This window comes from Salmo salar, chromosome 15, assembly GCF_965601325.2.
Source record: "Salmo salar chromosome 15, fSalSal1, whole genome shotgun sequence".
In the NCBI taxonomy this organism is placed as follows: Eukaryota; Metazoa; Chordata; class Actinopteri; order Salmoniformes; family Salmonidae; genus Salmo; species Salmo salar.
The window spans coordinates 37,316,568-37,460,746 of NC_138305.1; the positions used below are offsets into that span (position 1 = coordinate 37,316,568).

The window sequence follows — 144,179 nt, forward strand, 5'->3', positions numbered from 1 at the left end:
AGATACAAGCATCATGAATCCTCTAACACAACAAATTAATTAATTTGACTTGATGAAAATCTGTTTTTTTAGACCTTACTTGCTTACCACTTAATTAATTATTCAACAGGCTACTGTTTTGTATCACACATTACCAGGGTAACATTCACAACAACCCTTTATAATGCCAAGTTCTGTAGAGAACATTGATGCTTGAAGAATATAATTTATAAACGCCACATGAGGTTAGTTCAACTGTCATAACCCATCACAACCTAAAAATATATGCTTGTTTAACTCCAATGTTTCTAAACAAAGTAAATGTAAACAAACACTATATACTATGGTTAAAACTATCATGTTGATATCATGAATGCTCAATCCTTGTATCCATAGCTCTATCTACGCATTTGAAAGTGGTTACATTTCTCCAGCTCCATTCCTCAGCTTTTTACAGAAACAGGGGCAGGGAAAATGCTTTGTTATTGTTTAAACTGCTGATTGCTGCTTTCAATGAGAAATAGAAGGTGTTAATGTTCTCCACGGCAGTTGGCATTATAAAGTGTTGTTGTTAATGTTACCATGGTCATGTGTGATACAATACAGTGTCCTGTTGAATTATTAATTTATCTCACAGGCTTTTCAAGACTTGGCTGTGTTACAGCAATTACTTTTGCACAGCTCTCGTGAAAAATAGCAATCTTTATTAGACTGATTAGTTGTTCTCAAAAGGTGCTTTAAATGATTTATGTGGTCCAATTTATACGCTACTGTCAGTATTATTACACTACAGTAATGTATCAGTTTGTGAGTAAAATGTGATGACAAATAGATGTCAACTATGGCTTATTTATTCCCTATGATTCTTGACTCTGACTACATAAAAAAGTAATAGCAAATTAGGACTCTATGCCCCTAATACTCTGTCTGTCACTTCATCTGAAACTGCCAAACTGCGGGATTTGTGCTCATTTCTTGAAAGATCAACAACAGCATTACATCGGGTATGTGATGCTGAAGCTGACCTCAGTAATGGGTTGGCCCAGATTCTGTTTTAGGCTAGTAGGCAGGTCATGGACATAGGTTAGCATATGGCATGCGGAAGAGGTTTGTGGCTTTGGAGGTTTTTTTTAACTTCCTTCCCAGTGGAAACTAATGGGGCATCCGAGTCCAAGGCAGAGTTATTTCAGTCTCTAAAACAGAGTTTTTGCATTACATTTGAGAGGGACTTGTTATTCTTCAGAAGGACGTCTAAATGCTTCTTTAATTCCCATTCTAATTCTAATTTAATGATAGCCTTGTGGGTTTTGTTATATTTGAGTCTTCTGTGATGTATATAAAGTGTAATATTGGGATGCAAACTCAAAATGGAATACATTTCAAGTCTATATCTGGCATGGTACAAGTTCCTCCTTTTTTAAAGCCCATAACCATGTGTGTGAGGTGTATACTTTCAAAGTACAGTTGTTTAAGAGTACCAAGCAACACTCTGTGTGACCCTGATTTAGCCCAGTGCAGTAAAAGGTTATCCTCTATGGGATCGGTGTCCCCCCCATGGGACGGTTAAGCTAACGCAGGCTAATGTGAGTAGCATGAGGTTGTAAGTAACATGAACATTTCCCAGGACATAGACATATCTGATATGGGCAGAAAGCTTAAATTATTGTTAATCTGACTGCACTGTCCAATTTACAGTAGCTATTACAGTGAAATAATACCATGCCATTGTTTGAGGAGAGTGCACAGTTATGAACTTGAAAATGTATTAATAAACCAATTAGGCACATTTGGGCAGTCTTGATACAACATTTTGAACAGAAATGCAATAGTTCATTGAATCAGTCTAAAACGTTGCACATAGACTGCTGCCATCTAGTGGCCAAAATCTAAATTGCGCCTAACCTGGAATAGTACATTATGGCCTTTCTCTTGTATTTCAAAGACACATGTTTTTTTCTTTGTATTATATTTTACCAGATCTAATGTGTTATATTCTCCTACATTAATTTAACATTTTCACAAACTTCAAGGTGTTTCCTTTCAAATGGTATCAAGAATATGCATATCCTTGCTTTAGGTCCTGAGCTACAGGCAGTTAGATTTGGGTATGTCATTTTAGGTGAAAATTTAAAAAAGGGTCCGATCCTTAATCAATAAGCCTTGACTCAATTCATATGAATATTAATCTTTAATCTTAGTATGTAGACAACAACCAGCAACCGCTTCCTCAAAATGCTTTTCATGTTTCTTGAGAATGAATAATTGCATATTGGCTCAATAAAGATATCACTCAGACTCATTGAACATTACACTCCTTTACTCTGTGTGTAGTTATGTGTAGTGTGTATTAATCATTCTTCAGGCAGGGAATAGAGACCCATTTCCTCTCATTGAGACAGTTATGATATAATGCCATTTGAACACTTGTTGCTTTACTATACTCTATCTCCCTGGGGAATGAACACATCTCAAACACTCCCATCATGTTGTATTTACATAGAATCAGTCAGTGGCTTTGAGATTGTCACATACTAAATAATATTTTTTTCCCTTTGGAGTATTGCCCTCTCTGATTCAAGCAACGATGCTGCAAGGCTGTCATTAATAAGTAACAAGCAGTAGCACTGGACCAAGTTCTATCTAAAATACTTTAATGAAATCAGCAACAAAAGAATGTCATCAGAGCCATGGATGAAATCAAAATGTGCTAGCTCTTGGCTCTCCTCTACCATAAATGATGTGACAATGGTGTGCTGACCCTATTCCTCAGTGAAAATTGCCTTTCAGATGCCAGACTGAGTAGTTACATGAAGGGAGCTCTCGTCGGCTCTGAGGGGTAGGCACTAGGATGCATTGCACACACAGCTCTGTATTCTCTCAGAGTGCTGGAGAGGTGAAGCCAGTGATGAGGGGAAGCTTCTTTGAAAGGCATAGTCCCAGTCGGTATTAGATAGAAAGTTGCGGCCCCGCCCGCCTTTGGGGAAAACAACATGTGGTTACCTAGGTTACCCCATTGGCTCACAGAAAAAACCTGACCTTTTTCAAACCTACATTTTCTTGTTGTCTATTTGTTTATTTGGATCCCCATTAGCTTCTGCAGAGGCAGTAGCTACTCTTTTTGGGGTCCACAAAAAAACACAAAACATGACAAGTAACAAAACACTGGTACACTGATAGACAAGCACAGTCACAAAAATGTTAATACAACGATATATACAAACAATACAACTAAAAACAATGATGTGTGTGTGTGTGTGTGTCTTCCCTGTGGCTCAGTTGGTAGAGCATGGTGTTTGCAACGCCAGGGTTGTGGGTTCGATTCCCATGGGGGGCAGCACAAAAAAAAAAATGCATGAAATGAAATGTATGCATTCACTACTGTAAGTTGCTCTGGATAAGAGCGTCTGCTAAATAACTAGAATGTGTGTGTGTCCTCATAGTCCCCGCTGTTCAATGAGATGTTGTTTAATATTTTTCGAAGGTAATTTTGCTGTTTGCTTGAGTAATTGGAGATGGAAGGGAGTTCCGTGTGATCATGGCTCTATATAATACTGTGCGTTGCCGTGAACTGTGAAGAAACCTCTGGTGACATGTCTCGTGTGGTATGGGTGTCTGAGCTGAATGTTATTTTATTATGCAGACAATCTGTACATTTCATTACAGTAATACTTCTCGTAAAACCAGAAGAGAAGCAGTTAATCTCTTGTCAACCCTCAACCAGGAAAGACTGGCATTCATGTTGTTGATGTTAGATCTGTATGTGCAGTTAAGGACAAGGCGTGCTGCTCTGTTTTGAGCTAGCTGCAGTTTTGCTAGGTCTTTCTTTGCTGCACATGACCATATTACCGGACAGTAATCAAAATGGGACAAGACCAGAGCCTGAACAACTTTTACAGTTGATTTGTGTGTCATTTTTTTTGGTCTGCTTGTTTTATTCAAATTCAAAACAACATTTAGGAAAAGTACAACATGTCTAAAGATTACTTTTCAACATTGCCTGCAACCGAGAGTTCTCATTACTTAGAAAGAAGTAACATTGTATGGCTTCCCTCGTGCCCCTTTTGATGACGGTGCTAGCAGCCACGTGAGTGCTAGCTAGCTAGCTACCGACCAGCTAGCCAAGACCAACAACACAAACAAACTATACAGCTACAAGTAGTCAGTGGAGTTACAAACAGACTACAGTATACTAAACAAGTTAAATATATTACCTGTGATTAAATGTTTTCCCACACACATAGCTAGGTGTAGCCTACTTGGACACCAGGGTCCCCACATTTACCACGCCGAGTAACCTGGAGCCATAGGGCTCTTCTCGCAGGCTCTATTTCCCTACGTGGGAGTGTTGCAAACCGTAGGTTGGGATTTCTGACCTGGTTACATGTAAATTGAACAACACAGCAGCTTTTCGGCATGTTTTGTTTATTTCTGTATAACTAAACATCGACGACGAAGTTGTCTCTTTTACAATGGGGGTCAATTGGAAAAAAGTTTGTTTTCTCCAATTTGTGGGCGTGGTCGAGGGGAGAATTCTTTGAAAATAAACTGGTTTCAAGCCTCTTGACACCTCCAGTGTTGACTAAATTGTCTGAAACCATTGCTTCAGGCTGAGTAATACAGAGGTAGACATATCTTACTGGTAATTTAGATTACATCTTTGAAATAGGTGTAGTCCATTAATTCTTAACAGCTTCTACCCCCAAGCCATAAGACTCCTGAACAGCTAATCAAATGGCTACCCCCCCACCCCCTCTTTTACGCTGCTGCTACTCTCTGTTTATTATCTATGCATAGTCACTTTAACTCTACTTACATGTACATATTACCTCAATTACCTTGACTAACCTGTGCCCCTGCTGTTATTTTACTGCTGCTCTTTAATTATTTGTTATTTTTAACTTATCTTTTTTTACTTAACGCTTATTTTTCTTTAAACTGCATTGTTGGTTAAGGGTTTGTAAGTAAGGTCTACACCGGATGTATTCGGAGCAGGTGACAAATAAAATAAAATGTGTAGCTCTTTATCATTAAATTTTGGTAGCTTTAAAAAAAGTCCACTGAAATACAACTATGGAGAAAAATGAATCTTTCTCATTTACCAGGAATGTTTTTGTGTGACACTTAGACTGACCTCTAAAGTAATTTTAGACCTATAAAATTAGATAATCTTGAATGAGTTGTATTATAAATTCCAACACTTTTTTTCTCAGCTATCCTTGCTGTGTTTCCCTATACTCTCACCAAGTAGATGGTCTTAGTAATTTCATTCTGCTTTATTGACTAATACAAATCATTAGCAGCCTGGGCACCCTGGCATGGACCATCTGTCAGTAATTATATTGACTCAGGCGAGGTCTGTGCTAAGAGGTGCACTAGGGACAGTAGTGAACCATCTCAATGCTGACAGCTGACATTGAAATGTTCCATCTACCGAGTCTAGCTAAATGAATTTGCCTCCTCAAGCAGTGTCCTTCAGCAGTCTCTCAAGCCTGCCTGCAGATATAAATGCTTATATTTCTGCCTCTCAGAGTGGACGAGAGACATTGTATGAGAGAGATAAACCTTTTGACATCAATTACACTTGCCACATGCTACGTTCACTCACCCTGATGAAGGTTGATTTAGACTGAAACCTTGGTCAAAATAATCTATTAAATTGTTGGGAGCATCAAGATCACCAGTATGCTGGAGTTGTTATTTTTTATTATATTCACTCACTGTTCTGTATATTTTCCTCTGTATTCTCTTCCAGGGTGTTTTAACAGTTTCCCCCTTATTGGTACAGTAATATATCTTTATATGTGTTTAATTGTAGACAAAACAAAAAATATATCAGTGACAATTATCAGTGTTTCCTCCACTTTAGGACTTTAGGACCCCTCAGTTTTACAAGTACTTGCTGTGTTAAGTGGCTCTTCCTCTCCCAAATAACATTGGATTATAAAATCTCCACTATAAATCCAAATCCCTCACCTTTCAGAAGCTCAATTACTGCCATGGGCTGCACTATTTTACCTTTATTGTTTATCTTTCTTCTATTGTATAACAACCTCCAATTGCCAAGGGCAGCTCTGTTGATTAAAAGGCAGGTGAAACATACAAAGACTAATTTAAAGTTTGCTAGTGCAAAGAAACACTGTGCCCTCCAGTGTTAAGCGCTTATTACACAAGAGATATGACATAAAATTGCGTCTAGTGTACTTGTTTGAATTCTAATGAATGTATCCTACTGAAAACAAGTTTTCACCAAGGTCACTGTGACAGTCGTATGTACATTTTCTATTATGAAATATGAATCTTTATGCACTTTCTAATGTACCGTACATGTCTGTTTTGTGTGTTACAGTGTGACCACTGACCTATAGTGTGGATCCTATTCCTGGGACAGAGTGTGCCCATCAGTGGGGGAGAGCTGGCTCTGTCTGGGGAAGATGGAGATGGAGAGGGACCTTGGGGACAGCTCCACAGCGCCCAATATCACCAACAGCACAGGAGCTCCAGACAGCGCTCTCCCTGTGGTGGTGTTCACAGACAGGATGGTGGTGCTGGTGGTTATCCTGGCGCTACTCACCCTCCTCACCGTGCTGGCCAACAGTGCTGTCATCACAGCCATCTGCACCACCAAGAAGCTCCACCTTCCCGCCAACTACCTCATCTGCTCCCTGGCGTTCACCGACTTCCTGGTAGCTATCCTGGTCATGCCAATCAGCATCCTATACATTGCCACAGAGTACTGGTCGTTGGGCCAGGTGGTGTGTGAGGCCTGGCTGAGTGTGGACATGACCTGCTGCACCTGCTCCATCCTGCACCTGTGTGTCATAGCGCTGGACCGCTACTGGGCTATCACCAAGGCCATCGAGTACGCCCGTAAGAGGTCGGCCCGCCGGGCAGCTGTCATGGTGGGCATCATCTGGGTCATCTCAGTCTTCATATCCATTCCACCCCTCTTCTGGAGACACAGGCCCGGTAGCCACGGCCCAAAACAGTGCATCATAGAGCATGACCACGTGGGCTACACTATTTACTCCACCTTCGGGGCCTTTTACATCCCCATGACCCTTATTCTCATCTTGTACTATAGGATTTACAATGCTGCTAAGACGCTCTATCAGAAACGGGGCTCATCGCGGCACTTGAGCAACCGAAGCCAGACGAAGACTGATAGCCAGAACTCTCTGAACCACTGCCGTACGGCACACACCTTCTGCGTATCGGACCTATCCACCTCAGACCCCACTCTGGAGTTTGACAGGCTCAATGCCACCATCCGTATCCCCTCATTCGAGACAGATATGGACGGGGCAGATGAGAGGAGCCAGATCTGTACCTCCAGGGAGAGGAAGGCAGCACGTATCCTGGGCCTCATCCTCGGGGCTTTTATCCTCTGCTGGCTGCCTTTCTTTCTGAAGGAGCTCCTTGTGGGCCTACAGGTCATAACTGCCTCACCCCAGGTGTCAGACTTTCTAACCTGGCTGGGCTACATCAACTCACTTATTAATCCTCTACTTTACACCAGCTTCAATGAGGATTTTAAGTTGGCATTTAAGAAACTGCTCAGACGAAAGGAGCATGCATAGATTTGCAGGCCCAGGTTGAACGTACAGAATAGTCCCATCAGGGAAAGTATGAAGGAAAGTTACATGCAGTGTGTTCGTTGGCTATGTGATGTTGTGCTTTTCAAAATAAACGTTTTTTTTTTTTTTTTAAGTAATGCTTCTTGCTCTTTGCGTAAACACAAACTTTGACCATGAATAATCATGGCTTATAAATGCACATGCATACACAAAGACATACATTTTTTTATGGCTTTGTGAATTAATTACATTTTTACCAATGTGGGGTTTAAGTAAATATTCAATGTTTTTGTCTCAATTGGTTTTACTACACCAGGCACACCTGCAAAATAGAATTCTAAATCACATTCCATTTGCTCCGTTACAGACATTATTATGAGGCGTCCTCCCCCTCACTGATTTCACTGTAGGTATTTATCCCTCCATACTAGGCTGAAATAGACGGTATGTGAGTGACCAAAGACCTGGATGAGAAACTGACTTCTGCACCCATAAATTTTTTTATAGGGCCTGGTAGACTGATAGATGATTACCTTACCTGATTGTGATTTATTTATTTATTTATTTATTTATTTCACCTTTATTTAACCAGGTAGGCAAGTTGAGAACAAGTTCTCATTTACAATTGCGACCTGGCCAAGATAAAGCAAAGCAGTTCGACAACATACAAAAACACAGAGTTACACATGGAGTAAAACAACATACAATCAATGATACAGTAGAAAAAAATACTATATACAATGTGAGCAAATGATGTGAGATAAGGGAGGTAAAGGCAAAAAAGGCCATGGTGGCAAAATAAATAAAGTATAGCAAGTAAAACACTGGAATGGTAGATTTGTTATTTGAAGAAAGTTCAAAATAAATAAATACAGTAGGGGAAGAGGTAGTAGTTTGGGCTAAATTATAGATGGGCTATGTACAGGTGCAGTGATCTGGGAGCTGCTCTGATAGCTGGTTCTTAAAGCTAGTGAGGGAGATAAGTGTTTCCAGTTTCAGAGATTTTTGTAGTTCGTTCCAGTCATTGGCAGCAGAGAACTGGAAGGAGAGACGACCAAAGGAGGAGTTGGCTTTAGGGGTGACCAGAGAGATATACCTGCTGGAGCGCGTGCTACAGGTGGGTGCTGCTATGGTGACCAGTGAGCGGAGATAAGGGGGGACTTTACCTAGCAGGGTCTTGTAGATGACCTGGAGCCAATGTGTTTGGCGACGATTATGAAGCGAAGGCCAGCCAACGAGAGCGTACAGGTCGCAGTGGTGGGTAGTATATGGGGCTTTGGTGACAAAACGGATGGCACTGTGATAGACTGCATCCAGCTTGTTGAGTAGGGTATTGGAGGCTATTTTGTAAATGACATCGCCGAAGTCGAGGATTGGTAGGATGGTCAGTTTTACGAGGGTATGTTTGGCAGCATGGGTGAAGGCTGCTTTGTTGCGAAATAGGAAGGCAATTCTAGATTTAACTTTGGATTGGAGATGATTGATGTGAGTCTGGAAGGAGAGTTTACAGTCTAACCAGACACCTAGGTATTTGTAGTTGTCCACAAATTCTAAGTCAGAACCGTCCAGAGAAGTGATGCTGGACAGGCGGGCAGGTGCAGGCAGCGATCGATTGAAGAGCATGCATTTAGTTTTACTTGTATTTAGGAGCAGTTGGAGACCACGGAAGGAGAGTTGTATGGCATTGAAGCTCGTCTGGAGGGTTGTTAACACAGTGTCCAAAGAAGGGCCAGAAGTATACAGAATGGTGTCGTCTGCGTAGAGGTGGATCAGAGATTCACCAGCAGCAAGAGCGACATCATTGATGTATACAGAGAAAATATGATGAATACAATCACTAAAATGATGTTTTGAACTGATAACCTAATGGTCATTATTTATTGGCCTCTTGATGTCTTCGAGTTTAGTTGATTTATAATAGTTAGGCGCCTGCACGCAACAGAAAAACATACGTGCAGCCTGCTATATACCACAGAGTTCAAAACTGCTACGCCCCTCGGTGGACTACAGTGGCATTTGATTCTGCGTGCGTTAATTATTCTGGTCACATGCTGTCTGCGTACGCGGCAGTGGTACGCGACCGAGTTGGGTGTGAAGATGGCGGACGAAGAGGCCGAACAAAACCTCAGCGCACAGACCGATACCAGTGCAACGATTGTGGCACTCCGAGAGAAATTGCTAAAATTAGCAATTGCACTGAAGAACAGTACGGACTCTCCGGCTCAGTCGTCTACTCAGTATTGTCAACACTTTTGCCAGGTTAGTTCGTTCTTTCGCTGTGCGCGCTGGCGATTCCAAAATAACCCTCGAGCCTTGCATTAGCATAGCTAGCTAAAGGTAGTTTACAATCCTGGATAATATTGCCATTGTCAATGTGGAAATTGTTTCATTATTTATGTAAAATAAGCATACGTATACTTGTTGTAACTAGCTGGTGCTATTGTGTTATGTGACTGACTTTCGCACGTTGCGTTAACGTTAGATAGCTAACTGATTTGATGTTGACACTGTCTGTAGCTTAGCTACCCTTTTGATACTGTGTGCTGACATAGCTAGCTTACTGAATTATCATAGGCGAAATGAGGAGGTCCATCATCAGCGTTGCTTTGTCATGTCTAGTTTACGCAGAGACGCTGACTTTACGGCCGTTGATAAAGTTAACGTTAAACTAACCATGACTGTCTCAGCTTTGTAGTTGGCTAGCAACTAATTTACTATGCTAACGAGAATGAAGTAGCTAGCTAGTAGCTAACTAGCGAACAAATGGCTTTGTTCTGCCTTCACTGCAATGGGACAGGCCTCGCACACACTACACCGCATCTTTTGCTGACAGGTCTCAAATAAATGTGGGGTGTTTGTGTCCATGCATGGTCTCGGATTGTCAAACTGAAACTGTACCGATTTAGCCATTGTTCCTAAGTGTGGGTTATAAAACAAATTGATTTAACTAGGACAATAGTTTTCAAACCTCTTCTCGTGGACCCCCAGACATTTCATAATTGTTTTGTAGCCATCAGATAAACCTATTCAAAGGGTTTAAAATTAGTTGACAAGTTTGAATCAGGTGTGTCATAGCTGTGGTATAGGCTAGGTAAACTACATGGACTGTTGGGGGTTCCAGAGGAAAGGTTTGAAACATCTGAGTTAGGCTATTCTGTCAGTGTGAACTTTTTTTGAAATCGCTGAACACATTTTCCCATAATTTCCCATCAGTTTGGTGCACTACTGAGGCTGCTCCACTTTTACCTTCTTGTGCCTTTCACGTAGCTATTGGTTTACTGACCCATATTTTATCTGGCCAAGTTTTCAGTCGACTGGGTAGTGTCAGATGAAGAACAATGAACTGTTACTTCACCATACACCTGGTTTTCATGTACATGGTTTTCATGTAAAATAAATGTTTTGCTCATAGTCAAGGGCTTGTACCATTCATGACTGAGGCAGCGATAGTAAAAATTACTTTATAAGTCCTCCAGAGTCCTCGAGGACAAAACATGGCCCCCCTCTTGACGGCAGAGAGAAACATACGTTTACATTTCCTGCAATTCTACACATTGGTTATGGGGTGTGGAGAAAGAAAATGTTGCCATTTTAAAGCAGGTTTTCTGCGGTAATACACATTTTGCCAAGGGGTGGAGAGAATTTGGCAATTTTACAACACATTAAATGAAAATCTAATTTTTCCATGGGGCAAAACATCTGTTTTACAGCTAATTCCCTGCAAATCTACACATTTTGCCATGACTTATGCCATATGTTTATGTTGCCTTATGTTAATGATATCTGAGTGAGAGTGACTAACAAAATCAATTGGGGCCCCCTGTAGTACAGGGCCCCTGGGTATTCGGGCCATGATTACTACAACTTTAGATAGCTGGCTAGACAGACTTGCCAATCAAAAAATTGTTAGCTGACATGGCTAATTGAGTGACTGACATAAGACAAGAATTGCTCATGCACAACCAAATGTCTAACTTGCACCTTGTGTGTTCTGCCATTATAACTCTCAACAGTAAGTTGAGACCCAGACTGAGTTCCCACCCCCAAAAACGTGTCAGCCTGGGGCCCTAAGTGACTGCTTATGCCTGGAGCCAGCCTTGGCTAAACCAACTTGAATTGCTGTAACAATAATGATTTGCATTGTAACACATGAACAGAGGTCTAAACGAACAGTAGCAGGCCTCATTAGCATGCTGTTAATCATTCTGTTGAATCTTGTTGCATACAGAGTTTTTGGACTTCGATGTGGCAGCCATTGTTGCAGTAGAATATCAAGCATGTGTGAATATCTGTGGCTAGAGGCAACGACTGTCCTTGCGCTGTGTGGGAGGATGGAAGGACACAGAGAGAAAGGATGAGCGCCACTGCAGTAGGCATGGTTCTTCATCTTCACACTTAAATTGTCATTCATCTTCCAGCATGTACATTTGAATTCAGCACAATGTGTTTACAAAATAACATCTTTTAAAAAAAGTATCTGTTGGCTATTCATGACAATCCAGCGTTCTTTTTAAAACAGCATACATTGTTTTGCATTTTCCTTTTCCACCTCTCTGTGTGGAAGAACTGCTTGTTTTCTGCCCTTTACACTCAGCTGCATGATGCTTGAAAGAGCACTATCCCCAGGTGCCCAGCTGGGTTCCTAGATATGCATGGCTCCCCAGCCTCCACTGCTCATCTAGCAGAGTGAGTGTATGGTGGTGTTATTAGACTACCAGCCGCGCGGCCGAGTGTTGTAAATCGCCTCCTCCCACCCGACCCCGGCTCGGTCTTAGGATGCCATGTGTTGTCTGGAGATTGAAGACATGTGAGACAAGCCACTGCCCCTGGTCACAGCATGGATGGTGATGAATATTGATGATCCTACTCTACTGTTGGTGTTAGTCTGGCTGGACTGGCAGTGTGCTTTCTACCAGATGTCTACCAGGCAGCCCAGGTCCCCCTCCTGCCTCCTCTCTAATTAGGACCAGATCAAAATGGAGGGGTGAATGGGATTCTATGTATGTAGTTAGCGCCTCTCATGAGGAAAGTCTCTTGTTGAGGCATTGGCATTGTATTTATGCAACAATCACAGTACATTATTAGACTGTATTACATTATATACTCTAGATGGGTTATTTAGCCTAGCTAAGAAAAACACTTGATGGTTTAATTTATTTGCAATTCTAAGGCCACTTTTTCTTTAGATTCCAGTCTAAAGAAAGTTGTGATAAATTATAACTTGTTTGGATTATGTTGGCCAGTTGCAGCTTACAATGAAATCAAATACACATGACCTCTGACCTCAGCTGTGGGTGCGCCCCAAATGGCACCCTATTCCCTTTATATTGCACTGCTTCTGACCAAGGCCCATGTCAAAAGTAGTGTGCTATATAGGTAATAGGGTGCCATTTGGGATTCCTTCCGTGTCTGACAGCTGTGCTATGTCTCTCGCTCTGAGGGTTTGATGGATGTTGATGGAATATACCCCTGTGCTGACACACTGAAAATATAACATTTTATAAGCATGTGCGGGTTGGTGTATGTGTGTTGTTTACAACTTATCTATGAATCTGATCTGCGATGTGGAACCTTGTTTTTGTTATCAAGTAATAAGGCTACTCTAAGCTGACAGAATGAGGACTGAACCAGAATCTGGATTTACAAGAGACATTGAATATGGCGTCTCTCCTTTATGTCCAGGAAGAAGCCATTCACCAGCTTTTTAAGCTTTAATAATTTCAAAATGCGTACGGTACTTATTAAAGAATGGGGTTTCGCTGAGTAACTATCGTCATTACTGCCGTTACATCCGGAATGTACTTCCAAAAAAAAGTAAAAGGTTATATGCAACTGAAAAAATGCCTTGTCTGGATAGAATCTTAAGTATTGTTTTTGACCAAGTGTGCATTCGCCAAATTCACCTCATGCACTTCCAATAAAATCTCTTATTACTGCCGGGCACAGGTCGGCTGATCCAGCAGCAGGAAAGGTCATTGATTTTGATTTGAATGTCATATCTGTTTCACCCGTGCAACACGGAATACATTAATATTTAATGTAAGTAGATTAAGTAAACAATATAGGATATGTTAGATGTGACAATTGGGCAATTTTGCTTAATGTTTAAGCACTTTTGGGGGGGGGGGATTAGTTTTCCATTAAAACGATAAGATGAAATCATAAAATTCTCAGTCTATTCACATTGAAGAACAATGGTCCTGTTGCGTATGTATGAATTATAGGGCAGGTCAATGAAGTTATGTCTACCGCCAGGGGTTGGAATCGGTTCAGAAAACGGAACCAGAATTTTTTTTTTTCGAGGAACAGAATCAGAACTGGGAGCGAAAGTAATCTATACTGTTTCAGGAACATAACCATTAACAGTATAGGAACCTGGTTAATACTGTTATTTTACATTACGGGCATATTTTTATTTTTCCTCTCCTAGTCCCACAAAAAAAACTAAGTGCCTATAAAGCCCTCACTATGTCACAACTTTTTTCAGTGTCAGCCTGCCAGCTGAAAATCTTTGCCTGTGTGTGTGTGCGCGTGCGCAGGCTACCTCCCCCTCCGAAGCATAGTCTACTGTTGCCTACTGACGTTAGTGTTATTCAGAAATTAGGGGGTGAGATTTCTTTTTTTATTAGAGAAGAATAGATGAACTTTTACAATGCTAGTTAACTATAGTATCCTTATCACGTTTCACATTGCAGGGCTCTACGCTGACCTTTTTTTACAAGGACTATGAAAAAGTATTTCAGGTAATAAAGCTAGAATCCTTCATTTTTCTAGACGCACTTGTGCGCCTAAATAGACAATTCCAGTCTCACAGCAAAATATTTAGTTGTATATGCAAATAAAAAGTTTGCACTGTAGAGTCATGCATTGGATTTATTAACTACAAAAAGGTAAAACGTGTTTTTATTCTGATGCACACACTAGCTTGTTAGCTAGGCTACGCTGGGGCGGCAGCGTAGCCTAGTGGTTAGAGCGTTGGGCTAGTAACTGAAAAGTTGCAAGTTCAAATCTGTCGTTCTGCCCCTGAACAAGGCAGTTAACCCACTGTTCCTCGGCAGTCATTGAAAATAAGAATTTGTTCTTAACTGACTTCTGTTCAGAGATGAAATGATACCGCAGTCATATACCCGTGAAAGCACCTTGGATACGGCATGTTCCTTCTGACTCTTTCGACACGCCACTGAACAGCATTTTATTTGTCTATAAAGGAATGCTCCTTCTGAAGCTGCCTGCGGGCAGACCACTCTCTCATAAAAAATAAAGTAGTTTAAAGTTCATTAAGTACTGTGACTTACCAAGACATCTAGAAGGAAAAAAAACCCATCTCCCACTAGGAATCGACTCCTAAGATTCAGTATTTTTGGAACAGAGAAGACTGATTAGTTGCCGTACTTCCGAGAACACAAACACCTTCCATCTTTCATAGGTGTGTGCTTTTCATGTTCAATCAATTGAATTTACCACAGGTGGACTCCAAGTTGTAGAAACATCTGAAGCATGATCAATGGAAACAGGATGCACCTGAGCTCAATTTCGAGTCTCATAGCAAAGGGTCAATACTAAAGTACATGTTTTTGCTTTGTTATTATGGGGTATTTGTGTGTGTGTGTGTAAGGCTGAAATGTAACAGAATGAAAAAGGGAAGGGGTCTGAATCCTGTCCGAATGCCCTATATAAACAGGAAGAGTAGTGTCCCTAAAACACTTCCTTCTGGCACTCCACAGCTGATTAATCTTGAATCTGATAAGGTGCCATTGATCGCATCCATCTGATACCATGCTGCTAAAACCTAGGGCCTAGAGTTACAGAATTCCAGGAGCTTTACCTAAATTACCTGGTTTTCCCGAAATCCTGTTTGGAGCATTCTGGATTACCTGCTTTATTCCCTCCTGATTCTGGGGAAACATTCAAAAGAGATTTCAGGAAAATGTATCGAAAGTTCCAGGAATTTTACAACCCAACTAGGGCCCTTGTGGAGGATTATCTGGTGGGCTACTGTATCAAAGGCTTTCTGAAGGTCCAGTAAAACCATCCCACAGTGTTCCATCAATCTCTTTCCTGATACGGTCGGTTAAATACAGTAAACATTAATTAGTTTAATGTGACTTTGTAAAACCGGACTGTAAATCATACATCAGTGCATTCTTGGATATGTACATGTCAATTTACTCATAGATCATCTTCTCCAGGACTCCCAGAATAGAGACCTGTAGTTACCTTGGTTTCTACCTTACTACCTTGTGTAGTGGGGTAACCCTAGCAAGTTTCAGGTAATTTGGAACCCTCCCTTGTTCTATTGAGATGTATAGGTGCCAGGCAGGGGTTATCCCACTACAGGCAGGGCCAGTCAACTTGAACCCTCCCAAAATGAAATACTTGTTTTTTTGTGTTTTCATATGCCAACATGGGTCTAGGTAATTTGCAGTGTTTTTAAAGTAATTGTCTGTATCAGTCTCAGAAATACACATCTATATTACATAAACTTGATTTAAGATAACCTTTTTGCATCTTAATGAAGACAGACAAACATTACATTATGTATTAATTGAACATGTTAACTACATGTATACAATATATCTAAGACGGAACAATGTTATTGAGAACTGGTTACTGAATCAACTTAAGTTAGAGATTAAACAACATAACACAACAATATAAAATACGTGTGTCTTCTCCAGCCTTCACTTACTTTGCTTCACCCTCCCACTTCAGTCACTGAATGGTCATCTTGACCTTATTTTTTCTGAACACACACAAGAATGGTGTATAGGTACTTTGTAGAAAAGACCGGTATGCAATTCTTATATAAACATAAGAGCAGACAGGGGAAAGCACGGGTGATGGGGCAAGCACATGCCACCCAAGGGTAGATTAAAAGATCACAAGTGAGAGTGCATTCAAATGTACAAATTCAGAGAGCCGAATGGTCAAAATAAAGAGGTTGCCAGATTTGATAAAATTGGCAATTTATTAGTCTTGACCTTTTTGAGTTTCACCACTTGCTACCGGCCCTCTCTGCCATGTAGTGCTCAGTATCCGGGCCATGGACAGAGATCAGCAGCAGACTGTTCATCATGCTGGTAGACAGGCTGGACCTCCAGTCTGACTTGATGCACTTCATGGCTGAGATCCCTCGCTCACAGCTGTATGAGCTCATGGGTAAGACCAGCATTATCTTTACCGTTACCCTGATGTGGGAGAACTGGTCTGGCCTCCCAACAGTAGCTTGCAGCAGGCGCTGCCACAGCACCTGTGGCTGAAGGTGTCTGACCTGGCGGACATCTACCTTGAGTTCCAGCCGCTCACGCGTTGCATGTGTGGAAGACTTGAAGTCCTGACATTCCTCCAGGATGTGGCTAAAGTGGTCTGAACAACTTCAGCTCCTCCAGGCCAAAAGTAGCGAGTACATTGAGGTAATCTGGCCAGCTGGAGTGGTCAAAGAGTGTGGAGACTGCTTTCAAGATTCCCATTTCCAGGTTTCCAAAAGGCTTAGACACAAAATGACAGTCATCCACAAGCTTCTCTCACTTCCCAGAAGGCAGCGTCATAATTTTCTTTTCTGCAGTGGCACATTTCTGAAGGCCGTCTTCTCTGGTCCATCATCTTCCAGGAACTGTTGGATTCTTGGTCCTGGGGATCTATGATCTCAGAGAGACGTCAAGATGATGCTCAAGTTGGGGCTTGACATTTTGGGGCATTCATCATTGCCCGACAAGGTAACACATTCACCCTGTAGTAACAAGCCTTATACAACGGGTGGGTCTAATCCTGGAGGCTGATTGGTTAAAAAGGCATTCCAGCCGGTGTCTATTCCACAAGTTGCCACCGGCTTAAGCTATGATGTTGAAATGCCTATTTACTGTTCCATCTCAGTCCACTGTCTCACCATCCCAGCAAGGCAATTTATAAACTTGATCTCCACTATATAAATCGAGACATTCTCCCATTTTCTTTTGAACTAGCATTTGGTTTTCAACAGCAGAGATTTGTATAAACCTTGCAGTCTCTTTCTCTGACATTTGCCACAATGAATTTCAATATTGAAATAATCTCCTGCTTGTCAAGACGAGGCAGACAGCTTTCATCAGCAGCTCAAAATCATGAATCAACTGGCATCATTTTAATGGATATATACTGTACAAAGAAATGTCAGTAGAAAACTGGTAAAACGAAATGAGATGCAGCTTGTTTCCAGTCTTTCTAGCTTCAGTTTGAAGTGTTAGCTGTGTTGGCTAGCTCCTCTGAACAACAGTGTCCTGATGAAAGCACATTTTCTATTCCAGGGTCGCGTCCATAGATACAGAACAAAAAGACTTAACGACTGGGTTGCGTCTCTGGAAACCCAACCGATAGCACAAACGACCAGCCGGCTTGGGTAGTAAGTAACCTTAGATTTGTATCTCAGTGTACAATCGGTTCAGGCCAGGGAGATTCAACCATATTCTCTAGATTACCATAGTAGCTAGCCATAGCCTACAGACGTGCATTCTAATAGGCCTATTTGCCCAACATTGGAATGATTTTCCAATATTATACATTTGCATAACCTAAATAATTACATATGCGATGTCTAGCCAGCCATATTATTATTTGAAACCTGGAAGTTTTACATTCGCATATCTTACCTTGCTTTTAATAGCCTACGGCCAAAATCTGACCATAGGAAAATTGCGAATTCTTTAAGATTTCCTGATATGCCATTGAAACCAACAATTGTTCTTCTACTGTCGAAAGGCAGTAAGGCACAATCCTTACTGCCTTTGGCAGGTTAAACTATTTTGATCAAATACAATTATTAGTGGGTCTTATGGTTGTGGAAGGCTACAGTGCATTCGGAAAGTCTTCAAACCTCTGAGAAACTTTACCCTCATCAATCTACACACACTACCCCATAATGACAAATGTATTACAAATAAATGTAAAAAAGTACATAAGTATTCAGACCCTTTTCTACGAGACTCGAAATTGAGCTCAGGTGCATCCCGTTTCCATTGATCATCCTTGAGAGATTTCTACAACTTGATTGGAGTCCGACAGAGGTAAATTCAATTGATGGTTCACCTTCCAATAGGACGACAACAAGTCCTTGAGTGGCCCAGCCAGAGCCCGGACTTGAACCTGATCGAACATCTCTGGAGAGACCTGAAAATAGCTGTGCAGCGACGCTCCCCATCCAACCTGACAGAGCTTGAGAGAATCTGCAGAGAAGAATGAAACTCCCCAAATACAGGTGTGCCAAGCTCGTAAAGTCATACCCGAGAAGACTTGCGGCTGTATTCGCTGCCAAAGCTACTTCAACAAAGTATTGAGAAAAGGGTCTGAACACTTATGTAAATTGCATTTTTTATATATAGATGGATACATTTGCAAAAATGTCAACCTTTTTTTGCTTGTCATTGAGGTATTGTGTGTAGATTTAAGGACATGTTAGAATAAGGCTGTAACGTAACAAAATGTGGAAAAAGTCAAGGGGTCTGAATACTTTCTTCTTACCCCTTGACTTATTCCGCATTTTGTTACATTACAGCCTGAATTTAAAATGTAATAAATATGTGTTTTCAACCATATACACACACTACCCCATAGTGACACACAAAGTTTTTAGAAAAGGTTGCACATTTATTGACAAATTAAATGCAGAAATATATCTTATTTACATAAGTGTTCACACCTCTGAGTCAATGCATGTTCGCATCACTTTTGGCAGTGATTACAACTGAGTCTTTCTGGGTAAGTCTCTAAGAGCTGTGCACACCTGGATTGTACAATATTTGCACATTATTTAAAAAAAACCTTCAAGCTCTGTCAAGTTGGTTATTGATCATTGCTAGGAAGCGATTTTCAAGTTTTGCCATAGATTTTCAAGCAGATTTAAGTCAAAACTGTAACCAGGTCACTCAGGAACATTCAATGTTGTCTTGGTAAACAACTCCAGTGTATATATGACCGTGTGTTTTATGTTATTGACCTGCTGAAAGGTGAATTTGTCTCCCTGTCGGAAAGCAGACTGAACCAGGTTTTACTCTAGGATTTTGCCTGTGCTGAGCTCTATTCCGTTTATTTTTATTAATAAAAAGAAAACTCCCTAGTCCTTGCCGATGATTAGCATAAATATAACATGAAGCAGCCCCCACCATGCTTAAAAATATGAAGTGGTACTTAGTGATTGGATTTGCGCCAAACATAACGCTTTGTATTCAGGACATAAATGAAGTTTCATTGCCATTTTTTTAGTTTTTGTTGCAGTTTTACTTTAGTGGCTTATTCCAAACAGGAAGCATGTTTTGGAATATTTGTATTCTGTACAGGCTTCCTTCTTTTCACTCTGTCAATTAAATCAAATCAAATTGTATTTGTCACATGTGCCGAATACAAGAGGTGTAGACCTTACAGTGAAATGCTTACTTACAAGCCCTTAACCAACAATGCAGTTTTAAGAAAATCCCTTCAAAAAAGTAAGATAAGAATAACAAATAATTAAAGAGCAGCAGTAAATTACAATAGCGGGGCTATATACAGGGTCAATGTGTCAATGTGTAATGGGCCACAGAGTCAATGTGTCAATGTTCGGGGGACACCGGTATTAAGGTAATTATGTACATGTAGTTACTTTAATAAATCTATCTATAATTAGATAAGAGTAGCAGCAGCGTGGGGGTGGGAGGGGCAATGCAAATAGTGTAGATAGCCATTTGATTAGCTGTTCAGGAGTAATATGGCTTGCGGATAGAAGCTGTTTAGAAGCCTCTTGGATCTAGACTTGGTGCTCCGGTACCGCTTGCTGTGTGGTAGCAGAGAGAACAGTCTATGACTAAAGTGGCTGGAGTTTTTGACAATTGTTAGGGCCTTCATCTGACACCACCTGGTATAGAGGTCCTGGATGGCAGGAAGCTTGGCCCCGGTGATATAGGTTTGTGGAGTAACTACAATGTTGATCCATCCTCAGTTTTCTCCTATCACAGTCATTAAACTCTTTAGCCGTTTTAATGCACCATCCAAAGTGTAATTAATAACTTCACCATGCTCAAAGGGATATTCAATGTCTGCTTTAAAAAATAAATAAAAATACCCGTCAACCAATTGCGAGTCATTGGAAAACCTCCCTTGTCTTTGGTTGAGTCTGTTTTGAAATTCACTGCTCGACTGAGGGACCTTGCCGATAATTGAATGTGTGGGGTAAAGAGATGAGGTAGTCATTAAAAATGTTAAACACTATTATTGCACACAGAGTGAGTCCATGCAACTTATGTGACTTAAGCACATTTTTACTCCTGAACTTATTTAGGCTTGCCATAACAAAGGGGTTGAATACTTACTCAAGACATTTCAGCTTTTCACTTTTAATGAATTTGTAAAAAATATCTAAACATAATTCCACTTTCACATTATGGGGTATTTTGTGTAGGCCATTGACACAATCTCAATTTAATCAATTTGAAATTCAGGCTGTAACAATGTCAAGGTGTGTGAATACTTTCTGAAGCATTGTATATTTGGCCTATTAATAATTTTACACGCCCTTAATTCTTTACATTATTCCTGACTGTTTGAAATGCAGTGTTCACCTTTTCCGTTAAAATCTCCATATATCGTGAATCACCCATAAATTTGAAAGAGATCTAGATATAGCCTCAGCCCGGTCTCCAGCTAGCATTTATTTCCTGAAGAGCAAAAGAGGAAGCTGTTACTGGAGAGAAGTCTCCATAATCTCACCAACCTGCAAAGGCTTTTTCCTCTAGTAGGCTTTTGTTACTGAGCCGTCTGAGACAAAGTGCAGCCAACCATCCATGCAGTGACGTTAACAGTAACGTAGACTGTTGTTTCTATGCCAAGGTACACTGAGATTGTGAATAATTCAACAATACTGAGGTAGCTAATAACACACATGTAGCATAGGCCATGAAATGTTCTCTCTCCATCCAGAGCAGAATAAAGTTGTATGGTTTCTCACGTAAATCAGATTTATTCGTCATTGCACAGTTCTCATGAACCTTTTTATAACCTAATTCTCTCTAAGGAGTTGCCTGACCGAGAGAAGCTGTCAGAACTACTTGTCTTTTGATGCTGCTCAGAACAGGGCTTCTCCTCCAGGCCCATCTGTCTGTCTGCGCTCTCCAGAGTCTCACTGCTCTCTGTGTGTGGGCATCTGCCCAGCCCCCTCTGCTTTGATGGAAAGGGGCTACACATCTATTCTGTAGGACGTTGGAGAAATGTAGCCTGAAGTTTTGTTAAACCACATCCAACATGAATGAAGTGGTTGGTAGCTTTCTTTGTTTTTATTCTACTGGTCTAAACAGGATGCATTACAACTGCTTGTCATTTCACATACAAACATTTAGGCTAATTATATACATTTCACCCCCCCCCCCCCCCCGTTGCAAATTAATTTCAGCAGTAGTAGTGGTAGGCACTATATTGCATCTAAAGATACCAAACATCTGCCTTTGTAGCTATCTGTGGATGACTTCATTAGTGCATAAGAGAAAAGTGAGTGTAACCCCCCCCCCCCTCTCTCTCTCTCTAGACTCTGGTGGAGTATGCTGGTCGATGGAGGATGGAGGAGGAGCCCCTGCCCCTGGTGGAGGTGTATACAGTGGCCCTGCTGAGCTATGCCCAGGCCTCGTCCTGCCTCTCCTCTCAGTGTGAAAACGTCCCCCTCGTTCTTGAACGTCTCTCACTGTGAGTACGCCTGTCTAATTGGTGGAGGGTTTAACCTGCTTGTTGTTCTCCATGTGCCCATGAGTTGTTGTTCTCCAGATTAGTACCCATGAGATTTTTAGAAGATAATTTGAAATGCACATCAGATGAATTACTGTACTATACATTATCTCAGATGTAGAGTTGTATGATACACACTACATGTAGAATAAAACATTGGATGAAGTTACCTAACACCACTTCCAGCAATTTGTTTTAGTGCTTTAACATTATTCATCATTACCAATCACACTTGCCTTTATTCTTCAGATGATCATGTTTAAATCACTGCACAAAATACAAAGGCTTTAGTCATCATGTTTGGGGAGCTCATTTGATTTCCTGTTGGTTGTGCAGGAGCTGTGTAGAGCTGCTGCTCTCCCTGCCAGAACACTTCCCAGATTCCTTGTGGGAAGAGTTCAAGTCATCTGTTCAGGTGAAATGCTTAGTCATGTCACACAGAGGATGAAATGTTTCCTTTATATATACAATGAGATCTAGTCTTTTAAGATACCATTTTGTCTGTTTCTGAAATGTACTACATAATATTATATATGTTGCAAGGATGCACCATTTTCTTTTAATGCGTAATTGCTTCTAAAAGTACCTACGGCTTTGAGAATACTGCCACTGAGTGAATGGTGTGTGTTGCAGTCAGCACACTCCCAGCTGCAGGAGAATGGCATCACACAGCTGGCCCTCCTGTCTGCTGTGGCCCAGGAGACTGGTGTGTGGACCAACAGCACCCTGCATAGTCTCCTCTCTAATGAGTCTCCACAAACAGAGGAGGGTGAGTGTTCTTTTACTACAATAAAGGAAGAAAACCCTGTGCACAACAGTGCGTCTAGATCCAGGAGCAACTTTTGATACTAGCTGTTATTCAAGTCTTGTACATTTGAACCAGCATTTTATATCAGTACTCTATTTGTATTGTCTCTGTATGAATCTCAACATCCTCCTCTTTAGTTCACAAGTTCCTTCAACTTGAGGGACCCATTCTGCTGGAGATGAGAGTAAAGCACCTTATCAAGGAGAACCACATGGAGAGGGCTGCACTGCTGGCAAGGGCTTGTGCAGAGTGTCCCGAGTTTGAAGGAAAAGGGCACTTTAAGCAGATGTACCTGGTCTGCCTGTGCTCTGCCTCAGCACAGGAACCACTAATGGAGGAGGTAGGTTGGGACAGTCTGCTAGAAACAGGTTGAGTCCCAAATGGCAGCCTATTCCCTATATAGACCGCTACTTTTGAACAGGGCCCATATATACTTTAATTATTTAACTGTCAGGCCTCTGTGGATTCATTGCACCAATCAGAATGTCTCTGTCCTCGCTATGGTTTTCTAGTGTATGAAATTGAGACTTTCATCAACAAAAGGGCAGGCCATTCAATGGAAAAGGTGTAATTGCGGCTTGAGGTAGACCTGTTGCATACCACATTGAAATATCATTTGAATGCAATGCCGCTCTTCCTTTTTATCGGCAGCTCTCCGAGGTTGATTGCCGCGATGCACTAGAAATGATCTGTAACCTGGAGTCGGAAGGGGATGAGAGGGGAGCCTTCAGCTTATGCTCAGCCTTTCTAACACGTCAGCTTCTCCAAGGAGACACTTATTGTGCCTGGTAAGATCACGGCGCTACATTTCTTGCATTAAAGCCCACCCCTCCTATCTGTTTGACATATAAAATGTATTTCTATTGTGTTATTACCCGTTTCAACTTACAGTAGTCGTAACAAAATAAAACGCATTGTGCAATCTCTTGTTTAGTTCTTCAGATAATGCAGGTATTATATATTATGACTATTATTAAGCTATTTGGTTTATTTATTTTCTCTCCAGGGAGCTGACACTGTTTTGGAGCAAACTGCTGAAGCGGATGGAGTCATCTGAAGAGACGTTCCTGGACAGATGTCGTCAGATGTCTTTGCTGTCCACAACAGTCTTCCACATCCTCTTCTTCATCAAAGTCATTCAATCAGAGGTAAGCTTCTGCCCTGATACATTCATTATTTCTGGGTGTATGTAGACTAAACATGGCACCTTTATCTTTGCATTGTATAGTCAGCACTCCACCCCTTTTGTTCCATGTGCTCTCTTGTTTCATTGATAGTCAACTAAAATGTTGTGTTTTTCCCTCTAAAACCCTGTTTTTCTTTTACAGGTGGATAAGGTTGGACTGCCAGTGTGTGTTGACATGTGCATACGGGCTTTACAGTTGGAATCAAGTGACGGAAACACCAAGGCCACCATTTGCAAAACCATCTCCTGTTTGCTGCCCACTGATCTGGAGGTAAAGCGGGCCTGCCAGCTGACAGAGTTCCTCCTGGAACCCACAGTGGACTCCTACTACGCTGTGGAGACTCTGTACAACGAGCCAGACCAGAAGCTGGAGGAGGAGAATCTTCCTGTGCCCAACTCGCTCCGCTGTGAGCTCCTGCTGGTGTTCAAGACCCAGTGGCCTTTTGACCCTGAGTTCTGGGACTGGAAGACACTGAAGCGTCACTGCCTGACCCTTATGGGTGAGGAGGCCTCCATTGTGTCCTCCATTGACTTGCTGAATGACAATGAGATCCCAGAGGCCCCTGAGGAGGAGGAGGACACAGCCCAGGGTGAGGAAGTGTTCAGAGACGTCACAGACTACTTCGTGGACACCACACATGAACTGAATGAAATAACCGATAAAAGACAGAAAATCCGAGAGACAAAGAAACTGAGAGAGAAAGGGTTCATCTCGGCCAGGTTTCGAAACTGGCAGGCATACATGCAGTACTGTGTTCTGTGTGACAAGGAGTTTCTGGGGCACAGGATTGTACGTCATGCACAGACTCACTACAAAGATGGACTTTATAGCTGCCCGATATGCGCGGAGACCTTCACCTCAAAAGACATATTGGAACCACACGTGGCATCACACGTAAAGCTATCATGCAAGGAAAGACTAGCTGCAATTAAAACAAATAAAAAATTAGCTAATCCCAAAACGGCTGCTCCTGTTATTGCGGCTTTGAAAGCTAAGACTGAAAATCTACTTTGGAAAAAAGATGCAATAAGCGATTCCCAAGAACACAATGGGGAGTCGCTTCAGACAGAATCAATTCAGACCAAAGTCTCTGGACTTAAGACCGAAAGCGGCACTGAGGAAAACACATGCCCTGTTGCAAACTGCAAAAAGGGATTCAAGTATTTCCGAAATCTTCTTGTTCATGTGAAAGCACATAGAGATAACGATGAAGCAAAGCGCTTCCTTGAAATGCAGAACAAAAAGGTGATTTGTCAGTATTGTCGTCGCCAATTTGTTAATGTCACCCACCTTAATGATCATTTGCAAGTGCACTGTGGTGTCAGACCTTACATTTGCATACAGTTGAACTGCAAGACCAGCTTTCTCTCCAACACAGAGCTGCTTGTACACAGAAAAGAACATGTCGTATTTAAAGCCAGATGCATGTTTCCTAGATGTGGGAAGATTTTCAATGAAGCCTATAAGCTTTACGACCATGAGTCACAGCATTACAAAACGTTCACCTGCAAAGTCCCTAACTGTGGAAAAGTGTTCCATTCTCAGTCACAGTTGGATCTGCACCAGGAGGAACATGTCACAAAAGAGGAGGAATACCCAGCTACAGACACTGACCTTTCTCATTTTCTGGACCAGAGGATGCTTTCTGATCAGGCTTCCTTCTCAGAGGATGTTGATGTGGCTTCTCATCCATCAGCATCTGTTGAGGTGAAGCACTCGATTGACAACCTGCTGAATGCTTCTCAAGGTCCTGTTGAGAATGATCGACGATACATGATTCAAAGTGAGCCACCAGTAAAAGAACTGTACCCATATTCAGAAAGATCTGTTATTCGGTCTACCACAAATGCACAAACGCATGACCCAAATCAGCTGAGACATAGACCCCAAGACCCCTCAGAGACTGCTGCATATGACTATATGAGACCCAAACCACATAATCCTCCATTAGCTTCATACCAATATCCTGGGGGTTTGCATCATGCCCAACAACCAAGTGTGTTTCAAGGTCAGGTCCAGAGTTATCGCAAAGGTGGAAATTATGAATCCGGGAACTACAATTCTGACTACCGAGTACCAGTGCAAGAACAACAACATCCACACATGTCTGTTAACATGTCAGCATCAAGCCAGACCTCCCATTACATGTCAACTCCAATGCCTCAAATTCTCCCATCAGTCTCTCACACACTTCTTCCACTAGTAACTCGTTTGCCAGCCACTGGTTGCAGAACAGAGAATACACAGTTCCCGTTAGCAGGCACTCCTGCCCCACAGCACCACCCATTACCAGCTACTCCTGCCCCACAGCACCACCCATTACCAGCTACTCCTGCCCCACAGCACCACCCATTACCAGCTACTCCTGCCCCACAGCACCACCCATTACCAGCTACTCCTGCCCCACAGCACCACCCATTACCAGCTACTCCTGCCCCACAGCAACACCCATTACCAGCTACTCCTGCCCCACAGCAACACCCATTACCAGCTACTCCTGCCCCACAGCACCACCCATTACCAGCTACTCCTGCCCCACAGCACCACCCATTACCAGCTACTCCTGTCCCACCCCAAGGAGAGAGAGAGAGACACCACTGTGCTTTGGAGACATGTGATCGCAACTACAGCTCCTACAGAAGTGTTACCAAGCATATGAAAGCAGCTCACCCAGAGTTTTATACAGAATGGAAACTTGTTAAGAGAAAAACAAGGGAACATGAAAAAGCAAGGAAAGCTGCCCCGTCGAGTGTGCCTCTGATCGGGAACCATAACTCTGTTGCTCCAATACAACATCAACAGGCTAATGGTGTCCCAGTTCACAGCCACAATGTCATTCAGCCAACCCCGCCCCTGTACCCAAACTCAAACCACTCTTACGCTTCCCATTCAGCTGCTGTCCAAAGCCAGGCTTTCCCCAACCAAATGGACAATATCTTAGATCCCATTGTACTCTCCCAGCTAGGAAACAACCCCAATCATTATGGACCACCTAGTATGCCATGGCAACAAACACCAGGAAACAACCAAATCCAGAATTATCACTCACAAGTATATCCCTCCTCAAACCTGCAAGGGATGCCACAAATGGATGGTGGAGGAATGGATGTTCATGTTATTCCATCCGGTCATATGATGCGATCTAATGTGGAAAGACCAGCAGATTCACTGTTACCAACAACTATGGATAATGTTCTTCAGCCTGTTTTCCCCTCTTATGTGGACATTCTGAAAGACTCAAGTCTCTCAAATCAGCTGGGAAATGCTGCACTTCCCTACACACCGCAGACTCAAAGTAATTTGCGTTCTAATTTCAATCCCCCTGAAAGGAGTCGAAGAATGCAGAAAACCAACATGGAATCACATGTCCTTGCAGGAAACCAATTGCTAGCGAGAAACAACAGTGAATCTCAAGGCGGCACCAAAAACACTGCTGAAACTAATCAGATGGGCAAAAAAGTTAAGCGCAACAAAAGAACTAAGTGGCCTGCCATTGTTAAAGATGGAAAGTTCATTTGCTCTAGGTGTGGTAGAGAATTTACAAATCCCAAATCACTTGGAGGCCATTTGTCCAAACGTTTACACTGCAAAGCCTATGACACTGAGCTCCTGACAGCAGACTTGCCTTCATCATTTCTTGATCTTCTCAATTCAGAGCAACTTCTCAATACTCAGCCCCCACCATCTTCACAATATAACCCTGCTGCACCGTATGCAAATGATGGCGAACAACCTGATGAGATTCTTAAACAAATTATGGTTACTCCAAATATTCCCAATATGTTTGAGCCCTCAGCGATTCCCCAGCCAACGTTCCAAAATCCTTATGGTCCTTACGGACCTGCTGGACGCTTGCCAGAAAGCACAGTCATACAGCACACAGGAAATGTCCAAGTGAAGACAGAAAAGGAATCATATACAGATGGTTATCTTCAGCAGTCATGTGACCCTGGGTTTGGCAGTAGTGCATTCTATGAGCCACTTCTCACTCAGGTGCTTGCAGAAAACAACCCCACCGTCTCACTTCACAGACTTCCCACAGACCATATTGATAATTTACTCAGAGCAGAAACACTGATGAAGATGAAAGAAGTGAAGGGGAATTCTGATTCTGCCGCCAATTCGGGAGGTCTGTCTAATGATGGACTTCTGGCTGCAATGGCTAGTTTGGCGGAAAACCTTATGACAAACCCCATGTTGCAGATCACTTCACCAGACCCTCAGCCTCAACATAGTCCAGCAGCAACAAGTAGCAAACCGGTGGAGACACGGAGGAAGAGTGCGGAACATAATGTCAAGAAAAGATTGCGTGAACAGATTTTAGCTGGAGACTTCCAAAGAAGAAGCGGTTTATCTCGGACAAGCAGCACTGACACACATGCCAGTTTGAATCTGGTGTCATCCAATCCAACAACCAATGATGTACAACATTTTGGAGTACGTCAAAGTCCTCAGCCTTCCAAGATGATTGATCACGGAATCCCCTCTGTATCATCTGCTCAAATGAATGGAGCAGCACCCATAAAGAGCTTTACTAATTTCAGAGAGGCTTCCTCTCAAGACCACGAGATACCTGCACCTACCTGCATTGTTGCAAATGACGTTGATCTTGGTCCTAATCTAACACCTGCAAACCAACAGCATTGGATAATGGACATTCAGACTGCATTAGAGAGGCTAGACTTAGACAAACAACAGGTGTGTGATTCTACTCCAACATATTCCTCCACAAAACCTAGCTGCACTGATATTTGCAATGATACTGAATCATTCCAGCCTAATGTCTCAACTGCGAAGGATACACAGATTCCTGATGGCTGTAGAAAGCTGTTTGCCTGTGAGAGTGACAACTGCACATACAGGGCCATGACAAAAGATGCCATTTTAAAACACCTCATCAAGACTCACAATTACACCAATGAGATGATCAATTCGATTAAGAAAAACCATGGGAAATTTGCCCCATTCTCTTGTCAAATGTGTGATAAGACTTTTACCCGAAATTCAAACCTTAAGGCACACTGTCAAACAGCTCACAGATTGACACAGCAGGAGATTGCAGAACTAATCATGAAGCGCAAGTCAAGGAACACGGTTGGATTTGCTAATAATGAAGACAAACCATGTGTGCATTCAGAGCCTCCTTTGTCTGGTCAGATTGCCACAGCGCCCCACTCAATAATGGAGAATATTAGACGTCAACATTCACTCCCGGATGTGAGCCTAAATCAAGATGTGACAGTAAAAAACGTGTTTGCTTCAGGAGAAAGGATAAAACAAGACTACCACCCACATCCTTTCAAACAGCAGACTTCTCAAGGCATAGCTGACGCGAGATATCATGATAATAGCCTCTCCATGGGAATCCAGCCAATACAAAGGATGCCCATGCATGATCAGACACCATTAATGCTAATGTCTGAATATCAAATTAATGCACACTACTCAACAATATCCCAACAGCCTTTAATGACCCCTCCTGATGCAGATCAATGGTCAAACGGACAACACATACCAGCTCCATCTAGGCCTATGCCTACTCATTACAGTCAACAATCTGGAGGCTACCTGGCTGAAAGAGCTGGCTCAATGACACCTCCATCAGATCCCCTTCAGGTTTGTGCTCCCTTGCTAGAAAAGACATCCAAAATCAAGCTGCAGAGAGGACCAAAGCCTAAAGTCGAAATTCCCAAGAAGACGAAAGAGAAGAAGTCTGGGGCAAATGATTCTTTCAGTCCATACAGGCCATATCGCTGTGTTCATCAGGGATGTGTAGCAGCCTTTACAATTCAGCATAATTTAATCCTCCATTACAGGGCTGTCCATCAGTCTGCTCTATCTACATGTGAAATGAACAATGAAAATGATCAAAATGAGGAACAGGATGAGAAAAAAGGCATCAAGCATGAGCGGGTTATGGAGGAGGAACCAGAGGTTGAAGTAACCCAGGTAACAGAACTCAGGTGTCAAGTGAGCGACTGCTCGAGAGTATTTCAAGACGTTCCGAACATGTTGCAGCATTACCTCCAGCTTCACAAGTTCAGCCTGGATAAAGCAGGATCTCTAATGTCAAACATCAACCTAGGCAGATTCCGATGTGATCAGCAAGGGTGCACAGCATCCTTCATTGCTTTCTGGAAGTACATCGGACATATTGAAAAAGAACATGACAAGGCAAAACTTGCCAAAATGGAACCTGTGGATGGTATGTTCCAATGTGATGTCGAAGGCTGTGACCGTGCTTACGCTACAAAGTCAAACCTGCTGAGGCATACCATGAAAAAGCATCATGACCTTTACAAACTCCAACAGAAAACTGAAGATTGTCAGAAACCTGACTCCAACAATTCACATTACCAAATAACTAAATCAAGCGATGGGAAAGAAAACATAGAGGGCAACAAAAAGATTACACAGAAGGGAGGTGACAAAAAGAAAACTGACAAGACAGAAAAAAATAGTTGGACGAAATATGGAAAACCCTCCTTGAAAACTAAGGATGAAGCATCTGCAATGTGCATTAAGAAATGCAAGTTGCAATACCCCTGCATGATAAAGGGCTGTGATTCAGTGATGAAGTCTGAACGGAGTATCATGAAGCACTACATGGGGCACGGACTGTCCGAGCGATACTTAGAAGAGCAGAGAAGCCATTTCATATTCTGCAAGAAATACCCAAGACGTAGAAACCTCCGCGCTGCCAGGAGCGATGACTCTAAGTCTGAGACCTCCTCAGAGATATCCGACAGCGAGGACACAGCAGACACGGGCCTAGAAGGAAGTGAGTTTGACGAGTATTCAAAACCTGTGTTACGGAGAAAGGGGAAGGGCGAACTGTGTGACACCAAACCTTTGTACGATGAAAGTTCAGAAACTGCATCTGATGGTTCTGTGGTGGTGAAACGCAAGAGAGGAAGTCCACGGAAAAGTGTTTTTGAAAAAATTGTAAAACGCAAGAGGCTGACAAGGAGTAATGCGGTTTACTGTGGAGAAAATGGATCCGACTACGACTCCTCTAGCACTGCCCTTACCCAGGATGAAATGAACGATCAAAGTGAAACGTTGACCTCCTTTAAGCCCATGGGATTCGAGGTATCTTTCTTAAAGTTCTTGGAGCAATCAAGCCCATCTAAAAATGCTCTGAAGAAGAGGATTCGACTGAGAAACGCTACAGTGTTGTGCAAAAGGTCAGACACATACTTGCACTACCCAAAAGGCTTTGATACCCTTGAGTTCAGGAACCCTCAGAAGCTGACGTCACTTAAAAATGTAAAAATTGTAGTGGACAAAGCCTTTTCGGACGTAGCTGATACTCTGCTGAAGCAGCTCCAGGAAATGCGACCCACAGTAATATTAGAAAAATAGATTCCGATGTAGTATTTAAGTGACAGGCTAAATGTTTTTCTTGTCAAAACACCGTAACTCAGGATTAGAACGGTTTTGAACCTGCTGCAGAATGTTGCCCAAAACAATAATACTTTTGATTTTGTTTTTTCACCGCAAAATATAAATCCACTGTTTTTCAGTTGACTATGTGGAAGTTGTTTTAAAATGATACATTATTTACTGTAACCTTGAGTCTGTAAAAATCTTTTGTCTCTATTATATATTGAGCTCATTTTATATTATATGTATTATTGGTAGGATAAATTTAAGCATGTTTGTATTTATCTTCCCAGCACATTGCCTTTGCAAACTAAATTTAAAATGGAAGGCTAAAAACATTACAATGTCATGTGATAAGTATCCCCATGTGACAATGAAATGGTCCTTTTAAACAAATGGAATGTGATGTGTATAGTTTGTGAATGTTGTTGTTTCAATATGCCTTGTAAATGTTCATTTGTAAGTAGACAATGTTGTGTGTAAATATTTTGTTTCTTTTTCAATGAACTACTGCCACCAGCAGTCTAACTTAATTGAGATAAACAATTTTGTTACAGATTGCATTTCTCACTGGTGTTTCTTTCACGTGTTCAGATTTGTCATTTTGTTTAAATTACAAGACTAGTAGAGAACTTATTTTTTTTATTTAACTTGTCAGCTCTGAGATTCGATCTAGCAACCTTTCGGTTACTGGCCCAACACTAACCACTAGGCTACCTGTTACCCCAATTTCAATTCCCCCAGAAGAAAAATGATAGAGAGAAATTGGTAGAATTGTCTATATTATTTTTTTTAAATACAAGAGATGCATTACACAAGGAAGAATGCTGGAGCTCCTACAATCAGAAAAGGATCAGTTTTAGTGCTTGTTGTAAAGGAGTAATGCCATATAACAGATGTGATATAACATGATCACTAAACAACTCTCAATTGTTGAAATCAAGTTGTATGGATTTCTCTTCATTAATCAAGAAAGATCAGAGTTCTGCATTACCTGAAATTCAACATTTTATATTGATAAGATGTTTATCACAAGGCTAGCATACACACTATCTCTCCCATGAAAGATGGGAGAGAATCTGCCAATGGAATGAATCTGCCAATGTATAGATTAGAATTACACTGACGGTCATATTTACATAAATGGGCTCCACTGGGGACCATGACATGAACATAAAATGAATGCTGTGATGTCAGTAAGGAAAAAGGCATGGTCTATGTATGAATGCAGTCCAGCACTGAAAGTGGAAACGTAAAGCATGAATTTTTTTAAATTCTTTGTTAATCATAATACCAAAGTCTGAAATTACTGTCAAAGTAATGCAATGACTAGGGCTTTACAATAATGGTGAAATATTTGAGAAATGTTGGCTAAGTAGTTTAACATTTTCCTATGAGTTGCAGAGGGTGCACAGAGGGACATGTCAAAAGTGTTTTTCATGTTAAAAATCCAATTGATTGTATTTTCCATATTGTCTATATTAAAGAGCACTTCATTTGATATAATAGGCTTTTAAATGTCAATATTTGTGCACAATTTCTACTAAAAACATCAAAGGGATGCAAAAGGGAGTAATTTTATGAAATGATCCTACTGCAGTCGATTTGCATGTCAAGCACCTGTCAGAGGCCACCTATTATGCCGACGTGCAGCACTATACAAATAGCCTAAGTAAAGTTAAGAATAGCCTACATGTTTATTTTCTATAAGCATATAGGGCCTACCATTTTTATTAGATTGTTGGGTAATGAATCATAATACCAAAGGTGATTATATAAATTATACTAGATTAAATTAGCAGACAATTCAATTAGCAGAAAATTGAGACATAAAGGCCTTAAATACGACCCTAATGCTAAAAGTAACAGTATCTGTTAAAAGGTTAAAGGTGCTTTGTGGGTGGGTGGAGGGATGGATGGATGGATGGGAGGGAGGTGTGGAGGGGCAGATGGATGAGGGGATGGGCTTGTACTGTTTTTCTGTTATCATATCTGAAAATCTATAAAGTACAACAACAAAAAAGTTCAAGGTGAATAACTACAAGTTCTACATAGTTTCTGAAATCATTTAAGTTAAAAGAAGTCCTGAATTCTGATCACAATAAATTATTAGGTAATTGAATGCAATTTAAGAGGGAAAGGTTTGGTTTCCCTTTGTAGCTGGATCTTGTGAGCCCATTATATCTTTGTTAGGTGTGGGATGAAGGGTTGAGGTACTGTTGCTGATTGGGACAGTGTGATTACAATGCCAGTGAGCTCTCTCTTCAATTGGGATATACCGCTTGCTAAAACACTTCCAGCACTGTTTAGATAGGATGTATACCATCTCCGAGACATTCAGTACAATACACAATATGGACGTGCAGCCCATGATGTAGAGGAAGACCATCTTCTCAGTGGCTTTGGAGATGTAGCAGTCTACGGTGTTAGGGCAAGGGTCCAGGCTGCAGCGAAGCAGTCTGGGAACGTCAAAGCCACTGTAGAGGAAGTAGAAGGCCAGGAGGGAGCCCACCTCGAAGGTAGTCTTGAAGACGAGGCTGAGGATATAGGTGCAGAGCAGACCTCCGTCAATCCTACCTTTGTCCACATACAGCTTCTTGCCATGCCTGCTCTCCCTGTTCTCGCGGTAGGCCACGTGGAGAGCCACCAACAGGGATGGAGTGGACACCATGATGAGCTGGAGGGCCCACAGGCGGATCTGGGAGATGGGGAAGAAGTGGTCGAAGCACACGTTCTCACAGCCAGGCTGCTGGGTGTTGCAGACAAAGTCATTGTGCTCGTCCTTCCAGACCTGCTCAGCAGCCGCCACGTACACCAGGATGCGGAAGATGAAGACGATGGAGAGCCAGATGCGCCCAATGACTGTGGAGTACTTGTTCACCCCACTCAGGACGTTCTCCAGAAACCCCCAGTTTGACATCTTCTCTCTGATTACATGAGCCTGTGGAGGAGGAAGAAACTGTAGATATGGGGCTCTGTCCCAAATGGAACCAATATTTTTCCCTACATAGTGCACTACTTTTGACCAGGCTGTTCAAAATAAATGTACTATGTTGTAGAGAATAGGGTGCCATTTGGGACACAACGACACGACCCTGTAGATACAAGGCCAATACTCAATTCTGCCTGTTATGATGAAGAGGGCATCATCTGACAATATAAATATATTCCAATCATACATTGACCATAGGAGGCTAGGCTATATTTCTATATTCACCATTCTCTCCACTATAAATAGTAACAGGTATTATTGTTTATACTTGTTACACTGTAGGCTACTTGTAAATATGACAGTGTAATAAGGACAATGTAATGCAGTGTTATCAAATTAACATTTATTTTGATAGCAAATTAATGGAAAGGGCAAATATCATGTTGATAACAAATCTGTGAAGGCTATAATTACTGAGGAAGGAATATCTTCTTTAATACGCTTTTACAATGACAACATCTACTGGTTCTGTATTTCCTGACTAGCAGTACAGTAGCATCACATCATGTATACATTAATTAGTATTTTACAAAACAGAAAGCTTCTATTTTTACAATTGCTCTCCAGTGAATAAATGCCATTGATTAACTAATTTATTTCAAGTAGCCAAGGCTATTAAAACTGTGATGGTGCGCATTTTCCAATAGAATAGGCTAAACCTATTTTAAGAACACTATTATGTTCAGACAAATACAATATTGAAAGAAAATACAATAATTAACTCACCGATTATAAACAGGCTATTCCAGTTTTTTCTGTTTGTGTTATGTGTTTGGGGGCTAATTTTCCGATGCTGGCTACTGCAGTCGATTTGCACGTCGAACACACCTGTCTAAGAGGCCACACCTATTTTCTACCCAGAGGGCTTGTTTGGATAGTCTATTGCGGACGAGCAGCACTATACAAATACCCTAAGTATAGTTAAATATACCCTGTAGGCTATGTGTATTTTTATATTAGCCTATGTCCTATAATTGTTTTTATTAGATTGTTCTGTAGGTTTAAGATTAAAGACTGTTTCTGAAAGGTTTAAAAATAACAAAAAGGAAGTGAAAGCATCCTGTATTTAACACTACAGTATGTCTATTTTCAATATGCTTTAATGCCTGTAGCTACCATTCATGAGTCACTATGTGCATTCATTCATCTGTCGTTAACCCTACAGATTGTTCTGGGACAGACAGCGTCACCATGGTCACATTAAACACTGAACCTGTCACCCGTGGTAGGAAATATCAGTCCATGAGTTCATGTTGCGTTGCTAAAATAATTAAAATATATAGAATTGTATCTAAGTTCAATGATTATTTGAATGTCCCTTGCAAATGTTGACTTCTTTGTAGCTATATTGGGCATGAATGACAACTTGTACCATGCATTTTTTATAGGTATTTCAGGTGTCCTATGACTTGAGTGGTAGTAATGGATAGGCTCACCTTTCCCTCTGTTCAAGGCTAACAAGATATTACACTTTTTTTCTGAATTCGGGGAAACAACGTTCATATAAAATCGTTTATGATGGGTGTCTTGTATACTGTAATCAAAATGCCAAACCAAGGGTCTGACTGACTGTGACACAAATGGTACTGACTTGCCTAGTTAAATAAAGGTTAAATAAAAATAAATACAGCAGAAACCATGGTGTAGCCTACTCCATCCACAAGGTGGCGCTCTACTATTATAAAGACGTTCTAACATGCAAACAATGTGTTTTTTCTTGGAGTTCGTTGACTGTTAGCCATGACTTCCAAAACAAGTGGACGTGTTGTTGTGGATGCGCTATTGGTCGTTCCAAATGGTTTCCATCATTAATAGCGTTTCCTCAAACGCGTTGCACTTCTTTATACAATAAATGTAAACCTTATCCATCTCCTCAAGTAATTGCACAATGGCATCTGAAAGCGGTAAGGAGGCTGCGAAAGAAGGGGACTTCAGGATGCCTGGCCTTAGAGGAGCGAAGACCACCACTCTTTTCCGAGCTGTCAACCCTGAGCTCTTCGTTAGACCCGTAAGGCCTAACTCACTGGTCACAATTGTATTACGGACAATGAGTCTGTTTGTTCATCAGTATCGTCTGTTCTATTGTCGATGCAAATTGTGTTTCCTTTACAGAACAAGCCAGTGATGGCATTTGGACTTGTGACAATCACCTTGTGTGTGGGCTACCTGGGATACCTTCATGCCACCAAAGAGAACGACCAGCAGCTGTATGAAGTTATTGACAGTGAAGGGGAGGAAAACGTCTAAATGGGACTGATCAAATCAGATGTGCAATATATCCTGAACATTATTGTGGTAAAAATGGCTTGGCCTGAAAGCACTGGATCTATGTAATGACGATGGTTATTAAATATTGTTACAATTAGGCAGTAGCTCTTGGATTCATTTATGAAACTATTGAAATAACAATTTATCATAGAGTAAGGGTAAGAATGTAAAACTCATAAAAGCATATTGAGCAATTAGCAATCATCATCAAGCAAGGAGCTGAATACCCAAGTCAGACGCGCTACCGAAAACTGACGATGGTATTGTAACGACCCTGGGTTTATAAGCGCGGATATCGACTCTGCAGCATGAGCATGCTTTTGCTACACGGTCGATAGCGCACTGGACTTCGGGCTAGAAGGTCGAGGGTTCGAGACCTACTCCCTGCTGTTTCATTACAGTATCTTCTGAAGGGGGGGGTTTTGTTAAGACCCTCCGCAGACACTTCGCTTTAAAGTTAACACTCATCTCTTGCGGTGCGGTAATGGAAACAAGGAATGTATATTTCATATTAGTAAACAAAAGTTGAAATGACTACACACCTTTGTAGGGTTAGGGTTCCCACACGACCACATTTCCATCTTACAAGGCTTTTTTTTAACGGAAAACAAGAGTGGACTACCTTTGCTAATTATCTATATGCGTCTCCTAACACTGTACACGGCAGGTGGACGCCACAAACGTGACTGCAACTGTGTTATAACAGGTTAAAACAGTGTGCAGTAAGTGTGTATTTTTGCATTTGTGGATTTTTTTTTTTAATATGAAAGTAGAGTACCGCAATTGAGAATCGATGTATGTTAGATGGAGTTACTTTAGGCACCATTATTGGGCTAGGAGCTGACCAGCTCTCCCGGAAAAAAGACAGTAATTGGAACGTCTCAATGAGCCACGTGCGTTCTAAAAAGCATCACAATGGATTATTATTTTTTCCGGCACATGCATTTGGAGTCATAAATTCTTTGTTGTTTTCTTCAGCAAGGAAACCTTTTTAGTACTTCCAACAGATCTCTGTAACTAGATTTGATTAAAGCAAGATATCCCGCCCCATGGGGTGAGTCAAAGCTACAATAATTACGTGCTTTGTGAGGTCCACTGTAAAAGCTAAAATGGACACACTCAAAGAGCAATGGAAACCCAACGTGGGAACCCTCAAAGCTTCACAGCATCCGTCCACTCTATCTAAAGGAGGTCATAGATGCACTGCAAGAAAGCGAGAGCCCACAAGCCGTGCTCTCACAGCTTTGTATGGAGACCCAATGAAAGAGCTGAAGCAGTTGAGTACTCACTCAAACATCATTGGTATGCCCACTCCTCCTTTACTACACCCACTCCATGTATCAATGGTAGCAGCCTGTAACAGATGTTTAAGTGACTGTATCACATTGAATTGCAGATATAGGAGAAAACATACACCAGTATTACATGACAGAGTTTCAAAAAGAGAAGGAGGAGTGTATTAGAGCTGCTACTGAGAAGGCGTGGGGCAAGGTACAAAAATATGCTGATTTTTGTTGTTGAACATTGCTTAGGTCTGGACTTCAATACTGTGCAAGAGGTTTTGCTAATGATAAGTCTTGCTTTCAGGCTGATATGGAAATTGAGAAAATAGTGTTAGAGACACTTCAGTGGGCCAGAAAGGAGAGAGAGCTCTTGAGGAGGAAAGTGGAAAACGCAAACTCTTATTTGCAGGTGTGAGGACACTTATAAAAGGAAAACAATTGTAATCTATAGTAGTCTATAGACATGTACAAATTGATAGAGTAGCCTACTATATCAATTGTTTCATAAAAAGCTGTGATGCTCAGATATTTGAATAGAGTGTAGGGTTGGCTATGTGTAAGCCTATGTAATCAATTAAATTGCCTCATGACATCCTCAGGAGACCATGGCTAAGTATGATATCAAAACAAAGCGCAAGATCAGGTCCGACATTGAGAAACTGCGCAAACGAAACGAAGAGAGGGCCTCTCAGGAAATCCGAAGGGCCATAGAGAAGATAGCCCAGCGGCATGCTAAGAGTGTTGTGAGAACCCGAAGAGAAGAGGAACAAACTACTGCACACGCTGCCACTATCTTGGAGATGTTGGTAGACATATGTGATCAGAGTGATAGCTACAGTATTTCAAAAGCAGCTCATGGGTGTAAATTGGGGCAATGAGTGAGATTTCTGTGCTTTTTATAGTCATAATTTTCTAGCTTGATGCCTGTCTGTCTTTGACATCTTGGAATTGTCGTGGCAAACATGCTTGGCTTGACAATGATGACAACGGAGGAGTAGGCAAAATCTGAAATAGATCTGTGACCGGCTAATGATTTTCCTATTGTGGTTCACAAACTCATTATGTGATATGTTTACAACAGGGACTTCATGCTGCAACCGGAGGATGCAAAGGCTGTCGCCAGCAAGAAAAAAGATGAGATACTGGTGGAAGTGAGGGCAGTGATGATATCCAGCATCACTGGCAACATCGAGAGAACCCGAAGGAAGGAGATGGATATTGCCCAACGCAACATAGATGAGGCGGAGGGGCGGTACAAGGCAGAACTAACTACCTTGAAGGAGTCAACACAAGCGCTTGAGACTCTGCTGGACAAGACCATCAGGGACCTCCGTACAGCAGTAGCCGATAAGCAAGTATATATGGATGACCTGGAAGAAACAAGGGCAGCATTTCAACATTTCATCAATCAGCAGTTTAAAGAATTGAAGCCTGATCAAGCTGACTTTATCCTACCGTCAAAGAAATGTACAGGTTGAATGATAAGTGAACGAATAGAAGCCCAGAAAAACATGCGTCTCTTTGGCTTATCACAATTGGTCAACTGTAATAAATCTGATTATCCACATGCTATTTGTTTGTGTAATAATTGCAGTAATTTTGTCGGTTTGATATCTGATCGTGTGATTATGCCAGGCATCACAAGTACCTGTCATATAGGCAGGTCACATGTTGATTTCAACAACAAAACTTTGGTACGTAAAAATTTTATAATCTTTAATGCCAGGAATGATTTACGTTGTCATTAGGATGAACTGTGTTACATCTCTTTGAAATAATCTGTGCGTGCATTTATTGTTCAATGGTTTATTTTATTAGCATTGCATGATCATGAATCTCAAAGTAATAAAATATAAATACAGCATTGCATTGATTGCCATCAGTTCACAGAATGTTAACAGCTATGCATCTCTCCATGCAAGTCACGTTCTCGTTATATTTCCCCGCCCTCCGATATTTGAAGTTATAAATGAGGGCTTGCAGCATCCACTCAATGGAATTGTTCAACCGCACGATACCCTGTTCGGAATGAACTTAATATGGCGGAAACAAGTGGACTAGATCCCAAGTCTCTTGTCCAACCGACACTCAAATATAATGCTGTCTTTTAGATTGTTTAGATAGGAAATATGAGGGGATCGATTCTAAATATTTTTCTCGCATTCCGGCAGGAAAAATAACAACGAAAGCTCCAACATTTGGAAAGGACTGTGAGAACCCCACAATGAGCCGCCGCCACGCAACAGGTAAGATTCGAGTCAAGTGCACGATGCAGCGTGAGAATTTGTTACAAATTTACGAAGTCATTATGGTGTTGCATTCTCATATCACGTGTGATGGTAGCGCTTTGTGTTTGTGGTAAATGAAGTGTGTAAAATGTGCCTGCAAATAAGCTCTGTTCTGATGTATTGTAGTGAGGGTAGTTTTGCTACTTATTGGCTGCAGTTGGGTTGGGTGGGGAGAGGGATTGGAAGGCGCCGGACGCTCTGGTTTCTAAGGTTAGTGGAAAAACACCGATGAAATTGTACCCAGGCATGTTTCTAATGTACATGTTCGTTTCGCACAAATACTTTCAGAATTCCAAGGGGCCTCCCCCTCCCTACCGCTGCCTCCAGATCATGTGTTGAACTCGGGAGCAGTAGTTTTCCCTGGTAGGCTATAATAAACACTCGATTCATTATTTGTATGTTACTATGTGCAAAATGTAACAAAACGATAGCAAATTATGAACTGTAACAATGTGCGCATGAAATGATTGGATTTCTGTCAACAGGTGCCTTTGATCAGCATGGATGTTCTCTGGTCATGTTCCCTGTGGATTCTCATGGCAGTCTTTCAGATCTAAGCAAATCTGAAGTGGTTGACTTCATACACTACTTTCTCTGTTTGTACAAGTATGTACCTACAATGTAATGTGTTTATTTATTTTTTTATTTTTTTTAACGGATGTCCATTTAAGATTGCTCAAAACTGGAAGTCATGTTAAGCCTTACTGATGCCACTTTGTTTTTTAGTAAGAAACAGGAGAAGGAGAGCTTGGTTTCAGTTGTGGCTGATTTGAGACAAGCCACTCTTAATACAACAAGGTTCATCGCTGAAACTCTTCTTCTCCTTGAGGTATCTATTCTATCATTTTGCCCAAAAAATGCATATTTTGAATAATTTGAGTCAACATTTCATATTTTAGATGGATTGTAGGCATTGCTTTACAGTAATGGTCATAGTTGGTTCTTAAAGTAATGTTATTTAGTACACCTCAATCCACTTTTGCACAATTAAAAATAATAAGTTGATTTTGTCTGGGAAATGTTGCAAGTTAGCCTCAGTTTGTTGTATTGCTGTGTCCAGTTCAACCACAATGATGTTCAGCACTTCATAGTTCCACCTCGGATTGGCCTTTCTGGTACTCCTAGCTCATTAAGTGTTCTTGTCTGATGTTGCTCTTTAGGGCACAATGCGAAGTGCGTCACTTCCTGCTTGGATGATGGTTATGGGCTAAAATACTGAAGTGGTGGCGGGGAGGGAGATCACATGCTGCATCATATGCCTTTCAGTTATTTAATAAGCCCTAGTGGAATTGTATGAGGAATTGCATTATCTGAGCTAAATTGGTTAAGGTGTTTGTTTGGAAATCTGCCATACAATTCAGTGGTCTATGGCTCTTTTTGTCTGATTACATATTATCATTTTGACAATCAAAATGGTAGACTCTTAATGTCCACAAACATACTGTGTGCATTTGATTTAGTCATTTTTGATAATGGTGCAGTGAGTCTTCATGTCAGTTTGTCCTCATTTGTCATGGCCACTGACAGAACCGTGGTGCTCATTACAGTTCCACATCGGGGAAGACATTTGTGTGCCCCACCCAAGTTGTACTACTAGAAGGTGTGATTTTGACTTGTTGTCATTAATTAATACTGACAAAAGTAACATTAATTTCTTGCCCCATCTAGCTTCATAGGAGGACTGTGCACACTGTATACATAATTCAACCGAAAAAGAAAGATGTTCTGAAACTTTTGTTGAAACTGCTCGTACCGTCAAAGTCTTATGTTGCTCCCTTTAAGGTAAGATGGGTTCACTGTCTTCACCTTTCATATTGTGTGTGTGTGGGGGTGTGTCTAAACATCCTTTTAATACCAACAGAGAGTTCTGCTGAAAGGGGTCTTTGACCTTTCCAACTACATTGACAGAAGCCAGTTGACTGCATCTTTAGGAGGCTACCTGGTTTACTGTCATCGGAGTTGGGTTACCTTTATCAAGGTTTGTCTCTTACAATCATTTAGATGGACTGTTGTCATTTCATACTGTGGTATTTTGCTTATTGGTCAAGTGGAAAGTTATGCCAGTTGTAAAATGTTGGTGCCCATTCATTGGCATATAATCTCACCAGAATTCTCATGACCGTTTTCTTTCAAAGAATTCCATTGACTGCTAGCGTCACTACTCGTTCTGTTAAATAAGCACACTGGACTTTTCTCATGATAAATCTTAGGCAATACATGACTAGTCTTGTCGTGTGTGTAATGTGATCTTCTTAAAGGACCGTCTTGTTTGCCACAGCGAGCTTTGGCAGTAGATTATCTTAGGATCAGTCATAACGCCACTAATAGGTTTAACACACGGCAGCATTGTCCTCCTTTCCCCATCAGGGGTCAAAGGACGACCTCACTGCCTCCTATCCTCTGCTTTTGATTTGCTGCCTATTTTGAGGATGAAATTACTAAGAGAGCAGGAGAACTCGGCTTCCAATCCAAGCTATATTATTTCTTTCACTAGTAAACATCTGTGGTAGATTCAGTTAATGAATCTATCTGGAGAGATGGGTGTGCAATTAGTGATTCAACTTTCATCTGTGGGGAGATTTTTCATTTGTGAATCCATTCATGAGTTTCAGTGATGTGGCCCCTGACCCATTGTTACCTTGGTGAAGCTTGCGAAATTGCGGAGTGCAATCAGTGGACCTCATTACCAAGTGAATGGCGGCCCCCTCTCCTCTCGCCATTTGATCATATTCACTCATGTTTGACTGGGTGTTCACCCATGTTGACTATTCATTAGTACTGCTGAGGGAAGTCTGTTTTGACATGCTGTAATTAATGTTTTCGGTTACAATGTTGTGCTGTTACAGTAACTAAATGGACATTCTTGGTAGATTGAGTAGGTGAGCAAACTTTGTTGTAGATTTAGCTTGTCTTTTGCCTATTGGTTGGTGATTGTACAACTTTGACAAGCATGTGAATAATGCATTTTGATGCAACAGGATTTACTTTATTGTATTTTTTTCTACTTCAGCTCACCCTCATCCTTCTAACTAGCTTCTTGGACTGTTTATATAGGAGATAGATGGCTTTGTCCAGGAGTTTCTCTCGGTGGTCCAGAGGCTCCCGTCCTCCATCTCCACCCTGCAGACCCTCTCCAGACAGCCTGTCCCCTCTGCCTTCACTGAGCTGAAGACCTTCTGTTACACCAACGAGGCCAAGTTCCAAATGCTTCGGCAGTAAGAGACTCCGTTTTCACCATTGGGCTCTCATTCAGTTGGACATAACAAATGCCTACTTTGGGTAGTACATGTGTAAGCCGAGTTGATCTACACATATAGCGGCTGTACATATGCTCACTTTCTAAGTGCTTTTAATGGCTTAAGTTACCTGCCTCAAGTTGCAACACCTTTTGAAGGATTTTCTTGAATATTTCCTTAAATCTTTGGACTCTTGTGCCCCTGCAAAGGCTGAGTGACTGTATGTACATATGGACAGAGGACATGTGTAACTCTACTCTCCTTGTGGTGTGTAGGGAGCTGGGGTTGGATGAGCTGCTAAAGCACTGTGAGTGTGTGGTGGAGAAGATGCGCTACCCTGAGAAGAACTCGTGCTATCAGGCCATGGCCGGGACAGCCCTCTTCACCAACACAGCCTTCGACATGCTGCAGAACTACAGCAGGTACTGTACTGTGTGGTAGGCACTGACACTGCTGACAAAGTAAATGTAGGCAAGCTGCCATTTAGCCTTTTCCTTAGGGTTAAGGTGTGCATTTTATTTGTTTTTGAAGGGAAGACTTGCATATTTGACACCAAATGACTTTCTATCTAGACAAAGCTGTCAATGGATAGATATTATGTAAGTAATGTATACAGAACTGTTTTATTTCAAGGTTCATCATAGTATTCTGCTACATTGAGTCTTTTCCCCGGGTTGAAGGTATCTTATTGTTGTCTTTGTTGACAGGATAACTGTGGCTGTGGAAAAAATTGAGTTGCTGTGGCAACAGGCCTTTTCCAAGGCCCACCTCCAGCTACAGGTCTTCCAGCTGCGTAATGAGGCACAGCAGGTTTGTTATAATACATAACAATTACTCTAAAATGTTGTTAATTAGGGCACAAAACAAAAAACATTTTAAAATGCTTTCCAACTGAAAACAAAAATTGGTCATTGTTAGTCCAGTCCTTTCCTGTTTGTCAGTTCTTCCATTTGGTGCCTAATGAACATGACCCAGTTGTCTTTCCTTTTTCTATTTTCAGAGGCTTATTGAAGTGTTTAATTATTTTTGCTTTATTTACCTCCACTTGCAGATAACAGAACAGATTAAAAGCCTTCAGAAAGAGAAGCTCCAGCCTTACAGAATAGAGATCTCTAAAGATGCCAGAAGGGCTGAGATGTTAACGTCAGAATTTGAGGCATCGATCTATACCCCTGCCATGGTAAGTATAGGCTACTCTGATATTTTCCTCCTAAGATTGGTACATTGCAGTATTCGAGCTGCTGTATGGATCCTAAATGACACAGCGGTGGTTTGTCCTCCGTCTTGTCAGGCCCTGGTTCGCTGTTCTGAAGATGTGATCCACACATTAGCTGAGATTCTGCCTCCTGGTTCTGTCCAGACCAGGGAAGAGTGGGTGCAGGCTCTGGACAGACTGAAGGAGAACTTCCACGCTGCTGTAGAGCTCCCTCATCAGACCCTCCGAGCAGTCTCTGACTTCTACCACTACTACAAAAAAGTAGTTGTCCACTTGCACTAATGTTTTATGATTCCTTATTGTGCATGCCAACTTTTTATATTATATTGAAGTGGTGATGTAATTGAAATAGACTACAATTAGAAATTCTTGAAATGACATCACATTTTACATGTTTATCTCCTGTGATGTGCATGTGGTTTGTGGTTAGACATTGTCAATTTAATCTTGAGTCATGTACTCAACTTCTTTCATCTCAACAGGCCAATAGTTGGTACAACATAGTCCTGTGTGAGAACTTTCTCCAAGACCTTCTGTGGGGTGTGAACTACGACTGCCTCCCCAGGCAGCGCCACCCGCTGGAGATGCATGGCCCTGTCCCTGTGTGGAGGCAGGCAGTCTGTGACTTCCTGACAAACAACCCCTCCCCGGACATGGAGGAGCTGGTCCAGCTTGCTCACCTGGCCAACGTCATCCCTGACGCCCAGCTGCAGCAGACTGGCAAACAGCTATCACAAAGGTGAGAAAATACTGTTGCATAATACTGTTTTATACCACAGTGCGATTTGAAATGCTTTAGGAGGGTATTAACTACAGACTTCCCTAGTTATTTGATCTGGTGACTTTTATCATAGTTTTTGCATTGACCCTGGCGCTTTCTTTCTTTCAGATGCTTGAATCTGTGTAAACTTCTGACCTGTCCAGGTGTAGTACCTATCAACGACCTCCAGTCTGCGCTGCAGTGGCAGTATGAGTTTCTGAGAGCCAACCACAGGGAAGGACCTGGGCCACACACTAACCTGGCTGTAGGCAGAGTACCTGAGGCCAGTCTCAACATTCCAGATGTGACGTTTAGTCACAGTAGAACCTCTGGTTCCAGATCCGACTGCCACACTAAGGACAACATGCACAGTCACGGCTCTCTCTCCAACCTCAAGCACCATCAGGCCCCTCTGGGTACGTCTCCCTCCAGTGCCGTCTCTGGGGCTGTGTCTGCTGTGGGGAAGCCTCCCTCCCTCAGCTCCTTTGACTCTGGCTTTGATGGAGCAGGAAGCGGCCACATGGAGACTGGCGCTGGGCGAGAGCGATGGGAGGGGCTGTCCAGGGTACCAGGCACCAGGGACTCCTTCAGGCCCATCACCAGGCAGCCCCAGATCCACGAGGAGAACATCTCCAGCGTGTCTGACTCTGAGGACCGCAGGGAGGAGTTTGACTTTGAATCTGTGGGCAGCACCACAAGGGCCAGCATTCAGATCATCCCAAAGATAACTGTGGACTCGATGCATTTTGAGATCAAGCTGAAGCGTTCGGCTACCCTGCCCCATAATCCATGGCTCAGTCTGCCTGTGGAAGACCTTGAGAACTCCTACACGGTCACCATCACTCAGAACCCATCACAGTCACCACAGCTGCGGGACGTCAAGAGCCCCAACCCTTCAGAGTGCTCCCACCACAGCGACCAATTATCCAACTGGTCCAGAGACCAGCCCACACAGACGGAGGTACAAGCCAAGCCTCAGAGCAGAGGGGCACAGCCCTGCGACAGTATCCTACAGGCACAGGACAGCTTTGATGACTCGGAACTGAGTGCCATTCGGGATCCCCTTTCCAGCACCATCACAGATGCAAGAGATGGGCCGAACTACACTGCAGAGAGCAGCCCCACTCTTCTCTGGGATACGTATGACTTTCACAACCCCAAACAGGACAGCTGTGAAAGGTAATGACACATTATGCTCTTGTCTCCTGACATGGTCCTCATAGGTGCCCATTGTGCCTAGTAAACTATGAAAGCCAAAGCACTCATCTTGTTGCTGTTTGATGTGTTTTGCAGGATAACCAGCTCCATGACTGAAGTCTCGTTAAATGACTGGGACCTGAAGGAGCAGGAGGGTCTCAGGAAGGTAGAAGAGATCTTGGACCGGGCAGCTGGAATACTAGAGGCATGTTGGTACAAATGTTCAATGGATTGTCTTCATGGCGAAGCAGTAAATGGTTTGGCTCCTCAGATTTGCACATTACTAAGCTTGTTAGTAGTGACCTTAACCTAGGCTTGTGAAATTCTGGGAACGTTCAATAAATTCCCTGGTGTTCCAGAAGTCCCGGATGGAGGATTCCCAGAATCAGGAGGGAATAAGCAGGAAATCAGAATTCTCAACCAGGATTTCTTGAAATCCAGGGAATTTGAGTTCCGGGAATTTTGCAGCCCTCCCTAAACAAATGGCGTAGGCCAATAGCTTGCATTTGTAAACATTTCACTAACTTTGTTTTTTACAGGAGGAAGAGAATGTGATGGTACAGGAGCAGATGTTGGCTGTCCTTCTGAAGACTGAGAGCACGAGCAAACCGTGGGAATCATGGGGCAGTGAGGCGCAGGTATGTGTGGTAGGTCATGATATAAATGTGTACCTCTAGGTCAGATGTGGATCATGGAACCATTTAAGCTGGTGAACTATGAACAAAGTAGACCACTGTCCATACATTACAAATTGGATTCTATAAATTAGATTATTAAATTTTTTCGCAATAACAAAATGCACTTGTCAACAAATTATATTTTCCCCCCCCCTGGAGAGTTGTAAGAAAGTATTGTTTTTACAAGATTGAAAATAGATTTAATTTAATACAAGCCAAGTTTATTTTGTTTGGCGGACTTTAAATTGGAATAGATAATCAGCTGATGGGGGATCTCCACTTTTAATCTTTCTGTTATTATTAATAACAATGTTTTTGTTTTTCAGATGACCTCCAGTGACCTTAAGGCACATGGTGTCCTGGGCCTTGATGACAGTCTTGCCTCTGCAGACACTGACAACCAGAGTGAATGCAGGTCACCAGAGGCAACCAGTGAAACTGTGGCCTCAGAACACAGCATGGGCCACAATGGATGGCTGACGGAGACCGGGTTGACTGGTCTGATGTGCCCTCAAAGCAGCAGGGGAGAGTTGCTGAAGGAGCTGAGAGGACTGCATGTTCTGGATGAGCTCATCATGGAGGAGAACCTGAAGATCCACCAGCTTCGACGGGCTGAGAAGCAGTGCCCTGATGAAAAGCCCACTCAATCAGCGGTTTCCCGAAGTACGAGCAAGGAGAGGCAGGAGTTCCTATTAGAACTAGAGAGGGAGAAAAGGGAAGTGGAGGGGATGGAAAATAGCCTAGACAAAGAGATGACCAAAGAATGTCAACTCAAGAGGATGAGCAGAACCAGGAAAGTAGTGAAATGCTCAGTAATGGAAAGGACTTCTAAACTTAAAAACTTGGAGGACCGTGCACTCTGTGATAATCTTATATCACACAATAGGAGCCAACACCACAACGTAAAGCACTTGCCCTCCTTACCCCAAGACTCCATAAACCTGGATCCTAATGAATCCCTCAGTATTACTGCAACCCCATGTCCAGATTATGCCAAAACCCCTGAATCACAAACATGTGTTCAAAGTGTAAATGGTCAGTCCCCACATGATGACGCTAATATATCCAGCTGTGGTGATGCCGTGGTAGAAGTTGACACCCCCAGCTACTGTGATCTTACTGAGCATAATTCACCACAAGTTTTAATTCTACCACAAATCACTTCTGATCCCAATGAATCTATTGAAAAGGTTGGAATCCAAAGCCATGAGGGTACAGAGAAGAAAGATTTAAGATCTGGGGAAGCTTTTCAAAGTTGCACACCAGAAACGACCTCCTTTATACATGAAATGTGCCCTGAACATGGAGCATTTGACCCAGGTGCTAATGCCAACAACCCCCCTGTGCCTAAACCAAGAAAGGCATCTGTTCCTGTGAATGATAAAGGTCAAGAACTCAAAATTCCAACCAAACCCATGTATAGAACTCTCTGCTCTGATAGTGATTCAGACCCTAACCCTAGGCTCACACCGCAAGTTGCGCTCAATACTCAACCGAAGCCTAAAGAGCGAAACCTCAAACCTACAAACAGTTCTCCTAGTTCTGTTCTGAGTCAAGATGTGAATGAACACAGAAGTGACAACAATGACAAACCCTTATCCGCTCAACAGGCGTCCTTATGTAATAACCCTTTGGAGTTCCATGAACAGTCAACGCTAGGCGGCTGCTCTGTGGGATCAACATTAACGCTTGTTGGCTCTGACTGTGTTCAGATAGAAATCCACTGCTCCCAGAAATCTGAGGATGTGTTAACACATTTGGGGTCCAATTCTGAAGAGCTGTCTCGTATGTCTGCTGAAGTAACGTCTGGATCATGTGAACCAAGCGGAGCTGATGAGTGGAGAGAAGTAGAGGTCCCTGATGGGTTCCAGAGGTGTGGTACTGCCAGGAGATCACCTGTCAATCAACCCAATCACCACATCCCCACCAGAGACGTAAGGCTTTAGTTAGTCCACATTATTCACCATAGACCTGATTATTATACTTTATCTTTCGGTAAAATGTGAATTATTAGGCTTTTTTTTTTATTTTTTAGATGACCAATTTCAAGACCCCTATTGTGCTGGACACAGGGTCTGGTTTGATGAAAGCAGGGTTTGCAGATCAGGACCTCCCAAATACTATATTCCCAAATATCATTGGGCTGCCAAAATACGAGGTAAGGCAACAGCCAAGTATGTGGCATCTATACTCTTGGACTGTGTTTTTCATCAAGTTAAGGTCGTATTGGCTCCCTTAGCTTTCCCTAAGTGCAGACTTTCTTTGTAATTTGCCATCAGGAAATAATGAATGGCTACTTGGAACGGGAGACCTATATTGGACATGAGGCTCAACATATGAGAGGAGTCCTGGCACTGAAGTATCCCATGAAGAACGGAATTATACGCAACTGGGATGAAATGGAAAAGGTTGGTGATATATTGTTGACTTAATTTTATCCAATATTCTGTATGCGCTTTAGTGGTGCATTTGGGAGTACTGAAGCCATAGTATCAGGCTGTGGTGGTTTTGACCTCACTGCTCAATTGTCTGGTTTCAGATTTGGCACCACACATTCCAGCAGTTGCATGTGGAACCAGACGATCACCCTGTCCTACTGACCGAGGCAGCCATGAACCCACTGGCGAACCGTCAGCGCATGGTGGAACTCATGTTTGAGTGCTTCAATGTTCCACTCACCTACGTGGCCATGCAGGCAGTGCTGGCACTTTACGCAGCAGGGAGAACCACAGGTAAAACGAGCACGATTATATTCTCTACAAATGTGTCTAGTCGGTTAACATATTTAAGTCAGTTGTATCCCAGAGTAGAGGACAGTATGCTTTCAAAGACCTGTTTAAAGCTATAATCTAAGACTGGTTACTATACATCTACTATTTGGTTGAATAATTTGGAAGATGGCAGATGATCATTAGAGTATCTGTTTCTCCTACTAGGTGTAGTGTTTGACTCTGGGGATGGAGTGAGCCATAGTGTGCCAGTGTTTGAGGGATACTGTCTACCACACGCAGTGCAGCGCTGCACCTTGGCTGGCCATGATGTTACAATGCACCTTAAAAAGGTATTTGATATTAACGCATAATTATCTGTATGTATTTCTGACAGGGACAGGGATTTTGTCTAAAACAATTAGTTCAAAATGATCACTTGAAAACAATGTCCATTGCCTGTATTGTGTGCCGCTGTCCTGTGTACCAGCTTCTGCAAGAGCAGGGTTTCTGCATGCGCACTTCTGCCGAGATGGAGATTGTGAGGGAGATGAAGGAGAAATGCTGCCGGGTGTCCCAAGACTATGAATCTGAGCTAACCTGTGGAGGGTCGGCCAGCAGTGAGATGTATTACACTATGCCTGATGGACAGGTCGTCCACCTCAGCACAGAGCGGTTCAGGTAACCATCTAACAGGGCCCCTGAATCCTCACTCTGAAGACTAAACACTCAACCTAATGAGTATGGATAATTAAGTGTTCTGCTTTGTCTGAGGAAATTGAGACTAAGAACTGTTTCCCTTTGCAAACGGTGCCATTTATTGTTCAGTTTTGATTATGGTGCTACCAAGTAAGCCTTTGGATAGCCACCAAGGGTTGGCTAAGATCTGTTAATCGGTGGCGTCTTCCATCCACAGGGCTCCTGAGATTCTGTTTAAGCCAGAGCTGATTGGACGAGACCATTACGGGATGCATGAGAGTATTTTCAAGTCTATCCTTAGTTCAGACATTGACCTCCGGCGGAGTTTTTTGGGGAACATTGTCCTATCAGGTACATAGTTTTTGGTTTATTAGTTGCTGAATAGTTGTCCACTCATCTGCCCATGTCTGAATGTATTTATTTCCCCTGTGAAGGTGGAAATACCCTGTTGGCTGGCTTGCCTGAGCGGCTTCAGAGTGAAATTAGAACCATGGTGCCTACAGACTTGGGGGAGTGTGTGCGGGTGACCAGCCCTAAGGACAGAGATTTCTCTGTATGGAGCGGAGGTGCAGTGCTGGCCAACTTGTCTTCCTTTGCCTCGGCCTGGATCAGCCAAGAGGAATACGAGGAATATGGTCCCCAGATTGTTTTCAGGAAGTGCTTCTGAGCTGGACTTGCCTGAAATGTACACGTGCAATAGAGTATAGCTCTCCAATAGTGCCTAGTTTCTATGTCTGCTTTTTAAACCTTTTTTTTTAAATCATTTTCAATGGTGTTGTCTATGTACTACGTCTTTCATTACTGATGTTCAGCACTGACACTTCCAACGATCTGGCACTTTGAGTGTGATATAAAATGTTTCTACTGTTGTCGGATCAGACAATACTTGGGAATGTTCAGTTTTATGCTTACTGTGGCAGAAATCCTGTCAAAGGAAGATGAACTTACTTGCTAGCTATAGTGCTTGTCAGGAATCCCCTGATCAGGATCTGGCCTTATGTAAAGAAAGGTGACTGATTCTCCTCTGAATGACTCCTAAAAAAGAGTAACTGGGATGGGTGTGCCTCTTGAAATATTAGGTTGTTTTTCTACCCTTTTCTCTTTTTTGGGGAGGGGGGGGGGGAGAATATGACAAAAGGCACTTGAACCAGGTATTTTGGTGATGGTCGGGAAATCTATCTGTTTTATTTAAGGGCCCATTTTGAGCAGTCTTCTCAGTTTCTGAGGAGCAACTAGGACAATGCCACGGTTCTGGCAAGGTCAATGACCAGAACTGTACGTAGTGCCCCAAATTTGAATATATTTTGTCGGTTCATTTTCCTATTTTAAGATGAGCTTTCTAAAGTTAATCTTGAAATTGTCTGTAAATATTTCTGTTTTTAAATTGGCTTTCTAAAGTTGTCTTGAAATAACTTAATCTAAAATGTCCATGTTATATTTTCTGTGTCCACTTGGTGAGATACTGTAGTTTTCCCTCTAAGACTTGTAGCTAAATCAATGCAGGTGAAGAGTTGATGCCACCATGCCTGAATGGTAGACTGACTGTTCATTTTACTTATCCATTTGAGTTTTCATTCTAATGTCTTGAGTCTGCACTTAGTGTTGATTAGGGTACGTTTCATGTCCCAAATATAAGGCCTATATTGCGCAAGTCCTGAATTGTGTCATTCAGCTGTATACAATCACTGTTTATTGTGCATTGATCCTTAACATACATTTTTGTTTGATTGGGCCCTTGATTCAATGTACTAATCTCTATTCTTGACTGGTATGATTTGTTGGTTCACATTGTATTGGACTTTACATGTTTGTTCACAATATATTGACTTTTTTTACTTATGAATATTGAGTGATCTTTCAACTTTAATGAGTGGGTCATATCTGACTTAAATGCATGGTTTTTCTATTATAAGTATTTTGACAACAAATGCCTGAACTTGATGAGAATGTTGAATTTTGTTTCATTGAGGCTACCTGATAGCCATGTTGGCTATGCCCTTAACATTTGATTGTTTTCTTTGACTTCCTATGGACTATTCCTATGGATACTATGGACAAGCAATTGGCCTTATCAGTTTAAATAACTAGTATTTTGATCAACCCCACTGTATTTACAGTAGACTTACTAGTATCTAGTGTGATTCACTTATTACATAGCCGCTCTTTGATTTTGTCACGATTTTTGCTTGTTCTCTTCAATGTGTTTTAAGAACTGCTATGTTTTTCTACTCTAAAGAAGTGGGGTTGCCATGTGATCTTAATCGCAGGTCTTTTTAAATGGAGGTCTGAAGCGTTCCCTGTGGGAAATGGAAAGGCCTTATGAGGGCTGAAATATGAAGACTGATGAATAGTCGTCTCATTTATGTTAGTTCTTGGTGGTCAGAGGTTGAATTGAAGTCCCAGCCTCTCGGTTTTGATTGTATATTCCATGCTCGAGTCTTGCTATGATTTACTTAAACCAAGTTGTATGTCAGGTCTGTTTTTTAGAATAAATATTTTTATGTATCTGACTGTTGCATGTTTCCATTACATCCTCCATAAAAATGATCTGCAAAGTAATAACACTGAATGAGAAGATTCACCAGTCAGCTGTGCATTGTATCTGTGGCAGTGTTTCATTGGTTCCCATGGCAACCGACGGGGAACCGGGAGGACGCGGTGCATTTGCATCTCCGTAGCTTGCAAGCTAAAAACATGTCTCGTGCTCAAGCAGAAAGTGTGATAAAAAACATTATTCGAGAAATCGCCCAAGAATGTGCCGGAAAAGGGCATGCTGTGTCCGAAACATTAGTGGCTTTCATGGTAGGTACCTGGTTTACTAATTAGTAACGTGGCAAGCGTTCGGTAACTAGCCGTGTGTGGTAATGTGTTGGTGTTTTACGGTCTAATCAATGATTTTCCTATTAGGTAAAAGCTGTTGTGTTGGACCCACGAAATCTATTTAACGTTGATCGGACTCTTACCAAGCAAGATGTTAGAAAACTTGTGGAAGTAAGTGCTTTTAATTATAACCGGTTTTGCTGGTAGCATGCCTGAGATCTTTGCGCAATGGGCTCTCAACGTCCCGTGTTATTCCTTTGCAGTTGTGTGTGGACAAACTCATGGACCAGGGGAGCCCTGCCCTTGACACAATCAAGATGCAAGTCTACTTCGACATGAATTACACATCTCGACGTAAGTGGGTGCTTTAGAATGCTCAAAGAATGCATTAACAATGTATGATGTACGTCGTACTAACTAAACCCTACCTGTTGGGACATGTGTAACGTCTAAGGGCATGGGATACTGGTCTTGTACCATTCATCAGTTTAGCCGCAAAGGTCTTGTTTTGTGTCCCAGGTGAGTTTATTGAGGAGCACCAGCGGGTACTACAGTCAAGGCTAGTCCCAGTGAGTCGAGAAATCACTGACAGCCGAGTGAAAACGCATGAGGATCTGGAGGGCCTTTACCATAAGATCGTCAGCTATGTTCTGCTGCGCTCTGGCCTGGGTTCTTCCACAGACATCACCACAGTGCGAGAGGCTACGGGTAATCAGGACTATTTTATTGTAATTTGTACCACTAGTTAAGAATCACTATTCACAAAGATGGGAAAGGAAATGGTCCATTGTAATTACACTGTCCATCGAAGTGAGTTTTTACAATGTGGGAATCATCACATTTTCCAGCATTGATCAGTTTGTTCCTATTTTGCTCACAACTAACTGTGTGTGTGGTGTTTTGCAGCTGCCTTACAGAGCATCTTTCCTCAGTCAGAGCTGGGGACCTTCATGTCCCTCATCAAGAAGGACAAGGAGCAACAGCTCAACGACCTCAGCATGATTGTGACTGGCATCCGTCTCTTCAACAAAGACAGCAGGAAAGGAGGAGAGGGCATAGACGACTGTAAGTTCCAAAATATCACATTTAGTTTTTTGATAGACCTTGATAACTGAAACAATTTCTCAGAGCTCCAAATGTGTATTTAAATTTTGTCCTCGACTTCCATATAGTGCCAGCTATTCTGAATGAAGCCATTCCATCCACCAGTAAAGACATTGAATGGGAGCTGGAGCTTTCTCAGAGTTTGGCCTGGCAGTACACAACCTGGCTGGAGAGGCTCCTGGACCCTGAGGTTGAGACCAGAGAATGTATTGTTCCCCTGGACATGCTTAAACAGGCTCTCTATAATGTACGACAACATGAAGCCTTTCTCAAAGTTATTTTGGTGAGTTAGCTAGAAGGTGATGGGCGTCATGACTTCAAGTCAGTACATGAAATTGTCCCAATGAGCAGTTCTTCAAGAGTATTGTGTTGCATAATAATTTTACCTGTTGTTCTGATTAAATTCCTCACCAGGCAGATGTCATTCTATGTGCAAAGCAAGTTGAAACCCTACAGACTGAACTAGCGACACGTATGAAGCTTTTGAGGGTCACCGTACATTCAAAGACTGCAGTACCCACTGCACAGGTTTTTGTAAGTACAGTATCTTGCATATATATATATTTTATTTATTTATTTGAGTTGTTTTGTTATGGGGCGGTTTCCCGGACACAGCTTTTGAGTCTAGGACTAGGTTTAATCTAACTCGATGGAGAATCTCCATTAGAAAGTGCTTTTTAGTCCAGGACTAGGCTTAACCTGTGTCTGGAAAAAGGGCCTTTCAATGTCTAAGCCTCAACTTGTGTACTATGTATCCTCTTCCAGCCCCATTTCACAGCTCTGGCAAAGTTCTGGTCAGGTCTTCAAGATGAGATGGTGCTGTTGAGCATCCTCAGTAACATAATGGAGAACCTGCAGCCCTTCCTGGCTGCTCAGTCCCAGCTCTTCCCTGATGGTCAGTTGGAGGACATACTGGGGTCGGAGATCAAGAAATACGAGCAGAGAATGAAGGAGTCTTCAGGTAAGTACTCTGGGTGCATCCCAAATGGTATACTATTTCCTATGGGGCCTGGTATAAAGTAGTGCACTACATGGGGAATAGGGTGCTATTTGGGACGTAGCCTATGTTTATACCGCCACAGTAAAGCACTGCATTTCCTACATTTCTATCATTAGCTAATGATTTTACATGTTTAATTTGTAGTAGATAAATTGTTTTGTTTGTTTTTCACCTTGTCAGAAAACCGTATTGACCCCTATGAGATCAAAACACAAGAGTGGCTCTTGCCTGAGACAACAGCCAACTTTGACAAATTACCACTGCAGTACAATGGAATTTGTGGTTATACACTTGTGAAGAAGGATGGGCTTTTACTGCCAGGTATGTGGAGTTTTGGACGTGGCAATTGTATACGTTGTTGTACAACTGTTCATTCCCCCCTTATTGAAAATATTCACCAGAAGTGATGTAATATGCCAACTTGTCTTCTTCTAACTGAACATTCCAATGCTGCATGTAAAATAGACTGTTGTTTCAGGCAACCCAAGCATAGGAGTCCTGAAACATAGGGAGAAATACTATGTTTTCAGCTCCAAGGAGGCAGCTTTAAGATTTGGATCCAAGCCAGATGAGTACATTGCCCATGTGGCAGAGAAAGCAAAGCAGTCCCCTGAGCTTATCCAGCTCCTCCAACTCCACCAACAGTTTGCCTGTGTCACTCCATATCCTGAGGTACAGTGCATTCAGGAAGTATTCAGACCCCCTGACTTTTTCCACATTTTGTTACGTTACAGCCTTATTCTAAAATGGATTAAATAAAAATCCTTAGCAATCTACACACTCTACCCCATAATGACAAAGCAAAAACAGGTTTTTAGAAAAGTTAGCAAATCTATAAAAAATAGAAATACCTTATACATAAGTATTCAGACCCTTTGCTATGAGACTCAAAATTGAGCTCAGGTGCATGCTGTTTCCATTGATAATACTTGAGATGTTTCTACAACTTGCTTGTTGTACACCTGTGGTAAATTCAATTGATTGGGCATGATTTGGAAAGGCACACACCTGTCTATATAAGTTTCCACAGCTGACAGTGCATGTCTGAGAAAAAACCAAGCCATGGGGTTGAAGGAATTGTCCGTAGAGCTCCGAGACAGGATTGTGTCGAGGCACAGATCTGGGGAAGGGTACCAAAACATTTCTGTAGCATTGAAGGTCAGCAAGAACACAGTGGCCTCCATTCTTAAATGAAGTTTGGAACCCCCCAGCCAAACTGACCAATCGGGGGCCTTGGTCAGGGAGGTGACCAAGAACCCGATGGTCACTCTGACAGAGCTCCAAAGTTCCTCTGTGGAGATGGGAGAACCTTCCAGAAGGTCAACCATCTATGTAGCACTCCACCAATCAGGCCTTTATGGTAGAGTGGCCAGACGGAAGCCACTCCTCAGTACATGACAGCTCGTTTGGAGTTTGCCAAAAGGAACGTAAAGACTCAGACCATGAGAAACAAGATTCTCTGGTCTGATAAAACTAAGCATGGTGGTGGCAGCATCATGCTGTGGGGATGTTTTTCAGCGGCAGGGACTGGGAGTCTAGTCAGGATCGAGGCAAAGATGAACGGAGCAAAGTACAGAGAGATCCTTGATGAAAACCTGCTCCAGAGCATTTGGGACCTCAGACTGTGGCGAAGGTTCACCTTCCAATAGGACCCTAAGCACACAGCCAAGGCAACACAGGAGTGGCTTCGGGACAATTCTCTGAATGTCCTTGTGGCCCAGCCAGAGCCCGGACTTGAACCTGACCAAACATCTCTGGAGAGACCTGAAAATAGCTGTGCAGCGACGCTCCCTATCCAACCTCACAGAGCTTGAGAGGATCTGCAGAGAAGAATGGGAGAAACTCCCCAAATACAGGTGTTCAAAGCTTGTATTGTTATACCCAAGAAGACTTGAGGCTGTAATCGCTGCCAAAGGTGCTTCAACAAAGTACTGAGTAAGGGGCTGAATACTTATGTAAATGTATTTTTTTTTTTTTTTTAAAGAAATATCACAATTTCTAAACCTGTTTTTGCTTTGTCATTGTGGAGTAATAGTGTAGATTGTGGGGGAAAAAAATATTGAATCAATTTTAGAATAAGGATGTAACCTAACAAAATGTGGAAAAAGTCAAGGGGTCTGAATACTTTCCGAAGCCACTGTTTGTTCACTAAGTCATAATTCTACCATAGCATCTTCAGAACTTGCAGTAATATTTTTTTACCCACAGTTCACTTACATTTTGTCTCTCTAGATGCAGTCAGGGGAGAGACTGTTGGTAAAACCCATTACAAAGTGTGACAGCAGCACTCAGACAGACACTCATTTGTTGGAGACCAACATTGTGAAGTCATACGAGTGGAATGAGTGGGAGCTGAGGAGAAAAGCAATTAAATTGGTATGTGATTTTTAATTGACTCTTGAGTGTACTGTTTCATTTTATCAGTGGTAGGTTTACCATGGTCTTCTTGCATGGATCTTTTTTATTCAAGAAGGTTAACTTTTATGTCCTGCCTTTGGCAATGGGCATGTTGTTTTTTCAGGCCAATCTCCGTAGTAAAGTGACCCACTCAATGCAGACTAATCTAAGTCACATGAGGAGGGATAACGTCACCCAAACCTACCTCCTCGAAGATGTTGCATGCCAGAGCAAGAGGGATGGCAATAGCAATGTCCCCAAGCCTCAGGTGTACCTGGCTGGTCTTCGAGGAGGGAAAACCAAGACTACACATATGATAAAAACAAACTTGACCAGATCAGTAAATGAATAACTTATATCTTCAAGCAATAAAGATAACTTTGATGGAAGTGCCAGTCTATTTGTTTAAAAAAATTGTTGTGCACATTGGCCTGGGGGGGTTACTGCCCACAGAAAATTGTTGTATGCCAGTAAAAGAAACGGGTCATATTGTTTGGACTGAGGAAGGATAACATAGAGGGTTACACTTGGTCAAAACAGTGTCTGCCAAAACTGTCCACATAACCGACTGTAGGTGCAGGCATGCGCACAAGACACACAGCCTGTCATAGGCAAAGTACAGCATATACCTGGTAACATTATGTGGGTCCTGGGGGGGGGGGGGGGGCATTCAGCATATACCTGGTAACATTATGTGGGTCCTGGGGGGGGGAGGGGCATTCAGCATATACCTGGTAACATTATGTGGGTCCTGGGGGGGGACATTCAGCATATACCTGATAACATTATGTGGGTTCTGGGGGGGGGGGGCATTCAGCATATACCTGGTAACATTATGTGGGTTCTGGGGGGGGGGGGGCATTCAGCATATACCTGGTAACATTATGTGGGTCCTGGGGGGGGACATTCAGCATATACCTGGTAACATTATGTGGGTCCTGGGGGGGACGGGGACATTCAGCATATACCTGATAACATTATGTGGGTCCTGGGGGGGGACATTCAGCATATACCTGATAACATTATGTGGGGGGGGGGGACATTCAGCATATACCTGGTAACATTATGTGGGTCCTGGGGGGGGGAGGGGCTTTCAGCATATACCTGGTAACATTATGTGGGTCCTGGGGGGGGACATTCAGCATATACCTGATAACATTATGTGCGTTCTGGGGGGGGGGGGGCATTCAGCATATACCTGGTAACATTATGTGGGTCCTGGGGGGGGACATTCAGCATATACCTGATAACATTATGTGGGGGGGGGGACATTCAGCATATACCTGATAACATTATGTGGGCCCTGGGGGGGGGGGGGGACATTCAGCATATACCTGATAACACGTTCAGTATTCTATATTACGGTTGAATGCTTTAGTATTGTATGTCATGTTTGATTACATTACATTAGGCTGCCAATGGAATAGTGGGCGTACAATATGAATTATAGGACGTACAGTATCTTTCATAATGTTTTCATAATGCACCAGTATGATTTGACCCGTTTAGTATTATATTATGGTTGAATGCTTTAGTATGATATATTACATTAGGTTGCATTACATTAGCCTTATTCTATTGATAGCCTATCAATGGAATAGCAGTTGTACATTATAATACGAATTTTAGGATGTACATTATCCTACTTCTTGATTTCAACCATACAAATGCTTAGAACAAATTATGTATGATGTGTATAGTAGTTAAACGACAATCCAGAGTAATTTCTGCCTATTGGAGAGTTTGTCCGACCTCCATTAAGGTGTTTTAAATGCCAAAGAGTGGGACTTGTAGCGGCTCTGCAAAGGAAAGAAAATATGTGTCAAGTGTGGAGGGGAACAAGATTATGGGGGAGGGAATGGATGGATGGATGCCGGGTGCAGAAAAAGGCTCGAGGGGCCCAAAGATATATAAAATTACTCGTAATGTGTCTTATGCAGAGGCTGCAGGGCAGATTGGTGGAACAAAATCAAATGTATTTATATAGTCCTTCTTACATCAGCTGATATATCAAAGTGCTGTACAGAAACCAGGCCTAAAACACCAAACAGCAAGCAATGCAGGTGTAGAAGCACGGTGGCTAGGAAAAACTCCCTAGAAAGGCGAAACCTAGGAAGAATCCTAGAGAGGAACCAGGCTATGAGGGGTGGTCAGTCCTCTTCTGGCTGTGCCGGGTGGAAATTATAACAGAACATGGCCAAGATGTTCAAATGTTCATAAATGACCAGCATGGTCAAATAATAGTAATCACAGTGAACAGGACAGGGTTCCATAGTCGCAGGCAGAACAGTTGAAACTGGAGCAGCAGCACGGCCAGGTGGACTGGGGACAACAAGGAGTCATCATGCCAGGTAGTCCTGAGGCATGGTCCTAGGGCTCAGGTCCTCCGAGAGACAAAAAGATAGAGAGAATTAGAGCGAGCATACTTAAATTCACACAGGATACCGGATAAGACAGGAGAAATACTCCAGATATAACAGACTGACCCTAGCCCCCCCGACACAAACTACACAGCATAAATACTGGAGGCTGAGACAGGAGGGGTCAGGAGACACTGTGGTCCAATCCGATGATACTCCCGGACAGGGCCAAACAGGCAGTATATAACCCCACCCACTTTGCCAAAGCACAGCCCCCACACCACTAGAGGGATATATTCAACCACCAACTTACCATCCTGAGACAAGGCCGAGTATAGCCCACAAAGATCTCCGGCACGGCACAAACCAAGGGGGGGCGCCAACCCAGACAGGAAGACGACGTCAGTGACTCAACCCACTCAAGTGACCCACCCCTCCTAGGAACGGCATGGAAGAGCACCAGTAAGCCAGTGACTCAGCCCCTGTAATAGGGTTAGAGGCAGAGAATCCCAGTGGAGAGAGGGGAACCGGCCAGGCAGAGACAGCAATGGTGGTTCGTTGCTCCAGTGCCTTTCCGTTCACCTTCACACTCCTGGGCCACTACACTCAATCATAGCACCTACTGAAGAGATGAGTCTTCAATAAAGACTTAAAGGTTGAGACCGAGTCTGCGTCTCTCACATGGGTAGGCAGACCATTCCATAAAAATGGGGCCCCATATGCCTCCAGCTGTTTGCTTAGAAATTCTAGGGACAATTAGGAGGCCTGCGTCTTGTGACCGTAGCGTACGTGTAGGTATGTACGGCAGGACCAAATCGGAAAGATAGGTAGGCGCAAGCCATGTAATGCTTTGTAGGTTAGCAGTAAAACCTTGAAATCAGCCCTTGCCTTAACAGGAAGCCAGTGTAGGGAGGCTAGCACTGGAGTAATATGATCCATTTTTTTGGTTCTTGTCAGGATTCTAGCAGCCGTATTTAGCACTAACTGAAGTTTATTTAGTGCTTTATCCGGGTAGCCGGAAAGTAGAGCATTGCAGTAGTCTAACCTAGAAGTAACAAAAGCATGGATACATTTTTCTGCATCATTTTTGGACAGAACATTTCTGATTTTTGTAATGTTACTTAAATGGAAAAAAACTGTCCTTGAAACAGTCTTGATATGTTCGTCAAAAGAGAGATCAGGGTCCAGAGTAACGCCGAGGTCCTTCACAGTTTTATTTGAGACGACTGTACAACCATCAAGACTAATTGTCAGATTCAACAGAAGATCTATTTGTTTCTTGGGACCTAGAACAAGCATCTCTGTTTTGTCTGAGTTTAAAAGTAGAAAGTTTGCAGCCATCCACTTCCTTATGTCTGAAACACAGGCTTCCAGCGAGGGCAATTTTGGGGCTTCACAATGTTTCATTGAAATGTACAGCTGTGTGTCATCCGCATAGCAGTGAAAGTTAACATTATGTTTTCGAATGACATCCCCAAGAGGTAAAATATATAGTGAAAACAATAGTGGTCCTAAAACGGAACCTTGAGAAACACCGAAATGTACAGTTAATTTGTCAGAGGACAAACCATTCACAGAGACAAACTGATATCTTTCCGACAGATAAGATCTAAACCAGGCAGAATGATGGAGATCATAGGTTCAGTCCTGGAATAAGTGGACCTACTGTAGGAAATGTTGCCTTTGTTGGTCCAGACACGGATACGAGACCTGTTCAGAAATCTTGCTTTCACAAATGTGTTGTTTCAAAGGACACCTTAATAGTTAATAAAATTGACTTTATAGCCTTCATTGGAAAGGTTATCAACCTGACTGCGTTTGTGGAAAGAACAACTGCCAGGTTGAAGATCTTTGTGGAAGCAGCAAGAGTTTTTAGAAGAAACAGATGTTACTGTCACTATGATTGTAGATATGTTGACTCCTAATAATACTAATGATGGAATGTCTAAGTGTGATCATTTTTATTTTATTTAACCTGGCAAGTCAGTTAAGAACAAATTCTTAATTACAATGACGGCCTACTGGGCGGACGACGCTGGGCCAATTGTGCGCCACCCTATGGGACTCCCAATCACGGTCGGTTATGATACAGCCTGGAATCAAACCAGGGTCTGTAGTGACACCTCTAGAATTGAGATGCAGTGCCTTAAACTGATGCGCCACTCAGGAGCCCATAGAATTATGGTTTTTGTTATCCTTCAGTGGAATGACAGAAGTTTTATTGCTAACAGTCAGGAGTTTAACAAATATGTAATAGATTTAGAGATCAAACCTGATGTGATATGTGTTCAAGAAACATGGCTTAGACCACATCTTGATTTTATTATTCCTGGTTATTGTTCAATCAGATCTGATAGATCAACTGGACAGGGTGGCCGGTGTGCTACGTACATAAGGGAAGGTCTTGTATATCGTAATATTACTGTCCCATATGAATGTGTGATGGTGGACAAGGGTTGTAAAAATGATCTGTAGCGATGTTGATGAAATTGGGCTCTATAGGGATATGGTGCGGTGACTTTAATGCACATAATATTTTATGGGGAAGCACACATACAGTGGCTTGCGAAAGTCTTCACCCCTCTTGGCATTTTTCCTATTTTGTTGCCTTACAACCTGGAATTAAAATATATTTTTTGGGGGGGTTTGTATCATTTGATCTACACAAAACATGCCTATCACTTTGAAGATGCAACATTTTTTTTATTGTGAAACAAACAAATAAGACAAATAACAGAACTTGAACATGCATAACTATTCACCCCCCCCAAAGTCAATACTTTGTAGAGCCACCTATTGCAGCAATTACAGCTGCAAGTCTCTTGGGGTATGTCTCTATAAGCTTGGCACATCTAGCCACTGGGATTTTTGCCCATTTCTTCAAGGCAAAACTGCTCTAGCTCCTTCAAGTTGGATGGGTTCCGCTGGTGTACAAATTCTCAATTGGATTGAGGTCTGGGCTTTGACTAGGCCATTCCAAGACATTTAAATGTTTCCCCTTAAACCACTCGAGTGTTGCTTTAGCAGTATGCTTAGGGTTATTGTCCTGCTGGAAGGTGAACCTCCGTCCCAGTCTCAAATCTCTGGAAGACTGAAACAGGTTTCCTTCAAGAATTTTCCTGTATTTTAGCACCATCCATCATTCTGACAAGTTTCCCAGTCCCTGCCGATGAAAAACATACCCAGAGCATGATGCTGCCACCACCACCATGCTTCACTGTGGGGATGGTATTCTTGGGGTGATGAGGTGTTGGGTTTGCGCCAGACATAGTGTTTTCCTTGATGGCCAAAAAGCTACATTCTAGTCTCATCTGACCAGAGTACCTTCTTCCATATGTTTGGCAAGTCTTCCACATGCCTTTTGGCAAACACCAAACGTGTTTGCTTATTTATTTCTTTAAGCAATGGCTTTTTTCTGGACATTCTTCCATAAAGCCCAGCTTTGTGGAGTGTACGGCTTAAAGTGGTCCTTTGGACAGATACTCCAATCTCCACCGTGGAGCTTTGCAGCTCCTTCAGGGTTATCTTTGGTCTCTTTGTTGTCTCTGATTAATGCCCTCCTTGCCTGGTCCATGAGTTTTGGTGGGCGGCCCTCTCTTGGCAGGTTTGTTGTGGTGCCATATTCTTTCCATTTTTTAATAATGGATTTAATGGTGCTCCGTGGGATGTTCAAAGCTTCAGATATTATTTTATAACCCAACCCTGATCTGTACTTCTCCACAACTTTGTCCCTGACCTGTTTGGAGAGCTCCTTGGTCTTCATGGTGCTGCTTGCTTAGTGGTGTTGCAGACTCTGGGGCCTTTCAGAACAGGTGTGTGTATATATATATATATATATATATATATATATATATATATATATATATATATATAATAAGATCTGGTGCAACCAATTACCTTCAGAAGTCACATAATTAGTTAAATAAAGTCCACCTGTGTGCAATCTAAGTGTCACATGATCTGTCACATGATCTCATATATACACACATATATACACACATATATATATATGAGATCATGATCTCATATATGTATATATGTGTGTATATATATATATATGTATATGTGTGTGTATATATGTGTGTGTATATATGAGATCATGTGACAGATCATGCGACACTTAGATTGCACACAGGTGGACTTTATTTAACTAATTATGTGACTTCTGAAGGTAATTGGTTGCACCAGATCTTATTTAGGGGCTTCATAGCAAAGGGGGTGAATACATATGCACGTACCACTTTTCCTGGGGGGGGGGGGGGGGAACGGGTTGTTTCAGATTTTAAATTTTTTCACCAATTTGGACTATTTTGTCTATGTCCATTACATGAAATACAAATCAAAATCCATTTAAATTACAGGTTGTAACGTAACAAAATAGGAAAAACGCAAAGGGGATGAATACTTTTGCAAGGCACTGTAGATGCTAATGGTACTATTGTCGAAAATATGATGGAAACAAGAGCATTAATATGTCTTAACGATGGGTGTGGTACAAGAGTTGATGTTAGAGGGGTTACATACTGCCTGGACCTCACAATGGCTTCTAACTCTATGGCATCTATGTATGAATGGAATGTAATGAATGATTCTACTGTTGGAAGTGATCATTTCCTGATTTCGTGTACAATGAACTGTGATGTTACTATTCCAGATAGAGTACCATTCAGAAGATGGGGCTTTCATAAAGCAGGCTGGGACAAGTTTGGTGATCATTGCTTAAAGTCTGTTGGACAGTTGTCTTTAGAGAGGCCGGTTGCTGTATGTGCTGCCTCTGTGACCTCTCTGAGTTTGAGTGCTGCAAATTTATATGTACCAATGAGTGAAGTGGGTGAGAAAGGGAAGGTGGTTCCTTTGTGGACTCAAGAGTACACTGCGACAATTCAAGAAAAAAAATAGGGCTTACAGAGTGTTGTGTAGGAATATGACTCCTGAGAATCTAGTTGATTTCCAAAGGAAGAGCGCTTTAGAACGCAGGATCATTAAGTCTGTCAAGATAAATGCATGGAGACAGTTCTGCTCTACAATAAGCAGGGGTACTGAACTGGGGGATGTATGGACTATGTTGAAGAAGATGACTGGAAGAAGCAAGCCCACTCGAGTTCCAGTTTTGGTTGTGGGTCAAAAAATGTCCGTAACTGATAAAGAAAAAGCTGACTTGTTGGGGAAGACATTTGCTAGGGTACATAGTGGGGTTAATTTGGCTGAAGTATATAGGCAACACAGGTGGGAGATTTTAAATGCTCATGTTAATGTGTATAAGAAAAGGGATACTGTTGACTCTTCCTTGGATGCTGTTTTTACCATACATGAGATGCATTCAGCCTTAATAGGCTGTGGATATACAGCCCCAGGTCATGATCAATTGTGCTGTGATGTTTCAGCATCTACCTGATGAGGTCAGATATGTTCTCCTGGGCTTATTTAATAAGATTTGGAGTGAGGGGCTTAGACCTTCTGGTTGGAAAAGTGGAGTAATATTACATTACATTTTACATTTAAGTCATTTAGCAGACGCTCTTATCCAGAGCGACTTACAAATTGGTGCATTCACCTTATAATATCCAGTGGAACAACCACTTACAATAGTGCATCTAAATCTTTTAAGGGGGGGGGGGGTTAGAAGGATAACTTGATCCTGTCCCAGGTATTCCTTGAAGAGGTGGGGTTTCAGGTGTCTCCGGAAGGTGGTGATTGACTCCGCTGTCCTGGCGTCGTGAGGGAGCTTGTTCCACCATTGGGGTGCCAGAGCAGCGAACAGTTTTGACTGGGCTGAGCGGGAACTGTGCTTCCTCAGAGGTAGGGAGGCGAGCAGGCCAGAGGTGGATGAACGCAGTGCCCTTGTTTGGGTGTAGGGCCTGATCAGAGCCTGAAGGTACGGAGGTGCCGTTCCCCTCACAGCTCCGTAGGCAAGCACCATGGTCTTGTAGCGGATGCGAGCTTCAACTGGAAGCCAGTGGAGAGAGCGGAGGAGTGGGGTGACGTGAGAGAACATGGGAAGGTTGAACACCAGACGGGCTGCGGCGTTCTGGATGAGTTGTAGGGGTTTAATGGCACAGGCAGGGAGCCCAGCCAACAGCGAGTTGCAGTAATCCAGGCGGGAGATGACAAGTGCCTGGATTAGGACCTGCGCCGCTTCCTGTGTGAGGCAGGGTCGTACTCTGCGAATGTTGTAGAGCATGAACCTACAGGATCGGGTCACCGCCTTGATGTTAGTGGAGAACGACAGGGTGTTGTCCAGGGTCACTCCAAGGTTCTTAGCACTCTGGGAGGAGGACACAAGGGAGTTGTCAACCGTGATGGCGAGATCATGGAACGGGCAGTCCTTCCCCGGGAGGAAGAGCAGCTCCGTCTTGCCGAGGTTCAGCTTGAGGTGGTGATCCGTCATCCACACTGATATGTCTGCCAGACATGCAGAGATGCGATTCGCCACCTGGTTGTCAGAAGGGGGAAAGGAGAAGATTCATTGTGTGTCGTCTGCATAGCAATGATAGGAGAGACCATGTGAGGATATGACAGAGCCAAGAGACTTGGTGTATAGCGAGAATAGGAGAGGGCCTAGAACAGAGCCCTGGGGGACACCAGTGGTGAGAGCACGTGGTGCGGAGACAGATTCTCGCCACGCCACCTGGTAGGAGCGACCTGTCAGGTAGGACGCAATCCAAGCGTGGGCCGCGCCGGAGATGCCCAGCTCGGAGAGGGTGGAGAGGAGGATCTGATGGTTCACAGTATCAAAGGCAGCAGATAGGTCTAGAAGGATGAGAGCAGAGGAGAGAGAGTTAGCTTTAGCAGTGCGGAGAGCCTCCGTGACATAGAGAAGAGCAGTCTCAGTTGAATGCCCAGTCTTGAAACCTGACTGATTAGGATCAAGAAGGTCATTCTGAGAGAGATAGCAAGAGAGCTGGCCAAGGACGGCACGTTCAAGAGTTTTGGAGAGAAAAGAAAGAAGGGATACTGGTCTGTAGTTGTTGACATCGGAGGGATCGAGTGTGGGTTTTTTCAGAAGGGGTGCAACTCTCGCTCTCTTGAAGACGGAAGGGACGTAGCCAGCGGTCAAGGATGAGTTGATGAGCGAGGTGAGGTAGGGGAGAAGGTCTCCGGAAATGGTCTGGAGAAGAGAGGAGGGGATAGGGTCAAGTGGGCAGGTTGTTGGGCGGCCGGCCGTCGCAAGACGCGAGATTTCATCTGGAGAGAGAGGGGAGAAAGAGGTCAAAGCACAGGGTAGGGCAGTGTGAGCAGGACCAGCGGTGTCGTTTGACTTAGCAAATGAGGATCGGATGTCGTTAACCTTCTTTTCAAAATGGTTGACGAAGTCATCCGCAGAGAGGGAGGAGGGGGGGGAGGAGGATTCAGGAGGGAGGAGAAGGTAGCAAAGAGCTTCCTAGGGTTAGAGGCAGATGCTTGGAATTTAGAGTGGTAGAAGGTGGCTTTAGCAGCAGAGACAGAAGAGGAAAATGTAGAGAGGAGGGAGTGAAAGGATGCCAGGTCCGCAGGGAGGCGAGTTTTCCTCCATTTCCGCTCGGCTGCCCGGAGCCCTGTTCTGTGAGCTCGCAGTGAGTCGTCGAGCCACGGAGCAGGAGGGGAGGACCGAGCCGGCCTGGAGGATAGGGGACAGAGAAAATCAAAGGATGCAGAGAGGGAGGAGAGGAGGGTTGAGGAGGCAGAATCAGGAGATAGGTTGGAGAAGGTTTGAGCAGAGGGAAGAGATGATAGGATGGAAGAGGAGAGAGTAGCGGGAGAGAGAGAGCGAAGGTTGGGATGGCGCAATACCATCTGAGTAGGGGCAGAGTGAGAGACATTCCTTCCCCTCTTCCAAATAGCTCCATCATCAGCATATAGGGAAGCCCCAATACCCCTACCTACATTCGAAAACACATCGTTAATCATAATGTTGAACAAAATAGGATTGATAGCACTACTGCCTATTACCTTTTGTAAAGCCTGGTAAGGACCCTTCATGTGCTGATAGTTATAGACCAATAGCACTGACCTCTAACTTGTGTGAACTGATGGAAAAGATGATAGTCAATAGATTGTCATATTTCCTGGAACTTAGAGGTTTATTGAGTCAATGTCAAAGTGGATTATGTAAAGGTAGATCTACTTTGCATGCATTAGTAAAGGTGAGAAATTAAGTTGAAAAAAACTCTGGTCATGAAAGAAGTAATGGCTACTGTCTTTTTCGACATTGAAAAGGCTTATGACGCTATGTGGAGAGAAGGCCTACTGATTAAGATGGAAAGACTTGGTATTGGTGGGAGATTATATAACTGGGTTTTGGCTGCCTTATTTAATTGCTCTTCAAGTTAAGATAGGATCAATTTTATCTGATGCCTATGGAGTTGACAATGGTATTCCACAAGGCAGTGCTATCAGTCCTATTTTGTTCAACATTATGATTAACGATGTGTTTTCGAATGTAGGTAGGGGTATTGGGGCTTCCCTATATGCTGATGATGGAGCTATTTGGAAGAGGGGAAGGAATGTCTCTCGTGATCAAATCTATTCAACAAGCTACAGTGGATGTTGAAAGATTGTCAATTGACTGGGATTTTAAATTGTCAGTGGCGACGTCTTGTATGTTCTTCTCAAAGAAGTTGCTGATAATATACAGATGTTTCTGTATGGACAGCCTATGGGGGAGGATTTCTAAGTACAAATATTTGGGTCTATGGTTCAATGAGTGATATATATGGAAAGGTCATGTCATACATGTTGAAACAAAGTGTAAGAAGGTGGTGAATCTTATGCGCTCAGTCTCTGGTTACGAATGGGGTGCTGACAGAATCGTTAATGGATATTTATAGAGCTCTGATCAGGACGACACTTGATTGCAGGTGTATAGTTTATGGAACAGCGGCGAAGACGTGGCTTTAGAAACTGGACAGAATCCAGTAAATAGCTCTAAGGATACACACTGCTCAAAAAAATAAAGGGAACACTTAAACAACACATCCTAGATCTGAATGAAAGAAATAATCTTATTAAATACTTTTTTCTTTACATAGTTGAATGTGCTGACAACAAAATCACACAAAAATAATCAATGGAAATCCAATTTATCAACCCATGGAGGTCTGGATTTGGAGTCACACTCAAAATTAAAGTGGAAAACCACATTACAGGCTGATCCAACTTTGATGTAGTCCTTAAAACAAGTCAAAATGAGGCTCAGTAGTGTGTGTGTGGCCTCCACGTCCCTGTATGGCCTCCCTACAATGCCTGGGCATGCTCCTGATGAGGTAGCGGATGGTCTCCTGAGGGATCTCCTCTCAGACCTGGACTAAAGCATCCGCCAACTCCTGGACAGTCTGTGGTGCAACGTGGCGTTGGTGGATGGAGCGAGACATGATGTCCCAGATGTGCTCAATGGGATTCAGGTCTGGGGAACGGGCGGGCCAGTCCATAGCATCAATGCCTTCATCTTGCAGGAACTGCTGACACACTCCAGCCACATGAGGTCTAGCATTGTCTTGCATTAGGAGGAACCCAGGGCCAACCGCACCAGCATATGGTCTCACAAGGGGTCTGAGGATCTCATCTCGGTACCTAATGGCAGTCAGGCTACCTCTGGCGAGCACATGGAGGGCTGTGCGGCCCCCCAAAGAAATGCCACCCCACACCATGACTGACCCACCGCCAAACCGGTCATGCTGGAGAATGTTGCAGGCAGCAGAACGTTCTCCACGGCGTCTCCAGACTCTGTCACGTCTGTCACGTGCTCAGTGTGAACCTGCTTTCATCTGTGAAGAGCACAGGGCGCCAGTGGCGAATTTGCCAATCTTGGTGTTCTCTGGCAAATGCCAAACGTCCTGCACGGTGTTGGGCTGTAAGCACAACCCCCACCTGTGGACGTCGGGCCCTCATACCACCCTCATGGAGTCTGTTTCTGACCGTTTGAGCAGACACATGCACATTTGTGGCCTGCTGGAGGTCATTTTGCAGGGCTCTGGCATTGCTCCTCCTGCTCCTCCTTGCACAAAGGCGGAGGAGGTTGTTGCCCTCCTACAGCCTCCTCCACGTCTCCTGATGTACTGGCCTGTCTCCTGGTAGCGCCTCCATGCTCTGGACACTACGCTGACAGACACAGCAAACCTTCTTGCCACAGCTCGCATTGATGTGCCATCCTGGATGAGCTGCACTACCTGAGCCACTTGTGTGGGTTGTAGACTCCGTCTCATGCTACCACTAGAGTGAAAGCACCGCCAGCATTCAAAAGTGTCTAAAACATCAGCCATGAAGCTGGCTGATGTTGGATATATGGTGTAAAAAAATTGTCATTAGCTTTTTGGGTAAGGTTGAAAGGCTGTGAGGTTGAGCATCCCATTGCTACTGTTCTAGATGTTTTGCTACATTTCACAGATGGATCCAAGGACCCAGTTAGTGGGCACACAGGAGCAGGTGTTTAAGTTCCTGAATTTGATGTGCAGTCACATAGGGCGGTGCACAATTGGACCAGCGTTGTCGGGGTTAGGCAGTCATTGTAAATAAGAATTTGTTCTTAAATGACTTGCCTAGTTAAATAATGATAAAAAAATTAAAACGTTGGCGGCGTGCACATTTAACGTTGGTTTGCAGACTGCTATTATATAATTGACGAACATCAGCGAATGCTTGACATTTATACATCCGGTGAAAAATCAGTCTCATTGTTCTATCTGTGATACGTTTGGTGACAGGCTGGTTTACTGACAGGCGGCTCGGCAGCTGGATGCATCTTAGATGCAGACAGATGACAATGGTATGAAGTCTGGTTCGTTTGTTATTCAACGTTAAATACCCATTCATTTTACAACGCACCATAACAATCAAGTTAGCTAACCATGGCTAACGGTAAGTGAAATTTGAAATTCTTAGCTACTTGCAATGCTAACGTTAGATAGCTAACTAGTCTCATGTTTCGAAACCAAACGCAGCAAGCTAGCGTTTAAATCAGTAATATCATTGGGTGTGAATTTATTTGCTAGCAAGTTAAGAAGTGTGTTTTATGTTGCGAACGGAAAAAGAGTCCTCGTCTCTGAATCATGGAAGCGTAAATGCTATGTAGCTAGCTAGTTAGCCAGGTGCAGATTTAGCAAGGTGGTTCTTGCTAAACCAATCCCCCGGCTGCATAGCTAGATTGTTTTTGTAAACAAATTCAGAAAATAAAGAATCACGTCAATAAGTGGCCGTCCACATTAGCCTTTTCAAACTCCATTGTTAAGCTTCATCCCTGGATTCACACTTGTATTCCAAAGCCCTGGGCAAACGGGCAAACACAACTTGCTGATGCGACCAACAATCCTCAGCCACGCGACCATTTGTTACATGTAAGGCATTTATTAGCATATTAGGTCCCCTTGCTGCTAGCATAGCATTTTGTTTTCAACAATGAATGTTTGGAAACATTGCTGCCTTTCTCTGACCTCGGAAACACTTTTGAAATGTGATCTTGCCCCTGCACAGAGAATGCTGTTCACAGACGAGACATCAACTTTTCTGATCCAGGCAAAAACATGCAACAATATTATCATGGATGGTAATATCTAGATAAATGTCAACAGAATAAATTAATAAAAACCGACGGAAATTGAGACCTGTGTGAATCTAGCCACAATAAGGATTAGCCACAATAGTGGAATTTGCGGTAGAGAGAGTCGAAAAACAGCAGGTCCGGGACAAGGTAGCCTACTCGGTGACACTCACAGAACACAACTGTAGAGTTTGTAAACAAATATTAGCGTATTAGCGTCAAAGACAATGTAATCCATGATGGACTGGTATAGTTAATTACCTATATGAATTATCCTAATGGTGATGCACCTTTACACATTTAAATCAGCCCAACGCCCGCCTTGACATGTGCAAAAAATGCATCAAGTCAATCGCTAGGCCTGATATAAGTATAAATACAGTAAAGTACACACTAAAGAGTAAAAAAACATGTAAACAAAATAGTGTTTATTTTTTTTTTTACGTAGGCACAACTGCAGACTTCAAGTGCCTGCTAACATCAACAGCCTCCCCCTTTGCTTGAGGAACAAAAGAGGAAGCCCCCCCCCCCCCCCCCCCCCCCCCCATTTGTGCCATGTCATGATACCTGGACCACCGATTGAGATGTGCCTTTTAAGTAAATCAAGTGAAAAGGAGACTGGAGAAGGACTTTAATTTGTGCTCCTCCAGTTACACAACCTCCCAATCTCTAATTTGATAGGCCTACCTGTAAAATGGGAGGGGTGTCATATCCCCTTAACCAGAGAAATGGGACATTTACACACTTTGGTTGAACTCAGCTTGGCGATTCTACTTTCAGCTTGATCTCAATTATTGGAGAGAGGCCTCATTGCTTTATCAGGTATGAAGGGTGTCAATAGAGTGCTTTTGTTATTGGCCAATTTTGTTGTTACTGGTACTCTTTGTATATTGGCCTATGTGTTGTTAATTTAATAGGCCTACATCAAATAGTATTGGTCGCATACACATTTAGCAGATGTTATTGCGGGTGTAGCGAAATGCTTATGTTCGTAGCTCCAACAGTGAAATGAGTTGGGGTCAATGTGAATTGAAGTGATTTGAATTTACAAAATGGAGAGAACTTGACATAAATAGCTTCTCCTTGTCCGCTTATTTAGAAGTAAATGGAAATAGATAAGCCTACCTCTTAAATTATTGCATTGGAATATAATTTCTCAAATTGACCCCAACCCTGAGGCCTAAATTTAACACTTAAATGAGATGAGGATCTCCCTGCACTACATGCATTACGGTTCCATAGGCTCTCCAATTCACCTTCATTTACAGTTTTACTCTGTTCAAGTAGACAGTTATCAATAGTTTGTTTCTTTGTTATTAGTCATTAAAAATATACAGGCCTACAGTATTTGGCACCCTCTGCTGGTGATTTGCAGGATGTGCAATGATACACGTAAAAGGAGGGCTGTGATTGCCAACGAGGGTCCATTTTACAGAGAGAAATTGGCATAACTTTAAAACTAGCAGAGATCCAACTCTGGAACTTTGATATGCCTGTAGAGTATGTTCAACAATATATTGTAACATTCCCATTCAAAATATTTATTTTTATTTATGTAAGAAAATTGTAACTGAAATCAGAATCTACTCTTATTATAGGGCAAGCGGTAAAGCTTGATATGACATGTAGTCAGTGATATGTAGCCCAAAATCATGTTTAATGACATTTCATCTTTCAGTCATGCAAGACTTCATGTATGCATATGGTTCCCGCCATAGAGCTAACAATAGGCCCCAATCGCCACACAACCCCCACCCCAAGCGCCACAAGACCCACTTGCCGCGGCTGAGAGATCTTGGGTAAAGAGGCAAGAATTGGTTTAATTTGCATAACTGTTTAAATGCTTAAATTAGACATACTAGAAATAAGGATGTTCTCTTTTGTATTGCATGTTCCTTGGTTTAATAGTTGAGTTTTATTCCCCCCTTATTATTTGTATTTCACAGCAACACCTACAGTCCACAATCTTAATTTAGTTTTAGGATATGTATTTCTAAAATGTTTATTGTTACAAAAACTTTCTTTCCTTAGTTTGTCCTGGTGGTCGGTAATTCTAATCTTTGTGCCTTAGTGGATGATATTGTGCCCATGTCAAACCGAGCTGGTAGCACAGGTCATGCTGACCTGACTTTTGGCTTCATGTCCACTCTCCTGGAGCCAGAGCTCCACATCTGGAGGCAGATGTTTGTGGGATTGTGTTTCCACAAGGCCTTGTCCCGGCCATTGTCTGTCTCTTAGCTCCTGGTAAACAACTTTACAGACAATCCATCCATCCATCGATCAGGCAGGGAAAAGGTTTAAAGAACTCCTCCATGCTGCTCTGTTGAAGTTGACTGAGTAAATCCTTAATTACCATTACTAGTAGCATAAAGGCATGACGTAAGTGAAAATCACAATTTCCACGACCATGTTTTGCAAAGGACTAAAACCCTGGAATGTCACTTGTAATTATTTGCAGGTCTTTGTACATTACTTCCCACGTCGCGTTGACGTTGTAAAGGATCCAAAGTACCAGTAGCAGCTGGCATTGGAGTATGAAGACCAAGTATGGGAGCTAGGTGTGACTTGTGCCTTCCCACTGGTTACCCTGGTCCCACAATAAAGTACACCTGAGTGATGATTATGGGATTGCAATTTTGGCCATGCTGATCAGACACTTCGTTTGAGGGACTGTGGTGCATGGCTGCTACTAGGACTACTTCTGCTGGGATTTAAAGTGTAAGAAGATAACTTCTCATTTTAATCATCACTTTTTTAATCTCTCTTTTTTTCTGCATTTATGCATAGTCCAGTCAAATGAAGTGTCTAATGCATTCATTTCAGGATGGGGGTGGAGGCAAGATTGGCCAGATCTCCAGGACATTTACTTCTAGTGCACCCCCAGCAGGACCCCTGCTTGCAGCCCCACCTGCTCCTCCAATGGCTGGCCTTGTGATCCACAGTGTAAGATGTTAGATTTTAATGTGATTGTTCCTTATTTTCTCTGCACTTGTGCACTATCCAGACCACAAATTATAGGTGTCTAATACCTCAATTATTTCAGCATGGGGGCAGAGGCAAGGTTGGACGCCCAGCGGCTGTCGCTCCATCAGTTCAGCCGTGTGGAGGCAAATAAGTACTTTCAGGCGACCCGCAGGGTATGTTATTTACTGTTATAGGTAGAAATGTCATCAATATATGTTTAAGTGTGCATGTGTTGAAAAGTATTTAGTAATCAATGCGAAACCTAAAATATCCATATGATTACAGGGTAAAGTGAACAGTGCTGTTATCTGCAGCACCAGGATCACCCTTGAGGGTCAGCGTGACAGGGAGGTGGACGTCCTGTTCAGTCACCATTCTACCACACCGATTTTTACTAATCAACTGCTCAACATTACCAAGAGTATTAGAATCTGGTCGAGAACAAAATCTCAAACAGCCTGCAGCTCGTAAAGAGCAGGTGGGGGAAGCCCTGATGGGTGAAGAGCAGCCCTGATGGGTGAACTGTTATTCTTCAATCTACTTTATTCTACATTTTGTTGTAAATATTTCATGGGTGTATGTTGATTTGTGTATTTTCCAGGAGCTTGCTCGGTTGTCTTATTAAAAAGAGATCAGGGAAGAATTTGTCCGTTTCTCCTATATTGGCTGAAATGGGTTACTGTTTTATCTTCCCTCTGGAAAGTTGTTTCTTTAAATAAATACTGAATAAAACATTTATTTTGCAATTTGTTATTATTGGGTATCTTAAATACTGTCACCGGGTAGGTTGATACCCGTGGACCTAAGATCCATAGGTAAGGCTGTACATTGCAAGATGAATGTTCAATACACTGTAGGTTGAGTGTTGAACTTCATGTGGCTAGTTTCACACTGGTTTCAAAGTCCCTCAAATAAGTGCATTGACGCTAATATTTGTGAAAACTCATCACAGTTATGTCCTGTGGGTGTCACTTATATAGACCGATACTCCATTTCACGGGTGATCAATCTCTAGTTTAGGCTCTACTGTCTAATATGAGTTCAACAGTCAACATGTATAATAGGCTTAATGTGGCTCATTTCACACTGGTTTTTAGAGTTGCACTGTAAGAGCTAAGATGCTAATATTTGTGTATACTCTACATAGTTTTGTTCTGTGGGTGTCACCGAGTAGGCTGATACCTCATTTTATGGGTGCACAATCTCTAGTATAACCTGTATAGTATGCCCTCAATGCAAATGTGGGGATTTCAAGTTTTTTTCTGTTAATTGACAATTTGTATTTAATTTTGGATTTGTTTAGGCATATCTAGTCCAAATATGGCTTGATTCTACTGTTTGGAAGGCTCCTGTGTGGTGCAGCGGTCTAAGGCACTGCATCTCAGTGCTAGTGGCGTCACTACAATCCCTGGTTTGTATCCAGGCTGTGTCACATCCGGCCGTGATTGGAGTCCCATAGGGCGGCGCACAATTGGCCCAGCGTCGTCCAGGTTTGGCCGGGGTAGGCCGTCATTATAAATAAGAATTTGTTCTTAACTGACTTCCCTAGTTGTGGCTAGCGTCACACAGGTGAAATTGAGCGTTTGCTGCCCTTCCAGCTGTAGAGTAGGGAGACTTTCGACACACCCACTCGCCTGCTACCCATACTTGGGAGTTTGTGGCTTCAGTTGGCTAGCTGTCTATGTGAGATGTTAGCCAGCCAGCATAGCACCTGTTTTTGTACGCCATAGCAACCAATGTATTTGAACGGATGAATGTATTTTTTTTGTCAGACTTTTGTCCTCAGATGGAAGGATGAAAGGGTATACATTTACTTATCAAAATAGCTACAGAACGCATCACAAGCATATGCAAATTAAGTGAAAGTGCAGCTTTTGTGATTGGAAAATGAGTTGTTCTGACCCTTTGTCACAATGTCTATTTTTGTATCATGTTTCTGGGGCTAGCCCCGAAAAGTCAGTGCTAACCTTGCTCCTGAGCAGGGCCAGCTAGCCCTGGGCTAAGGTTGGTGCTAGCCCATTTTAGAATGTTCAAGTGTGAACACTCACTTAGCCCCAGGCTAAAATCTCCCATAGCCCAGGACTAAGCAGGCTCTTAGCAGTGTGAACATGCCTAGTATGTGTGATTTCTGGTTCCTTGCCCCACTGACCTACTTGCTGTCAACTTTACACTTTCTGCTGTCAAGACTCTCTGTCCTCTCTCCACAGAGCCAGTGAGTGTGATGTTCAAGGTGTACTGTCTGTCAGTGATGACAATGGTGGCAGCAACTTACACTGTGGTATTACGATACACAAGGACAATATCATCAACAGCTATGTACTTCTCTACAACAGCAGTATGCGTAACAGAGGTTATTAAATTGTTCTTGAGCCTTGGGATGTTGACCAAGTAAGTAGGCTTTATCTAGGGCCCTGCTTTGCCACCTATTCTATATCCTGTGTTTTCATGACAGACCAAATAATGTTCCAAATCCATGTGTAAACTAAACAAGTGATTACTATCCAAGTGGTCTCAGCCTTGAATAAATATATAGAATACCCTTGAAGGGATTGACATTATGGTTTGCCATATTGCCCGGGCAAGTGACCTGAGCAGTTGCAAGCTGAGCCTGCCCTGTGGTAGCCCCATTAGGCAGATTATATATATATATATATATTTTTTTTTTACACTGATTACCAACATGCAAAGAATTCCAGTAGTTGTATTTGTTGTTCCTCCTGTGTGTAGGTGAAAATAGCTACTTTAATTAAACTGATGATAATCTTCGAGCAACCAAAAAATAGTCCTGACTTGCCCGATAGGCGAGTGCCTTTCAGACCTTAAATGTCAATCCCTGCCTTATATTGAGTATTTTGTTGAAATAATTAATGCCACAGTTGCTCAACTTTTGTACATGTTTGTCTTAATTTTCACCTTGCAGAGAAGCTGGCAGCTTTGGCAGGTTAAAAGCATCCATAGTTGAACATGTGTTTCAGAGTCCAAAAGAGCTGCTGAAACTGAGTGTTCCCTCTGTGGTCTATGCGATTCAGAATAACATGGCCTTCATTGCCCTGAGCAATCTTGATGCAGCTGTGTATCAGGTATTAACTTGAAATTAAATGATTTCTTCAGAAAACTGCACATTAATAATTGACTTGAATACTTCCTTCCTGGTTCATATGCTCACTGTTCCACTGCATCTCCCTACCAAGGTGACCTATCAGTTGAAGATCCCGTGCACAGCCCTGTGCATGGTCCTAATGCTGAACCGCTCTCTCAGCAGGCTGCAGTGGTTGTCTGTCTGCATGCTGTGTGGGGGTGTTGCTTTGGTCCAGTGGAAACCTGTAGAGGCCACTAAAGTCCAGGTACCCTTGGTATTTGTCTAGCATTCTTTTTTAAATTTAACCTGCATTTATCTAAAAACACCCATTTGAGGTCAGAAGACTTATTTTACAAGGGAGACCTAGCCAATGGGAATGTCAAGTATATACTGGTTCATTGATGATGTTCTAATTAAGCAATATGACACGAGGGGGTGTGGTATTCAGTGCTTTTGGAAAGTATTCAGACCCCTTCACTTTTTCCATATTTTGTTACGTTACAGCCTTATTCTAAAATGGATTAAATTGTGTGTTTTTTTTCTCAGTCTAGACAATACCCCATAATGACAAAGCAAAAACAGGCTTTTAGAAATGTTTGCAAGTTGATAAAAAAAAACTGACAATTCAGACCCTTTACTCAGTACTTTGTTGAAGCGCCTTTGGCAGTGATTACACCCTCGTCTTCTTTGGTATGACGCTACAAGCTTGGCACACCTGTATTTGGGGAGTTTCTCCCATTTTTCTCTGCAGATCCTCTCAAGTTCTGTCAGGTTGGATGGGGAGCGTCACTGCACAACTATTTTCAGGTCTCTTCAGAGATGTTAGATCGGGTTCAAGTCCAGCTCTGACTAGGCCACTCAAGGACATTCAGAGTTGTCCGAATCCACTCCTGCGTTGTCTTGGCTGTGTGCTTAGGGTCGTTGTCCTGTTGGAAGGTGAACCTTCGCCCCAGGCTGAAGTCCTGAGCGCTCTGGAGCAGGTTTTCATCAAGGATCTCTCTGTACTTTGTTCCGTTCAGCTTTCCCTCGATCCTGACTAGACTCCCAGTCCCTGCCGCTGAAAAATATTCCCACAGCATGATGCTGCCACCACCATGCGTGAAGCAGGGATGGTGCCAGGTTTGATCCAGATGTGACGCTTGGGATTCCGGTCAAAGCGTTCAATCTTGGTTTTATCAGACCAGACAATCTTGTTCCACATGGTTTAAGAGTTCTTTAGGTGCCTTTTGGCAAACTCCAAGTGGGTTGTCATGTGCCTTTTACTGAGGAGTGGCTTCCATCTGGCCACTCTACCATAAAGCCCTGATTGGTGGAGTGCTGCAGAGATGGTTGTCCTTCTGGAAGGTTCTCCCATCTCCACAGAGGAAGTCTGGAGCTTTGTCAGAGTGACCATCAGGTTCTTGGTCACCTCCCTGACCAAGGCCCTTCTCCCATGATTGCTCAGTTTGGCTGGGTGCCAGCTCTAGGAAGAGTCTTGGTGGTTCCAAACGGCTTCCATTTAAGAAGGGTGGAGGCCACTGTGTTTTAGGGGACCTTCAATGCTGCAGACATTTATTGGTACCCTTACCCAGATCTGTGCCTCAACACAATCCTGTCTCGGAGCTCAATTCCTTCCACCTCATGGCTTAGTTTTTGCACTGACATGCACTGTCAACTGTGGGACCTTATACAGATAGACTTTCCAAATCATGTCCAATCAATTGAATTTACCACAGGTGGACTCCAAGTTGTAGAAACATCTCAAGGATGATCAATGGAAACAGTATAGCAAAGAGTCTGAATATGTTTTTGTTTTTTTTAGATACATTTGCAAGAATTTCAAAAAAATCTGTTTTAAATATATATTTTAGAATAAGGCTGTAACCTAACAATGTGGAAAGAGTGAAGGGATCTGAATACTTTCTGAATGCACTGTATGGCGGTTATACCACGGCTAAGGGCTTTTCTTATGCACGACGCAACACGGAAGGCCTAGATACAGCCCTTAGCCATAGTATATTGGCCATATAACACAAACCCCTGAGGTGCCTTATTGTTATTATAAACTGGTTACCAACACCATTAGAACAGTAAAAATATTTGTTTTGTCATACCAGTGGTATATGGTTTGATATCAGCATTCAGGGTTCATAATGGCTTGTTTAGAATCCAAGGATGTTACACATGTTCTAATCTTATCAGGTTGAGCAGAACCCTTTTTGGGGGTTCATGGCCATTGCTGTCGCTGTATTCTGCTCCGGATTTGCAGGTAATGTATCTTCGTTTTTATCTTCATACCTTTAATAATCCATAACATAATTTATGACTGTAATGGCAGGTTATATTTAATTGTGTCACTTTGTTTGAACAGGTGTGTACTTTGAAAAGGTCCTGAAGAGTTCAGACACATCCCTATGGGTGCGGAACATCCAGATGTACCTGTCTGGCATCGTGGTCACCCTCGCTGGTGTTTACATGACTGAGGGTACTCAGGTTATACAGAAAGGCTTCTTCTACGGTTACACGCATTGGGTGTGCTTTGTAGTTTGTGAGTCAAATTTCAAGCTTGATACATAAACACAATCATGTTTTTTTTTTCAGCAGTTGTCACAAAGTGCTATATAGATACCCATCCTAAAACCCCAAAGAGCAAGCAAGGCAGATTTTTTATGCAATTAAGGTTTTCTTGCTATTCTACCATGCTTGGGGATATGTTTATTATTTTCTTAACCTGAATTTGTCTTGTACATTGAAGTTACATTTGTTATTTTATCCTTCCAGTTCTGGCCAGTGTGGGTGGTTTGTACACATCAGTGGTGGTGAAGTACACAGACAATATCATGAAAGGCTTCTCTGCTGCAGCCGCCATCGTTCTCTCTACTGTGGCATCTGTCGCTCTGTTTGGGCTACAGATAAGTGAGTCGATCAATCAGATCTCTGTGGGGAGGGACTATCATAAGTTACTGGGCTTTGACACTCAAGTGTTAATATATCTTATAAAAATAGAATCTGACCAACATTTTGTCTGCGAGTGAATTTATAGTCCATTGCAGGTTTTCAGTAACCATTTTCTCTTTTCTTTCAGCTGTTAACTTTGCCAGTGGAGCAATGCTGGTGTGTATCTCCATATACCTTTATGGACTCCCAAAACAAGACACCACCAAGCTTCCAAGAGCAGACAAGGATGCCAAGCAGAAACTGATCACTGTTTGAGGCCTGGAAGAACTTAAAGATTTATGGCTGGACCTGCCCGAGGCCCTCTTTCACACTGCAGTCTGTTGCGTATAGAATAAGAGCGTCGGCAAGGAACTTTAATAATTTATCATTAATGCTGGAGCATAAATTAAGGGAAGGGATTTAAAAATACACTTATACTTCAATATTCTGTGGGGATTGTGGAGCTGAGGCATAGAAAATAAATACCTGTTTGACTGTTACTGCTGTTAGTCATGGACAATAGTTATGAATATTTGTCAGTCATTCCACTTGTCACAGTACTAAATGTATATACACAGCTGACAGTCTCATCTGGGAGAGAGCCTGGACAATTACATGTTATTTGAAAGTCATTGTTGTAGCTGTCATTATCTATAATTCAATCTTGGGTTCTCTGTTTTGAACATTCAAAATACATTTGTTGACCCTCAATGTTTTAATGGCAATGTTACTGAACTATGGTAATAAATCTGAACTATTGTGCATTGCCAGAGATGTCAACTACAATTTTTTCTTATGAAAAATACCACAATGTCAAACCAGAACACCCTTTAATGTATAGCTTTTATTATTTCTCTCTTCCCAACCCAAGTCCATTAATCTACATAGCGAATTAAAAGATAAGTAAATGGAACAAAAGTCAAGCAAAACTACATAATGTACATAGGTCATTTACCAGTACAATCTAACCACAACTGATAAAAGGCCAGGATGTCCTCTTCTGGAGTCTAGGCCAGAAGATTCCTTAGTTTATCCACTATTTTGTAGTGACCACCATCCCCTGCAAAGATACATGTTGATTTGCTAAAAAATGTGGCATCTTTGCAACAAACATATTTATGGAACAAAAACTGTGGCAGAAGAGTCGTAGCCTGTGCCAGTCTGTTTGGGCTGTAATGCCAACTTGTTATTCATTGTCTGGGCTTGACAAGGACAGCAATCTAGTTGGCAAGAGCACAAACACATCTGCGACAAGGCTAGCAGAGTTGGGAATGGCAGGTCACTAACAAAAAAGGCATCAGAAAAAACCCATAATAAATATCAATACAGCAATGAAAACAGAGGCCACTGGTAGAGTAATAGGTAGCAGAGGTCCATATATGCGTTGCCAGGAGCAGACCAAGGTTTCATACAAAATTGCACCCTATTCCCTCTATAGTGCACTAATTTTGACGAGAGCCATATGGGCATTAATCAAAAGTACTGCACTATACAGGAAATAGGGTGCCATTTGGGACACAACCCAAATTCCAGACGAAGAGAACGTAGTTGCCACTGACAGACGTTTGAGGCAGCCTGTGCCCACAGGGGAGATATGGCACTGCTACAAGTTCAACTACACCCACTGAGTCTCTGGAGAATACAGTTGGCAGAGAATCAGCTGGGGAGTTTTCAGCAATAATAAAATGGGGAAACTGGTATTCCATCAAACATGGGGTTTCACTCAGGAAACATCTGGAGAGGGAGAGAGAGCAGCTATAAATACAGATTAATGGAAACAAAGGTCAACATTCAGCATGGTACAGAATTGACGGGTGTTTTTCAAGGGGGAGGCATGTCGCTGATAAAGTAAGTTTGTTACTCACAGCTAGCAGGTTGCTCTCCAAATCGCCGCATTAGCTGATCGTGAGTGAACTTAACGAAAGCATCATATTGCTCTGCAAAAAGAGCGAAAGGTCAGAACAATGGATTGCGCAATACATTCTTCTGCAGAAAACAAGTCACAGAAACAGTTTCTCTGACATACCTGCTAGTTTTGTTGTCAATATTTCATCATACTCTTCCCTTATCTTCTCCTCTCGTTCTTTAAGCAGTCGTTCACAGATCATCCCAACCTGTCTCAAGGTAAACAGAGGCTGCTCTTTTCTAGATGGGGAGACAGCACCAGAGGACGTACCTGTATGGAGAATGAGAGTATATTATCAGGGAGAACGTTCTCAAAACCACTTACCCTAAAATAATTCTGACATTAAATGAAGCCAAGAGGCATACAACTGCAAGCTAACAAATGGGATAGAAATTGTTGTGGGACAACCAATTGTATCCAGTTGATGAAGGCCCTAAGACCTGTCTTTATTCTTACTGATGTCTTTCCTGAGTAAAAGCAGACTGGACATACCTGGCAGACTGGATCCACTAAGGATGGAGCTATGCGGTTGTGACTCCAGGGGACAACAGACCTCTGTCTGCTGAATGCTGTTCTCCAGGTGCCTTCGCTTCTGCATCCGTTTGTACTCTTGCTTGATATTGTGCAGGATTTGCTCTGGATTGGAGAACAAGGGCAAGATTTGGTTAGGGCAAGTGAATCAATTATTCCAAATATCATTTGCACAACATACTCTAGTAATATACTTTGTTAGTGTAGTTATACTTTAAGTAACTAACCACAATATGACATTAATTTGAGAAGTGAAGCAGTAAAACTCTAGTTAGCCACTTCCCTAGAAAATGAGAACCCCATCTCAAGCCCTCCCGAGGCAGTTCCTGTGCACAGCCATTTGAGACAAGGGGTGTGCCAATCCTAGCCATGTTAGAGTATTATACTGCCAAAATATGGTGACATGGCATCATCCTATGTTGCTGGTAAAGTGTTTCAGCTAAATGTCTGGCTAAATGTAAAATGAAGCTCATTTAAAATATCTGACTAGGCTAACGTTAGCTACAGTAGTTAGCTTAGTTCGTTGGTTGAAGGTTTATGACCGACCTAGCTGCCATGCTAAGTTGCTAGCTAGCAAACAACATTTATGGACAGTTAGTATGTTAACTAACGTCAAGTCTGTCGTTACCACAAGCTAGCCAACAACACATGCAAAGTGTTTACAAGCTTATCAGTAGGTAAGTTACTAGTTGTAACGTTACGCCAATTGAGTTTACCTAGCCAGCTAACGATTTGTCAGTTAACTTCACACGAAAATACCCTAACACATTTCATTAATAAATTCCCATGCATGCCTCAAATCTAGTAGCTATGAAATGTTGCTAACCGGTTGTGAGTCTGGACGACACTTCTCCAAATGGCGAGGGCTCCATACGCAGATATTTTTGGGGTGATGAGGTGTAAGCGGCTGGAGACATTGGGGCGCATCTCCTCCTTTTGGGGGACGCCTGGTTAATCAATGGATCGAAATCCATAGTCCTTTTCAAAGTAGCCCCACAAGCCATTCCGTTTACAATATCTTCTCGCTATAAAAACGAGAAAGCTGTGGTTTTCGCTATCAGAGGGCACAACTACCAGAGTTCCTGTGACTGGGCCCCTCCACTGCCGTTCTTCTCCGACTAACGTTACCTCAAGGAAAATTCCGGTTAGAAATAAATGGCGTAGTTGTTTCGGTTCTGTGAGTCTTAATAGCATCCAAATCGCAGACCCTGTAATGGCCGAGTGTTAGTTGAAATTAATTTAGTCAATCTTTTTAGGTGAATTATTATATACAACCAGATGATAGTAGATTTCGGACACGTACTTCCTTCTGCCAGTGTCGTTGACAAATTCTTTCCTTGATGACAACCAACATGGCGTCAAATTCTGAGCTAATGGGCATGCGCAATTAATGATTGTTGTGCTGGTATATGTAGTGTACTTGCCATACAGTTTACATTCGTTCATATCCAATAGTTGGGCTTTTGCACTACATTCCCCACAAACCATGAATACCAAAAGCACCTACCAAATTTAAATTCTCCAGTACGTTCAAACGATTTGAAGAATTTGAATAAAGCTATTAGTTAATCACTAACCAAGAACAGAACGTTTCAAAAGGTGTCCCCCTGTCATTGTAAAGGGTGGTCTCATTTCTGAATGTGCAAATCGGATTCAACTTAATTTTATTGTTCTTGTAAATAACAGTTATGTGGTAGACCTATTCTCGATTGTTCAGGGCCGATTCAACTTAATTTTATTGTTCTTGTAAATAACAGTTATGTGGTAGACCTATTCTCGATTGTTCAGGGCCCAGTTTCCCGACAGTGATGTAATTTAGGTTTACAAGTGTTTAAAAGATGCATCTTCCCTACAACGGCCGAAGATCCCAAAACACAACGAGAGAACGGTCTCTAACGGCTTCTGCATGCTTCGGTTAGGCTAAACCACCCAATTAGACTACAATCAAGTAGGGCCGCTAGAACGAATCAGTTGGATGGGCCTTTGATTTCCATAGATGGACACGTTTTTTCACGAGACCTCGGGTGTTAATAGTAAAGACCATAAGCAGTTCTTGAGTTTCAAGTTTTTGGAAGCTTACAATTTATCCTACCATTTCTACGTGCCAATTATGATTGTTGTTATATGCGCATTTTCGTGGAACAGTTTAATTTCAATAATAACGTTTTTGTTTATCCTGATAAGTAATGGTCCTTTCAATCACATACATCTCTCTACTCTGCCTGTCTGCACCCCTTTCTATCTGTCTTGATTTGAGCTGTCCCTAGCGAACTTGCAACATTGTATCAACTAGTTAGCCTATTCAGATTTTCCAGCACCAGTGAACTCAGGACAGACTGCTGTTTTTATCAAGTTTCCACTGGATATATGGAATCATCAGATCATGATATTTTGTTCTTTCACACCAGAGGCTTGGTGATTATCGAGTTTGGAAAGATTTTTCAAATATTGAGGAACTATCATTCGCAATGAATGTAAAAAAAATAATAAAAAAAACTGACTTCGTTGACTTACTGTGTGAGGTGAAAAATAAACTACTGAGAAACTAAGCTTATTAGTGATGGATGTGGTGAGTTATGACAATCAAAAATCAGACATTGCCAAATGGGCAATTTCCTACTTTTGCACTCAGCATGCCAGTTAGGCCTACTTCTAGAAATTATGGTAGGCAAATGACGGGGGGTTAACGGTACATTTACTAGGCCTACTGGTGACAAGCAAAGGGTAATTGCTAAAAAATAAACGGTCAAAGGGCAAACAATTCACATAATGAAACAATGAATGTGCAATAATTGGCGGGAGACAGCTGAGCGCATTCTGGATAGCAGAGTACATATTCTAGAGAGATAAACACATATCTCCGCCACACACCCCTCCCCTTCTTCTTTTGCCACCTTTTAAATGTTACTTCAGACACATCTTCACACATATTTTAGATGCTTATCACTGACAGCCGCAACTCAATCAGCTAGACCTATTGCCACGCAATCATTTTAGCCAATGCAATATCAATTTGGCCTTGTTTTGCTACAGACATAGAAATTGGGATAAACTGGTCCATAGAAGACTGCGTTGCTGTGGGTCACGGAATAGGCCTACTTGACTGAGTGGGTGGAGGTGCTGGCTCCACCACTTTCACTAGCAGGCCGGCTAGTTTCTCCAAGCTCCGCTACAGCTAGCTTCACAGTTGGGTGCACAGTTCGCATATGCCGGTGTTGGTTGTGCGTAGAACCGGCTTTGTATGAGATTTTGTTTTGGCAAATTATACACTGTGCTCTAACATTGTCTACATTATTCAAATGCTACTGTGCTTCAGACTCATTTTCCAGCTGTTGTTTTCACAGCTGTCCTTCCTCACTCTCCTCGGCTGCTAAGTGTGTGACTGTGAGTGAGTTGGCTCGGCCCCCCCTCACGCATCTTTGGTTCATTGGTTGACATTGCGTTTCTAATTGACAGGAACAACAGGTGAGACTGTTAGTCTGAGCAGCCAGTCAGAACGAATGTGTGTGCGCTTGAGCATTTAGGGCTATATTGTAATGACCTGACTAGATCATAAAGGAACAATTGTCCAGACAGAGGGTTGAGTTTACGAATTGACGGTTTATTAATCCAACTTTACACAGGCTACTGTTTGGCCGTAGCCCACGCCAAATAAATGAAAGATACCCCACAAACCAACCGTAACCTTCTCTTGTGAAGCGCAGACTTAAGAGAAAGAACAATGGCTAAACCTGGTCTTAAAACCAATGCTCCATCCCACTGCCCAACCCACCTCCACGCCACTCCGCCAACCACCAGGATGCCCGGCATTAGAACATTCCAGGCATTCCCGTGATTGGCAGATAGCAGGTTGATTGGCATGTCGGACCCCGCGAACACTGGGTACTGGTAAGTACAACACAACTAATAGCCTAACACATAACACACAGCTGTCTGTGCGGGTCGCTACAATATTATTTTATTTATTCTTTCGTTCTTTGAATTAGTTAATTATATTAATTTAAATCGTTTGATTATTCATATCTTTATTTTTTAAATATTTTTTATAAATAGATTCGGCTTTTCTCATATGCGAGCCGGCTCCCAACGTTCACCTACAAGAGCCGGCTCTAGTTGGTTGCGAGATACAGAAGAATAAGAATAACATACAGAAGAAGAGAGAATATTTCCACAGCTCCACGAGCTTTTTTCGCGATTGGCGAAAGCATCATATTTGTAGTAAGTTTTAAGGTTTAGCATCGGGTTTAGGTTTCCTGAACAGCTTTTACGAAAGTTAAGTCGATGTGTAAGTTAACGTTAGACCTTTGGCTCCATTAACAGACTGTTAACCAGATAAGATAGATCGGTTCCCAATTTAGGCCAACATTATGTTTACATCTGTGCTAGTAATACACGCATATACAGTGCAGTGTTGTAATTTACAGTATACGAATGTTTAGCTAATGTGGGGTAACTACTAGGCTACAACTGTCAGTGTTCAGAAAGTTAACATTCAGCAATTTGAAATCCATTAACTCAGTTAGATTTTCGTACTTGAACGCAAAACGAACAATTGTTATTATCAATCTGTTAACGTTACTGAAAAGATTACCACAATTTGCAGAAAGCCTGTTTGCCATCGTAAAGGTGTAATAAATTATAGCTAGCTAAGTTACTGCAGACTAGGACAAACGTTAGCCATGATCTGACTTGTAACATAGGCTGGTAGTTGATTTTAAGGTACAGTTATGAAAGTGGGGATTTGTAATTAAGATTGGACAAAAATGTGGGTAATTGGATGCTTAGATCTAACCATAGACTGTCTTATTTTTGCATAGTGTCAATTAAAAATGAAAAGAAAGTGAGAGATATCAGACTTCTTTTTAAAGAAGCACAAACAGGCAGATCAGGTGCAAACAGACCCAAGCCCTTGCATCACTACTGGACCCCAGAGCAGCTCCCTACCTGAGTGTGGTCAGACTTCACAAGGACCCAGTCTACCACCACCAGGTCAGAGCATCTACCAGCCAGTCAGTCGCATGCCCAGTTCAGAATTCAAGTTTAGCTTCAGTTTGTAATAGGTGATTTTGTCAGATTAAGCCTCACTTTAAATCGATGGTTGTTGATTCATGTGTGTTCTTGTTTTGATGGCTATGCCATTTTTATTATACACTAAAGGTTCTTGTGTTATTTTAATGTAATAGATGTATCAAGGGATGACACAGAGAACTCTGGTTCTGAGCAAGACAGTGGGCCAGAGCTGCCAGGAGATGTCATCAAGCCCCTCGCAACTGCATCAAACACCAGATATGCTGTTCCAAAAGGACCCAATGGTAGGCCACCATACTTTAAACTACACATTTTAGTTAGCAGCTGTTAGTATCTAATTATACATTTCCATAGAGATATGACACATTATTTAACGTGTCATTTTTTGACCATCTTAGAAGAAATAGCAAAGCATGACCCTCTCATAGAGAAAAGGATGAATGCATGTGGCAATGCTAAGTACACAAGCCACCAAATCCAAAATGAAGTTCTTGAGGGCTGAGCTGAGATGGTAAAAAGTGAAATAATAAGAGAAGTAAAAAGAAAGTGAAGTTTTTAGTGTAATTGCAGATGAAACCAAAGGTTTTAAGAAAAAAATAACAAATGTCTTTAGTTGTGATGTACTATTACAACGGGGCCATCCACAAAAGATTTTACACTTTCAGTCAGCTGAAAGCTTAGATGCAGCAGGTCTCACAAAAATTATAATTGATTGCCTTGAAAAGCATGGTCTGGACTACAGAAATAATCTTGTGGGGCAAGGCTATGACAGTGCATCCGTCATGAGCGCCAAGCATTCTGGTGTGTCTGCACGGATTAAAAACAGTGCAAGATTTTCATTTTATGTGCACTGTAATGCACATTGTTGGATTTTGGTTCTTGTCGATGCTGTAAAATCAGTGTCTGAGGCAGTTAACTTTTCTGCTCTCCTGCAGAAGCTTTATAACTTTGTATCTGGCTCGTACTTGAAAATAGTGGTGATAGATCAGTGGAGGCAAGGGGCCTTCTTTCACAGATAGATTTACATTTCATAGGGCTTTTGGTTACCTTTTGTAAAGTGCTTGATGATGCCAAATGTCTTTCTGACATGCTCCAATCAAGCTCTCTTGACCTAGCAAGGGCTGTGGATCTAGTAGGTGCCCTTACAGACACATTACAGGACTACAGAAGTGAGGGTTACTTTGGAGAACTATGGAAAAAGGTTGAAGAGATTGCAGAGCACTGCAAAATAAGTATACAAACAGTGTGTAAAAGACAGCCTAAAACAAGCTTAAGATTTTACAACTTTTTGATGATGAGCACTGTAGGACAGAAAAATAGTGACCAAAGTGATGGTGAGAGCTTCCAAAGAGCTGTCTTTTATCAGGTGCTTGACAGTCTCACAGCTGAGCTGCAGAGGCGTTTTTCAAAGAAGAATTGCGAGATAATGCAAGGGGTCCAGTTTCTCAACCCAAAGAGTACAACATTCTTGAATGAGGAGTCTCTGTTTGCCTTTGCTCAGACCTTTAAGTCAGATTTAGAGGACCTCAAACATGAGGTTCATCAAACCAAGCGGCTTCTTGATAGGAGTGAGAAAAGTGGAAGGGACAGCCCGTCTACTCTTCTTTACTTTGTTGTGTTTCTAGAACCTTATAAAGAGGTCTTCCATGAGCTATTTCGACTTTGTAAGATTTCTTTTGTTACACCAGTCAGCAGTGCTTCTTGCGAGAGAAGCTTCTCATCTTTAAAACTGATTAAAACCCACCTTAGGACAACAATGGTTGATGAAGGGTTAAGTCACCTCGGAATTCTCAGTGATGGTTCAAGGAGGGCATGCTCCCAACATGGATGAGTTTGTGAAACATATAGCCAGTTCTCATCAGAACCGCAGAATTATGCTGTTTTAAATCTACCTTGGATAATTTGGTACTTAGGCGGTCCCTCTGGTCATGATTAAAACCTGCACTGTGTACTAGCTAGTACACTGACATTCTAAAATGATACATCCAAAGGGTATCATGTCACAGATTGAATTAGGTCTTGATTAGGCCAATTCCAAAACTTTTCTTTGCTATTAGTAAACATAATATATATGAGCATAAATATGATACTGTAAGTTTGTAACATTGATGGCCACCAACATATTTTTAATTTTTCAAGTCCATTTCTGCTTGATACTTGGTATGTCAAATTGCAGTGTTTTTTTTTTTTTTTTCCTAAATTTACTTCTTTGTAAATAAACAATGGAATTTATGTAACACACAAATGCTATCTTATCTCCTTCGTGCTTGAGCTTTATTTTCTGAAAATATTTTGATGTTCAACACATATAGACCCAGATGATATATTCATGAAAACAGTGACCCAAGTCCCTCCAGTATGTCAGTACAGTGTGTGTGTGTGTGTGTGTGTGTGTGTGTGTGTGTGTGTGTGTGTGTGTGTGTGTGTGTGTGTGTGTGTGTGTGTGTGTGTGTGTGTGTGTGTGTGTGTGTGTGTGTGTGTGTGTGTGTGTGTGTGTGTGTGTGTGTGAGAGAGAAAGAAACTGAGCTGCAGTTCTGAGGTAGAGACACTGACTATTCATTGTATCTTAAAGAATTGTAGTGAAGTAACCCTTTCGGACCACACTATCTGCCACATTGAAGAACTCCGGGGTTAAGTGAATTATCACTTCTACCTCTAATCAGAAATCATAGGACTCATTCATGCTCGTTAGATGCCAGGTTAAGGTTACACACACATTTTCTGTCGTTGTCTATGGAACCCCTAAAGTAGCCTTGGCCATCCCATGTATAAAACTGTAGTTCCACCACTGCTCCCAAATAGGCATAGGACAACACACTTGGGATTTGAAACAATCCACAGCTATGAAAAAAAGAAGCTAATGATCCCTGGTGAGTTATTTTGAAGGATTTTATTTGGACAGGAGTAATTATATAATTTTGGTGAAACATCAATTTACTTTAGGGGAGTCCATCATTCTAACAGTGCACTGTGCACCCGCTAACTTTCCTTTCCAATTCGCAAGAGGCTGAAACCAGAGATCTGTATATAATGACGAGATACTCTTGTCTCCGCCCTAATAATGGGAGTCTTTGTCCAAAAAGGCGATAAGTTTAGGTCTGCATATTATGCCCATAGAGACGCACTGGGACATACTACCTCAATTGGCCCGACCAACCAGTGCTCTCGCACATTGGCTAACCGGGCTATCTGCATTGTGTTCCACCACCCGCCAACCCCTCTTTTTATGCTACGGCTCCTCTCTGTTCATCATATATGCATAGTCACTTTAACCATACCTACATGTACATACTACCTCAATAAGCCTGACTAACCGGTGTCTGTATATAGCCTTGCTACTCTTATTTTCAAATGTCTTTTTACTGTTGTTTTATTTCTTTACTTACCTACACACACACACACATACCTTTTTTTTCGCACTATTGGTTAGAGCCTGTGAGTAAGCATTTCACTGTAAGGTCTACACCTGTTGTATTCGGCGCACGTGACAAATACTGGGAAGTTTGGCGAGAGTGAGCCCTCTCGCTTGCTTCTTCCTCGCTTCTGAAACTATTGCATGTCACCTGAGAAAGCATCTTCGTGAGCGAAACAGCTACAACAGCCTTCACTCTTCTGGGAAGACTTTCCACTAGATGTTGGAACATTGCTGCGTGGACATGCTTCCATTCACAAGAGCATTAGTGAGGTTGGGCACTGATGTTGAGCAATTTCGCCTAGCTCGCTGTCGGCGTTCCAATTCATCCCAAATGTGTTCGACAGGGTTGAGGTCAGGGCTCTGTGCAGGCTAGTCAAGTTCTTCCACACCGATCTCGACAAAACATTTCTGTATTGATCTCACTTTGTGCACAGGGGCATTGTCATGCTGAAACAGAAAAGGGCCTTCCCCAAACTCTTGCCACAAAGTTGGAAGCACAGAATCGTCTAGAATGTCATTGTATGCTGTAGCGTTAAGATTTACCTTCACTGGAACTAAGGGGCCTAGCCCGAACCATGAAAAATAGCCCGAGACCATTATTCCTCCTCCACCAAACTTTACAGTTGGCACTGCATTGGGGCAGGTAGCGTTCTCCTGGCATCCACCAAACCCAGATTCGACCGTCGGACTGCTAGATGGTGAAGAGTGATTCATCACTCCAGAGAACTCATTTCCACTGCTCCAGAGTCCAATGTCGGCGACCTTTACACCACTCCAGCCGACGCTTGGCATTGCGAATGGTGATCTTAAGCTTGTGTGCGGCTGTTCGGCCATGGAAACCTATTTCATTAAGTTATTGTGCTGATGTTGCTTCTAGAGGCAGTTTGGAACTCGGTAGTGAGTGTTGCAACTGAGGACACTACGTGCTTCAGCACTCGGCGGTCCCGTTCTGTGAGCTTGTGTGACCTACCACTTCGCGGCTGAGCCGCTGTTGCTCCTAGACTTTTCCACTTTACAGGTCTTAAAGTTGACTGGGGCAGCTCTAGCAGGGCAGAAATGTAACAAACTGACTTGTTGGAAGGGTGGCATCCCATGACGGTGCCACGTTGAAAGTCACTGAGCTCTTCAGTACGGACCATTCTACTATCAATGTTTGTCTATGGAGATTGCATGGTTCTGCTCAATTTTATACACCTGTCAGCAACGGATGTGGCTGAAATAGCTGAATCCATTAATTTGAAGGGTGTCCATATACTTTAGTATATATTGTGTATGTACATGAAGGCAGGGTAAAGTAACTAGGCATCAGGATAGGTAATAATATGTTTAAAATAAAGAACAGGGCAGCAGCAGCTACTTATGAGTGTCAAAGTGTGTGAATGTGTGTGGGTTTTGTGTGGGAGTGTCAATGTAGCATGTGTGATTGAGTGTGTGTGTGAATATGTTTTGTATGTACACTACCGGTCAAAAGTTTTGGAACACCTACTCATTCAAGGGTTTTTCTTTATTTTTACTATTTTCTACATTGTAGAATAATTAGTGAAGACATCAAAACTATGAAATAACACATATGGAATCATGTAGTAGCAAAAAAGTGTTAAACAAATCAAAATGTATTTTATATTTGAGATTCTTCAAATAGCCACCCTTTGCCTTGATGACAGCTTTGCACACTCTTGGCATTCTCTCAACCAGCTTCACCTGGAATGATTTTCCAACAGTCTTGAAGGACTTACCAGATATGCTGAGCACTTGTTGGCTGCTTTTCCTTCACTCTGCCGTCCGACTCATCCCAAACCATCTCAATTTGGTTGAGGTCGGGTGATTGTGGAGGCCAGGTCATCTGTTGCAGCACTCCATCACTCTCCTTCTTGGTCAAATAACCCTTACACAGCCTGGAGGTGTGTTGGGTCATTGTCCTATTGAAAAACAAATGATAGTCCCACTAAGCCCAAACCAGATGGGATGGCGTATCGCTGCAGAATGCTGTGGTAGCCATGATGGTTAAGTGTGCCTTGAATTCTAAATAAATCACAGATAGTTTCACCAGCAAAGCACCCCCACACCATAACACCTCCTCCTCCATGCTTTACGGTGGGATATACACATGCGGAGATCATCTGCTCACCCACACCGCGTCTCACAAAGACACGGCGGTTGAAACCAAACATCTCCAATTTGGACTCCAGACCAAAGGACAAATTTCCGCCGGTATAATGTCCATTGCTCGTGTTTCTTGGCCCAAGCAAGTTTCTTGTTCTTATTTGGGTCCTTTAGTAGTGGTTTGTTTGCAGCAATTTGACCATGAAGGCCTGATTCACGCAGTCTCCTCTGAACAGTTGATGTTGAGATGTGTCTGTTACTTGAACTCTGTGAATCATTTATTTGGGCTGAAATTTCTGAGGCTGGTAACTCTAATGAACCTATCCTCTGCAGCAGAGGTAACTCTGGGTCTTCCTTTCCTCTGGTGGTCCTCATGAGAGCCAGTTTTATCATAGCGCTTGATGGTTTGTGCGACTGCATTTGAAGAAACTTTAAAAGTTCTTCAAATTTTCCAGATTGACTGACCTTCATGTCTTAAAGTAATGATATACTGTCGTTTCTCTTTGCTTATTTGAGTTGTTCTTGCCATAATATGGACTTGGTATTTTGGGCTATCTTCTGTATACCCACCCACCTTGTCACAACACATCTGTTTGGTTCAAATCCATTAAGAAGGAAAGATATTCCACAAATTAACTTTTAAGAACTCCCATTTTGTCACGTCCTGACCCTTGTAAGAGGTAATTTGCCATAGTAGAGCGGTCAGGGCGTGACAGGTGGTTGTGTTGGGTGGTTTTGGGTTTTCTGTTTATAGGTGGGGTTTTTCTAGTCTTCTATTTCAATGTTTTGTTTTCCAGTTTTGGCCGGGTATGGTTTCCAATCAGGCAGGTGTCTTTCGTTGTCTCTGATTGGAAGCCATACTTAGGCAGCCTGTTTTCCTTTGGGGTTTGTGGGTAGTTATTTTCCATTTTGTATATGTACCTGACGGAACTGTTGGCTGTCGTTTTGTTAGTTTGTTGAAGTGTTAAATAAATTAAATAAATATGACCACTTTACACGCTGCGCCTTGGTCCCCTTTCAACGACCCCTGTGACACATTTGTATAATCTGATTAGCGTAGCATAGAGCAGCTCAACTCTTTACTCTACGAGGTCCGGAGCCTGCTGGTTTTCTGTTCTACCTGATAATGAATTGCATACACCTTGTGTCCCAGGTCTAAATCAGTCCCGTATTAGAGGGGAACAATGAAAAAATGCAGCGGAACTGGTTTCGAGGTCCAGAGTTGAGTTTGAGGGGCATAAAGGCTCGCTTGACCTCTTTACTGTATCTATCTTTGAATGACAACAAATGCTAAATTGAAGAATCCCTACTGTTGACCAATGACCGAGGAACGGGACTGGACTTCGGCTCCGAATTTCGGCTTGCCTCAAGAAAAAAATATGTGTGCACGAACATCCTATTTTTTTTTTCTGAAGACCAAGACATCACTAAATGTCATCATAAGGAACTGTTCCGAACTGTTTCGTGCATGAAGCATGCGGACGGCTCTGATGCGGTCGGCTCTTAAGTGCTTCGTTGGAGCACGTGTCAATACTGATGGGATCAAAAGAAAGCGAGCGCTGCTCTCAGATCAGCTTTCTCATTTCAAATATTAGAATTATTTCCCATTACTGAGGATGGATCAGGTCATATAGAGAGATATTACCACCTACGGCTGCAAATATGGAGGTGGCTTATTCTAATGTTTACCCAATAAAAATGCACAAAATCACCAATTTGGAACATCATTGCGCAAGATACATATCAGGAAATATATTGAGACAAATCACAGAAAGTAGCCTACATGTAGCAAAATAGAACTCCATTGATTGAACATTAAATATATTTCAATATGATTAAAAACACCTATAGCCGACTGTTTATATTTAAATGCAGTCATATCGGTTTTCATTTGAAGGATCTTTTTGTATGTTACTTGTTAGTAGGCCTATCAAATGCAAAAACATCAACAACTTTGTATTTGCCTCAAGAACGAGACAGCCTATAGGGAGGAGGTCAGAGACCTGGCCGTGTGGTGCTAGGACAACAACCTCTCCCTCAACGTGATCAAGACAAAGGAGATGATTGTGGACTACAGGAAAAAGAGGACCGAGCACACCCCCATTCTCATCGACGGGGCTGCAGTGGAGCAGGTTGAGAGCTTCAAGAACCTTGGTGTCCACATCACCAACAAACTAACATGGTCCAAGCACACCAAGACAGTCGTGAAGAGTGCACGAAAAAACCTATTCCCACTCAGGAGATATAATTATGTCATGTCTTTAGAAGCTTCTGATTGACTAATTGACATCATCTGAGTCAATTGGAGGTGTACCTGTGGATGTATTTCAAGGCCTACCTTCAAAATCAATTGTAGACCTCCACAAGTCTGGTTCATCCTTGGGAGCAATTTCCAAACGCCTGAAGGTACCACGTTCATCTGTACAAACAATAGTACGCAAGTATAAACATCATGGGATCACGCAGCCGTCATACCGCCCAGGAAGGAGACGCATTCTGTCTCCTAGAGATGAACGTACTTTGGTACGAAAAGTGCAAATCAATCCCAGAACAACAGCAAAGGACCTTGTGAAGATTCTGGAGGAAACAGGTACAAAGTATCTATATCCACAGTAAAACGAGTCCTATATCGATATAACCTGAAAGGCCGCTCAGCAAGGAAGAAGCCACGGCTCCAAAACCACCATAAAAAAAGCAACACTACGGTTTGCAACTGCACATGGGGACAAAGATCATACTTTTTGGAGAAATGTCCTCTGGTCTGATGAAGCAAAAATAGAACTGTTTGGTCATAATGACCATCGTTATGTTTGGAGGAAAAAGGGGGAGGCTTGCAAGCCGAAGAACACCATCCCAACCGTGAAGCACGGGGGTGGCAGCATCATGTCCGCAGGTCTGATGAAACAAAGTGGCCATCACAAAGCACTGACCTCAACCCTATAGAAAATTTGTGGAAGAACGGAAAAAGCGTGAGCCAGCAAGGAGGCCTACAAACCTGACTCAGTTACACCAGCTCTGTCAGGAGGAATGGACCAAAATTCACCCAACTTATTGTGGGAAGCTTGTGGAAGGCTACCCGAAACGTTTGACCCAAGTTAAACAATTTAAAGGCAATGCTACCAAATACTAATTGAGTGTATGTAAACTTCTGACCCACTGGGAATGTGATAAATCATTCTCTCTACTATTATTCTGACATTTCACATTCTTAAAATAAAGTGGTGATCCTAACTGACCTAAAACAGGGAATTTTTAGTAGGATTAAATGTCAGGAATTGTGAAAAACTGAGTTTAAATGTATTTGGCTAAGGTGTATGTAAACTTCAGACTTCAACTGTATATCCACAGTAAAACGAGTCCTATATTGACATAACCTGAAAAGCCGCTCAGCAAGGAAGAAGCCACTGCTCCAAAACCGCCATAAGAAAGATAGACTACGGTTTGCAACTGCACATAGGGACAAAGATCATACTTTTTGGAGAAATGTCCTCTGGTCTGATGAAACAAAAATATAACTGTTTGGCCATAATGACCATTGTTATGTTTGGAGGAAAAAGGGGAAGGCTTGCAAGCCGAAGAACACCATCCCAACCGCAGCATCATGTTGTGGGGGTGCTTTGCTGCAGGAGGGCCTGGTGAACTTCACAAAATAGATGGCATCATGAGGGAGGAAAATTATGTGGATATATTGAAGCAACATCTCAAGACATCAGTCAGGAAGTTAAAGCTTGGTCTCAAATGGGTCTTCCAAATGGACAATGACCCCAAGCATACTTCCAAAGTTGTGGCAAAATGGCTTAATGACAACAAAGTCAAGGTATTGGAGTGGCCATCACAAAGCCCTGACCTCAATCCCATAGAAAATTGGTGAGCAGAACTGAAAAAGTGTGTGCGAGCAAGGAGCCCTACAAACCAGACTCAGTTACACCGGCTCTGTAAGGAGGAATGGGCCAAAATTCACCCAACTTATTGTGGGAAGCTTGTGGAAGGCTACCCGAAATGTTTGACCCAAGTTAAACAATTTAATGGCTATGCTACCAAATCCAAATTGAGTGTATGTAAACTTCTGACCCTCTGGGAATGTGATGAAAGAAATAAAAGCTGAAATAAATCATTCTCTCTACTATTATTCTGTTATTTCAGATTCTTAAAATAAAGTGGTGATCCTAACTGACCTAAGACAGGGAATTTTTACTAGGATTAAATGTCAGGAATTGTGAAAAACTGAATTTAAATGTATTTGCTGAGGTGTATGTAAACTTCAGACTTCAACTGTAGGTATTTATAGTTGTCCACATATTCTAAGTCAGACCCGTCCAGAGTAGTGATGCTAGGTGGGCGGGCGGGTGCGGGCACCGATCGGTTGAAGAGCATGCATTTAGTTTTACTAGTGTTTAAGACCAGTTGGAGACCACGGAAGGAGTGTTGTATGGCATTGAAACTCGTTTGGAGGTTTGTTAACACAGTGTCCAAGGAAGGGCCAGATGTATACAGAATGGTGTTGTCTGCGTAGAGGTGGATCAAAGAATCACCCGCAGCAAGAGCGACATCATTGATATATACAGAGAGAAAATAGTCGGCCCGAGAATTGAACCCTGTGACACCTTCATTGAGACTGCCAGAGGTCCGGACAACAGGCCCTCCGATTTGACGCACTGAACTCTATCTGAGAATTAGTTAGTGAACCAGGCGAGGCAGTCATTAGAGAAACCAAGGCTGTTGACTCTGCCGATAAGAATGATTGACAGAGTCGAAAGCCTTGGCCAGGTCGATGAAGACAGTACTGTTTTTTATCGATGGTGGTTATGATATCGTTTAGGACCTGTAAGGTCTCACCTGTTGTATTCGGCGTATGTGACTATTAACATTTGATTTGATTTGCAGTCATCTTTTGTTCTGAAGTTATCCGCGGTCACAGAGAGATGGATTAACCATGTGATTCTATGTGTAGCGGAGATCTGTTTATTAAAAAACCTCTACAGGATCGGTGTCCACCCGTGGGGGGCTAACGTAGGCTAATGTGATTAGCATGAGGTTGTAAGTAACAAGAACATTTCCCAGGACATAGACATTTCTGATATGGGCAGAAAGCTTAAATTATTGTTCATCTAACTGCACTGTCCAATTTACAGTAGCTATTACAGTGAAAGAATACCATGCTATTGTTTGAGGAGAGTGCACAGTTATGAACTTTGAAAATGTATTAATAAACCAATTAGGCACGTTTGGGCAGTCTTGATACAACATTTTGAACAGAAATGCAATGCTTCATTGAATTAGTCTTAAACTTTGCACATACACTGCTGCCATCTAGTGGCCAAAATCTAAATTGCGCCTAGATTTCTACGTCAGATATTGGCCTTTCTCTTGCATTTCAAAGATGATGGAACAAAAAATAAAACACGTTTTCTTCTTTGTATTATCTTTTACCAGATCTAATGTGTTATATTATCCTAGTCCTACATTAATTTCACATTTCCACAAACTTCAAAGTGTTTCCTTTTCAAATGGTATCAAGAATATGCATATCCTTGCATAAGGTCCTAAGCTACAGGCAGTTAGATTTGGGTATGTCATTTTAGGCGAAAATTGAAAAAAAGGGTTAGATCTTTAAGAGGTTTTAAGTAATGCAGGAGGGCAAAAAAGCATCTAACGACGCACTTAACTGTTCTACTATTGGTCTGAGGCAGGCGTTAGATTACGAGCGTTTACAACTGAAACCTTAATAACGATGGTTTTTGGAAACCACTCAGATATTTAATGATGTTGCTACCAAGGTTCTAACGATGAACTCAGCCTTAAGATGCTTTTGGGAAACCTGGCCCTGTCCTGCAATGTGATTTATTTACCAGCAGGAAAAAGCATCATGAAGTTTCCAGGAGATATATTAGGCTATAACAGCTCATTCAACAGCTCATCCCACAGCCGTTTCAAACGATTGGACAATAGTTCAATATTCCTTCAATGTTTCTCTCTTATGTAGGACATTCCCATGTATGTCAGTAGTAGGCTATATACTTTCTGTTTAGTTTAGGACTGGCCCCATTGTGTTTGAGGTGCACTTCCTTCTCTACTCTCTCTATGTTATTTGCTTGTCCATGTGTCCACGTTCAGATATAACTGAACTGACATCCTATTAAATCATAGTCATAACATTGCCTCTGTCATATGTCTCTGTTCAGCTGTAAATCTGAACTGTTCTATAAACAGACAAGGTATAGCAGTGCTAATAGCACTGGTTCAAAGTCCCATGTAGAGGGCCCTATATGTATCAAGAGTCTCAGAGTAGGAGTGCTTATTAAGGATCAGTTTTGACTTTTTAGATCACAATGAATGAGATTACATGGACAGTGGGACCTAATCCTAGATCAGAACGTTTAATCTGAGATGCATTATACATACAAACCCCAGGCCCTGTATTTGGCCATAGAATCATTATTCATTCATCTTGCAGGATTGTTCTGATAAACCATCTTCCAAAAAGGCCTATAATGTGGACAAGGAAGAATTGTTGTAAAATTCCCATCCTGTGTGAATGTGAGACAGTGAGGGCAGTGTTGTATTTCGTCCAGAAGAGGGCGAGAATCAGCTTCAGGAATCATTGCTTCCCTTCCATTCCTGGAAGAAAAAAAAGATTTTGTGTCTTTCCTTCCAGCCATTTTGAGACGGAGTAATAACATGTCTGACTTGATTGGTGTAGGTGTAGAAGCTATATGGGTGTATGGCTTACACTTCTTTGTGTTAGATCTAACACCATGTTATCAAAGATTACTTCAAAGGAGGGAGGGAGGAAGGAAGGAAGCATGTTATTCAAACATGACCTAGGTGTCCGCTACTACAGTTTATGAGTATATCAAATTTGTTCTATTGTGATTTTCTTGCCTTTTGTAAGCTGAACACACTGTACTTACAACTATTCATCAAATAAAAATGAACATGGTCAGCAGACATCATAACCAGCTGTGACTTTATTCAAAAGCTTGGAAACATTACATTGCAATACGGAAGAAAAAGAAACAGTTGAATCCTGCAGATAATTTTTTTCCACAGACAATCCTCAGATTCCACCACTGTACAGAAGCCACTTGACAGTTGACATTTGATCTCCAACACTCAACAAACAAGAGGCAGCGAAGCACACTGGTAAACAGCTGTCAGTAGTAGTTTAACACCAAGATAAATGTCTAAAGAACAATTGTGCTAACTGAGTCATAGTTCTAGATTAAAATTCCTATATAATCTAATTGAAAATTACATTTTCATCAACACTTGTAAAAGGCTCATTTTCACACAATGCATACACAGTATAACTTCCATTCTAACATGTTGTCAGTTATAATGAAAGGCTTGCTTTTGATAAGAATGTACTCAGAAAACCAAAAAACTAACAGGCTATCTTATTTTTTAGTTAATCCAAAAGCTGAGCTCTAGGCCTGCTGTAGGGTAGCTGTTGTCTCCTCAAACACTGAAACAATTTGATAAGATTGACAGGTTCACATTGTTTTTATCAAGTTGTAAGGTTATTCACAAATGTACTGAATTGAATGAAAACCACTTAAAAGTCATCTGAATTTAATCTATGGCATGATTATTATGATAGTGTGGCCACCACTTTTCGGGAACTGCATTGTACAACACTGTACAATTGTTTGGTGTGCATTCATTTTTATAGAAAAAATACTACTATAGCCAAGAGTAGAGAGGAAGAAGTGAAAGGCAGAATAAATATGATGATTTTTTGGGGAGGGGTTAGTACCTACATTACAGAGAATTCCATTGTAGATTTTTGGCTTATTAAACACATCTTGTAGATTAGCTTATTATGGCTTCAAATGACTAATTGATGTCATTAAACTGAACACTGTGGTTTTCAGATTCATCCAGCTTCTGTATGAAAGATGACTCCCAACAGACAATGGAGCTGTCTCCACAAAGTCAGGTCAGGCTTTATTTATCCTAAGCCTCGGTTATTTCTGTATTAAATCATAAACTTAGACAGGTATAAAAAGAAAATACATGAGCAACTCTGTTGCTTTAGGAATCGTACATGTCTTAAATAAACACATATTAAAGTTATACCCTTATGTAAACTATTCACAAAACATACTGTATATTTGTACATGATGCTTGGACAAAGTCAATGCCTCTTCTGGCTGCTCAAAGCCTCAAAGATTTGTCTTCTTTATGGTACACATATTGACATCTTGATAACACATACTTCTAATCAAAAACTTCAGTAGCCCCTTATCCCATGAATTAAGATATCATTGTTTCAGAACCTGAATTCACAGTACAAAAATATACTAAGCCTTCATGAATTCACCATCAGTACTATCTACAGTTTGATCATCATTAAGTCTATGATCAGCAGTAGACTTACGACAGTCTTGGATAGGTCAAACACATTTTGAGTCCATCCACTCTCTTCATCACCTTTACAAATCAATTTGGCACTTAGGCACTAGAACACTATACTAGCACACCTCATAAACATAAAACAATGAAGTAATGAACCGTTGAAGCGTTTAGCTATTTGTGTAATTTATTACATCCTGTGGAAGGGCCACCACCTTGTGAGAAAGTTTCCTCTGAAACAGATGAGTTGCACAATATCGCTGTGGCATGATAATGACCAGCTAAACAGCTTCTGCAGATGTCTCAGTGGAGACAGACATAGTCACTTTGGCTATTTTCACAGTGGTCTTCACACAGCTCTCTGCAGCCCTGTTGGCAGCGATGTGCCTGCTCTGGCAGTCAGACTCCAGGCTATTGTCCAGTTGCTGGGCACTGCCCCGGCACGCCTGGCATGAGCTGAGGAAGGCGTGTCGCAGGTCCTTGCTCCTCAGGGCGTAAATGATTGGGTTGACTGTTGAGTTGAGCAGACAGAGCATGCTGGCGAAAGCAAACACTGTCTTAATATCATCATCCATCTTCCAGAACAGGTCGTAGACCATGATGGCCAGCACAGGGCCCCAGCAGATGACCAGCACCACCAGGATGAGGACCAGGGTCTTGGCAAGCCGGATATCCATGCGTGTCTGCTCAGGGCGCATGGTCTGCACCTTCGTTCCGTCTGCTGAGTACACCACCAGGCTCTTCTGGGAGGTGCGGCTCAGCATGCGCACAGCGTGGTGGTGGGCCTTCCACAGGATGTACATGTAAGCGTAGACAATGAAGAGGACCAGCACGCTGGTCACCCCGATCCAGAAGATCAGATACTTCTCATCGATTAGCGGGAAAAGGTCTGAGCAGACCGAGTTGAGCTGCTTGCAGTTCCAGCCCAGCAGAGGGAGCACTGCGAAGACGATGGAGATAGTCCACATCACGCAGAAGGCGATGACAGCCTTGGTCCGCGTGACGATGCGCCTGTAGGCCAGGGGTCTGTGGATGGAGATGTAGCGGTCTATAGCAGTGAGAAACAGGCTTCCCACAGAGGCTGTGAACGAAGCGATAACCCCACCTAACTTGAAGAGGAACACATTGGGGCTGTCCTTTCTGTGGAACACATGGAAGTCCAGGAAGCTGTAGACGAAGATGACGCTGCCAAGCAGGTCGGCTACAGCCAGGCTTCCTATGAAGTGGTACGAGGGGCGGCAGCGCAGTGTGCGGGATTGGAGGATCACACACAGCACGATAAGGTTCTCAAGCACGGTGAAGGTTCCCAGAGTGAGGGACATCACCGTCACAGCCAACTGCTGGCTAGGGGTCAGGATCATGAAGCATTCCATGTCCACGAAGTTCTCCGCACACTGGATTCCGGTTCCCTCATCACCAAAGCCGCTACTGTTGCCAAACAGGTCTGTGGCATTGGTAGGGAAGAATGGAATGCCTTTTAGGATGAGTTCTTCATCTCCAGGCACCTTGTCTGGGAAAGAGTTACTGCGGAAAGCAGGTAAAGGCTTCTGGACGGACAATCCACCCTTAGTGAAGTCAGTGTTGACGGTGGCGTCATCATAGCTGGCATCGTTGGAGCCAAGGTACAGCAGTCCAGAGGTTATAGTCCGGAAGGTGGTGTCTGCCACACCATCCAGCACAGACTTCATGACTGGGCCTGAGAGGTGAACACTGGGTTTTAAGATGATCTCTGGTTAACCTATGAAATGATAAGAGAAATGTTTGTGTTTATGCCTTAACATTGAACAGGAGAAATTGGAAAGCACAGCAAGAATTGTGCTCTTTTATGACAGTTAAACTGTTAAAGAGTTGTCATTTCAAAATGGCATTTAATCCTATATTCTTTTGCCAAAATTAAACTATAATTTAGATTGGGCTTTTTCTCACATTGCTTGAATGAGCAAAATCATCGGGGTGTTTTAATTACAACCTTCTAACTGGTAACTGCCAAAATAAAGGAAACATGAGCAAATGAGTGAAACAAAGTATACTGAAAGCAAGTGCTTCCACACAGGTGTGGTTCCTGAGCTAATTAAGCCATTAACGTCCCATCATGCTTAGGGTCATGTATAAAAATGCCCAGTTGCCCATTATTTTAGTTACCATGACTAGAAGTGTGCGTGTGTCTCCTCTCACCAGATCTCAACCCAATGAACACTTATGGGAGATTCTGGAGCGACGCTTGAGACAGCTTTTTCCACCACCATGAACAAAACACCAAAAGATGGAATTTCTCATGGAAGAATAGTTGCATCCCTCCAATAGAGGTCGAGACACTAGAATCTATGCCAAGGCGCATTGAAGCTCTTCAGGCTGCTCGTGGCGGCCCAATGCCCTATTAAGACGCTTTATGTTGGTGTTTCCTTTAATTTGGCAGTTACCTGTATATTTAATTCTATAAAATTGGAATTATCTAATGATGATCAGCAGAGGTGTCATGCCCATAGGGGGCACAGTGGCACATGGACCCTCAGATTTGTCCTGTTTAAAAAATAAATACATTTGTTTTTTTATTTACAATTATAAATATTATACTTTTTTTCATTTTCTTCATTTATCAGACACTCTTATCCAGAGTGACTTACAGTAGTGAGTGCACACATTTGTGTTTGTACTGGTCCCCCGTGGGAATTAAACCCACAACCCTGGTGTTGCAAGTACCATGCTCTAGCAACTGAGACATACTGTAATACTACTAGCCACCTAGCAATTTTATGAAGTTGGCTTTAGCTAGCTCAGATAGGTTCCCAATCTCCCAACCTCATAATTAGCTTCAAAGAATCCATTTCAGGCTGTCAATTAAGTTAGAGTAGCTAGCTTGTCCAACTATCTTAGCTGGCATGCCTGCTGCCAAGGTTGGTAGACTTTAGAAAAACAAGCAATAACTAAATGTACTGAATAAGATTCACATTCCTTTCAATCTTCTACCCAGATTTTAGCAGAGATGCATAGAAGCATATTTGGTTTCTTTAAAAAAAGAAACGCCAGTCAGGAGGATAGAAACAGCTCAGGATGTATGCTTAGCTATGCAGAAAAATTGACATATTTCTTATAAAGAATTAAGCATAATGATTATGGCTCTATATGGCAGGAAAACTGTTTCAGGTGTTTGAAAAATTCGAAATTCTCCAACTCCCGGACCACCTCCGGCCACCCTTACGTATTTGGTGCCCCCTCAGATTTGTGGGGTGCATGAGGGGCAACGCTTTTTATTCCATTTTTTTTTTTTAGGTTAACCATTATGAATGGTCAAAGGGAGTTCTCTGTTACCTAGCTGTTGCCCTGCATGTCACACAGAGAGAACAATTCCATTCCTGACAGATAACTCATGTCCAACAAGAGACAGTCTATTTTGTTCACGTTTGGCCAAGCTAGTCTATGTCGAAGATCACTAAATGCAGCTCCTGTTATACATTCCCTTTACATTCCCTTTACTGTCATTCTCATGTTTAGCAGTAGCCACAGGATGGTGCACAGGTGCAATCATACCGAAGCTGATGGGGTATTATACTGTTATCTAAAAGTGAATAAACATTTATTTATCTTAAGGTTAGGAGTTAGGTTATAGGGGATAGGGGAAGGGTTAGCTAACATGCTAAGTAGTTGCAAAGTAGCTAAAAAGTAGTAAGTAGTAGAAAAGTTTCTGAAATGTTAGTTGTCCATGATGGTATTCAAACGCGCAACATTCAGGTTGCTAGACGTTCGTGTTATAGGACACCCATCCACCCTGACCAACCACCCTCCTTTCGTTTTGGAATGAAGTAACCTTCTGTCTTATGTAAACATACCAAATGTAACATATCATACTCATTTGAGGTTCTCGGGTTTTACTTTCACTATGTTACGTCTGGTCAATGAGACCTGCATGTATTATTTGTTCATTAGGTTTCACCTTTATTTTTCACATTAATTAACGGCTTATTTTTCTTCAATTGTATATCTACAATTCGATGCCGTTGCTATAGCCTACAATAGCCTCTCGTTTTTGTACGGTGAAATGAATGAAAAACTCATTTTGAGTGCCGGCACCGTTTATATGTAGGTGCAGGAACTCTGAAATACTTTTGAGCTAATATTCTAAGATATGCATGAACTCAAACAGTAGAACATTTGAGGTGCCACAGTCTTCAGCTCGAGTGGGCTCCTGCCGAAGTCAGGCATTGATTAGGACACATAAAGAGTTTATAATAACCTAATAAAAAGTATTTACCTTCACATTGCTCGCACAGGTCCCTCCACTCAAACTGTATCCAACCATTAATCCAACCTTGACTCACAATACCTGACAAAAGAACTATAAATGTAATCATTAAAACAAGGAACGGTAAAAACATTTACAATTATATAGAAAATATCTTTGTCTAACTATCTAGTTATTTATTGGTTTATAAGGTTTATTGATGTGCGCTCAGAATGGCATCTGCTCTCTCATGTGCGCCTCCCGCAGTGGACCTAAGTTGCGGCTGCTGCGATGTCTGAAGTCTCTCTCTGTATGTGCATATTTATGAAGCATCACTTTCGAAAGCCACATCACGTGCTGCGAAACGCGCTCTCCATAGATTTATATAGCCAACCCCAAAGCAGCCTTCAAGTGTAAGAACAAGGGAACATGCATACACAATAAACGAATTTTGCTCTTGGACAAAACGATAGCTGCACATACAGGTACTTTAACAGGTTCAGTGCATTATGGCTCAAATAGGTTCACATACGGATAAGCTTGTATAAGGCAATATGTTCATTTCTCATGCTTTCAATGTCGTTGATGTGTTATAATGAAACATTAAATTCTATAATATTCTTTAAATTTAACTTGCTTGAACTTATTGTTCATTAGGCTACTTATCTATATTTTTCCAATTAAAATATTGCTTTAAACAAGCTCATTTGAATCCCACCAGTGAGGGATCTGTTTGGTAGTTTCCTGTCAGTGGCACGCACTGAATGTAAATGATGTGACATATGCAGAGTGGGGCAAGGAAGAGTAGCCTAGACATCTTCTGGATTCATTATTTTGATGAATCACCTCAGAAGTACCGTGCATTGTATAGTCCTCAACAGCACAGTATGTTATGTCAAATTATCAGTTTGTATCATTAGCCTGTGTTTTTCTTTAGGCATCTGTTTCTTTCCAGACTGCTTCATGTATGTTTTTCCCCTCACTGTAATGTTATTGATTAAGGATTATATAGGCCAGAGAAGATGAAAGGACAATGCCTTTGGGATAGCTCATTGTCAGTCTTATGCTCAATTACTGCAGATATTGACCTCAAAGGGCAGAAATCTAAGAGGGCCCAATGGGCACAAACTGGTTGAATCAACCTTGTTTTAACGTAATTTGTCAACGTATTGTGATATGAAATCTACATGGAAAATACATTGGATTTGAAAAAAGATCAACCACAGGATTATGTCATTATGTTAACCAAGTTTCAACATAGACAAACCTTGTCTAAAATATGTTGAGTTTTTACATTTAAAACAAGGTCAGATCTTCAACGTTATATCCAAAAATCGGAAGAAAAAAAACTCTAGGCTATGCAGCACCTCCTACTGGAAAATGTATCTATGTACAGCTACCCTTTGGTGTCCCATTCAAGGTTTTAACCAATCCCAGCCCTGCTTATCTATGATATTTGTCCAAGTTAAAGAATATGACTAAATCTCCCAAAAATGTAAATGCACTTTAAATAAAGTTTTGATTTGATTTAGTCCTACTTTTTTGGGTTGAGATGGAGACATGAATCCAACATGTCAACAATTAATTTGAAGACAAACTGGAATTAAAGCCAGACTAAGTCAGTGGCACAGATGGAACTATCCAAGCAGAAGATTCATCACCTTTAAATGTTGATATTTGGTTGCATTGTCAACCTAACACAATTCAAGATGACTTTTTAATACAGTAAATAGCTTAGAGTTAAGGTTATCTTACAAACTAATGTAACATTCAATCTTAAAATGAGTAACACATCTGTCACGCCCTGACCATAGAGAGCCTTTTATTCTCTATGTTGGTTAGGTCGGGGTGTGACTAGGGTGGGTAATCTAGGTTGTTTTATTTCTATGTTGGCCTGGTATGGTTCCCAATCAGAGGCAGCCGTTTATCGTTGTCCCTGATTGGGGATCATATTTAGGCAGCCATTTCCCCACTGTGTTTTGTGGGATCTTGTTTTGTTTTTGTGTAGTTGCCTGTGAGCACTCCAGAACGTCATGTTTCGTTTGTTCTTTATTGTTTTTTTGTGCGGTTCACTTCAAATAAAATGTCAAACCGATTTCACTCTGCGCTTTGGTCTGAATGTTCTTACGACAATCATGACAACATTCTTGGCCACAGTCTGAGGTTAATGTAACTATACATTTCTTCTTATGTGATCATATAACTAAACTGCGCAAGTTCAAGATAGCAAGGTTGTCACAGTTCTGTGGAGATTTGTTTGTGCTTTTAGATGGTTGAACGCATAGGGATTACAGATGGAAAATTCAACTAACTTTTGGCTGTCTTACTGAGTGGGTGAATATAGGTTGTAATCTCATTGATCAACCAAATATTACCCATTATCCAAGTTGAAATGACGAGGGGGGAGGAGTCTGTCTATATACAGGGAATCATGCTACACTTGAGGTGCATGGGCATGTTAATAACCAGTATATGTACCTTGTTTCTATTACCCAGAGCAGGTATTGTAAAACAGAAGCAGACACTTTATTAGACTGAGAAGGATAGGATTGTATTGGTTATTTATTCCTTCAGGTAACACCGCCCGCCTCCACCCAATTGGAAATGACATTTTCATTGAGATTTTTTTTAACTGCAACGAATTATAATGCCGACCCTCCGAATGACATTATGTATGCCCTTGCCCAAACTGTAGAACAGGCATTGTTAGAGCTGCAATCTGACTTTGTTGCCTTGCAAAAATCCCTGGTTGGTTTAAAACTTGTACTTAATGCTGGCAAGACTAAATGTATGTTGTTCTCTAACTCTCGCACAACATTATCTTTGTAAAATGTGTTGTCCTCAGGGCACTGAAAATTATTACGTCAAGTTCGTGACTACTAGCAAATATCTGAAATTCATTTACACAAAGTATTGTGAAAAACATAGTATAATTACACAATCATTAATTTGTTAGGCTGTATATCAGAAATAATCTTTGGCACACCGTGTCCTTTGGGAAAGAGAATTTGAGATAATGTAAGGTTTTCTGTGAGGTTCAGTCTTATTATTGTAGCAGTCTGGTCCCATGATGTCCTTCAGGGTCCACACTCTGCAACAGCTCTGTTGTCCTGCAAAAGTGGAGGGATTTCCATTGATAAGGGCCATTTTCACCGAGGCCAGTTCCATTGTTAATAAATGAGGCCATTTGGTAGCAGCCTGTCAATTTGAAAGCGCGGGGAGAAGTGGGAGAAGGATCCTTCTCAGCTGGGTGTGTTCTCCCAAGAAGAGGTGTATCCTTCAGTGTTGATTGTAGGGGGGGTGAAGAATACAAATATTGTAGTTAATTTAGGTACCAATAGTTGTGCGTAGAACGTAGAGAGGGTTTAAATATTTTAGCCCCCCCCCCCATTGGTGCTTTTGTGCAAAAAAGAGTAGCAGGGAAAAACCACAGATGAGAGGTTAGCCTTTTTCTAGGTCCACTTTCTAACACTGTCATGAAAGTGTTCAGGAAACTATAACACTTATGGCATTTTTGATTAAACAAAGTCAATCATGTTTTGAATTCAGTGTCATCAATGTTTGAGTTGACCCCTGGAGGCCAACACTTTATATCTGTGTCTGTAATAAAAGCATCAACAGCAGTAAACGAACAAAATGAGAAATAATAAACCAAGTGCTCATCAGGGTCTATACTTCTTATTTCAGACTGTCACCAATGGCCTAGCCTATTAAAACATCCTTTAGAGCTGTGTTGACTTTGAAGAGTATTATCCACGTCTCTCTCTCTCTCTTTACTGAAATAGCATCTAGGTTGTCACGCTTTGACAAGGCTGGCTATGGATTCAGTGGGAACTTAGACACAATGTCCAATTCTGTTTTTGTTCTGTTTTTCATCTCTCTCCAACCGACCTTTCAATACATACTTCCCCGGTGGCTGTCTTGTGATGCAGAATATATTTTCTGTATTTATTTAACTTTTATTTAGTCAGGGGAGCCCATTGAGACCAGGATCTCTTTTTCATTATTACTACTTTATGTCAATTTTGGTATCCACGGAACCACAAAGAAATGACATACACATGGAAACGGGTATTGTGACTGCACCAAGAAGGTACAGACAGTTATGGAGATAATTTGTTATGAACAGAACCTAACTCAGCCACACCTTCTTTCACACTTGGACTCAAATGGGAAGGACTGATCTGAAGCTCTGCCAATCAGAGGTCAAGCAAACTGAGAGTCAAACCCCTCCTTGAAACTATAAAATACTGTGAATGAATGACAAGAGAAGTGCCTTGATTTAACCACGTCCTCCCTCCTTGATCCTTGCCTTCCTTACCTCTTCCTCTCACCAAGAGCATATATGGACAGAAAAGAGCAGAAGCTCTGAGCTGTCCAATCAGGCTCAGTTAGTTTTAGTCTATTCAATTGCTCAGAAACTGTGCATTTCCCTAAGGGGACTCCCTTCTGGACGACCTCTGTAGCGCACAAACCTTTGGGCTAAGCTCTTTCGAGCCACCCGTAGGACACCGAGTCCTCACCGTTTCATGAATTTATATCGTAGGAAGAACTTTGGAGCGCGCACCAGAGCCCCTGAGAAGATCCCAGATGTCAACACAGACCAATAAGTATACAATCTGATTGTCTTACTTTCCTTGAATGCATTGGCATTAAGCTGTAGGCTTTATCTTACGATTCTGTGTATTGATTAATGAACTTCAATCTTTACCCACTGGGCACAAACTGATTGAATCAACGTTGTTTCAATGTAATTTGTCAACATATTGTGACGTGAAATGTATGTGGAAAATACACAGGATTATGTCATCATGGTAAACAAATTTCAACACATACAAGCCTTGTATAAAATATTTTGAATTTGTACCTTTAAAACAAATGTCAGATCTTTAACGTTATATCCACTATATACATACATACAAAAGTTAGCTGGACAGCACCTCCTACTGGAGAATTTATCTATCCACAGCTACCCTTTGGTCGCCCATCCAGGGTTTTGACCAAGCCAAGCCCAGCCCAGCCCTGCTTAGCTATGATATTTGTCACTGACTATTGCCAATGTGCTATCGTGATACTGATTGTTGCGAGAGCTCCACTTAAACTAGATAGATTCACTGTTGCAATCGAAGTCATTCAATAGGGTAGGTTTAACAGAGCAAATGAAATGTAACCATACTTTATCACTCATATCATCAATGATGTTACTTAGGCCTACAGTATATACCATTTGGACAGTCATCAACAGCTATTGTTTCAATTCAACCCAGATTAAAAAAATATATAGACAATACATACCCCTAGATTTAGTCCTTTTCTTTAACTTGGATTTTTGATTGAGCTGGAGTTGTGAATTCAACATATCAATTATTAATTTGTAGACAAACTGGAATTAAGCCAGACTAAGTCAGTGGCACAGATGGAACTATCTAAGCAGAACATTCATCTCCTTCAAATGTTGATATTTGGTTGCGTTGACAACTAAACACAATTCATTATCACTTTTGAAATACAATAAAAACCTTAAAATGAGTAACTCATCCATGGCCACATTTTTTGGTTACTCTAACTATAACAGTATTATTATGTAATCATATAAAGTGTGCATGTTCAAGATAGCATGCATAGGTTGTTGCTGGTCTGTGGAGAAAATTACAATTGCTGTAATCTGCGCAGAATCTCGAACAGCATTGATCACTTGCACCATGTATGTACTTTTCATGTAATCTCAACTCACTGCAATCCAGGTCATTTGGTTATGCTATTAGATAAAGCAAGGGATAACACATTCATTTATTGTATAAATCAGCAAAATATCGAACATGGGCTGGTTATGTTTACGACCACAAATAACAATAACTGCAACGAAGCTGTGTATGAATGTGGATATCGACATCAGCATGCTTTTGTGCCACAGTCGATGACACGCAGGGTGGTTAATGGGCTACAAGGTTGAGGGTTCGCCGACCACCACGGACGAGCTCCCTCTCCCTGCCTGTTTCATTTACACTACGATCAGAGCCAGCTGCAGACAATGATCAGCTAGGGGGAAATCAGATGTTCTACATTTTGATGGCATATTTATAATTATATAAAATATATGTAACAAATGTTCCACCAACAGGTTTCTGTGCCAAAGCACCACACAATCAATAAACAAAGTATATCGACATCAGGCGCTTTAATATCATGGTTTGTGTTTTCAACACCACAATAAATAGACTATGTCAATCTCAACAAACAGAAAATACATCCCTCCCTTCCTCGTAGGGCTAACCAGTATCGAAGGCTTCGCTTGACAACTTTTGTTGTGTTTTGTAACAGTCTCTTTCCATTCATCAAATGGCCGCTGCACGGGTTGATTGATTGATTTCATTTGTTAGTAAAAAAAATAATACATATGTATTTTTTACATAAATACATTTACAATTACAGAGATACAGACAAAAAAAGGTTCTACTGTTCACTCATTCAGATTCAATCAGATTAAAAACGTTGTGGCTGGTTATGTTTATGCCACATATAAAAGGTAATACATTTAAAAAGTTAAATGACAAATTTAGGCTATAAGGAAGCAATAGGTTCTAGGTTCATGAGGAATAGCCGCTCAGATTGGAGAGGAGGCAGAACAGAGCGCTTATCCGGGATATTTATGTGATATTTAAAAAGCTGCTAAACCTTTATATTGAATGACTTAGGAATGAGTGTGTATTTTGACTGTATATAGTTTGATCATTTTGGTGACTACATTATGCCAATCAGATGGTGAACAGTGACACAAGCAAAATACATTGCCATCTGGGCCTCACATCGTGTCATACATTTTGTCCTGTTGGGTCTCAGATGAGCCCACAGTGTAACATAGAGCTTGGAATGAGATCCTCAAGGCCCTATCACCAGGGAATTAACGTTTTCATTTTCATTAGGATGCCTCTCAACTGCTCTTTTGAACTGGAAACTTCCTGTTGCGATCACAGTGATTAGGGTGTCATGCAGACTGAGAATCAATCATGTTTATTTGAAGGGACTGGCTCTTGAATAAAACGCATTTCCTATTGGCATCTGTAGCCAGTGGTTCTCTGTCTCTGTCCCAAATGGCCCTATATAGTGCACTATTTTTGACCAGGTTACCTCTACAGTATATAGGTACTAGGGTGCCATTTGGGACTCAATCATGGAAACCTGCTCCACTCCTCTCATAGTTCTCATAAGGAAAAACCGAAGCAACGGTATGTCTTCCAAATTATTTCACAAGGCAGGCCAACACTCCATCCCACCAGAACAGGCTGAAATTTCAGGCAGCCTTTTCAAACAAGGGAAAATCACGTTTTTGGCTACACCGGGTCTTTAACTTCCAAATGTTTTCTGCAGAAATCTGAATATGTGAAAATGCTGAGAAAACCATAAAAGGAAACCATTTGTTGATCTGGTGTATCCATAAATAGCAGCAATACAACCATGGTCTCTATCTGATTACGCAGCCCCCCTTCCATGTTCAGTTCCTGACAAATTACTGTTTCTCCAATCCTGTGATTAATCAAACACCCCTTTCTCCTAGAACATTGGTTCCCAAACTTTTTATAGTCCCGTACCCCTTCAAACATTCAACCTCCAGCTGCGTAACCCCTCCAGCACCAGGGTTAGCCACTCTCAAATGTTGTTTTTTGTCATCATTGTAAGCCTACCACACACACTATATGATACATTTATTAAACATAAGAATGAGTGTGAGTTTTTGTCACAACCTGGCTCGTGGGAAGTGACAAAGATCTCTTATAGGACCAGGGCACAAATAATAATATAATAATAATTAATAATTTTGCTCTTTATTTAACCATCTTACATATAAAACCTTATTTGTTCATCGAAAATTGTGAATAACTCACCACAGGTTCATGAGAAGGGTGTGCTTGAAAGGATGCACATAACTCTGCAATGTTGGGTTGTATTGGGGAGAGACTCAGTCTTAAGTCATTTTCCACACAGTTTTAGCTTTCATACTAGTGAGGGCCGAGAATCCACTCTCACATAGGTACGTGGTTGCAAAGGGCATCAGTGGCTTAACAGTGAGATTTGCCAAGGCAGGATACTCTGAACGCAGCAGTGGCTTCTGATTCAATTCAATTTTCACAGAACTGCTTGTTGTAATTTCGATGAGGCTCTCTTGTTCAGATATCGATAGGTGGACTAGAGGCAGGGGATGAAAGGGATAATGAATCCAGTTCTTTGTGTCATCCATTTCTTGGAAAGTACCTGCGTAATTGCTCACCCAACTCACTTAGGTGCTTCGCTATGTCACATTTGACAATGTCCGTAAGCCTGAGTTCACTTGCACACAAAAAATCATACAATGATGGAAAGACCTGTGTGTAACCTTGTTAATGCAGACAGAGAAGAGCTCCAACTTCTTAATCATAGCCTCAATTTTGTCCTGCACATTGAATATAGTTGTGGAGAGTCCCTGTAATGCTAGATTCAGATCACTCAGGGGAGAAAAAACATCAACCAGATGGGCCAGTTGTGTGAGAAACTCATTATCATGCAAGCAGTCAGACAAATTAAAATGATGGTCAGTAAAGAAAACTTTAAGCTCGTCTTTCAATTTAAAAACACATGTCAATACTTTGCCCCTTGATAACCAGCGCATGTTGTAAAATTGTTACATGGTCGCTGCCCATATCATTGCATGGTGCAGAAAATACACGAGAGTTCAGGGGCCTTGCTTTAGCAAAGTTAACCATTTCCACTGTAGTGTCCAAAATGTCTTTCAAGCTGTCAGGCATTCCCTTGGCAGCAAGAGCCTCTCGGTGCATGCTGCACTGTACACAAGTGATGTCAGGAGCAAATGCTTGCACGCGCGTGACCACTCCAATATGTCTCCCTGTCATGGCTTTTGTGCCATCAGTACAAATACCAACACATCTTGACCACCAAAGTACATTTGGTGTCACAAAGCTGTCCAGTACTCTAAAAATATCCTCTCCTGTTGTCCTGGTTTCCAGAAGAGGATTTCTTCCTTAATTGACCCCCCATCAACGTAACGGACATATACCAGGAGCTGTGCCAGGCCTGCCACGTCTGTTGACTCAGCAGTAACGCATAGAATTCACTGGCTCTATGCGAAGCAGTAATTGTTTAAAAAAATTATCCTGCCATGTCACTGATGCGTTGTGAAACAGTGTTGTTTGATAAAGTCATTGTCTGTATAGTTTTTTTGGCCTTTTCCCCCAGCATTGTCCCAGCCATATCCGCGGCAGCAGGAAGAATGAAGTCCTCCACAATAGTATGGGGCTTGCCTGTCCTAGCCACTCGGTAGCTCACCATATAAGACGCTACTAGCTCCTTCTTATTAATGGTATCTGTTGCTTTTATACATATGTTACTACTCGAAAGTCGTCTTGATTCTCGCTCTAAAAAGTCCCGTGGCTTATTTTTCAAATTGGCATGTTTTGTTTCTAAATGTCTGCGTAAGAGTGAAGGTTTCATCGAGTTGTGAGACAGTACTTTTGCACATATAACACAATGTGGCTGAGGAAAGGCACTACTCCCAATATACAGTAAGTGAACCCCAAATCAATGTAGTTCTCATCATATTTGTGCCTCTTCGATGGTTCAACGTCCCTGTCTGTTCGGTGCTTTCCCGGGTGAGGGGGCAGTAGCTCTTAAACTGCATCAGATTCACAACTGTCAGTGTCCATGCTAGCTGGGCTAACAACAAATGTAGAATTACTGATGCTAGCACATCAGTACTACCAGTAGAGCTGGTATGTGTCTCCATGGACGCGGGCCTTACTAAATGGACTGTTGAAAATGTGATTTTATTTTTTTGTGAAAAAAATTTGAATAAAAAATTTGGCCTACCCCCGACGGCATTGCGCGTTCCCCTGAGGGAATACCTGCGTTGCATAACTTGAGTATTTTCAAACAATTGTATAATGATGCAAGTAACCTGCAATATCTCCCATTTCACCTGCCAGTGCATTTCAGATGTATATGTTTGTATCTGGAAGAATTTCATGGTACAGTGCCGATGACATATCATGTATCTTTTATTTGCATGCTCCAGCCTGCCTGCTTTTCTGACTTAATGTTTCGTGGTAGTCATTTATCAATGTGGGCACTCTCCTTAGCCCTCATTTACTTTTTTCACAAGGTTGTGTTTTATGTTTCAAAATCTGGCAGCAAAGGACATCAATCGTTGAAAATGTACCATGTTTCAACTAGTGAAATATCCCAGTCTGCAACTCAAATGGATTCTGAGCAAAACATTCAGGGTGGTGAAACTGAAGTACTGGGAGCTGATGCCTTGAAACCCAGAAAATCAGCAAACCAGCATTAGTTTATCCTGCAGTATCCTCTGTAAATGTATATGTAATGTAATAAAGTCATGGTTTCTCAGATGAGTGAGCACGTAATGTAAACGGATGATCCCGCCTTTCCAAACATCTCTACAAACGTCATTTGGACACTTTAAAAAAAATGAATCTTCAGTCATAGTGACCAATGTGGTCATTTCAAGATTCCACGTTGCATTGACAAGTGAATAACACAGATAGATACAGTATACAGTTGAAGTCGGAAGTTTACATACACCTTAGCTAAATACATTTAAATTCAGTTTTTCACAATTCCTGACATTTAATCCTAGTAAAAATGCCCTGTCTTAGGTCCGTTAGGATCACCACTTTATTTTAAGAATGTGAAATGTCAGAATAATAGTAGAGAGAATGATTTATTTCAGCTTTTATTTCTTTCGTCACATTCCCAGAGGGTCAGAAGTTTACATACATTCAATTAGCATTTGGTAGCATTGCCTTTAAATTGTTTAACTTGGGTCAAACATTTTGGGTAGCCTTCCACAAGCTTCCCACAATAAGTTGGGTGAATTTTGGCCCATTCCTCCTGACAGAGCTGGTGTAACTGAGTCAGGTTTGTAGGCCTCCTTGCTCGCACACGCTTTTTCAGTTCTGCCCACAAATTGTCTATGGGATTGAGGTGTGATGGCCACTTCAATACCTTGACTTTTTTGTCCTTAAGTCATTTTACCACAACTTTGGAAGTATGCTTGGGGTCATTGTCCATTTGGAAGACCCATTTGCGACCAAGCTTTAACTTCCTGACTGATGTCTTGAGATGTTGCTTTAATATATCCACATAATTTTCCATCCTCATGATGCCATCTATTTTGTGAAGTGCACCAGTCCCTCCTGCAGCAAAGCACCCCCACAACATGATGCTGCCACCCCCGTGCTTCACGGTTGGGATGGTGTTCTTCGGCTTGCAAGCTTCCCCCTTTTTCCTCCAAACATAACGATGGTCATTATGGCCAAACAGTTCTATTTTTGCTTCATCAGACCAGAGGACATTTCTCCAAAAAGTATGATCTTTGTCCCCATGTGCAGTTGCAAACCGTAGTCTGTTTTTTTTTATGGTGGTTTTGGAGCAGTGGCTTCTTCCTTGCTGAGCGGCCTTTCAAGTTATATCGATATAGGACTTGTTTTACTGTGGATATAGATACTTTTGTACCTGTTTCCTCCAGCATCTTCACAAGATCCTTTGCTGTTGTTCTGGGATTGATTTGCACTTTTCGCACCAAAGTACGTTCATCTCTAGGAGACAGAACGCGTCCCCTTCCTGAGCGGTATGACGGATGTCTGGTCTCATGGTGTTTATACTTGCATACTATTGTTTGTACAGATGAATGTGGTACCTTCAGGCATTTGGAAATTGCTCCCAAGGATGAACCAGACTTGTGGAGGTCTACAATTTGGTAGGTCTTGGCTGATTTTGTTTGATTTTCCCATGATGTCAAGCAAAGAGGCACTGAGTTTGAAGGTAGGCCTTGAAATACATCCACAGGTACACCTCCAATTGACTCAAATGATGTCAATTAGCCTATCAGAAGCTTCTAAAGCCATGACATCATTTTCTGGAATTTTCCAAGCTGTTTAAAGGCACAGTCAACTTAGTGTATGTTAACTTCTGACTCACTGGAATTGTGATACAGTGAATTATAAGTGAAATAATCTGTCTGTAAACCATTGTTGGAAAAATGACTTGTGTCATGCACAAAGTAGATGTCCTAACCAACTTGCCAAAACTATAGTTTGTTAACAAGAAACTTGTGGAGTGGTTGAAAACCGAGTTTTAATGACTTGGAGTTTTAATGACTCCAAGCTAAGTGTAACTTCCGACATCAACTGTATATTGTAAACCAAAATTGAACACCACAAAAAGCCAAAATGAAGTTATGTCAGTTGTTTACGCCAATGATCTGACAATATAAAATTCAGCCATTAATGGTTAGATACAGGAAACCAACAAGTAAAAAGTGTCTTTACTTATACACGTGGATCAACTGATTAGTTTAAAATACAATGTTGACAGTATAGGTATGAAGATTCATTGCATTCCTCAATCTATGTCCTTTCTTCTCATGCCAGACATGTCCCACCAGAAGAAGAGAGTACTGCCTTTGCCATATGACTAACAGCAGCAGTGGAGGTGTGGAGATGTCCCAGGCAGACAGAGGCCTAGTCCCAAATGGCACCCTCTTCCCTATATAGTGCACAGTAATGGCACCCTATTCCCTATATAGTGCACTACTGTGTACTATAAAGGGAATAGAGTGCCATTTGGGACGGATCCAGAGAGTGAACCTGCCTGGGCGCCGTGCCTTAGATCTGAACTGAGGAGCTTATATGGACTCATGGCTATGTGAGCTCCCATCTGTCTCCTCAGCCACCACCAAGCAGGAGAGACACTAGTGACAACCAGCCAGCACACCTTTTCCTTCGTCGCTCCACATGTCTACTACATACACTACGAGTGGAGGCTGCTGAGGGGAGGACGGCTCATCTAATGGCTGGAATGAAGTTAATGGAATGGCATCTAACCATGGGTTTGATGTTTTTGATACTATTCCACCTATTCTGCTCCAGACATTACCATGAGCCCGTCCTTCCCAATTAATGTGCCACCAACCTCCTGTGTACACTATATATACAAAAGTATGTGGACACCCCTTCAAATGAGTGAATTCAGCTATTTCAGCCACACCTGTTGCTGCAAGGTGTATAAAATCAAGCACACCGCCATGCAATCTCCATAGACAAACATTGGCAGTGGAATGACTCATACTGAAGAACTCAGTGACTTTCAACGTGGTACCGTCATAGAATGCCACCTTTCCAACAAGTCAGTTAGTCAAATTTCTGCCCCAGTCAACTGTAAGTGCTGTTATTGTGAAGTGGAAACGTCTAGGAGCAACAACAGCTCGGCCGTAAAGTGGTATATTAATGCTCATGATTTTGGAATGAGATGTTCGACGAGCAGGTGTCCACATGCTTTTGGTCATGTAGTGTATCTGTGTACACACCAACCACTTCACTCCACAGAGCTTACCCAACCAACTGCCTTGGAAATGTTGTTGGCATGACAACCACAGAGGATTAAAATGACTGGTTACATGACCCACACAAGGATGAAACACATTAAAGAGCTGTATCTTTTTCACAGTGAAGTGCCGAAAACAAGATGTCAGAAATCTGAAATACTTCCAACATGTTCAAGGGAGCCCATCCTCACTTTTAGGTCGAGAGGGTGATTGCGTTCCAAATGGCACCCTATTTCCTATGTAGTAAACTACTTTTGACCACTTATTAACAGTGCCGTAGAGCAGAGGAAGACTGAAGCACCAAGGCTCCTCCACCAAAGAACATCAACATCCACTGCATGAACTAGACCCAGCTCTGGTGTCATGGCAACCCGATCAATACCGATGAGGTGTTGACGTTCTTCCATCGCACACAATGATAGAGGGATTCTGGGAAGACATGGGAGAGGAGCAGTGGTCCCAGCTAGACAGGGACAGGAGCGTTCCTCTTCCAGATTTTACACTTATTATGTTGTCTCAGAAATCCCAGACCAAGGGTGTATGCTGGAACTTAGTTAATGTGAGAGGCAACATGTCTGCCTACGGTGACTACTCATCATGAGGAGCATACAGCATAAAGGCTCAGACCCATGAGCTCTATGTGACATGATTGATGGTGCAGAAGTGATGAGACTCAGAAATCTATGATTGAAATAAAAAATGTCATATACGGTAAATGTCACACGGCATATAAAGCCCCCTGTAGCAATCTTGAGGAAATTTCTGAATGGCAGTTTACGCTGTCATAAAAGCTTAGTAAAAGACAGCTTTGATCAATGTGAATAGTGGTATTTAGGATGCAGAAATGACAGCCTGTCACCATAGGTTTGTGGTCCGTATATTGTAAAAGAGTTTGATGTCCTGAGCTTCGCCATTCCCAGAGAGAAACAACTCTTGTCAGAGCATATAATAAACATGAAGTAGAGGTCAGGGTTGGTTCTTCAAACAGGAAGTAGAGGTCAGGGTTGGTTCTTCTGGTCTACGTGGTTTGAATGGTTTCATTGAAATTAGGTGTCTGGAAAAACTAATTGTGAATACTTTTACATTATTCTCAGACTGCATTCTCTTCCCCCTTTGCCGATCTTCTTTTAGCTCAAATCCCTAGGTGATAGCATTGTGTTCCCTTAGTCCTCAGAAAACCAACCCCCATTTTCCTTTCATTTTCCCGATCAGTTGTTTTTTAGGGAGGTGTTGCTGCTCTCCCATGATAGCCCATGACCAGGGGACATTTATTAGTGCATGGCATTAAATATTAAACCAGCACCACCACAGGGTGCTCCTTGATGTGGCTAGGGCAATATAGCAGGGCATTTTAGGTCCAATTTCTTATTATAGCATAATGCCGTAACTCAGACCCACAGTGCTTGATACCACCTCTGCTCAGAATTACACAAAAGCACAGTGCAATGGCTTTACAATGCCTCTTTCTCTCCAAATCCATTTATGTCCTGTGCACCCCAAGAACCTCCTCCCTTCCAATTCAAACACCCCCACACTCAAAGAGGACTGGAAATTCCCCATAGCCTTGAATCTCAATACTTGCTAATTACAAATATGTCAGAGGGCAATTTTCAACATCTCTCTCTGCCTCTGCATTTTATATCTCAGAGACTTACAGTATACTGTACAGATCACTGAGGGCATTACCTGTTCAATATTTATTTCACATGACAATCATTCCCTTTATGCATTGATTCAAAGTTGGATATTGCTCTAATTCTGCCCATGGCCTTTGAAATTTGTGTCGAGTTTGCAAAAGGCTTTGAAAACCATACCAGCTTTGAAAAAAAAGGAAATAAACATTGTTGGACAAATGTAACTTGGTGTTGTCTCTCAAAGTGTGTGATCCTTGGGGATCAACACGTCTCGCCACATGAAATGGCTGCTAACAGAAGAGAGGTGGGGGTCCTAGGCTCAGACAAATGGATCTCTATAGTAACACTTAGCCGATACTCCTATGGACAGACAATCGTACAGAAAAAACAGATATCTAGTGTCTGACTGTGGGAGGGCTGAGCTCAGTGCAAACATCCCCCAAACCTTCTAAGACAGTGCTCCTATCGTCACCCCATGGGTGTGTTATTATGTTACAGAGTAACGAGCCTCAGACGACCAGGTTTCACTCACCGAAGGTGGAAAGCCTGTGACAGAGACTGCAGAGTAACCTGAAACCTGGAGAAAATAGATGTCTTATGTAATATTCCCCAGAATGTCAAGGTGGGAATATTTGTACTTCACCTGCTGTTTTGCATGGAGGACATGGTGATTGGCTCACAGTGTAAGTAAGGTTTGTGTACAGAGTCGGCTGTCTCTGCTGTGGAGACAGAGAAAATTGAACCTATCACACCGTATCTGTCACAGTAACAGCATCAGTCTGAGACAGGCAGCTTTTCCTGAACATCATTAAGAAAAGACACAAAGCCAAATGTGAGTCATAGGTTTTGTGTGCTATCACATTCCAATAAATCTACAGTACCAGTCAAAAGTTTGGACACACCTACTCATTCAAGAGTTTTTATTTATTTTTAGTATTTTCTACATTGCAGAATAATAGTGAAGACATCAACACTATGAAATAACACATATGGAATCATGTTGTAACCTACAAAAGTGTTACATCAAAATATATTTTAGATTTTGGATTCTTCAAATTAGCCACCCTTTGCCTTGACAGCTTTGCACACTCCTGGCATTCTCTCAACCAGCTTCACCTGGAATGCTTTTCCAATAGTCTTGAAGGAGTTCCCACATTTGCTGAGCACATGTTGGCTGCTTTTCCTTCACTCTGAGGTCCAACTCATCCCAAACCATCAATTGGGTTGAGGTCGGGTGATTGTAGAGGCCACATTGTGCAGCACTCCACCACTCTCCTTCTTGGTCAAATAGCCCTTACACAACCTGGAGGTGTGTTGGGTCATTTTCTGGTTGAAAAACAAATCATAGTCCCACTAAGTGAAAACCAGATGGGATGGCGTATCGCTGCAGAATGCTGTGGTAGCCATGCTGGTTAAGTGTGCCTTGAATTCTGAATACATCACTGACAGTGTCACCAGCAAAGCACCCCCACACCTTCCCACCTCTTCCTCCATGCTTCATGGTGGGAACCACACATGCAGAGATCATCCGTTAACCTACTCTGCGTCTCACAAAGATACAGCGTTTGGAACCAAAAATCTCAAATTTGGACTCATCAGACCAGAGGACAGATTTCCACCAGTCTAATGTCCATTGCTTGTATTTCTTGGCCCAAGCAAGTCTCTTCTTCTTTGGGTCCTTTATTAGTGGTTTGTTTGCAGCAATTCAACCATGAAGGCCTGATTCATGCAGTCTCTGAACAGTTGATGTTGAGATGTGTCTCATATTTGAACTCTGTAAAGCATTGATTTGGGCTGCAATTTCCGAGGCTGGTAACTTTAATTAACTTATCCTCTGCAGCAGAGGTAACTCTGGATCTTCCATTCCTGTGGCAGTCCTCATGAGAGCCAGTTTCATCATAGTGGATGGTTTTTGCGACTGCACTTGAAGAAACATTCAAAGTTCTTGAAATTTTCCAGATTGACTGACTTCCATGTCTTAAAGTAATGATGGACTGTCGTTTCTCTTTGCTTATTTGAGCTGTTCTTGCCATAATATGGACTTGGTCTTTTACCAAATAGGGCAATCTTCTGTATACCACCCCTACCTTGTCACAACACAACCATTTGGCTCAAACGCATTTAGGAAAGAAAAAACACAAATTAACTTTTAACAAGGCACACCTGTTAATTGAAATGCATTCCAGGTGATTACCCCATGAAGCTGGTTGAGAGAATGCCAAGAGTGTGCAAAGCTGTCATCAAGGAAAGGGGTGGCTACTTTGAAGAATCTCAAATATAAAATACATTTTGATTTGTTTAACTCTGTTTTTGGTTACAACATGATTCCATATGTGTTATTTCATAGTTTTTATTTCTTCACTATTATTCTACAATGTAGAAAATAGTAAAATAAAGAAAAACTGTTAAATGAGTAGGTGTGTCCAAACTTTAGACTGGTACTGTATGAGTTATGCTTGTTTACTGTAGCCCTCGGCTCAGAGGCCGAGCTGGAGGAGGAGGAGAAGAAGAGATGGGTATGAGTCTGGTCACTATGGCCTGCTGTTGGAGCCTGTGACTTGCGTCCCAAATGGCACCCTAATCCCCATAAAGTGGCCCATAGGGCTCTGGTCAAATGTAGTGCACTATTAGAGGAAATAGGGAGCGATTACAGTGCCTTGCAAAAGTATTCATCCCCCTTGGCGTTTTCCTATTTTGTTGCATTACAACCTGTAATTTAAATGTATTTTTATTTTTATTTCATGTAATGGACATACACAAAATAGTCCAAATTGGTGAAGTGAAAAAAAATACTATTATTATTATAAAATAAATAAAAAAATGGAAAGTGGTGTGTGCATTCACCCCCTTTGCTATGAAGCTCCTAAATAAGATCTGGTGCAACCAATTACCTCCAGAAGTCACATAATTAGTTAAATAAAGTCCACCTGTGTGCAATCTAAATGTCACATGATCTCATGATCTTAGTGTCTGCAACACCACTAAGCAAGGGGCACCACCAAGCAAGCGGCACCATGAAGACCAAGGAGCTCTCCAAACAGGTCTGGGACAAAGTTGTGGAGAAGTACAGATCAGGGTTGGGTTATAAAAAAATATCAGAAACTTTGAACATCCCACAGAGCACTATTAAATCCACTATTAAAAAATTGAAAGAATATGACACCACAACAAACCTGCCAAGAGAGGGCCGCCCACCAAAACTCACGGACCAGGCAAGGAGGGCATTAATCAGAGAGGCAACAAAGAGACCAAAGACAACCCTGAAGGAGCTGCAAAGCTCCACAGCGGAGATTGGAGTATCTGTCCATAGGACTATTTTATGCCGTACACTACACACAGCTGGGCTTTACGGAAGAGTGGCCAGAAAAAAGCCATTGCTTAAAGAAAAAAATAAGCAAACACGTTTGGTGTTCCCCCGAAAGGCATGTGGGAGACTCCCCAAACATATGGAAGAAGGTACTCTGGTCAGATGAGATTAAAATGTAGCTTTTCGGCCATCAAAGAAAACGCTATGTCTGGCGCAAACCAAACACCTCTCATCACCTCTCAACACCTCGAGAATAACACAGTGAAGCATTGTGGTGGCAGCATCATGCTGTGGGGATGAGTTTCATCGGCAGGGACTGGAAAACTGGTCAGAATTGAAGGAATGATGGATGGCGTTAAATACAGGGAAACTCTTGAGGGAAACCTGTTTGTCTTCCAGAGATTTAAGCTGAGATGAAGGTTCACCTTCCAGTAGGACAATGACCCTAAGCATACTGCTAAAGCAACACTTGAGTGGTTTAAGGGGAAACATTTAAATGTCTTGGAATGGCCTAGTCAAAGCCCAGACCTCAATCCAATTGAGAATCTGTGTTATGACTTAAAGATTGCTGTACCTCAGCAGAACCCATCCAACTTGAAGGAGCTGGAGCAGTTTTGCCTTGAAGAATGGGCAAAAATCACAGTGGCTAGATGTGCCAAGCTTATAGAGACATACCCTGAGAGACTTGCAGCTGTAATTGCTGCATAAGGTGGCTCTATAAAGTAGTCCAGTAAGGTGCACAGACTATACTAGAAACAACCACCCACAAACACAAGTGAAAACAAACACAACTAAATATGGCCTCCAATTAGAGACAACAACCAGCTGCCTCTATTTGGAGGTCATTGCCAAAACTCACATAGAAAAAGAAAAGCTAGATTAAACATAGAAATAGGAAAACTAGAACCTAAACCCACAATACCCAAACACACAAAACAAATACCCCCCCTGCCACGCCCTGACCAACTATAATGACAAATAACCCCTTTTGCTGGTCAGGACGTGACAGTACCCCCCCACCCCCCCCCCTAAAAGGTGCAGACACCGAATGCACCTTAAACAAAAAACCCACAAAACAACCCCGTCAACAACGGTCCCTGTACTACACCACCCCCCCCCCCCCCCCAATCCTCCCTATGACGGAGGTGGCTCTGGCTCTGGACGTAGGTCCCGTTCCATAGACTCTAGGCTGGGGAGCGTCGCTGGAGACTCCTGGCTGGGGAGCGTTGCTGGAAGCTCCTGGCTGGGGAGCGTCGCTGGAAGCTCCTGGCTGGGGAGCATCGCTGGAAGCTCCTGGCTGGGGAGCGTCTCTGCAGGTTCCGGACTGTAGGCCGTCTCTGCAGGTTCCGGACTGTAGGCCGTCTCTGCAGGTTCCGGACTGTAGGCCGTCTCTGCAGGTTCCAGACTGTAGAAAGTCGCCGGAAGCTCTGGACAGGGAACTGTCGCCGGAAGCTCTGGACGGGGAACTGTCGCCGGAAGCTCTGGACGGGGAACTGTGGCCAGAAGCTCTAGACGGGGAACTGTCGTCGGAAGCTCTGGACAGGGAACTGTGGCCAGAAGCTCTGGACGGGGAACTGTGGCCAGAAGCTCTAGACGGGGAACTGTCGTCGGAAGCTCTGGACGGGGACTGCGCACTGGAGGCCTGATGCGTGGGGCTGGCTTAGGAGGCGCCAGACTAGTAACCCGCACCACAGGGCTAGTGCGAGGAGCAGGAACAGGACGTACTGGCCTGGGCAGGCGCACTGGAGGCCTGATGCGTGGGGCTGGCTTTGGAGGCGCCAGACTAGTAACACACACCTCAAGGCTAGTGCGGAGAGCAGGAACAGGACGTACTGGGCTGGACAGGTGCACTGGAGGAAGAGTACGAGGAGCAGGAACAGGATACACTGGGCCATGAACCCTCACCGGCGGTCTGATGCTTACAACTTGCATCACCGGTCCTGGCCCGATGCTGGCTCTAGCATGATACCTGTGAGGAGCTTTCACCAAGCGCACCGGGCTGTAGCTGCGCACTGGCGATATCGTGCGTATCTCCGCATAACATGGTGCTTGCTTGATCCGTCGCTCCCCATAGTAAGCACAGGTGCTCCTTCGTGCCCTTTCCGCCAGTACCTCTCTCCGGAATCTCGCGTCAAGCTCCTCGCTTGATTCCTTGACTGACTCGTTTTTGCTCCACGGCTCTCCTGTACGCCCGGGAAGTTAGGTCAGGGCTCCCCCCTGACTTAGCCCAACTCCCCGTATGCCCCCCCCAAATGTTTTTGGGGGGCTGCCTCCTCACCTCCTGAAATGGAGGATATAATGCCTCATACCTCCGTCGTTCCCTCTTAGCTTCCTCCAGCTCCTCCTTCGGGCGCCGGTACTCCCCAGCCTGGCTCCATGGACCCTGACCATCGAGGATCTCCTCCCATGTCCATGACTCCAAATAGCTCTCCTGCTGCTCCTTCCTCCGCTGCTTGGTCCTTCTTTGGTGGGTGGTTCTGTCACAAGCGTCGTTGAAGGGGGACCAAAACGCAGCGGGTAAAGTGCTCATCTTCTTAATTTTATTAAAGAAAACACTTAATCAGAATAAACAAACGACAAAAACAGTCCAGTAAGGTGCACAGACAATACTAGAAACAACCACTCACAAACACAAGTGAAAACAAACACAACTAAATATGGCCTCCAATTAGAGACAACAACAACCAGCTGCCTCTAATTGGAGGTCATTGCCAAAACTCACATAGAAATAGAAAAGCTAGATTAAACATAGAAATAGGAAAACTAGAACCTAAACCCACAATACCCAAACCCACAAAACAAACACCCCCCTGCCACGCCCTGACCAACTATAATGACAAATAACTCCTTTTACTGGTCAGGCCGTGACAGGGTGAATAGTTATGCACGCTCAAGTTGTTTTTGTGTTATTTATTGTTTGTTTCACAATAAAAAATATTTTGCTTCTTCAAAGTGGTAGGCATGTCGTGTAAATCAAATGATACAAACCCCCAAAAAAATCAATTTTAATTCCAGGTTATATGGCAACAAAATAGGAAAAATGCCAAAAGGGTGAATACTTTCACAAGCCAATGTATCTCTAAGAATGCTTTACATTGATAAGATAACTATTACTCTGCTTTTGTAGCATCTCATTCATACCAGCTCTCTTTTTACAGAGCAGTAGACAAGCCCTCTAATTAATGATACATTATATTAATAAATAGATTTTCTAAAACTCGAAGCTACAATACAGGACAGGAAAATAAAAGCTGATAAAAAGTACATTATTGATAAACAGATGCAAGTAATAGGTTGATAATTCAAGACACAAAGAAAAGTGGTAGAAGATTAGAAAGATAATTTGAATCCATCGGTATTAGCTTCTGGATTGACGCAGTGATGCCTTGTTATAAGGGTATGTTATCTTCATGCATGTGGGATTTCTCCACCTGATTTCTGGGCCCTATATGCTATTGTGCCAGGCTATAATGTTTTAAATAATTGAATCCTTCAAATTGGCTGGTCTTTGACATTAGCACACAGATTAGGTATCTCTGCAGAGTCCCATTACAGATCTCATCCCATTTATTATTCCTGCTCTAGAAGCAGTTCCATCGCAACCCCACTGCGATGAGCTCCAATAATGTGAATTTGAAATGGTGCCTGCCTTCCGCCTCCCGGGCGCTGTGTGCCTTGGCCCAGGTAGAGCTCAGAGAAGGATTTGTCATTTTGAGACTGAATGTGAATTGGGTTGGATTGGAAACACTCTCCTAGTTGATGATGAGATGATGGAGGGTCAGCTCCAAGCTGAGCTTAACTCTGAATATAAATGACCTCCTACACAAACGTGGTGTTGAATGGTAAGACCAATGCAAACAGAGTAGGGACTAATCCAATTAATGTTTTTATTGTGAACCACTTTGCCTACTCTCCATTTATATATTTTTATTTAAAAAAAAGTATTTATATTTTTTTAATATTTTTTTGTATTCTTTTTTTTTTTTACCCCTTTTTTTTCTCCCCAATTTCGTGGTATCCAATTGGTAGTTACAGTCTTGTCCCATCGCTGCAACTCCCATACGAACTTGGGAGAGGCGAAGGCCAAGAGCCATGTGTCCTCTGAAACACAACTCAGCCAAGCTGCACTGCTTCTTGACACAATGCACTCTTAACATGGAAGCCAGCCGCACCAATGTGTTGGAGGAAACACCGTACACCTGGTGACCGTGTCAGCATGCACTGCGCCCGGCCCGCCACAGGAATCGCTAGTGCGCGGGAGGACAACCCTGCAACAAACCCAGAATCTCTAGTGGCACAGCTAGCACTGCGATGCTGTGCCTTAGACCACTGCCCCACTCGGGAGGCCCCCTACTCTCCATTTGACCTCTCCTCTGCATTGCTGTCCTAGTGTTTAAAACATAGATGAAACACAGACAAGAGAGCAATAACTATCCCAAGGTCACCTCTGAGAGTGATTTTGCCAGGGCATTGATGCTCAAACGGTTTGATAGCCACCCATAAGGTCTGTATAACCACGCTGTCAACACTCTGAGGAAGGCTAATAAAGGAACTGGGGTTTCCCTCTCCACTGCATTAACAGCTGTTTAATGTGTACCCATAAATATTTCACATTTCAACCATCACACCTCATTTTTCACAGAAAAAAGAAAGACGTAAAAAACCCTGCGACTGTGACTACTGTAGCTTCTGGCGCTTTCGTCAGAAACACTTCCAGAGAGAAAGGCTTAACGCTCAGTTTAGAATGAGTGAAATGGAGCTATGGAAGACACCTGCTGCTTCTCTCCACTCTATTTTTATGCAAATACATCAATCAGTCTTTCAGCAAACGCAATATGAAAGTACTTTTTGAAACAAAACAGTCTCAACACTTCTCCCACCAAATCCACTCACTATGCAAAAGAGAGCTGCAAGCAAGGCTTGTTTTCAATGCAGCACCCCACCCTTATCACAACACACCCCACCCCTATCACAACACACCCTACCTCTATCACAACACACCCCACCCCTATCACAACACAACACACCCCACCCCTATCACAACACACCCCACCCCTATCACAACACACCCCTTCCCTATCACAACACACCCCACCCGTATAACAACACACCCCACCCCTATCACAACACACCCTACCCCTATCACAACACACCCCACCCCATCACAACACACCCCACCCCATCACAACACACCCCACCCCTATCACAACACACCCCACCCCTATCACAACACACCCCACCCCATCACAACACACCCCACCCCATCACAACACACCCCACCCCTATCACAACACACCCCACCCTTATCACAACACACCCCACCCTTATCACAACACACCCCACCCCTATCACAACACACCCCACCCCTATCACAACACACCCCACCCCTATCACAACACACCCCACCCCTATCACAACACAACACACCCCACCCCTATCACAACACACCCCACCCCTATCACAACACACCCCTCCCCTATCACAACACACCCCACCCTTATAACAACACACCCCACCCCTATCACAACACACCCTACCCCTATCACAATACACCCCACCCCACCCCATCACAACACACCCCACCCCTATCACAACACACCCCACCCCATCACAACACACCCCACCCCTATCACAACACACCCCACCCCATCACAACACACCCCACCCTTATCACAACACACCCCACCCCACCCCATCACACCCCACCCCTATCACAACACACCCCATCCCAATCAAAACACACCCCAGCACAACACACCGCACCCCTATCACAACACACCCCACCCCATCACAACACACCCCACCCCATCACAACACACCCCACCCCTATCAAAACACACCCCAGCACAACACACCCCACCCCACCCCTATCACAACACACCCCACCCCTATCACAACACAACACACCCCACCCCTATCACAACACACCCCACCCCTATCACAACACACCCCTCCCCTATCACAACACACCCCACCCCATCACAACACACCCCACCCCATCACAACACACCCCACCCCATCACAACACACCCTACCCCTATCACAACACACCCCACCCCTATCACAACACACCCCACCCCTATCACAACACACCCCACCCCTATCACAACACACCCCATCCCAATCAAAACACACCCCACCCCTATCACAACACACCCCACCCCTATCACAACACACCCTACCCCTATCACAACACACCCCACCCCTATCACAACACAGCGACAGTGATTGAGTGGGGGTCAAATACTTATTTCCCTCATTAAAATGCAAATCAATTTATAACATTTTTGACATGCGTTTTTCTGGATTTTTTTGTTGTTATTCTGTCTCTCACTGTTCAAATAAACCTACCATTAAAATTATAGACTGATTATTTCTTTGTCAGTGGGCAAACGTACAAAATCAGCAGGGGATCAAATACTTTTTTCCCTCACTGTATTGTACATCTTCCTAAAATCTTCCCTGTGCCATTGTAACACATGGTAGGTAACTTATGCAAGTGTTTTTGAAACTGAATACAGATGCACACATAAACACAGTCTTCTATCAGTCATTTCTTGCCATGCTTACTGGAGGCAAGTCAATAAGAGCCACTGAACAGATTCCAGTGGTAGTCACACTAGAGTGATCACACTGGCCCATATCATCCACCATTACAAACCCATTAGGACAGTTGGAAATCCACATCTCAACCCACAACATGGATTGGCTATAACATTATGCTAATCAAACCTACAAAGGCCACATAGCTATAAAGCATATTTACATAAGCACCCAGATAGCAGCTCTGGGCAAATAGAAAATGAGCAAGCAGGGGAGAGAGGTGAGGCTAGTACTCAATTTTTCATCACATATTACATTCAGTAATATTTGCAGTCATATTGTCCTGTGTCTTCAGTTCCATGTCCATGTTTTTCTGAGACTCGTCTCCAGACTAAATGACACTGACAGCGGTGGCACCATGTGAGTTCTGGTAGTTGAATAGTTGGTCTAATCAAAGTGTCTAATCACGTTAACATGCAAATAGGTTCATTAGGGTTTAATTGCGTCTGTAAGAACCATGGCTTTTTTTATGTTGTTGTTGATGAACACAACAAGAGGTATCAGAGTGATTCTATATACATATGTTTCTGTATGAAGCTAGTTGAGAACGTATGGGTGCCATAGGAGGCAGATGGGATACTATGGCTCATCACGTAAGGAAAGATACAAAATACAAATTGTTCTGGAGGACTTTGGTAGCCTGGGCCTAGATGTTTGTGCTCTTGCCTACTCCATTGTCATTGTAAATGCAGGCATGACAATTCCATGAGGAGTTGGTAAGATTGTAGAAACAGACTGGAAACCAGGCTAGGACTTGGCCACTGGCAGTCCAGACAGATGTAACAGTGTAGCTTCCGTCCCTCTCTTCGCCCCAACCTGGGCTCAAACCAGGGACCCTTGCACACATCAACAACTGACACCCACGAAGCATCGTTACCCATCGCGCCACAAAAGCCGCGGCCCTTGCAACGCAAGGGGAAACCCTACTTCAAGTCTCAGAGCGAGTGACGTCACTGATTGAAACGCTATTAGCGCGCACCACCGCTAACTAACTAGCCATTTCACATCGGTTACACAGACATGCATCAGAGGGTCACAGAATGGCATGGGCATCTTGGAGCCAGTGGAGGGGGACATGTCGTGACAGGAGCAGAAGGGCCCTGCCAAGCCCACGATGAGCTACTCCTCCTGCCTGGCAAGCTGTGCCAGCTGAACGACTGTCCTAGTCTGATGACAATGCCGCAGTGTACAGCAGGGTTTCCCAAACTCGGTCCGCTGTGTAGTGCTAGGGTAAAAACCAAAACATGCACCCTGCAGGGTCCCCAGGACCGAGTTTGGGAAACCCTGCTGTACACCATGTTCAAAATCAGTCTGACTCATTTTTCACATGGCCAACTCTGAGATGGGTTTATGGGAAGAAAAATCCACTAATAATAGGTTTGAGTCTCCACGCCCCGAGAGTTTGGCATTGAAAGATCCATGCAATTAAATTTCTAATTTCAGGAGGGTAATCGGGTCAGACCAGCCTGACTTCAAGCTAGTGCAAACCGCCCAGTTAAATCAATTCTACAAAGACAGATGCATGATCGTGACATTAGGGGGAAGAGGGGTTGAGGGGTGCATCTCACTCCGCTAATTATATTTACCATTTTAAACCCATGTCGTGGATGGAGTGTATCAAGTGATACATTATTAGGTTATTATTGTCAGCATTAGCTACCTGCTTGCTCTTCTCCCGTTTGATCAAAGACATGATTTGGGCTCCCTTTTGAGATTTAAATGATTGTATTCATACACACTGATTTGATTTTGACCAGTGTTTTTGAGTTGACACACACACACACACACACACACACACACACACACACACACACACACACACACACACACCACACACACACACACACACACACACACACACACACACACACACACACACACACACACACACACACACACACACACACACACACACACACACACACACACACACACACACACACACATGTCTCCCAGGGCATCTGGGAGTAGTGTCATCTCAGGGGAATCAAACATCTGATCATAAAAACAGTACGGTTCCCTATTCTCTCCTAGTCTATACTCCAGGACACAAACACCTCCACATCTGAAATATTCTGTATGCTTGTATGCATGTGTGTATGTGTGTGGGCCTCCAGCTGCATGTGAATGAATGCATCTCCGAGGCAGCCAGATACAGGACAAAAGGTGAGCGTGGCTTTGATGGAGATGGAGCAGCTTTCATGTGCTGCCAGAGGGGAAAGTGCCTTGGCAGTACAAGTCATCTACCCCCCGTCTGTTCCCCTGCTGCAAGAAGTGGTAAGACCCTAAGGCAGAGAGACAGACACACATCCAAAAAACAGCAGACAAATAGACTGAAAATATATATACAAACACACGCAGTCAGACAGACACATGAAGGAATATTCCTTAAATGGTATTGCATTGTAACTTCAAAATCTAGTATCATCCACACATCAGGACAATAGTGATAATGAAAAAGCTTTCCTCGTTGGTTGAAAATACCTGGATTTCTGCATAAATTGGTCATAACATTTAATCTGATCTGCATCTAGGTCACAACAATTGACAAACACAGTCTGCTTAAACTAATAACACACAAAGAATGATATGTTTTCATGTCTTTATTGAACACACCGTGTAAACATTCACAGTGCAGGGTGGGAAAAGTATGTGACCCCTTGGATTTAATAACTGGTTGACCCTCCTTTGGCAGCAATAACCTCAACCAAACGTTTTCTGTAGTTGTGGATCAGACCGTGCACCATGGTCAGGAGGATTTTTTGACCATTCCTCTTTACAAAACTGTTTCAGTTCAGCAATATTCTTGGGATGTCTGGTGTGAACTGCTCTATTGAGGTCATGCCACAGCATCTCAATCAGGTTCAGGTCAGGACTCTGACTGGACCACTCCAGAAGGCGTACATTTGTCTTTCTGGCTTTTAGAGATAATTTTGTTACCCTTTCCAGCTTTATGCAAGTCAACAATTCTTCATCTAAGGTCTTCTGAGATCTATCAGGCAATGCTTCTTGTGAATAGCAAACTCAAAAGCTCTAACCAACATCTCCACATGATGTATTGTTTAAATGGACCCAATCAAACAACAAATACAGGAGTAAACCAGTCTGTTATGAACTAGGGCAGTCCTTAATTGGGGTATCTGTTAAAATAAAGCAAGTGTTGAAATGTTCTTATTCTGTACACACATTGAAGAAAAAAAACAAAGAAGAAAAAACAAAGGAGAGGCGTGTTTTCATCATAACATTTCCCAAGCGGTTACCGAGTCTATTCTGGGGTCTGACGATATGGTCATGTGACGTCATGTGGAGGCAGAGTGTGTTTGTTACACCCATACTGTGGAGACAGCTTGTCATGGTTATTCATGTTGTCAACCCGATGTATCACTGTGTGTCAGAAGAATATCTCAGAGGAATTGCTCTCTCTTGCTACTAAACAATACCTTTGAAATATTCGCTAGTGCATTCCTTCACTTCACTGCTGGGAGAGAAAAGATAGAAAGGAGGGGTCAGGTGGTTGTTTCCCATCTGATTACCGCCATCCCAAATACAAATCAACAGCTAGGAAAAACATAGTCAGTTGCTGCCGTAGTTAAAACACCAATTCCTCTGTTGTTGATCAATAGATTAGTTGGGAGACCGTTAAAAAAAGGGAAATAAAAAATAAAGAACATCTAAATTCACCATTATGTATTTTATCTTTAATAAGAAACTGAAAATTAAAGCTAAGGCACTACATGGGGATATCTAACAGGATCTATAAGTTATTCAATCCAATATTTTTAGTTAAGAGGGCCTGTAAGAGGCTGATAATCAAATGGTCACAGATAAGAGGGGCTTTTCAAATGTCTGTCTCTCTGAGGGGTGAGGAAGGGGGCGGGCTGTAGCCATGAAGGACCTCGCTCTGCAAGCCATATAGATACACTGTTACACTGGCCCGGCCCACCCCCGCTGTGTGGTGCGGCCCGGTTGGGTCTCTTTGGAGCAGTACGGGGCATGAGCTCTGTGTCTGGGTCATGGGGGTGTTTCCAGCTCTGTCTGTGGGCCCCCAGGGCACAGCGGTCCAGAAACTTTTCTTTTGTGACAGGATGCTGGATGCTGTTACACAGAGCTGGAAGACAAGATACACACAGACAGGAAGTTAGTTCAGACGTGATGATGGACCCTTCCTGGGCTTGGTCCACCTCTAATGCAGGCTGTTTCTGCAGTTACATGAAAAAAATACAATAAATCCAGGCCATGTTCACTTCATAGTGGAGGTAGTATTAAACCCTTTGACCAGCACTGTTGCAGCTGTACCTTGCATTTACATCTGAAACCCTGTGCATGTGACTAATAAACTCTCAAAATCTCTAAACCTTTTCCTTACCTCAGGGCACAAGTGTACTCCAGCAACTAAACTACAATATAACTCCTCAAATTCCATTAAAGAAGATTCAGTAACTTAAAAATACATATTTTTTATGTTTGGACTGCCTTGACATTTGCAGTTATAAGGTTGGCAGAATTCAAGCATTAAACATAGATTTGGGAAACCAAGAAGATAAAAAGCCTTGAAGCGTAGAAGAAAGAGTATGGTATTCAATCAGTGGACATTTCTACAATAAAATAAACACAATACAATAAACATAATAATCTCTCTCACACACACACACACACACACACACACACACACACACACACACACACACACACACACACACACACACACACACACCCACACACACACACACACACACACACACACACACACACACACACACACACACACGAGTAATGCAAAAAACTGGCATTAAAGTAAGACGGCATGTGTGAAATATAGATGAAGTAAGCCATTAATCTAATAGGCCCAGTGATTGTCTTATTGCAGACAGAGATAAAGAGGCTGTAGATATTAATACAGATTGCTCCAGGGCTGGCCAGGCAGGCAGGTACTCTCACCCAGCTGTGAGCCAAATAGCCCACTACTTACAACTACACTGAACAAAAATATAAACGCAACATGGTCCCATGTTTCATGAGCTGAAATTAATTCCAGAAATTCTCCATATGCACACATTTCGTGCACAAATGTATTTACATCACTGTTAGTGAAAATGTCTCCTTTGTCAAGGTAATCTATCCAACTGACAGGTGTGGCATATGAAGAAGCTGATTAAACAGCATGGTCATTAAACAGGTGCACCATGTGCTGGGGACAATAAAAGGCCACTACAAAATGTGCAGTTTTGTCACACAACACAATGCCAAGTTTTAAAAGGAGCTTGTAATTGGAATGCTGACTTGCAGGATTGTCTACCAGAGCGGTTGCCAGAGAATTTCATGTTCATTTTTCTACCATAAGCTGCCTCCAACGTTGTTTTAGAGAATTTGGCAGTACGTCCAACTGGCCTTACAACCACAGACCACGTGTAACCACGCTAGCTCAGGACCTCCACACCCGGCTTCTTCACCTGCGGGATCGTCTGAGGGGGTGTGGGGGGGGGTGCTTCCGAGTATTACTGTATGTAATAAAGCCTTTTTGTGGGGAAAAACTCATTCTGGCTGGGCCTTGCTCCCCAGTGGGTAGACCTGGCTCCCATATACAGTTGAAGTCAGAAGTTTACATACACTTAGGTTGGAGTCATTAAAATTTGTTTTCAACCACTCCACAAATTTCTTGTTAACAAACTATAGCATTGGCAAGTCGGTTAGGACATCTACTTTGTGCATGACACAAGTAATTTTTCCAACAATTGTTTACAGACAGATTATTTCACTTATAATTCACTGTATCACAATTCCTGTGGGTCAGAAGTTTACATACACTAAGTTGACTGTGCCAAACAGCTTGGAAAAATCCAGAAAATGATGACATGGCTTTATAAGCTTCTGATTGACTCAAATGGTGTCAATTAGCCTATTGGAGGTGTACCTTTGGATGTATTTCAAGGTCTACCTTCAAACTCAGTGCCTCTTTGCTTGACATCATGGAAAAAGCTAAAGAAATCAGCCAAGGCCTCAGAAAAAAATTGTAGACCTCCACAAGTCTGGTTCATCCTTGGGAGCAATTTCCAAATGCCTGAAGGTACCACGTTGATCTGTACAAACAATAGTACGCAAGTATAAACACCATGGGACCACACAGCCGTCATACCGCTCAGGAAGAAGACGCATTCTGTCTCCTAGAGATGAATGCACTTGGTGCGAAAATTGCAAATCAATCCCAGAACAACAGCAAAAGACCTTGTGAAGATGCTGGAGGAAAAAGGTACAAAAGTATCCACATAACCTGGCCGCTCAGCAAGGAAGAAGCCACTGCCCCAAAACCGCCATAAAAAAGCCAGACTATGGATTGCAACTGCAAATGGGGACAAATATTGTACTTTTTGGAGAAATGTCCTCTGGTCTGATGAAACAAAAATAGAACTGTTTGGCCATAATGACCATCGTTATGTTTGGAGGAAAAAGGGGGAGGCTTGCAAGCCAAAGAACACCATCCCAACCGTGAAGCACGGGGTGGCAGCATCATGTTGTGGGGGTGCTTTGCTGCAGGAGGGCCTGGTGCACTTCACAAAATAGATGGCATCATGAGGGAGGAAAATTATGTGTATATATTGAAGCAACATCTCAAGACATCAGTCAGGAAGTTAAAGCTTGGTCGCAAATGGGTCTTCCAAATGGACAATGACCCCAAGCATACTTCCAAAGTTGTGTCAAAATGGCTTAAGGACAACAAAGTCAATGTATTGGAGTGGTCACCACAAAGCCCTGACCTCAATCCTATAGAAAATCTGTGGCAGAACAGAAAAAGCGTGTGCGAGCAAGGAGGCCTACAAACCTGACTCAGTTACACCAGCTCTGTCAGGAGGAATGGGCCAAAATTCACGCAACTTATTGTGGGAAGCTTGTGGAAGGCTACCCGAAACGTTTGACCCAAGTTAAACAAATTAAAAAGGCAATGCTACCAAATACAAATTGAGTGTATGTAAACTTCTGATCCACTGGGAATGTGATGAAAGAAATAAAAGCTGAAATAAATCATTCTCTCTACTATTATTCTGACATTTCACATTCTTAAAATAAAGTGGTGATCCTAACTGACCTAAAACAGGGAATTTTTACTAGGATTAAATGTCAGGAATTGTGAAAAACTAAATTTAAAAGTATTTGGCTAAGGTGTATGTAAACTTCCAACTTCAACTGTAGGTGGACCTATTCCCTCCCAAGACCACCCATGGCTGCACCCCTGCCCAGTCATTTGAAATCCATAGATTAGGGCCTAATTCATTAATGACAATTGACTGATTTCCTTATATGAACTGTAACTCAGTAAAGTCTTTGTTGCGTTTATATTTTTGTTCAGTATGTGGCTAGCTACTTAATTGACTTCAAATTGGGGAGAATCAATTGATTTGATTTTGAATGGCCCAAAAATTTGGGAAAACACTGCTCACTCACCCATGGCTGTGTCGTAGGAGTTGGGGAAGCTCTTGTCACATGAGCACCCAGGTGTCGTTGTTAAAGGACCACTCGATTATCTTGTTGTCGTACTGCTTCAGCTCCTTCGAGGCCTAGAGAAGGAGAAAGGAGTCAAAGTGGTTGGTTTTGAATGTCAACATTTACTGGATATTATATACAGTATATTATACAGTCTACAATCATTCTGGTCCTCCTATTGCAATACTGGAACTTACATTATACAGCAATAACGGTTTGACAATTGAATTAAGAATGTACTGTACACTTTGAATTATGAGTCAGGCAAGACATTTGTGTATCGGTTACCCATTTGTCATGAGCTTGATTTGCCTAGCTTCCCCTAGCTGCTGTTCTCAAACACTTGTGCTCTAAAGTAGCTGGATTTCATCACACCAAAGACACAGACACATTCTACTGAATGCAAACAGCTGATGGTAATACAGGAACACTTTATTAAGAAACTCATCATCAACTTACTCTTTAGCTTCACTGATATTGACTGTTCTGTTCAACAAATCATGAATCATTGAGTATGTATCTATATGGGTGAGGTGGTGCTAAAGGAGATACAGAGAGGGGAGCAGAGCTGCACTGGACCTCCAGGGCTCAGAGGACTGGCGAGGGCCCACTGCCAGGCTGCCCCTGAGCAGATGAAGGCCCGGCAGACACCAGGGAGTGGGCGGCTCTGCCAGGAACACACCACCGTGCCTGGCAAGAGGACCGAGTGCTCCGTAAAAGCCTGTCTGCTCCTGGAGAGAAGGGCATCTGGGTGCTCAAGTGGGGAGGGAGTGTGGATGAAAGTGTGTTGATGACTGTGTGTGAAGAGAGGGAGGCGTCATGCTCAGAACACATCACACCACACCACAGTTTGCATGACCATGAGAAAAGTGGGATGAAACCACAATTATACACATTAGACCTACGGGTACATGTTGTCACACTACCCTCATCACCAGTGTCTGTACCAACTGCCAGAGGAGATGGCTGACGTTTTACATGCTCCTAATCAACTGTGCTATTTTGTTCTGCACTGTTGGTTAAGGGCTTGTAAGTAAGCATTTTGCGGTAAGGTCTACACTCGGTAAGGTCTATTCGGCACATGTGACAAATAAAGTTTGATTTGAAGTAGCAGCACTGTGCTATTAAAATGAATGAGAACAAGCACACATTTAGCTGTCAAGATCTGTTGATTCAGTTCCATTTCCAAACCAAACAATTATTTCAGACCTTCCGAATAACAGCTGAGAGACAAAACTCTGGAGAAGAGACAGAATGGGCGATGCTCAGAGTTTAACACAAAGCCAAGAGAGCTGCCAAATAACAATGCAGGAGGCAACTTTTTGGCAGGCAGGGATGAGTCTGTCCTGTTTGCTGTGGTGTTTTCTGGGATCCCTTCCCTAGGTGTGTGTGTGTGTGAGACATGCTGGCTGCCATGTCTCCCCTCCCACCGCTTGGTGTTTAATCCATCCAAATCCACTTCATTATGGTCTCACACCTGCAGCCAGCTAGTAGGTGACTCTGGCGAAGGAACCCCCCCAGCTATTATTATGTGTAATGCCGGTGTATTCAACCTCACATCATAGTAATAACTTCGACAATCTATCCTCCATACCCCTCTATTCCAATCATGGCGTTTGGAACCAGAAACTTGGCTATTTGGGAAAAATAATATTGTGCTTCATCATACCATTATGCCAAGCGGTTGCCTCCGGTGAGCTTGTGATTAGTTTTCAGAGCACAAAAATTCTTAGAGAAATATCAAGTTAGGCTGATCTTAAATAAAAATCGTATGCCCATCCAAAGTACCCTACAGCTCACGGGATTTGATTCTACCAGACAGGTGTCAATAGTCTAGACTTAGTAGTTTCTACCAGTAGTGCACTACATAGGAAATAGGGTGCCATATAGGATGCATACAGTGTCTGTCTGTATGCCCCCAACTGTCCTCCCGTTGGCCTTTTGAGGGCATACTGATTACAGCAGAGAGGACAAGTAGAGCCTACTGCTTTATGAGCTGGAGGGGATTTTATGACAAAGCTCCCTGGTCGCTGCGGCGTTGTGAAGACTTGTTGTATTACTGAGCCTTTACAAGTCAGATGTTGACAGAGGAAGGCATTCTATTACACGGCCAGGATATTTCTCATTCCCCTCCGTCTGGGCGGATCTTTCTTTCATTCTGGACTTAATCAAAGCTGGCCCGGAGGTCTGGGACTCTGTGGTGGCACTTGGGTCCCTTTTAATAACAAAGCAGTGCTCTGTATAGACGGAGGACTGTTATACGATGCAGGGGATGCTGATGCAGGAACTCTGAGACCGTGTAGGTGTCGATAATCAACAATCAAAATTCAAGGTTAACACAGTCCTTTGATATCGACACATAAATAAAAGGCTGCTCTTAGCTATTGATATGATATGAGACAGACGGCCCCTAGCGACCTTTGTGTTGCTATGATGATGTGACGGTTAGGCGCAGGAAGGACTGTGCCATTCATTTCAGCCTCCCAACCAAACCCATCCCATCTGTAGGGATGTCAACATCATGACTCAGCTAAGAACAACAGCGCATTAACGCCTCTACACATCCACCTCATGCGCTATTGAGTAGTCTTATTCTACTAGATGCTTTGTAATTACACAGAATTACTGATAACCCCAGGAACTGTAATAGCCGTGTAGAGGCTGAAACTGTTTTAAATGGGAACACCGTTAACAGTTTCGCACTGTGCCATTACTTGTTGTCAATGTCTGGCTACTGGAGGGTCATACCAATCGTTACCCACTTCTCACAAAGACAGATAATAATGTATTTCAAATTAGAGGAAGAGCCGTGAGTACACATTAATTGGTAGACTAAAGCAGAAAGCTAAGTTGAGAATTTTGAGGAAAGGTGTGACTGATAAGCTAAAGATAAAGCATCCAAACAAAACCACACTAACAACACGTCAACACAGACAGAGGCTGTTGTACCCATGTAAACTTTTAAAAGATACCAATTTGTTTGGTTTGGGAGATAAGACTGTGAAGGGTATATTGAGTTCTGTCTCCATTAAAGAAAGTCAATTATATACTGGAAAATATCCAGGGCCTTAAAATAACAAACTGGCATCTCCTAAGAGGCGGCTTCTGTACTCGACAAAAAATAACTATTGCAATTACCTAACAATTAAAGCATATCAAATTAAAGTGTGTTTGGCAAATTATTCTTCCTGAAATGACTGAGGAGTTGAGTCGGAAATTACCCAAACAATCTCGAGGCACCTACGCATACAGAAAATGTATCCCATTAACTCAGATATAAGCATTCAACAGTGAAACTGAGATATGAGCCCCCCCCCCGTAAATGCATCGATGAATAAAAAGATGGATCACTATCTGGGAAGGTGACGAACACATTTGCACACTCCCACACTGCCTGCCATCAAAGGGTCCTCTCGTTTCCCTGCTACCGGCTGCTTTCACCAGAAACGGTAATGTCTGACTTCAACAGATCTGTCATGGATGGTGCAGCGGGCTATGTATGATTAATGAGTTAGCTCCTCTTCCACAGGCCTCATATGGCTCTGCTCTGTATAGGGAGCCTGGTACTCTACCAGACCCAGAGACACTCTACGAATGAAGTTAAATGAGACATAAGTGGGCATTAACTTGAACAGGCTTTTAACAAATGTCATACAGAGAGCTTGTGTGGTGGAGAAAAATCCATGATTGGCCACACAGTAGAGTGCATTGGAGGGAATATCTGTGAAAATCTTTTAAGTTTATAAAATCTATAACCTTTTCATGTCTCAAGAAAGGTTGAGTATCCAACTTTGGGTTTATCGATGATGTTTACATGAGCCGGGTACTGGTGTGTTGGATGCAAACTGTATGTATGACATTTCTATGGCATATTATATAATTCCTAAATCTTTACCATGGAGTCTTCGTTGTAAATCCCTGTTAAAAACAAAGGCTCACTTGGTGTTGTTAGGCAAACATTTGTAAGGGCTTGGGCTTACAGCATTTCCTTGTGTGTGTAGGTGAGGTTGAATTTAGTAGCACATCCAGCTCCTTGTCTCACCGTCTTTGTAAAGGGCATGTCATAGCTGCTGACGTAGAGCAATCTGAGGAGGAGCAACATGCAAAGACAAAACATCTTCATTAACACCTCCAGACTCCCTGAGGTCACACCCTAAGCACCAAGCCCCACACAGACAATATCCCCTGCTCCTTAATGAGAGAGGGAACAACGTTTCTCAGAGAGTTAGCTTACTACAACACACCACTGTTTACCAGCTAGAGACCTGGCCGTGTGGTGCCAGGACAGCAACCTCTCCCTCAACGTGATCAAGACAAAGGAGATGATTGTCAACTACAGGAAAAAGAGGACCCGAGCACGCCCCCATTCTCATTGACGGGCTGCAGTGGAGCAGGTTGAGAGCTTCAAGTTCCTTGGTGTCCACATCACCAACAAACTAACATGGTCCAAGCAGATGATGACAGTCGTGAAGCGGGCACGACAAAACCTATTCCCCCTCAGGAGACTGAAAAGACTTGGCATGGGTCCTCAGACTCTCAAAAGGTTCTACAGCTGCACCATCGAGAGCATCCTGACTGGTTGCATCACTGCTCAGCAAGCGGTACCGGAGCGCCAAGTCTAGGTCCAAGAGGCTTCTAAACAGCTTCTACCCCCAAGCCATAAGACTCCTGAACATCAAGTCAAATGTCTACCCAGACAATTTGCATTGCCCCCCCTCCCCTCTTTACACCACTGCCACTCTCTGTTGTCATCTATGCATAGTCACTTTAATAACTCTACCTACATGTACATACTACCTCAACTAACCGGTGCCCCCACACATTGACTCTGTACCGGCCCCCCTTGTATATATTGTTATTTTTTACTGCTGCTCTTTAATTACTTGTTACTTTTATCTCTTATTCTTATCCATTGTTGTTGAAACTGCACTGTTGGTTAGGGGCTCGTAAGTAAGCATTTCACTGTAACCTGTTGTATTCGGCGCATGTGACTAATACAATTAAATTTGATTTAGTAACAGAATGAAAAAGCGCTCTTTAATTGGAATCACAACTCCCATCCCCTCTCTCTGGGTGTGTCA

The 144,179-nt window shown here is 42.4% G+C and overlaps 9 protein-coding genes and 1 long non-coding RNA gene across 13 annotated transcripts in view; 6 read left to right on the plus strand and 4 right to left on the minus strand.

The window, feature by feature from the left end:
* Window positions 1-6,334: 6,334 nt before the first annotated feature.
* On the plus strand, window positions 6,335-7,597 carry htr1e (5-hydroxytryptamine receptor 1E). The gene has a single exon (XM_014144207.2). It carries the CDS (start codon window positions 6,411-6,413, stop codon window positions 7,554-7,556), a length of 1,146 nt encoding a protein of 381 aa, XP_013999682.1. The 5' UTR covers window positions 6,335-6,410; the 3' UTR covers window positions 7,557-7,597.
* Window positions 7,598-9,607: 2,010 nt separating this feature from the next.
* On the plus strand, window positions 9,608-32,210 carry LOC106571280 (zinc finger protein 292). The gene is made up of 8 exons (XM_014144173.3): window positions 9,608-9,812; window positions 22,078-22,232; window positions 22,608-22,686; window positions 22,905-23,040; window positions 23,217-23,419; window positions 23,731-23,867; window positions 24,086-24,227; window positions 24,408-32,210. Exons 1-8 carry the CDS (start codon window positions 9,651-9,653, stop codon window positions 31,629-31,631), a joined length of 8,238 nt encoding a protein of 2,745 aa, XP_013999648.3. The 5' UTR covers window positions 9,608-9,650; the 3' UTR covers window positions 31,632-32,210.
* Window positions 32,211-32,417: 207 nt separating this feature from the next.
* On the minus strand, window positions 32,418-38,339 carry LOC106571283 (gap junction beta-7 protein-like). Of its 2 annotated transcripts, none has more exons than XM_014144181.3 (2): window positions 38,202-38,339; window positions 32,418-34,593 (listed from the first exon to the last, which is right to left on the minus strand). In XM_014144181.3, the coding sequence occupies exon 2, from the start codon at window positions 34,570-34,572 to the stop codon at window positions 33,781-33,783; it is 792 nt and encodes a 263-aa protein (XP_013999656.1). In that variant the 5' UTR covers window positions 34,573-34,593; window positions 38,202-38,339; the 3' UTR covers window positions 32,418-33,780. The 2 variants fall into 2 exon arrangements, with proteins under 2 accessions (XP_013999656.1, XP_013999657.1); XM_014144182.3 differs by lacking the exon at window positions 38,202-38,339 and adding an exon at window positions 35,371-35,485.
* On the plus strand, window positions 38,323-53,483 carry LOC106571281 (uncharacterized). Its single transcript, XM_082961481.1, has 26 exons — window positions 38,323-38,403; window positions 38,500-38,604; window positions 38,795-38,997; window positions 39,277-40,441; window positions 40,772-40,846; window positions 40,969-41,089; window positions 41,210-41,312; window positions 42,152-42,265; window positions 42,345-42,461; window positions 43,538-43,698; window positions 43,995-44,141; window positions 44,427-44,529; window positions 44,771-44,899; window positions 45,011-45,196; window positions 45,418-45,674; window positions 45,825-46,874; window positions 46,989-47,199; window positions 47,432-47,530; window positions 47,896-49,503; window positions 49,605-49,727; window positions 49,849-49,977; window positions 50,109-50,301; window positions 50,506-50,630; window positions 50,768-50,958; window positions 51,194-51,327; window positions 51,411-53,483. The coding sequence occupies exons 4-26, from the start codon at window positions 40,420-40,422 to the stop codon at window positions 51,641-51,643; spliced, it is 5,631 nt and encodes a 1,876-aa protein (XP_082817607.1). The 5' UTR covers window positions 38,323-38,403; window positions 38,500-38,604; window positions 38,795-38,997; window positions 39,277-40,419; the 3' UTR covers window positions 51,644-53,483.
* Window positions 53,484-53,569: 86 nt separating this feature from the next.
* Window positions 53,570-58,686, plus strand: cfap206 (cilia and flagella associated protein 206). The gene is made up of 12 exons (XM_014144180.3): window positions 53,570-53,778; window positions 53,884-53,967; window positions 54,060-54,150; window positions 54,316-54,504; window positions 54,703-54,861; window positions 54,969-55,183; window positions 55,315-55,434; window positions 55,666-55,861; window positions 56,081-56,221; window positions 56,379-56,572; window positions 58,133-58,276; window positions 58,422-58,686. The coding sequence occupies exons 1-12, from the start codon at window positions 53,671-53,673 to the stop codon at window positions 58,647-58,649; spliced, it is 1,869 nt and encodes a 622-aa protein (XP_013999655.1). The 5' UTR covers window positions 53,570-53,670; the 3' UTR covers window positions 58,650-58,686.
* A 12,604-nt stretch (window positions 58,687-71,290) lies between these two features.
* Window positions 71,291-81,898, plus strand: slc35a1 (solute carrier family 35 member A1). 2 transcript variants are annotated; one of them, XM_014144082.3, is made up of 8 exons: window positions 71,291-71,398; window positions 77,341-77,521; window positions 78,054-78,213; window positions 78,325-78,477; window positions 80,394-80,460; window positions 80,563-80,739; window positions 80,973-81,107; window positions 81,277-81,898. In XM_014144082.3, exons 1-8 carry the CDS (start codon window positions 71,380-71,382, stop codon window positions 81,402-81,404), a joined length of 1,020 nt encoding a protein of 339 aa, XP_013999557.1. In that variant the 5' UTR covers window positions 71,291-71,379; the 3' UTR covers window positions 81,405-81,898.
* On the plus strand, window positions 74,611-75,869 carry LOC145860872 (uncharacterized). Its single transcript, XR_014380612.1, has 4 exons — window positions 74,611-74,887; window positions 74,993-75,112; window positions 75,213-75,306; window positions 75,419-75,869. It is a non-coding gene; the product is annotated as an uncharacterized LOC145860872 (long non-coding RNA).
* Window positions 81,899-81,980: 82 nt separating the features above from the next.
* On the minus strand, window positions 81,981-84,885 carry cf166 (CF166 protein). Its single transcript, NM_001165297.1, is given in 5 exon segments — window positions 81,981-82,862; window positions 82,994-83,065; window positions 83,155-83,304; window positions 83,527-83,670; window positions 84,392-84,885. Coding segments are annotated over 5 exon segments (555 nt in total). The 5' UTR covers window positions 84,570-84,885; the 3' UTR covers window positions 81,981-82,851.
* Window positions 84,886-101,057: 16,172 nt separating this feature from the next.
* On the minus strand, window positions 101,058-106,967 carry LOC106571286 (cannabinoid receptor type 1A). The gene is made up of 2 exons (XM_014144184.3): window positions 106,716-106,967; window positions 101,058-104,204 (listed from the first exon to the last, which is right to left on the minus strand). The coding sequence occupies exon 2, from the start codon at window positions 104,152-104,154 to the stop codon at window positions 102,748-102,750; it is 1,407 nt and encodes a 468-aa protein (XP_013999659.1). The 5' UTR covers window positions 104,155-104,204; window positions 106,716-106,967; the 3' UTR covers window positions 101,058-102,747.
* A 27,257-nt stretch (window positions 106,968-134,224) lies between these two features.
* Window positions 134,225-144,179, minus strand: part of LOC106571291 (mRNA-capping enzyme) — a 150,634-nt gene continuing 140,679 nt past the window's right edge. For both annotated transcript variants that reach the window (XR_014380615.1, XM_082961712.1), the window contains exons 10-11: window positions 139,060-139,172; window positions 134,225-135,730 (exon numbers count right to left, since the gene is read on the minus strand). Coding sequence is in view for 1 of the 2 variants with exons in the window: in XM_082961712.1 (XP_082817838.1) it covers window positions 139,095-139,172 (78 nt within the window). In the remaining variant the exon portion in view is untranslated. The remainder of the gene's footprint in view (window positions 135,731-139,059; window positions 139,173-144,179) is intronic.

What these genes read in the sequence shown, in the direction of transcription:
- htr1e (XM_014144207.2), top strand. Translation starts at nt 6,411, where the DNA reads ATGGAGATGGAGAGGGACCTTGGGGACAGCTCCACAGCGCCCAATATC.
- LOC106571280 (XM_014144173.3), top strand. Translation starts at nt 9,651, where the DNA reads ATGGCGGACGAAGAGGCCGAACAAAACCTCAGCGCACAGACCGATACC. An exon ending in ATTGTCAACACTTTTGCCAG is followed by an intron (nt 9,813 to 22,077) that starts GTTAGTTCGTTC and finishes CTCTCTCTCTAG; the next exon opens with ACTCTGGTGGAGTATGCTGG. An exon ending in GTTCTTGAACGTCTCTCACT is followed by an intron (nt 22,233 to 22,607) that starts GTGAGTACGCCT and finishes TTGGTTGTGCAG; the next exon opens with GAGCTGTGTAGAGCTGCTGC.
- LOC106571283 (XM_014144181.3), bottom strand. Translation starts at nt 34,572, where the DNA reads ATGTCAAACTGGGGGTTTCTGGAGAACGTCCTGAGTGGGGTGAACAAG.
- LOC106571281 (XM_082961481.1), top strand. Translation starts at nt 40,420, where the DNA reads ATGAGCCGCCGCCACGCAACAG. An exon ending in GGCAAACAGCTATCACAAAG is followed by an intron (nt 45,675 to 45,824) that starts GTGAGAAAATAC and finishes TCTTTCTTTCAG; the next exon opens with ATGCTTGAATCTGTGTAAAC. An exon ending in GGGGAACATTGTCCTATCAG is followed by an intron (nt 51,328 to 51,410) that starts GTACATAGTTTT and finishes TCCCCTGTGAAG; the next exon opens with GTGGAAATACCCTGTTGGCT.
- cfap206 (XM_014144180.3), top strand. Translation starts at nt 53,671, where the DNA reads ATGTCTCGTGCTCAAGCAGAAAGTGTGATAAAAAACATTATTCGAGAA. An exon ending in AAACATTAGTGGCTTTCATG is followed by an intron (nt 53,779 to 53,883) that starts GTAGGTACCTGG and finishes TTTTCCTATTAG; the next exon opens with GTAAAAGCTGTTGTGTTGGA. An exon ending in GAGAATGAAGGAGTCTTCAG is followed by an intron (nt 55,862 to 56,080) that starts GTAAGTACTCTG and finishes TCACCTTGTCAG; the next exon opens with AAAACCGTATTGACCCCTAT.
- slc35a1 (XM_014144082.3), top strand. An exon ending in AGCCTTGGGATGTTGACCAA is followed by an intron (nt 77,522 to 78,053) that starts GTAAGTAGGCTT and finishes TTCACCTTGCAG; the next exon opens with AGAAGCTGGCAGCTTTGGCA. An exon ending in TAGAGGCCACTAAAGTCCAG is followed by an intron (nt 78,478 to 80,393) that starts GTACCCTTGGTA and finishes TAATCTTATCAG; the next exon opens with GTTGAGCAGAACCCTTTTTG.
- LOC106571286 (XM_014144184.3), bottom strand. Translation starts at nt 104,154, where the DNA reads ATGAAGTCTGTGCTGGATGGTGTGGCAGACACCACCTTCCGGACTATA.